Genomic DNA, 144,179 nt, shown 5'->3' on the forward strand with positions numbered 1-144,179 from the left:
TATTTGGTGTTATTCTTCATAGAATGAGGTTTACCAAATTCGAAATAAGTGCTCTACTATTTCAAATGTATTTTGAAATAGCGGTTTGGCTGTGTAAATGCTATTAAAGCTAATTCGAAATAATGGATGTTATTTCAAATTAACTTTGTAGTGTAGATATACCCTAACAGAGTTGCACACAGAGTTTCATGTCCTAGCAAGTCAGCTTCTTGCAATCTGCCCACGTCAGGCTTTGGTAGAATTAGGGCACTGAGGATCATGCTTCATCAAAGAGAAATACACCAGAGATCTGCAGGCTGGATTGTGACCTGGACTGCATGACTGTACAAGGGGGTGAGGGAATAAGAAAAGCTTTAACTGCCCCTGGGTTGGGCAGGAAAGGGTAAGTGGAGTTATGCACCCTGAGCAGCTGGGAGGAAAGGGTCAGAGCTTTGCCTCTATTTTAAGACTCTGTGAAGGAAGGGCGGAGGTGGGGGTTGATTTGCAACTTGTGTTTCATATATCACATGCTGAGTAATAACATGAGATCATCACTCCATGCTTTAGTAAGATAGGGTATGTCTACACTACCCCACTAGTTCGAACTAGCAGGGTAATGTAGGCATACCGCACTTGCAAATGAAGCCCGGGATTTGAATTTCCCGGGCTTTATTTGCATAAGCGGGGAGCCGCCATTTTTAAAACCCCGCTGGTTCGAACCCCGTGCAGCGCGGCTACACGGGGCACGAACTAGGTAGTTCGAACTAGGCTTCCTAGTTCGAACTACCGTTACTCCTCATTTCACGAGGAGTAACGGTAGTTCAAACTAGGAAGCCTAGTTCGAACTACCTAGTCCGTGCCGCGTGTAGCCGCGCTGCACGGGGTTCGAACCAGCTGGGATTTAAAAATGGCGGCTCCCCGCTTATGCAAACGAAGCCCGGGAAATTCAAATCCCGGGCTTCATTTGCAAGTGCGGTATGCCTACATTACCCTCCTAGTTCGAACTAGGAGGATAGTGTAGACATACCCATAGCTATTTTCAGGGGTGTTGCAGGTGCAGCTAGCATTCCAGCCATGTGCACACAGACTGACTCCATGGTGTCACCTCTAAACTTCCTGCAGACTGTGCTCCTCTCTCCAAGTCCCATGTTGGTTAAGGAAAGCTACAGGGAGCAACTACTCTGGCTGGTGAGTCAGCTGTGGAATGGAGTGGAGATAAGGCTCTAGCCCAGCATTTCCCAAACCGTGGTCCATGGCCCGGTATCAGTCCATGGAACAAAAATACCGGGCTTCAGAAAAATGTTTGCGAGAGTGCCCGCCTCGCTGCCCCCGACCCCCAAGATGCATGCCGCGCTGATGCTACCTCCAGGGACCACAAAGGTAAAGCTGGCTTCCTGCGTGGTCAGGGGCAGTTCTGCATTTGTGCACCAGGTCCCAGAAGTGTACGGGATACTCTCCCCTCTGCCACCAACAGCCGGCACGCTACCTAAAACACCGGTCCATCACGCGCTGGGGACTTTGTTCCCTTGCTGCCGTCCTGCACGCAGGGGAGTGGGTGGGGATCCGGGACTGAGCCGGCTCCAGCTGCTCAGGCGGCACATGCTGCTGTGGGAAGCAGAAAAGCAAGGCGCGCGTTGCCTGAGTGGTTGGGGCTGGTGTGGTCCAGGGCTCCCCGTCTCTCCATGCAGGAAGGCATCAGGCGTGCAACGGACCAGCGTGTCAGGTACCGTGCTGCTGTTTGGGGGATGGGAGACCAGCCCATGCACTTCCTGGGCCTTGGCAGCTACAGGATCCCCAGATATCAGTCCCTGTCCCCTCTCCCCCCAGACCCTCACAAGTACCCTGCCCCAGCGCTCTGTCCCAGCACCCACAAGCACAGTTGGGGCCACATTAGTGAGGTTTGAGGGGTTTGGAGGGGTTGTGTTTTTGTATCTCACTTGTGTGGCCCTGACTGACTTTTCTGTGGGCTAAAGTTGGCACTGGGGGCTTTGGGAGGACCAGAAACAATTTATTTGCATATTCATAATTTGCTTAATGAATATTCAAATCATATATATAGAAGCCCAATGTCTGTGACTCTGTAACGCTGAAATGCTGGCTGTTCCCTCTGGGCGACGCTGTTGCCTGAGTCACGTCCTTCACCTCCCGCCATGGCGCTCGGCTGACTTCTGTGCCCCTCAGCCGGGCTGCCACTAGGGAGCAAGCAGCGCAAGTGGCCGTTTGGGCCCCGCACTCCCCATGCAGCACCCCCACGCTGCATGGGGACCGCAGCACCCAAATGGCCATTTACGCTGCTTGCTCCCTCGTGGCGGCCCGGCTGAGCGGCACAGAAGTCAGCCGAGCGCCATGGCGGGAGGTGAAGGGGGATGGGGTGGTGATGTACACGGCCATGGCCCCCAGGAGGTGGGCCAGGCAAGAGGTGGAACCAGGCAGCCTCCAGCCATTGCTGTCAGGCTTGCAGCAGCAAGTCCATAAACTGCACCAGAAAGTGCAGGGCGAGCTCTAGCTCCATGTTGCCACCTGCGGCGGCGTCCCCAAGGGGAACCACCGACACAGACGGGCGCAGAGAAAAACGCTTTGCTGTCCCTCGGCGAGGTAGGCAAGCAAGCAGAAAAGCTGAGAACCGGCTGTCCAGGGGGGTCCCTTTAAGCACGAGCCTCAGATAGCCTCAGACAGCAGCCACACAAAGCAACTACTGACCTGATGCCCTGCCAGAACCGGTTTCAGCTGCCCTTAAATGCGACCCAGCGTCCAATCAGTGTTGACACCCTAGTTCGAATTAGCAAAACGCTAATTCAAACTAGTTTTTAAGTCTAGATGCGCTAGTTCGAATTAGCTTAGTTCGAATTAGCTTAGTTCGAATTAACTAATTCGAACTAAGTTAGTTCAAATTAGCGCTGTAGTGTAGACATACCCACAGGGAGCACAGAGCCCAAACAGCCATTTGGACTCCGCGATCCCCCGAGTGAGAGGCAGGAGGGGGAGGAGAAGAGAAAGAGGCAGGAGGCAGAGGAGAGCTGAGAGAGAGGGTGGGGGAGGCAGTAGGAGGAAGAGAGAGAGAGAGAGGGAGAGAGAGTCGGAGCGAGAGACCGGAGGCTCAGGAGAGAAGATCGATGTGGAGGAGAGACCTGAAAATCCCGTCTTATGACAGGCTAATTGGCTAGTATGCAAATAAATGTTACCAGTCCTTCACAAGCTTGTGAATGAATTGACTGGTCCCTGGTGTCAAAAAGTTTGGGAACCCCTGCTCTAGCCCAATTCCTGCCCCTCCTCATCCTCTCCCCTCTCACCTACTTCAGGGAGGATGTATGAACTTAGTCTCATGATTCTGGACCCCAGGCCTGGGTAGCTAACAAAGGAACTTAATGGCAGGACTTGTTACTCCTACGTGTAAAATCTAGCCCCAAGTAAAGATCTGCATTCAAGAGTGGAATCCAAGAGTGCAGGATTTGGTTACTCTAGCGGTCTCTATCTGAAATGCCTCATGTAACTGTCCCCCACCCCTTCCTGGTAATTTCTGGTTCCACCTGAAGCCGAGTGGAGATGGAATCAGCTGAAAAAGATAAGAAAGAGCAAGCTATCCTGGAGATGGGAAAGGGGATGGGAGGCCAGAGAAATAGAGAGGCAGATGCATTTACTGTAAGGACAAAAGATAACCAGGTAGATGCAAAGATACAGGTCTGACATTGAACAGACTCTAGCTGGAGAAACAGTGAGGGGACAAGGCAGTCTTTGTGAACAGCTCCATTCTCTCTTTGTTGGAGGGATAATTTGTAGCAGCAGCAGCTGATAGGCTGCTCATGAGAGAGAAAATGGCTTCCTTCCCCTTTAAAGAACAGGGAAAACCACAAAACAGACATCTGAGGCCAACACCCTTTATTTTCTAAGCAAGTGCTTTGCTGGGAGATCAAAAGCTATATTACAGCCCCATCCTGTTGTATAAAGCATGCAGTGTACCCTACCACTGTTGGTTCCACCCTCTGCCTTTATAGCCCTGACAGCTTGGGATTTGGACTGGTTTTGATTCCGTTTGAGAGTTTTTACTATTTTCTTTTTTCACTATAAACTGTCAACAAGCCCCATGCAGTCTTTGAGCCTGAACTGCCAGATGCTAGTGGCAATGAAAAGAACAGGGCAATTTGGTGTGATCCATCTCCTCTCATCCAAGCTCAGTGCCTGGCAGTTGGAGGTTTACAGACACATGGGCTACGTCTACACTGGCCCCTTTTCCGGAAGGGGCATGTAAATTTCACTAGTCGTCGTAGGGAAATCCGCGGGGGATTTAAATATCCCCCGCGGCATTTAAATAAAAATGTCCGCCGCTTTTTTCCGGCTTTTAAAAAAGCCGGAAAAGAGCATCTAGACTGGCCCCGATCCTCCGGAAAAAGTGCCCTTTTCCGGAGGCTCTTATTCCTACTTTGAAGTAAGAATAAGAGCCTCCGGAAAAGGGCACTTTTTCCGGAGGATCGGGGCCAGTCTAGACGCTCTTTTCCGGCTTTTTTAAAAGCCGGAAAAAAGCGGCGGACATTTTTATTTAAATGCCGCGGGGGATATTTAAATCCCCCGCGGATTTCCCTACGACGACTAGTGAAATTTACATGCCCCTTCCGGAAAAGGGGCCAGTGTAGACGTAGCCATGGAGGCTGGGGTTGCATCTCTGACCATGCTCCATAAATGGACCAATCCATGAATTTATGTCACTCTTTTTTTTACCCAATTATGCTTTCAACTTTCACAACATGCCCTGACCCAGGTTGATTTTATGCTGTAAGAAGCACTTCCTTTTTTTGGTTTTAAAACTGCTTCTTTTATTTTATTGTGCTCTTGTGTTATATAAAGGGGCAAATAATACTTCCCACATTGACTTTCTCCACGTCATTCATGATTTTATAAGCCTCAATCACATTTCCCTCTCTGTCTTCTCTTTTCCAAGCTAAACAGCCTAAGGGTATGTCTACACTACAGCGCTAATTCGAACTAAGCTAATTCGAATTAGCACATCCAGACTTAAAAACTAGTTCGAATTAATGTTTTGCTAATTCGAACTAGCATGTCCACGCTGAGTGGACCCTGAACCGAGGTTAAGGATGGCCGGAAGCAGTGCCCGCAGGGCAGCAGATTAGGACTTAAAGCGTGGAGCTGCTGTCTCAGGCTAGCCGAGGACTGTGCTTAAAGGGACCCGACCCCCACCCCAGACAGACAGTTCTCAGGGGTTCCCCGCTTGCAAAGCAGTCCTAGCTTGGAGTGCCCTGAGTGCCCACACTCGGCACATCACAGCACTCGGCCATCAGCCCAGCTGAACTTACCGCAGGCTGCCATCCGGGGGGGTCAATCGGGGGGCTGCAGAAGAGCTTCCACCCCGAGGAGCCCGCAGAGCCACCCCAGTCCGCCCCATCGGGGGCTCGTACCCCATTCCTCCCTCACCTCCTTCCACTTACCCCTCCCTAGCCCCCCTTCCTTATGTACAAAATAAAGGACACGTGTGTTCAAAAATAGAAACTCTTTATTGAACAAAACTCGGGGAGACTGGGAAAAGGAGGGGAAGAGAGAGGGTGGGAGAGGGGAGGGCAACTAAAATGATCAGGGGTTTGGAACAGGTCCCATATGAAGAGAGGCTAAAGAGACTGGGACTTTTCAGCTTAGAAAAGAGGAGACCGAGGGGGGATATGATAGAGGTCTATAAAAGCATGAGTGGTGTGGAGAGGGTGCATACAGAAAAGTTTTTCATTAGTTCCCATAATAGAAGGACTAGAGGACACCAAATGAAATGAATGGGTAGCAGGCTTCAAACTAATAACAGAAAGTTCTTCTTCACAAAGCAAATAGTCAACCTGTGGAACTCCTTGCTGCAGGAGGCTGTGAAGGCTAGAACTATAAAAGAGTTTAAAGAGAAGTGAGATAAAGTCATGGAGGTTGGGTCCATGGAGTGGTATTAGCCAGGGGGTAGAAATGGTGTCCCTGGCCTCTGTTTCTGGAAGTCTGGAGATGGATGGCACGAGACAAATGGCTTGGTCATTGTCTTCAGTCCATCCCCTTCAGGGTCCCTAGTGGTGGCCACTTTCAGCAGACAGGCTACCGGGCTAGATGGACCTTTGGTCTTACCCAGTACCGACATTCTAAGCTCAGGGCTCAGGGTTGGGGGTCTCACTGGACCACCTTGATTTTCATGCACACCTGCTCCTGGGTGGCCATGCTGGCAGCTATCCTGCCCTAGATGGCCACTTTCCTGTGCCTAGTGCGGAGGTCGTAGATGAGGTCCACGATGTCTGCACTAGACCAGGCGGGCGCCCGCCTCTTGCGGATCTGGGCAGGCTCCCCGGAGCCGCCAGCCTGGTCCCGGGAAGAGGCGGAGGGCTGGGCGGCAGCGGGTGGCTGGCTCGAGTCGTGCCAGGTGCAGGGTCTGCTGGCTGGGTGCTGGCAGGCTTGCACCTGGCACGGGCACCGTAGCCAGCCCGTGCCCCTTTAAGGGCTCCGGGGCCGAGAGGGGAGCAGAAGAGTATCCCTGGTGGTGCCCAGAGTGGCTACCAGGGAAAGCTGGGGAGGGCTAGACTCCCACTAGTTCGAATTAAGTGGCTACACAGCCCTTAATTCGAACTACTTAATTCGAACTAAGCGTTAGTCCTCGTAGAATGAGGTTTACCTAGTTCGAATTAAGCGCTCCGCTACTTCGAATTAAGTTCGAACTAGCGGTTTGCTAGGGTAGCGCCTATCAAAGTTAATTTGAACTAATGTCTGTTAGTTCGAATTAACTTTGTAGTGTAGACATACCCTTAGGCTGTGTCTACACTGGCATCCCTTCCGGAAAAGGGATGCTAATGTAGCACTTTGGAATAGGCAAATCCGCGGGGGATTTAAATATCCCCCGCGGTATTTGCATTAACATGGCTGCCGCTTTTTTCCGGCTTGGAGATAAGCCGGAGAAAAGCGCCAGTCTAGATGTGATTCTCCGGAAAATGAAGCCTTTTCTGGAGGATCTCTTATTCCTACTTTCAAGTAGGAATAAGAGATCCTCCAGAAAAGGCTTCATTTTCCGGAGAATCACATCTAGACTGGCGCTTTTCTCCGGCTTATCTCCAAGCCGGAAAAAAGCGGCAGCCATGTTAATGCAAATACCGCGGGGGATATTTAAATCCCCCGCGGATTTGCCTATTCCAAAGTGCTACATTAGCATCCCTTTTCCGGAAGGGATGCCAGTGTAGACACAGCCTCTGTGTTTTAAATCTCTCCTCGTATGGAAACTGTTTCCTACCCTGCATCATTTTTGTTGAATTCTCTGAAACTTCTCCAATAATAAATATTTTTAGACAAAATTACCTGAACCACACTCGTATTCAAGGTGGGGGAATACTATGGATTTATATAGTTGCATTATGTTATTTTCTGTTTTATTATCTATCCCTTTCCAAATGGTTCCTAACATTCTGTTTGTTTTTCTGACTGCCACTGCACATTGAGTAGATGTTTTCAGGGAACTATCCACAATGACTCTAATATCTATTTCTTGAGTGCTGACAGTTAATTTACACCCATCATTTTGGGGATTATTCAGATAATTACATAAGAACATAAGAACGGCCGTACTGGGTCAGACCAAAGGTCCATCTAGCCCAGTCTCCTGTCTACCGACAGTGGCCAGCACCAGGTGCCCCAGACAGGGTGGACCGAAGACAACGATCAAGCGATTTGTCTCCTGCCATCCTTCTCCAGCCTCTGACAAACAGAGGCCAGGGACACCAATTCTATCCCCTGGCTAATAGCCTTTTATGGACCTAACCTCCATGAAATTATCTAGCTTCTCTTTAAACTCTGTTATAGTCCTAGCCTTCACAGCCTCTGTCAAGGAGTTCCACAGGTTGACTACACGCTGTGTGAAGAAGAACTTCTTTTATTAGTTTTAAACCTGCTCCCCCTTAATTTCATTTGGTGTCCTCTATTTTTTCTATTTAGGGAAATAATAAATAACTTTTCTTTATCTGCCCTCTCCACACCACTCATGGTTTTATATACCTCTATCATATCCCCCCTAAGTCTCCTGTTTTCTAAACTGAAAAGTCAAAGTCGCTTTAACCTCTCCTCATATGGGACCTGTTCTAAACCCCTAATCATTTTAGTTGCCCTTTTCTGAACCCTTTCCAAGGCCAAAATATCTTTTTTGAGGTGAGGAGACCACATCTGTACACAGTATTCAAGATGTGGGCGTACCATAGTTTCATACAGGGGCAGTAAGATATTCTGTGTCTTATTTTCTATCCCTTTCCAAATAATTCCTAGCATCCTATTTGCCTTTTTGACCGCCGCTGCACACTGCGTGGAAGTTTTCAGAGAACTATCCACAATAACTCCAAGATCTCTTTCCTGATTTGTCGTAGCCAAATTAGCCCCCATCATACTGTACGTATAGTTGGGGTTATTTTTCCCAATGTGCATTACTTTACACTTATCACATTAAATTTCATTTGCCATTTTGTTGTCCAGTCACTCAGTTTGGTGAGATCTTTTTGGAGTCCCTTATAGTCTGCTTCTATCTTGACTATCCTAAACAGTTTGGTATCATCTGCAAACTTTACCACCTCACTGTTTACCCCTTTAATATTTCCAATATATATTATTTTGCACATATCAACACTGAATTTTATCTGCCATTCTGTTGCTCAGTTACCCAATGTTAATGAGGTCCAATTGCAACTCTTTGCAGTCTGCTTTGGACTTAACTATCTTGAGATATTTTATATTATTTACAAATGTTGGCACCTCACAGTTCACCCTTTTACACAACATTTCTGAATATGTTGAACAGCACAGATCCCAGTATAAGACACTGGGATACCCTGTCCTATTTATCTGTCTCTATTGCACAACATTTTATTCCTGAACTTTCCTATCTTTTATCCAGTTACTGATCCAGGAGAGGACTTTCTGTCTTATCCCATGTTGCTGTGAATATTATCCCATACTGATGATGAAGGGGTTTGAACTGAAGCTGTCAACTGATACAGTGATTAAGAACACAGCCAATGCATGGGAGGAAATGTAATTCAAGAACACGGTCGCAAGAGTCAATATATAACAGTGAGCATCTCAGAAAAGATGTTGGATCAAAGAGACAACTTATTGTCTAATCCTGCAGTAATACCTTATACAGAAAATTTCCTCAATATATCTCATAGGGTATGTCTACACTACCCCGCTAGTTCGAACTAGCGGGGTAATGTAGGCATACCGCACTTGCAAATGAAGCCCGGGATTTGAATTTCCTGGGCTTCATTTGCATAAGCAGGGAGCCGCCATTTTTAAAACCCCGCTGGTTCGAACCCCATGCAGCACGGCTACACGGGGCATGAACTAGGTAGTTCGAACTAGGCTTCCTAGTTTGAACGACCATTACTCCTCGTGAAATGAGGAGTAACGGTAGTTCGAACTAGGAAGCCTAGTTCGAACTACCTAGTTCGTGCCCCGTGTAGCCGCACTGCACGGGGTTCGAACCAGCGGGGTTTTAAAAATGGCGGCTCCCTGCTTATGCAAATGAAGCCCAGGAAATTCAAATCCCGGGCTTCATTTGCAAGTGCGGTATGCCTACATTACCCTCCTAGTTCGAACTAGGAGGGTAGTGTAGACATACCAATAGTGCTTTAAAAAGGAGGCCAATATCATTACCCCTTTTTTACAGATAGAGAAACTGAGGCATGGAATTGTGAAGTGACTTGCCAAGGTCAAACAGCAGGCCAGAGCAGAGCTGGCAACAGAATTCAGATCTTCTGAGCCCGCATCCTTGATCCATTTGTCCCAGTGTAGATGGGCCAAATGTCAGAAAAGCCTCTTCTGAAAAAAGAAGCGGAGAAAGCTACTCAAATTACAGTTCACAATTAGCGTAGCTTTTTCTGGAAGAACAGTGCAGTACAGACATAGCCTTAGCAATTTAGGAAGTCAACCACACTGCTACAATCCAATTCCCAGGATTCCCCCTGCCCCCCAGTGTTCCGATTTACACTCTCTCATCTCATCATCTCCAGCTCTGCCAGCTTTTCAGTAGCTTAATCTTTCTCCAGTCTCAAATGTTGCCTACTAATGTGTTTCAGAGATTTCATTAAAGTGCACTGATGTCGATAGGCTTTAGTTGTGGCTTCATCTGTTAAGCTGGTTTTATTTCAACCAGTACACACATTACCCTCTGTTCTTTGGGGAAGGGGGAGGGAGAAGGTGGCAGAGGAATGAAGAAAAATTCTTTCCATCTTTTCAGGACACTTGTCAAATAGTATTCCCCAGGCCTAATGAAAACAGATGCACCCAGATGAAATAGAACAACACGAGCCATGTTTTGTTCATGTTGCCACTGTCTTTACATTGGCAGCGGTATTGACTGGCAGCAAAACACTGAGCTTGTCCCAACTGTCCCTTGAAGATCTACAATCAGCCTTAGTTCTCTGGCTCCAACTTGGGCACCGACCTTATTGTTTAATTTAATTGAATGCATTTAGAAACTAATTCCCTCATTTAGTTTCATGGAAGGCTGTAATGTGTGGCTGGCTCTTCTGGATTAGGATTGCATCCACATCCTTTCTCAGCTACCCCTGGTAATACAACATGTGGGCCTAAGTGGCAGATCTTGGATCTAAATCCAAACCCCTCTATGATTCTGGGGTGGGGTTGTGTGTTTGGATCTTGGCATCGGTGCAGACCCATTGCTGATAACAAAAAATAATCCAGCATGACTGCATAGTCCGAACCAGCTGGACAGGAAAACTCAGGTGAGGAGTTTGGCATCACCAGCTATTGCTAGTATTCAGTGAAGTGGCCAGAACTTGAGCTGAATTCCAACCAGAACTTTTTGGGAGGTACTTTAAAAAAAAGTTTTGTTGTTAAAATGATCGTGCTCTTATGCACTTCCTGATTATGGCTGGAGGGTGGGGAGGAGAAGAAGAATTATAAACATAGGTCATGATCTAGTTGGTGCACTGTGAAATCAATGGCTAAGCTTCCAATGGGAGATCTGTAAGACTTCTCAATGATAGAGAGTTGAGAAATACTTAAAAAAATTTCAGAGAAACATTAAATGTTAACTTTAAGAACTGAGGGGTGGTTTCTGCTTCCAAATGGAGCTCAGTTCACATTACAAAAGCACCACTTTATTCAGCATTAATTTTAGGCAAGAACTGTATGGGCCAGAACTACCGAATTCCTCTCACTCCGAGAGGTATTCCCTCTTGTCTACACTACAAAGTTAATTCGAACTAACAGACATTAGTTCGAATTAACTTTGATAGGCGCAACACATACAAACCGCTAGTTCGAACTAATTCGAACTGGCAGAGCGCTTAATTGAAACTAGGTAAACCTCATTCTATGAGGACTAACGCCTAGTTCGAATTAAGTAGTTCAAATTAAGGGCTGTGTAGCCACTTAATTTGAACTAGTGGGAGGCTAACCCTTCCCAGCTTGCCCTGGTGGCCACTCTGGCCAACATCAGGGAAACTTGTTTGCCCCCCTCCCGGCCCCGGAGCACTTAAAGGGCCATGGGCTGGCTACACAGTTTGTGCCAGTTGCAAGCCTGCCAGCACCCAGCCAGCAGACCCTGCACCTGGCACAAGATGAGCCAGCCACCCGATGCCACCCAGCCCTCTGCCTCTTCCCGGGACCAGCCTGGCGGCTCCCAGGAGCCTGCCTGGGGCCGCAAGAGGCAGGCGCCCTCTTGGTCAAGTGCGAAGATCGTGCACCTCATCGAGGTTTAGGGAGAGGCCTCCAACATCCACGATCTCCGCACTATCCACAGGAACACGGCCGTCTACAGCCGCATGGCTGCCAGCCTGGCCACCAGAGGGCACATGCAGACCCGGGAACAGGTCCGCTGTAAAATAAAGGACCTGCGGCAGTCCTACTCCAGGGCCTGCCAGCCAGGGGCCGACCCAGAGGCCTGCCCCCACTTTGAGGCCCTGGACCGCATCCTGGGGGCTCACAGTGTCCATGCCCCCCCGGGTGGTGATCGACCCCTGGGCAGAGGGACCCATCCCGGACACAGAGGAGGAGGAGCAGGAGGACGCCGAGAGCCAGGAGCCTTCAGGGAGCTGCCCAGGACCCATGACCCAGGACCCCTGAGGAACCCCACAGAGCACATCACCTGTATCGTCCGAGGCCGGGGAGGGCTCCACATGTGAGTGCCATCATGCTCCCCTTATGTGTATGGGGGGGTGGGAGGAGAGGGAGCCCAAGGACCATGCGCCTGGGTCTTGCTCACCATGGAGCAGCACCTGGGTGTCATGCAGGGGCCCTGACCTTGCAGGGGGGGCTGGGTTTCTCCCACCTTGTGCCCAGGGAGAACTGACCGCTGTTCTTGTTTCACCACAGCCGCAGCACCTGGGACTGCAGGGCACACCCCTCTCCCCCCCGCAACAGCCACCCGCACCCGGGCCAGCAGGCGCACCAGGAACCAGTGGCGGCACCAGGAGTTCCTGGAGCACCAGCTCTGCACCCAGGACCACTGGGTCTGGAATGACCTGTGGCTGCGGCAGCGGAGTGTGGAGGTGCTGGAGGAGCAGGGCCGTGCCCTCAGAGGCCACCTACAGACCCTGGTGGACAGGCTCCTGCCTCCTCCTGCACCGACCCCTGCGGCTGCCCCAGCTCTTGCTCCTCCTCCCACCCCTCCTCCCCCTCCCGCTTCCTCTGCACCCCCCGTCCCTCCTGCCCCACCCTCCACACCCACTCTCCCCTGATGCCCCCACACCCGCAGCGCTGAGAGACGGGAGAGCCAGCAGGAACCCTAAGCCTGAGCATTCCCTTCCCTTCCTCCCCTCCTCCCCCTTCTAGCTCCCTCCTCCCAGGTTTCCCCTCCCCTCTCCCACCCTCACTCATCCCTCCCCCCACCCCAGTTATGTAAAATAAAAATGAGATTTTTGTTGGCAAAACAGGTGACTTTATTTGACATTAGGAATGAGGGTTACGGAGGAGAAGGGGGAAGGGTGGAAGAAGGCCCCAGTGGGGTACGCAGGGAGAGTTCAGTCCTCCTCCTCCACCTGGAAGCTCTCCCGCAGGGCTTCCCAGATCCGGACGGCCCCCCGCTGGGCTTCCCGGACGGCGGCAATGCAGGGCTGAGCGTAGTGGCCAGCCATGCGGTCAGCCTCAGCCACCCAGGCTGGCAGGAAAGCCTCCCCCTTCCACTCGCACAAATTGTGCAGCACACAACATGCTGCCACCACGGGAGGGATATTGTGCTCGGCAAGGTCGAGGCGGGTGAGGAGGCACCTAAATCGGACTTTCAATCGTCCGAAGGCCCCCTCCACCATGATGTGGGCCCTGCTGAGCCTGGAATTGAAGGCCTGGTGGGAGGGGTTGAGGTGCCCCGTGTACGGCTTCATGAGCCAGAGCTGTAGGGGATAAGCTGCATCTCCCACCAGGCACACGGGCATGTCCACATCCCCGACCCTGATGTGGCGGTCAGGGAAGAAGGTCCCGGCCTGCAGCCTCTGGCACACGGAGGAGTTCCGGTACACCCGTGCGTCGTGTGCCTTGCCGGACCAGCCCACATTAATGTCCGTGAACTGTCCTCAGTGGTCACACATGGCCTTCAGGTGCATGGAGACGTACCCCTTTCGGTTGACGTACTGGGAGGCCTGGCGTTCCATGGCACGGATGGGGATGTGCATCCCGTCGATGGCCAACCGAGGGCACCAAACCGCAGATGACGGCATCCGGGTCGGCGAAGTGGACCACCCTGCTGAGCAGCACCCGGTTGATGACCTTGACTACCTGCAGAGAGACACAGCAAACTGCGAATCACTGGGGTGCCTGGGTGGCTGGGAGTGTTTGTGCCCTGGCAGTGCCCCGCGCCCCACTCCCAGAAGCAACCCCCCCGGGCGGCGTGTAGTATGGCCGGGACAGACCGAACCCTCCACTGCGGGGCACTTTTGCCTCCTTCCCCCCCCCATTTTCCCTGGGGTGGCCCATCCCCTCCTTGCAGCCCCTCTCCCCCCCGGCCCAGTGGATGGTGAGTGCCGTACCTGCATGAGCACTGCTCCAACGGTGGATCTCCCCACGCTGAACTGGTTCCCGACGGATTGGTAGCTGTCCGACGTGGAGAGCTTCCAGAGGGTGATGGCCACACGTTTCTGGAGGGGGGTGGCAGGCCTCATGCGAGTGTCCCGTCGCCGCAGAGCAGGGGCGAGCCACTCACAGAGCTCCAGGAAGGTGTCCCTCTTCATCCTGAAGTTCTGGGTCCACTGTTGGTCTCCTCAGCACTCCAGGATGATGCGGTCCCACCAGTCGCTGCTGGTGTCCAGACGCCACATGCGGCGGGGCACGCTGGCATCCGGGCGCTGCTGCGGCTCCTCCACAGCCCTCAGGGAGGCCAGGCAGAGAGATAGGGGGCTGACGTGCACCAGGTGGTGCCAGGCAGCCTCCAGCCATTGCTGGCAGGCTTGCAGCAGCACAAGCCTCAGATAGCCTCAGACAGCAGCCACACAAAGGAACTAATGACCTGATGCCCTGCCGGAACCGGTTTCAGCTGCCCTTAAGTGCCTCCAGAGTCCAATCGGTGTGGACGTGCTAGTTCGAATTAGCAAAACGCTAATTAGAACTAGTTTTTAAGTCTAGATGCGCTAATTCGAATTAGCTTATTTCGAATTAACTAATTCGAACTAAGTTAGTTCAAATTAGAGCTGTAGTGTAGACGTACCCGTAGTAACCTGCACACAATTCAAAGGGAGGAACACAAATTTCAGGAAGAAAGAATTTGGAAGAGCCAACAAAAAGTCAGCCTGTGTGCACATGGCTGGAATGCTAGTTACAGTTATAGCACCTCTATAAATATCTGTTTTAATAAAGAACTGGTTTAGATTTACACACATTCCGTCATATCACATTATTACCTAACGCATGGTGGTATATGAAGCACATCAGTAAACTGACACTGCCTGTGCTCTAGCTGTCCTGTTGGCAGAGAGCTCCAGGCTTGTCAATCTCACATATTTCACCAGCAACACAACTGCAAAACAAAACCAGTTTACATAGAAAGAAAGTCCAGCACTGAAGCTACTATAGGGCCCAACCAAATAATTTTGGAATTGAATCGGAAAACATTTTTGGTGGAGACAGAAGAGAACTATTTGAGACTACGATGAACATGAAGGGAGGAAGGAAACTTAACTCAGTGGCTAAGTTTTGTTTTTTAAAACTCTTTATCAGAAAATTTCTTTTCAAATATGTTCCAAATCAAAATGAAAACAAGTTGAAAAATCCCCACAATTTTAGTGGATGGGAAATCCTGGGCACTGCACAATTCTACTGCTACTTACAGGGGCTGTATAAATGGGCAGCCCAAAAAGCCACTACAGTGTAGAATGGTCCTTTTTGGCCTTAAATCTATGAGCCACTGAGCGTACACTTACACAGTCCATCGAAAAGAGCTTCCCAGCCCAAGTTAACAGACTCAGACTAGCAGGGCTCAGGCTTACACGCTAAAAATAGCTGTGCAGACAGCGCACAATGCTTACACTAGGGAATTAGTTTTGTTCTTCAGTACTTTGATTCATCTGCCCATGTGCTAGAGCATGGGTTCCCAAACTGAAGAAATTCCAGCCACACCCCCCCATCAATCCCACCCCAAGTTTTGCTGCTATTTTTTGGGAGGGGGGACGTGAGGGTTTCTCAAAAATCAAAAAGGGGGCGTGATGCTGAAAAGTTTGGGAACTACTGTGCTAGAGTCACTGAACCCTGTTCACTGACTGTGAGCAGAGGTCAGGGTGTAGGATTTAACCTATAAAGCACTAGACAACTTGAGAACTTCCTACCCAAAATTCACACCATTCTCCCCAGGCCATTGAATTCACCACGAGTGCTGGCACCCCCTTGTTACAAACAACAAGCAGCTGATGGGAGGGCAAACTCAGGCAAGGACTCTGCTCTGGAATCCATCTCTTCAGAAATGCTGCAAGATCCCTTCCTTGCTCTGGGGCACTTGAAGAGAACTCAGGCTGAGGGAAGCAGAACAGCTCCTAAGCCATAAAATCCCACCCATGGGCTGGTGGAAAGAGAGTGCCTTTTCCCCAAGAACCCAAAGGAATTCACTCAGCTGAGCAATTCATTTCCTCCCTCCTTATCCTTGCTAATGGACTGTGGACAATTAAAATTATATGGCTGGGTGGGCCCATTTATTAGATGAAATTTGGTGATGTGCACTTTGCATTCTGTGCCTAGAGCTTTGGGTGAGGGGGGCCTGCTGCTAATTTCCAAAATAAAACACATCCCTCCATTAAAGCACTGTTCACTTGCTTCCAATAGAGCTGGCAGGATGTGACTATACTGCAGTGTTATAGCACCAGTGGGTGTCACTGTACTAATGGCTGCCAGAAGGGGCTAATTTTGATGCATGCTGCATCCTTGAGGTTAGGTGGAATAAGGTGGATATACCATGGTGGTTGGAAGATTGGGCTACAGGCTGTAGTGGCTATGTGGTTGGAGGAGCCTCCTAGACAGGGTTCTCTGTAAGCTGAGTGCTTCAGCAGCTACCCAGAGAGAGTCCAATGGTTCCCAGCTGTGTTTCTACTAGTGGTGCCCATCTGCACATGCCTTGGTGCACATAACAAAATTTATTCTGCACACGGATGGAAAAAAAATAGAGGGAACATAGCTCCTAGAGAGGGAAGATGAACAGCTGATAACAGGGACACTGTGAGATAAGTGCACCCCCTAAAGGTGAGTGACATGGTATTGCAGGGGGATGTTCAGTAAGGCAACCTACAAATGGTAGGCAATGGGCCGCACTTCACAGGGCAGCTGAGCCCTAAGTTCTCCCCTGGAGATGGGATGAACAGCTTGAACAAAAGGCTGTGCAATCCGAGCACCCCCTGCAGGAAGGCTGCAGGAATGGGATTCCTAGAGGATGGGGATAGCACCCTCTGGAGTCTCTGTGCAAGTACAGCAGGTCCCACAGCAATCCTAGTAAAATCTCCCGAGTCCTGGGTATTCAGCAGTTGCATTAAGTGATGCATAACCCAATGCTACAGCACTCCAGGGCCTGTGCGGCTTCTCCCCCGCAGAAGGCTGCCTCACTCTGTTCAGTGACATCGCGATTTCACTCCTATCTGAGGCCGCTTTGCCGGTGTCAGTCAGCTGCCTGCAAACCTGGGCCTCACTGGCTTTGATTCTTCCAGCTGCCAAAACAGAGCATGGAGTTTGCTTGAAAAGTTTCCCCTTCACAGAACTCCCCTCTCAAGGGCTTGGGGAGGGGGGAGCGAAGCGACGCTCACTGCTGATGAGAAGCCATGAGACTCAGGCTCTCAGGAGCACTGTCTAATGTGGCCTATTTCAATTGTCTTAACACAGTATTTGTCTTGGAACAGTTCATTTCTGTGTAAACGAGTTATAATCTCAAGTAGCTGGAGGGTAGGAACCTGATCTCTGATGGAACATGCTCCCAGTAGAACAGCAAACAGCAGGCAGCTATGGATTAAAGACCTGATCCTGCTAGGTGATGCTGAATACACTTGTGACTCGCTTAGCACCCTCAACTCCACTGAGCTGTCCCTATGAACTAGTCTGTGATATAGGCAGCAGTTTCTTCCAGGAGTCCAGCCTAGGGGTGGGGAACACACTGCAAATTAAAAGCATGAGAGGAAACACAAAAGAATCGGTCTGTGTGATGCTCTCTTACTCTCAGGCCCATCAAATCCTCTTCTGTGGAGGATACCAGTGTAGATCCAGTTATCATCAAAGTAGAAGAAAGATGGTTTTGTGTATAAGGTGCTGGACTGTCAGTTAGGTGATCTGCATCCAAATCCTGCATCTAGCATCTGTGCAATCCTGGACAAATCACACTCCCTCTTCCCCCTTTCTATAGTGGTGTTGCTAATCTTGCCTTTATCTATTTACACTAGAAAATCTTTAGGACAGATCTCTTACTAGATGTGTGTACATCACTTAGCTCAATGGGGTCCTAATCTCCACTGGGACCTCTAGGAGTGACCAGGAAAAAAAAATCTAGAGAGACATCGCATCCCACACACATTGTGATCCACTATGCAGGCATAGACCCTGGAGCAGTCCGGGAAACAGCATTGTCCCTCCATTTTCCAAAAGTGGCATCATCAGTGCCCCGGCAGGTAATTTATCGCAGCCTTTTAGTGTCTTTGCATAATGGTCTGTTAAACATGGTTTTATCTATTTATTTATTTTGCCAACCACTAGGATGTGCTTTATGAATATAGCTACATAAAGTAAATGGCAATATCGGACTGATAAATTAACTATGTATTAGAGCCTCATATTAGCTAAGGCTAGTAATTTAGCACGATGCGAGGATGCTTTAGTTTATTATATTCCTACACCAATAGATTGTAAATAGCCCAGCAACACCGACACTTGTGGGCAGCACCATTGCCATAAAGCACCTGAGTGGTATACCACTGTCATTTCCTATTTGTATAACCTCAGGGCACTCTGGGTGAGTCATTTTCAGACAAGCCTTTTAAGGGGATGAACGGGAAATGAAATATTTACTTTTTGTTTTAACTTGCCAGTGGTGAAAGGATATTGATGTGGTGTAGACGGAACATTAAAAGCAGAATTATGCTGGGGAATAAAACAGGCAGGGCATAAATTAGCAGGGTTTTGCTTCCTCTGAGGTTTGAAAGAGTTAGCATTCACTAGCGCTGTATAATATGCCAAGGAAGTGTCCAGGTTGCTGCCACACTGTAAATCATGGGGAGCATTTAATCTGACCCAAAAGGCCATGGCATGATGGATGGATGTCCAGCATGGGGAGCATCAAGGGTAGTCAGAAACATGACTCCTGCATGAGGCAGCAAAAGCGGTAGGAGGTTAGGAGTTGAACAAGTCACAGTCGGAAGAGCAGAGACAAAAGCTCATAGGAAAAATCAGGGGATTATCTGGAATTGAAATGTGGTATATTTGCCATTGCTGGCCAAGGACAACAATTCCATTTCATGATTCTGAAATTTGTTTCAGCTCCTCACTGGAATGAAACAAAAGCTTCCCCATATGTTCACAAAATGTAACTTTGTCAAACATCAACTGTCCATTCAAAAGAATCAGGTTTTCAACAGTGATCTCACTCTGGTCAGCAGTGACCAGGAAGACCTGGACCTCTGAAACCTAAGACAACTTCATCAAAATCTTTACTTTGCCACAAAACTTTGCAATTTTGACACAATAGCGTATTTCCATGAAAATACATTTAGATGAAATGTTCTGATCAGCTCTAATCACAGGTATGGAGAAGGTAGAATAGGAATAGCTATATCCACAGCTCCTAATGCAAGATCAAGGACATGTGTAATGATCTTAAAACATAGCAAATTCAAAACCTAGTAAAAGGAAATACTTTTTCACATAGTGCACAATCAAGCCTGTGGAACTTATTGCCACAGTATATGGTAGATGCAAGTTTGGCAGTATTCACTGGGTATTAGACATGTATATGGTTAACCAGAATGGGCACATTTATAGCAGTAGGAGTGGAGTTAGGAGGGATATAAATCCTCATGTTTCAGAGCTTCTTAAGGAAACCTGTATATATTGGGTGTCAGATGGAAATGTCCCTGCAGATGCATTATTCCATAATTGTAACTGCAAGATTTCTTGTGCCTTCCCCTGAAGCATTTGGTTGGTGACAGGTTATTGCATTAGATGGACTATGGATCTGATCCAAGAAGGCAATTCCTATGCATTGCAGCTGTACTGAATAGACTATCAACAACATAATGGTATATTTGTGGGGGGAGGGAAGGAACATTCCCAACTCATCATCCCTACAAGCTACAGAAATATGAAGCTCGCAGGGAAAAGGTGTACTCAGGTGTACACAAGAACGGCCATACTGGGTCACACCCATGGTTTGTCTAGCCCAGTATCTTGACTTCAACTGTGGCCAGTGCCAGACGCTTCAGAGGGACTGAACAGAACTTTGAGTAATTTATCCCCAGTCCAGTCCCAGATTCTTGAATGGAAAGGCAGTCTGCAAGGTTTGATAGAAGATTTCAGACTTGGTAGAAATTAAGCAAGTTTAACCTGCACCATGAAATAGTCTGACTGTTCTGGACTTTTCAGTGTTCCTTCAGCACCATTGCTTTCCAGAGGCAGAGCTGGGCAGGAACTGAAACCTCAGATGAAACCATCTCCAAATTTGAGGGAGGGTTCAAAAAGTCCTTAGAAGTTACCGTGACAGGAGCTATCCAAAACCCTTCTGAATTCCCCTTTCTCCACAGCCTGTCACCGTGGACTATTTATTATGTTTTGCAACTTGATTATCTTTTGGATTACACTATCGTGAATGGCTAATTTGTCAAATTCTTGTCAAGTCAGATTCAGACACTATGCAGGTACCCTGGAGAAATGTATAGTAAGTAAAGCAAACAAGCAAGTATAAGAACGTATGCATGCAAAACCATGGAGGCTGGTCATGATAGCAATAATAATTCAATAAGCATGAATCTTTGCAGCATTTCTTGGCTATTTTTACTCTAGCTCTTCAGGTGTTTTGGAAAGCGGAGGCAGCAATATCAGCCCCATTTTGCAGATGAGAAAAATGAGTCACAAAGGGATGAAGTGACTTGGACAAATCACTTGTTGGTAGCAAGGCAGAAAATCAAATGCCTATCTCCTGACACTTAATCTTGTGATGGATCTAGTGAACCCTACTGTCTCCTCTGCTATGTCATGAATTAAGGATATGAAGGGTGATGTTCAAATACAGTAAGAAAGTTGAGTGTAAAACTGTTGTTTGTGCCTTTGAACATCTGTATCCCCTCCCCCATAGGCCTCAGGGAAACATAAATAGCAGGATCGGCTAGGATTCCTTTCAAAATTTCTCCAGTGGAACCAGCACCGAGGACATTTCACCAACTCACAAACTGCCACAAAAACTCCTGATGTATTTTGGCACAACTAGCACTTTGCTTTTACACTTTACCTGGGACTGACTTAGCAAAGGTGTTGGAGGCCATGAATCCTAACTGAGGCACCTTGGGACCGCTGGGTAGAATTTCACAGAGCTGAAGCAGAAAGCATGACTCATGTCTTGCTCACAAATGATAGGCAGAACTAGGTGGAGGTCCTCAACTGGAATAACAAGAGGGCTGCTGCTCAGGACTGAAGAGCATTGGATGAGCTGGGTGAGAGGCCCATGACAGGAGTACCAGGGGGCTTTGCATGTGAGGACCAAGGAGGGACCCAAGAAGGGAACAAGAGAGGTTGTGCAGGGCTGAGGGATGCTTGCAGAGTTTGGAAAGTCCCTAATCCAACCAGCCCCACATTTTAAATCTTTAAAATACATATATATCTCACTTCTCACTTAGGAACCCCCACCCCACAGAAAGGAAACACCCCACTAAAGGGACTGACTCCATTCAGAAGGCATGGAGTCAACACGATATAGCACCTGCAATAGCTTAGTGTGTCTTTGATCTCAGCCCGAGCCTGCCTTTCTGAGCAGGGGCGGGAGAATCTGTTTGCCAGGGTGATTAACTCATCAGCAAACATTAATCGTCCTAATGACTCCATTCATTAACCTCAGCAGTGAGAGGAACCAGCCTCCCTGTTTCCCAGAGGAACCTCACATCCTGCCAACTTCTGCAATAGAGCTTCTGGTAACGAAGTTGGGGGGGAGGCATTTCAAATGGGGCGATCGGGGTCCAGAATCTCCCCCATCCTTGGGTGGAACTGGCTAACCCACAGGGCCTAATCGTTCTCTAAGGGTACGTCTAGACTGCAGGGTTTTTTTGTGGAAGAGCAAACGTGCTCTTTCGGAAGCCCTGTCTTCCTTGTTCTACAAGGAAGAAAGGATCTTCCGAAAGAGGGGGATTTTCCAAAATTTGGCCCAGTGTGGACGGGCCAAATTTCTGGAAAAGCATCTTCTGAAAAAAAAATTGGAAAAAGGTGTAGGGTAGACCTAGCCTTACAAGCCCTCCTGTGATGCCATTGACTTCAATGGAGTGGCTCCTCATTTACCTCTACAGCTCTGTGCTGCAGCATCTGAAAGCTGTAGATGGAAAGGTTTGCACCTTTTCTCTCCAGCAAAGAGGACATGGTGGGAGGGGGAGTGCATGATTCCTTTTTCTCCAAATCCCTTAAGTCCCCCTTTATGGAACACATCACGATTCAGGGCAGCATCTGAGCAGGTGCTTAAATCCCAATAGGCACAGAGTTGAGAGATTTTTTAAAAGCAAACTTTACTCACAAAAGGTGTAGTTTTGGAACAACTTACAACCTGAATTTCAGCTGAAAAAAAGAGGAAGGGAGAATTCTACTAAAGGCAAAACATTTTGTTTTGAAATTCAACTAGCCAAAACTAAACAAACCAAAAAGGTAAAACAACTGAAAATGAACCAAAATGTTTCATTTGAACAAAAGAGTTTTGTTTGATCTGAGACATTTTACTGTTTTGTTTGTTTATTTGCGGAAGAGGGGAGTAAAAAGTAATTTTAGACTGACCCAAAACAGTTTTGTTTTTTCCAGTTTGGCCACCAAACAGAAAAAAAACCCAGTTATGTGCACAGCTCTGATGGGTGCTTAATTTAAGCACATGCTTAAAAATTGTGTTGCTGATCACTTCAGAAATGAACATACACAAGCAAACCCATTCTGCTGAACAACCTGAATCCATAAAAGATAAATCGGTATCACTCTGGCTTGGGCCTCTGTGAGAGAGAAAGTGTAAAATAGCTTTGGAAATTGTGGGCGTGGGGATTGTGGACCAGCATTTTAATCCTGCTTCTGCTGCATGACCTTAGGCAGGTGATCATCTATGCCTCAGTTTTCCCCATCTGTAAAAATGGATAAATTATACTCTCCTTCTCCATTGAGAGGTATGGATGAAAATGAATATATTAGACCTGATTATTTTTATTTATTGAGGTACTGAACTTTCCCTTCCCAGGATGGCTCAACAAGCTGCTTTTGAAAGGTCACCGTGTAGTTAGCCATGAATCAGGCAGTTCCATTTAAATTAAATTGCTTCTGGGGGGAGGGATTTGAAATATTCCCAGGACTTTCCCTCTCGATAAGTTGGGAAGTGCTCACTTCTTCCCAACTATCACCGATTGTCACCGAGTGCCAGATTTTATCCTTTGGGCACCACATGCCCACATCACAGATTATCCTAAGTACATTGGATTCCTCCTGGGTAACGAAGCAGATGGCAACTTTCACCCGGATACTGGATTCTTACCAGTTAGTGATACCAGCGCCCATATCACTCATTAGCTGTGTCCCAGCACCGAGGCCATGCCAGATACTTCTCAGACTCCACAGCCTTTGCAGAAGCATCAGCGAACAATTCCAGAATTCAATATTTTCATTTTTTACAGACTTTCAATGTCCTTTGACAGGTCTGGAGTGTTTAAAAATGGCAAAGTGAAGAAGATAAATAGATTATCGATTGAACAGGCTTGTAATTCCTTAGTGAATTGGATTTAGCTCCTTCACTGGGATCAGGTCTCAGCCATAAATCTCCCAGGGAATCAATAAGATGGAGAGCACTGGGTAAGAAGGCCTTTGTTTGTTGCCATGGACACAGCGTGGGACCGGGAGCAAACCTCTCACAGGAGAGGAGGATGGAAATGTGGAAACACACATCTCAGCTAAGCCAGTATTGGCAAATTCCACTTGTGTCAAAGTTTTAACTACATCAGGGATCAGCTCCCAAGGCCTTACACACGTGGCTTGCATTTGTCATGCTGACATAATACCAGGTGTAGCCATTAATAATAATACTGGGTGTAGGCATTAAACAGTGCTGCTCAAGGGAGCATTTTCACCTCCCATGACACCGACTTGGGCTGGAAGTTTCATGTCGGATGCATGTGCAGTACACGCCTGGTCACTGCAGGATTGTGATGTGGGGCTGCTATTTCTTGGCAGTCATCAGCCACAGATGGGAGGTGGCTTCGGAACCTTCCATGATTTACCAGCCTTTGTGACAGGAGGATTCCAAAAGGGTTTAGAAACATGGAGGAGGAGCACCCTGGAGCAGAGTGCGCAGTTAATTCTCACAGACCTGCCCAGCATTAGCAGAAGAGAAAGGAAACAGACTGGAAATGCTGCAAAAAATCAAAATTGCCCCTAAGCACAATGGACTAGGAGTCACTGAGCAACTGCAAACTGTACAGAAGCTGTTGCCACCTTGGAACTTTGTGGTGGGCAGGGTGCAGCACATCATGTTTTTGGGACTTTAGCAGGTCACATGGATCCTCCTGTTCTAAAGACCCAATCTCTGGGCCTAAATGACAGCCTCTTTCCTCTGCTGCTTAGCTGGTCTGTGATATACTGTTGGACAGTTCTGAACTGTCCAGAAGAGATCAGAGCGACACACTCCAGCCTGCACAAATCACCAAAGATTGCAGACAGGATTGGAGAAAATATCGGGGATGAACCCTAAACCCAGGGAAATGTTTACCTGCCTTAGAGTTTTGTTACAAAACTGAAAAGTCAAGCCAAGCTCACTATCATTTTGACAAGCTGTGAGCCTAGGGAAACATGCAAAATGTGGTGCTTTCAGCCCAATGGTACTGAAGGTAAAACATGGCATGCATCCACACATGAACAGAAGTTCCAGTCCCAAAAAAGTTGCAAGTATCCCTGCAAACTGGGCTCCCAGAATTGTACACAGCTGTACCCATAACTTCAGCCACTTAACAGAACTTCCATAGCTGTGGGGCTTAACAAACTACAGTGGAGGTCTTCCAAGACAAGGCTTATTTGGAAGATTTCCAGAACTTTCTGTTTCCAATTGAGTTGGCAAGAGCTAAAATAGCCTTTTTCATTCTGATTTGTTCCCCTTCTGGTCCTGGCTGGACCCAAAAGGCAGAGATTTGTGCAGACAGAACAATGAGCGCGAGAGAGGAAAGCAATTAGCTGAACATTTTCAAACTTGCAAACAGGCTTGTGGCTCTTCAAGTCTGGTTCCAATTTGGGGAGGGACTTTGACTTGCTTCCACTTGCCCTGCTGGCCACATGTGTAAATTAGAAAGCCTTTAGTCCAGCTTTAATGAGAAAATGCCTCCCACGGAACAAGAATGAAAAACTCCATTCTCTGTCTCTCCTCCCCCCCCTCCCCTCCCGGTTTCAGAAAACAAACTCCAATACATGTTCATCCAAAAACTGGGGAGGAAGGTATGGACCCTGAAACCAAAACTGATTTTTGGCTAACTATTTTTGAGTCTTTTCTGTCTAAATGTTTTTGCGGAGGGCCAACACTTGCCATCATTTGCTTTTAACCCAATTTTCCATTAAAAAAAATCAACAGAAAGTTTTTAACTAGCCTTTACATTTATCTGAACTTTCCCAGAACTTTTGGTGGTTCAGAATAAAGAGAACCCCTAGTTACCATACAAAACCAGGCTTCTTTCGGAAGAAGCTTTTTTCAGAAGAGCTCTTCCAAAAAAAAAAAAAAACACTTCCCCTGAAAGAGAGTGTCCTCACACAAAAATGCATGGAAAAAGCATAAAAGGCCACCTGGAACCACTTCAGTCAGGGCTTTAGGTCACCAGTTGCTTCCCAGTGCCGGTGCTGGAGCCTTGCAGTGACATGCTCTTAAAGGGACCACCCCCCCAGACCGCCATTTCTCTGCTTCTGCTATGTGCTTGCTACCTCTTTGAGGGACAGCAAAGCTCTCTCAGTACCTGCTGCGGTTGCCCACCTTTTGTGGATGCCTCAGCTTTTTCCTGTGAGCCATGGAGTTGGAGCTATCCCGGGCATGCGATGGCCCCACATGGCCATGCTGCAGTTTTTGCAGCACTTTGTGCCAGTTGCCTTCCTGGTCCTGACCAAGCTGGACCCTGAGCTTTTTCTGGGGACACTCTCCCTGGCTGTGTCTAGACTGCATCCCTTTTCCGTAAAAGGGATGCAAATTAGACACATCGCAATTGCAAATGAAGCGGGGATTTAAATCCCCCCCACTTCATTTGCATAAAAATGGCTGCCACTTTTTTCCGGCACGGAACTTTGCCAGAAAAAAGCGCCAGTCTAGACGTGGATCTTTCGGAAAATAAAGACTTTTCCGAAAGATCCCTTATTCCTTTTTTTAAGAGGAAACCTGTTGTCTAGTGTAACCCATGATAGCTACCACTTCCATCTCTTTTACTGGAAGTGGTGGAGGACCATGCTTTTCTCCCCCATGGTTCAAATGTCACTGTGGGCTTACACAGGACCAGATAGACCAGTATCTCCTGTCCGTTCTATAGCACTGGTGGTTAGGATAAAAGAGAGCCCTGATCTGAACTGTTCCTGCATTGAGATAAGGCTTTCCTAGATGCCTGTCACGTTGCTGGATCTTGAGGGGATCAGCCAGATCACTGATGCACCTATAGGTGGGGGTGTTGGCCCCAAAAATGGTATAGAAGATGGCCATGTGAGGTATTGAATAGAAGCTTATTATCTGATAATCCTATGTACGCTGTTCATGTGTTTGTATAATGTCTGTGTGTGCAATTATTAGCATGTACTTGTATGGACACTGAAGATTTCCCTGCATGTGGTTAAGCATTGGGCAGGGCCGGGCCTGTGGACATGCTAATTACCGAGGCCCTGTGGGACAATGGCTCTCAGTGGGCCAAGGACACACCTAAAGAATGGAGGCTGTCACCTGAGAGCAGCCAGCAGGGTACACAGAGATTGGCCTCTGTCCAGGTGACCTGCTACATACTAGAATAGGCCAGGAAGGAGGTATAAAGAGGCCATGTGGTCGATGCCATTTTGTTCTCAGCTCAGCACTTCATCCCAGAGGCAGCATTGCAGGGATCGAAGAGCCCGGAAGACCTGTGAACCCATCCTGATGCTAGGATGTGCAACAAAAACTTTTAAACCAGCAGCTGTGATATCTCTGCTAGAGCCTGCATTGAGGACTGGGAGATTCGATGCATGTAACATACTAATCTTTAACAATCTTACTTTCATGCTTTTTCTTTCTTGTGATAATAAACCTTTAGATATATATTCTAAAGGATTGGCCCAGCGTGATTTGTGGGTAAGGTCCAGAGGGTAAATTGACCAGGGATCTGTGGCTGGTTTCTTGGAACTGGACAGGACTTGTTCGGGGTAGGTGGGATTGGGTGCTAGGACCCCCCACCTGTGTATGAGGCCCGGGGCCATCTGGGGCATGGATATTGCTGGGGTGTTGGAGGGGTTTTGCTCGTGTGGCTTCAAGCAGGCAGCTGAAGCGCTCTGTGGGACTGGTTTGTGGCCTGTTTGGAGAGGTCACCAGTCTGAGGGCTGTAAGGAGCCCCGGATTTGAGCAATTCGCCCTGAGCGGACGCCCTCAGCTGTGCCCAGACACGGCTCGGTTCGTCACAATACCCTGTGCCTCACTTTTAGCACGTATTCCCATGCAAGTAGCTAGAAGGCATGCCAAAGTCAGCATACAAGGGGATGCATGAGAAAGAGAAAGTATGGGCACCAATGCATATAGGAAAGGGTGGAAATGGCCAGTTATGATTTTCTGTCTGCTCCAGAACCCAGAGAATTTGAGGAGATATATATTAATGAACAGAATTGTCAGATGTATAGATTAACATAATTTGTTGGGGAAGCGTCAAAATGGTTTTTGCAAGGGAAATCATGACTCATCCATCTGCTAGGATTCTTTGAGGGGGGTCAACAAGCATGTGGACAAGAGGGATCCAGTGGACATAATGTACTTAGATTTCCAGAAAGCCTTTGACAAGGTACCTCACCAGAGGTTCTTAAGCAAAGTAAGCTGTGATGGGATAAGAGGGAAGATCTTCTCATGGACTGGTAACTGGGTACAAAGATAGGGGAAAAAGGGTAGAAATGAATGGTCAGTTTTCAGAATGGAGAAGGTAAATAGTGGTGCCTCCCAGGGGCCTAAACTGGATCAGTACTGTTCAACATATTCACAAATGATCCAGAAAAAGAGTAATCAGTGAGGTGGAAAAATCTGAAAATGATTCAAAACTACTCAAGATACTGAAGTGCAAGGCAGACTGAAAATCTACAAAGAGATCTCAAAAAACTGTGTGACTGGGCACCATAATGGAAGATGAAATTCAATGTTGATAAATGCTAAGTAATATTGGAAAACATAGTCCACTTAAAATGATGGGGTCTAAATTTGCTCAAGAGCGAGATTGTACAGTTATTGTAGATAGTTCTCTGAAAACATCCACTCAGTGTGCAGCAGCAGTTAAAAAAGCAAACACCATGTTGGAAATCATTAATAAAGGGATATTTAATAAGACAAAAATATCTTATTGCCTCAATATAAATCTATGTTATGCCCAGAACTTGAATACTGTGGTCACCCTGTCTCAGAAAAGATATATTGGAAATGGAAAACATTCAGTAAAGGGCAACAAAAATGATTAGGTATATGGAACAGCTTCCAAACGAGGCAAGATTAGTAAGATTGGGACTTTTCTGCTTTGAAAGTGATGACTAAAAGAAGAATAGGCTAGGGATTTATAAAATCATGACCAGTGTGGAGAAAGTAAATTAGGACACGTTATTCACTCCTTCTCATAACACAAGAACTAGGAATCACCGAATGAGATTATTTGGCTGCAGGTTTAAAACAAACAAAAGAAAATATTTCCATATACGATGTATTGTCAATCTGTGAAATGTTTTGCAAGACGATGCTGTGAAGACCAAGGCTATGACAAGATTGGAAAAAAAAAACAGCTAGATAAATTCATGGAGAACACATCCATCAGTGGCTATTAACCAGAATGGACAGAGATGGTGTCCCAAGCCCCTGTTTGCCAGAAGCTTGGACATGGGGAAAGAGGGAATTAATCACTTGATGATTACCTGTTCTGTTCATTCCCTCTGGGGCGTCTTCTATTGCATCAGTAGAGTAAGAGAGGCGTAAGGGGAGCTGGGAGTGAGAGAATGCCCTACTGGATACTGGTCTAGATCAGTGGTCCCCAACGCAGTGCCCATGGGCACCATGGCGCCCGCTGGGCCATTTCTGTGCGCCTGCCGAGTGATCAGGGCTGGTCCTGCCCCCAGGCGCATGGCACATGGGTGGCTCTGACCCCGGGTGCATGATGCATGGGCTGTGCCGGCCCCGGGCATGTGGCGTATGGGCATCTCTGCCCCAGGGCATGCAGCACAGGAGCGGTGCTGGCCCTAGGCACGCAGCACATGAGTGCTGCCGGCTTCTGGGCGCATGGTGTATGGACGTCTCCGCCCCTGGGCACGTGGCACAGGAGCAGCGCTGACCCCAGGCGCGTGGCATATGGGCAGACCCACCCATGGGTGTACGGCACAGGAGCAGCGCCGACCCCGAGAGTGCAGCACATGGGTGGCGCCAGCACCGAGCACGTGGCGCATGGGTGGTCCCGCCCCTGGGCGCATGTGCGGCTCTGCCCCCAGGTGCCCGGCACGTGAGTGCCCCCCCCCCGGGCGCCCGGCAGTCCCAAAAGGTTGGGGACCACTGGTCTAGATGGACCTTTGGTCTGACTCAGTATGGTTATTCTTACATTCTGGTAAGAGCTCTGTGTAAGCTTAAGAACTTCTCTCTTTCACCAACAGAAGTTGATCCAATAAAAGATATTACATAACCCACCTTGACTCCGGATGAATCAGGCCCCTCTTCTGCCACCCATGCCAGATGTCATGTAGGCCCCTTGACATCTACTTTCAGTGCAGCCTTGCCCCTCCTTAAGATCTGAAACAAGTGGTGGGGAAGTGGAGAGTTGTTGTGGGTGATGATTAGAAGGCAAAAAGGCAGAGTGAGATAGTTTACAGGAGAGGGGAAGATTGCTCTGAGATTGGTACTGAAACAGTAGGGAGTGAATGAAAGGGCTGAGAGCATGACTGTAGGAAACAGGAATGGCTTTGTGTGGAAAGCTGTGATCCAATTAAAGGGAGAACTGCCAGGTTGGCTTAATTCCCCCTGAATAATGGGATAATCTATCCCAAGTGCTCCATCTGAACCCACACACAGCCATTTCCCCCCTGCCAGCATTTATAAACATGGAAGCCAAAGCAAACACCCCCGCCACTAATGAGACAGGTCTCTCTGTATGAGAACCATCATCTCCCTCTGCCCTGCCATTCCTCGCCTCGTTTACATATCTTCATTTGTCAAGCATCCCCTGAACATTTTGTAGGCTGCATCCTCCTTTGCCCTCCAGAGCTCTGAAAAGGTCACCCGTCTAACAAGGAGCGGTGCTGGAAATAAACACGTGTGTTTTTCTCTATTCAAACATCAGATGTGACATCGGAAGATGAACCAGCTGCCAAGTACCTGCTTGGCATGTACAGTGCCATGCAGCAGTTTGTCCCAGCCCCATCTGCCACAGATCATTAGCTGTTCCTGTTTCAAGACTGTTTTTCTCCTCACAGGCTTGATGCTACTGATGCATCATTTTACCTCGGAGACATTAACAAATGGGTGCAGATAGAAACCTCCGAGAGGCGCACAGACATGCCCCCAGGATTTACCTGTGATGGACAGCACTGAGGGCCCCCTTTGTCTGCCAGGCAGAGGGCTCACTTGATCCATGTATTTGCTTGGTATCTAACTGAGCAACCTTGGATTCCATTTCTGAGCCCTCCATGAAGTGAATCTGGCTATAGTCCCCAGAGGAGAAGAACCTGAGTGTGATTTCTGGGTATGTCTATACTACAGAGGGTTTTTTTGGAAAATGGCTGTTTTTCTGAAAAACTTCACTTACATCCACACTGAAATCGTGTTCTTTTGCAAGAAAATCAAAAGAACAGAGGGGTTTTTCCAGCATTGGTAATCCTCTTTCTATGAGAAAGAAGCCTTTTTCCAAAAGAGCTCTTTCAGAAAAAGGCGTGTGTGGATGGGGAAGAGGGAGTTCTTTCAGAAGAAGAGGAAAGAGGAAAAAGCACAGGTGCCCTGGTGGCCCCTCGGTCCATAGTAATCACAGCTTATATAGGCGATAGCGTCCATTCAGTGTGGATGCTAGCTTTTGAAAAAGCAGCTGGCTTTTTCGATGCGCTTTGGCAGTGTGGACTCTCTCTTTCAGAAGAAGTTTTTTCGGAAGATCTCTTCCGGAAAAGCTTCATCGGAAAGAAGCCTGCAGTCTAGATGCAGCCTCTGTGCCCCATGTGGAATGAGCCCCAGGGCAGAAAAACAAGCAGGATTTCAATTGTGTGTGCAGTACCATATGCAGTACACACCCCAAAGTGCATTGCCACACCCACCTGGGCTGGACAGGCTTTATATTATTAGGAATCATGCAATGGAAATTACAGGCCAGTGCAGGGCATGTTGCACAAACTGTACGTGTGGAGAGGCAGTGAAATTCCCAACACTTCCATCTCAAGCAGCTCATGGGCCTGAAGGTACCTTTGCGATCAGGGCAGATAGATGTTAGCTCTCTACTGCCAGGATGTATTTAGTAACCCTGGGATAATTAACACCACATTTAGGAAGTGCCTGTTGCCTTGCCTTCTGGGATGGGAACTCAGGCCCAAGGCCAAACCCAGAGCAACACCCATTTACACCAGCTGAGTATCTGGCCCAGCTGCAAGCTAAACACAAACTGCTACAGGTCAGAGTAGGCAGAAGTGGCTAATGAAACAGGAAAGAGCCTTTGGGTGTTTGAACAGACTCAGAAGAGTGAACTGTATTGCTGTTTTTTTTCCCAGACAAAACAGTCCTTCTGTTTTCCCCTTCCTCCTTCATTATCTAACTCTAAAATGTAAATATGATAAATCTGTCATTGCTTCAGCCAAGCTCCTTCCACCATCGGCAGAGTAAGAGAGGCAGGTGGGAGTGGAAGGACACTGGTGTGGGTCAGGTGTTATCAGCTGTCCAAGGCTGGCTGAGGTTTCCTTACAGAGTTCTCAACAGACATCCTGGAAAAGGAGACTCAGCATCTTGAGCCTCATATTTCATCTGTATCTGTCGTGACCAGGCCACCTCTGGGGGCCAAAGGAAACAATTGCCCCAGGGCCTGGTGATCCAAAGGGGCTGCTGCAGCAGCAGTGGTTGACAGAACCCCAAGCCCTTTATATTGCCCTGAGAGCTGTAGGGGACAGCACCACAGTCTAGGTGGCAGAAAGAGCTATCTGCCCTGCCTCCATTCCTTCTGCCTGAGGCCCTGTCCCTTCTGGGGTGGAGCTGGCCTCTCAGACCTTGCCCAGCCCACAGAAGCCGTCAGGCCCCTTGGTCATGACACATGACAGGTATTCTTGGGAACTTGTTCGTTGTTTTTCTGTGGCTGTTGGTGCCCACAGGTTTACTGACAATAAACACGTCTTGTCAGGTGGAAGCTAGCAAAGCTGCGCCACTGTGCACACACTGCACAACGCCGGCCGGGAAAGGCCCAAAACAGTCTAGATCTCACATGATACAGTGATGCTTTATGTAATTGACAGCCGTTATGCAGCTAGTGTGTTAGGATCATTGCTTACCTTGGTGACTGATGATGTTGCATTGTTTCCTTGTAAACCTGTCGGTCTGTCTTACTCTGTCTGTTGTCTCTGGTCTTGTACTCCAGGGCTACGTCTAGACTGGTGTGATTTTCCGGAAATGCTTTTAACGGAAAAGTTTTCCATTAAAAGCATTTTCTGAAAAGAGCGTCTAGATTGGCACGGACGCTTTTCCACAAAAGCACTTTTGCTGAAAAGCGTCCGTGACCAATCTAGACGCGCTTTTGCGCAAAAAAGTCCCGATCGCCATTTTCGCCATTGGGGCTTTTTTGCGCAAAACAAATCTGAGTTGTCTACACTGGCCCTTTTGCCCGAACGGGAGCAGCATAGTATTTCCTCAAGAACACCGACAATCTTACATGAGATCGTCAGTGCTTTCGCGGAAATTCAAGCGGCCTGTGTAGACAGCTGGCAAGTTTTTCCGGAAAAGCAGCTGATTTTCCAGAAAAACTGTCCAGTCTAGACACAACCCAGTTGTGCACTGAATCACAGAATCATAGAATCCTAGGGCTAGAAGAGACCTCAGGAGTCATCGAGTCCAACTCCCTGCCCAAAGTTGGACCAACCCCAACCAAATCATCCCAGCCAGTGCCTTGTCAAGCCGAGACTTAAAAACCTCTAAGGATGGAGATTCCACCCCACCCCCCAGGGAACTCATTCCAGGGCTTCACCACCCTCCTAGTGAAATAGTTTTTCCTAATATCGAACCTAGACTTCTCCACTGTAACTTGAGACCATTGCTCCTCGTTCTGCCATCTGTCACTACTGAGAACAGCCTCTCTCCATCCTCTTTGGAATCTCCCTTCAGGAAGTTGAAGGCTGGTACCAAATCCCCCCTCACTCTTCTCTTCTGCAGACCAAATAAGCCCAAATCCCTCAGTCTCTACTCATAGGTCATGTGCTCCAGTCCCCTAATCATTTTGGTTGCCCTCTGCTGGACTCTCTCCAATGCGTCCACATCCTTTCTATAGTGGGGGACCCAGGATTGGATGCAATATTCCAGATATGGCCTCACTAGTGATGAATAAAGGGGAATAATCACTTCTCGAGCCCCTCCTAATATGCCATTAGCCTTCTACAAGGGCACACTGTTGACTTTTTGGGTTTTTTTAGTTATGTATTTGTGCAGCACCTAGCACAATTGGGCACTGCTCTGTGACAGGGTCTCCTAGGTGCTACCACTAGACAACAATGAATAATAAATATGGAAAATAATAATTAATTACCATGTGACTATTGTCACAAATCCGGTCAGGCTCCCCTAGCCAGGGCCTCACCAGATGGCTGTGAGGGGATTCATGCAATTGAATCCCTGTGTGTTTTAAGCCTCTTAGTCTGAAGAGAGAGACATACCCAGAGCTAAACAAAGCTAACAGCCCGTATATGCATTTCCCTGCCTCAGTTTCCTCACCACTCCAGCTTAGACTTTGTCTACACTGGCACGATCTTGCGCAAAAGCAGCCGCTTTTGTGCAAAAACTTGCTGCCTGTACACTGGTCGCATGTTCTTGCGCAAGTAACTGATGTTCTAATGTATGAAGTCAGGGCTGCTTGAGCCAGATCTCTGACGCTCCGGCTCAGGAATAAGCTCTTGTGTGCAACTGTTCTTGCGCAAGAGGCCAGTGTAGACAGGCAACATGAATTTCTTGCGCAAGAAAGCCCTGTGGTTAAAATGGCCATCAGAGCTTTCTTGCGCAAGAGAGCATCTACACTGGCATGGATGCTCTTGCGCAAAAGCACATGCCAGTGTAGACGCTCTCTTCTGGAAGGCTGCATATAGATTGGCATGATTTTCCAGAAATGTTTTCAATGGAAAAGTTTTCTATTACAAGCATTTTCGGAACAGAGCATCTAGATTGGCACGGACGCTTTTCTGCAAAAAGTGCTTTTGAGGAAAAGCAGCTGTGCCAATCTAGACACTCTGTTCCAAAAATGCTTTTAACGGAAACCTTTTCCGTTAAAAGTATTTCTGGAAAATCATGTCAGTCTAGACACAGCCTCAAAGTATGGGGTGGCAAGGTGTTGCCCTGCCCTGGCCCTTTAAGAGCCCAAGGAGCTGGAGGGAGGAGAGCCCAGCTGAGGGCAATTAGGAGGGCCCAGCTGAGGGCTATAAAAACAGCTCCTGGAGGAAAAAGCAGTTAAGACCTGACAGCTGGGGAAGAAGGAGGCTCCCTGGAGGGAGCAGGACTGGGGAGGCTCAGGCAGGAGGATCCCAGGCTACAGCGCCTGAGGCTCAGTGCTGCATAGGAGGCAGTTATGAAGGGATGGGGCAAGCAATGGAAGCAGCCCTAAAGGGCTGTGCTGAATAGGAGGCAGCCACAGCTGCATAGGAGGCAGCTGCAGTAGGATGGGGGAGACTGAGCCAGGGAAGGTCTAGGCCATAAGTCCAGGAGGCAACCGGGCAGGCAGAGGTGCGCCTGTGGCCAGGGGGTAGGGGCCTAGAGATCCTGTGGCCTGCCCAGAGGGGCTGTTAAGGGGCTGGCAGGGGGCCTGAGGCCAGGATGGCATGAGGGGAGTTAGGAGTCCCCAGGGAGCAGAACTGGGGGTCCCTGAGCATCGGGAGGATCCTGGAGGAGAAGTGGACCATAACAATGTGGACTATCCTCCCCCAGAACAGGGGTGTGGAGCAACCGAGGAGTGGTCACTACCAGAGGGCAGTGCTCTGAAGCCACCACCACACCCAAACAGAGTGTCTCTGAACAGCCAGCTATTTCCCTCAACCGGCCACCCTGGAGGGAAGAGCCGGGCGAAAAGAAAAAGAAGTGAATAACCTGCTACAATACTCATTCAAAGATAGACATGCCTTCTTGTTATTATGGTGTATACCTCTTGCAGGTCCTACCAGCAACAGAAGATTCCAAATAAGAAGCATTCAGTGTTACAGTCATTTTCATAGCACCAGCTTTGTAATATCAACTAGAATCCATAAGCTATATTGCTAGAATCCTCACTTCACAGCTATGTATTTTAAACATTGTGTCCTCAGGCATGAGACATCTGCTAACAGTAAAGTGCTCTATCCTGAAGTATTGGTTCATGTAGAATTCCTATACAATGAGAATCTTTCTTCTTCAGGATAAGATACAATAATTAGCACTTAAAACAATCATTCTAGTGGCTAATACCTCTTAGCAGTTTCCACTAGTGAACCTCGCAATGATCAGTAATTATTACAGATATGCAGAAAACAGAATTTCCACCCCAGGGGAAATCCCAATATTTCAACATTTGATTTTGTCCCACAACATCAAAGTCAAAATGATGAAAATTTTCATGGAGTTGAAGATTTTTTTTAAAAAAAATTCAGTTTCCAGTTGCTGAGATGAGAAATGTCAGTGTTTCCAAGTGAAACGAACTGCTAACATTTTTGACAGTTCAAAGTGTTAACATTTTCTAATGCTGAAATGTCAGTTCAAACATAAAATGTTTCTTTCCATATTTTCCCATTGGAAAACAGAATCCAACATCTTCTCATCCAAAAATAAATATATAAAATGTACAAAAATCCAATATTTCTTCAGGAAAAGTTTAGTCAAAAAGTCTTAGTCTGTACTAGCTTTAGTAAATAGAACTGCCTCTGTTAGAGACGGGGGAGCTGAGGCATGGTAGAGGTCTGTGTCTTGCCCAGAAGGACAGAAGTTTCAGAGCTAGGGTTAAAATACATAAATACTTAGCTGCCAGACTTTTGCTCTGTTGATGAGAGAGCCCCAACCAGCAGATGTTCATGCCGTTTCCCCGTTGTTGTGAGTACCACACCCCTTTTGTTGTTACAGTTTTGTGTGGGGCTGTCCCATCACACACAATATACCATCATTAGAGGCAGCTGATAGTAACTGTCCTGCCCCAGGTCAGTACAAGGTGTACAGAGCTTACAGTCTCAGAGTTTGATTCCAGTAAAAGCTGTGTGAGAACAGCCTCGGAGAACAGAATTTAGCTCATGGAGCCACATTTCAGACAAACACCTTAGCTCCACCCTGGGGCTCCAGCATCTCTGGTTCAGGCTGGGCACAGAAGCCTTTCCTGCCCCATGGCTGTAGAATGAAGGTTTAGGATGGCAGAGAGCCTTTCCCCCTCTGTCACAGGTACTTATATGCCTTCCCTACACCCCCTCACGCTCCCCACACTCAATAGCCATCATGCCCACTGCAAAACAGAATGATGCGGTGAGGCAGAAAGGAACTAGAACAAACCTCTTTCCCAGGGTGGGACCTTCAGGCTGGTGAGGAAGAAGCTAGGGCTGAAATCAATTAATTCATTCATTCGAGAGCCGCAGCAGCCACAAAGACATTTCAGTTGTGCGCCCTAGGAGATCGTTGTGAGATACAAATCTCCCTTTCATCAGCGTCCCAATGGGGAAGCCCTCATGAAGTCACTCCTGCTAACTGCAGGGCAACACTGCCGATGGAATGCAGATGACTGTATGGGAGATCCCAGGCAGGCCCTGGAGGCTGTTCGACTTGATGTGGCAAAGCCTCTTCTCACTGGGCAACCCACGTTTTGTTGAAAAGGAAACGAGGTCAGGGCCTGTGTAACCCACACACCGAGGCTACGTCTACACTCGTGGCTTCTTGTGCAAGTATGACCGTTCTTGCGCAAAAATCTGCAGAGCGTCTACACTGCCCGCCTGCTCTTGCGTGGGGAAATTTACAGTACGGCATGGTAAGAGAGGGCTTTTTGCACAAGAGCTACGCTCTTTTTTAACAGGTGTAAGCCCTCTTGCGCAGGAGGGCAGTGTGGACACTCCACAGGGATTTCTTGCACAAGAAAGCCTTATGGCTAAAATGGCCATCAGAGTTTTCTTGTGCAAGGGAGCGTCCACACTGCCATGGGCTCTCTTGCACATCTCGCCCCCGCAACCTCCCTATGTTCTGGGGCACCCTTATCAGTTCTATGTCCCAAGCATGCCAGGGTAGGGCTCAATCTCTCTATCTGTGGTTCTAGAGTTGGCACCTTAGCCACTGCACCACTGGAGGAGCCTCCAACAGGCCTACCTTCTGGGACCCCCTATCCATCCTACGTCCCAGGGTTGCCAGGTCCAGGTTGTGTGGCCTAGGGACCAGCAGAGACAACAGTGGCTGATGGAGCCAGCTCTGCCTGCCAATGGGCAGTCATGTGTTAGTGTACTTGTAACCGTAGAGCAAAAGCCAGCTGGCTGTTAGCTCATGTGGTAGAGGCTCATGTGATATGCTCCAGGGATATCAGGTTGGAGTCCACCTGTAGATGACTGGGGACCGCTGGTATTATACTAGTCCTGTGCCTTTAGGACAATAAACCCAGCCAAGTGCCTTGATCATGGATCTGTGCCTCTGATCTTTCTTTCTGGGGAGTACTATGAAGGTCTGCTGATCCAGCTATCTGTGCAGGGCTGGGGCAGCATATGGAGAATGCACACACACACCAATAGGGAGTTGGCGCTATGGTTCAAGGATTCTCCCACCATTGTGCTCCGGGGTAAGTGAGCAGCCAGGAGCCTGCATCTTGCACAACCTAAGCATTAGAGAGGAGGCCGACAGAAGACAGAGCATGAGCACTAGCAGGAGAAAAAAGGGAAAAGGCTTAGAGCTCCCCCATTCTCCACTGGGGGAATATATATATATCTAAAATGTGGTGCTTGCTGCTTTGGTATAAGCTTCTAAAGGATCAAGACTACTTTTTTTCTCTCCTCTGTGGCTCAGAAAGACATCGCCATTCCCATCAGTGTGCCGCCCAACCTAACTGGCTTCTACAGGCACAATCTGGATGTTTTAATAAGACTCCTAGCTTATTATTTATCTTACAGTAGCCCTAAGAGGCCTCTGCCACAGTCAGGGCCCTATTGTGTTAGGTAGGCTATGCGCACATATGGCAAAAAAACCATCCAAGGATCTTACAATCTGGAGAAAAGAAAAGTTGTGGAAGTTCTACCACCATTCTGCATACAGAGAATTGAGGGGGCTTCATCTACACTGCAGGCTTCTTGAACAAGAATTTTTTGTGGAAGAGATCACAGAATGGCCATCAGAGCACCTGTGCTTTTTCCAATGGTGGTTTCTTGTGCATGAAACCCCTGTTGTCCATCTACACACACCTTTTTGCTCAAGAGCTCTTGCACAAAAAGGCTTATTCCTTGTAGAAAGAGGAATAACTCTTGCACAAAAAGCCCTGTCTTCTGACAATCTACTGTACTTTTTCTTGCACAAAAAACGCACTTGTAATGTGGATGCGCCACAAGTTTTTATGCAAAAATGGCCGCTTTTGCCCAAAAACTCTGCAGTGTAGATGTAGCCCAGGAGATTTATGCACGGCTACTAAGGGAGTCTTTGGCAGGGTTAGAATTGACTCAAAATGTCCTGAGTCCTAATTTAGTGCCTTAACTACAAGGTCAACCTTCCTAACTCTTATTTTGCCAGTTGTTTGGCAAAATACTTCTACTATTAAAGAAGTATGACATGTTTGCAACACAACTGGAATTTAACTGTTTCTCATAATATGAAATAAAAAAACCAAACAAACAAAACCTGGCCTGTTTTCATTCTCTGCCTCAAGAAATCATTGTTTGTTTCTCTTGAAAATGAATTGATTTTTAATACAAATTGGTCCTCTCCTAGGAAAAGGACTGAAATTTCTCATCAAAATAGATAAAGTTTTGAGTGAAATTAACCCTATTTTCAGCCAAAAGGAATTTGTGAAAAAGCCCATTTTGTGAAATGTGTCCAAGTGTATGTGGGTATGACATTACCATGAAATCAGGTTGCAAGAACTTTCTTGTAATAAATAAATAAATTAAATAAAGTTTGCAGTTTTGCAGTGCTCTTTGGGCCAGATTTTCAAGTATGCAGCCCCCACCAGCTCCCATTATGATGCATGGGTAAAATTTTCAAAAGTGCCTGGTCCCATGGAATGTCAATGAGGCTTAATACACTAAGGGTACGTCTACACTGGCATGATTTTCCGCAAATGCTTTTAATGGAAAAGTTTTCTGTTAAAAGTATTTGCGGAAAAGAGCGTCTAGATTTGCCACGGATGCTTTTCTGCAAAAGCACTTTTCCTCAAAAGCATCCATGGCCAATCTAGATGCACTTTTGTGCAAAAAAAGCCCCGATCGCCATTTTCATGATCGGGGCTTTTTTGCGCAAAACAAATCTCAGCTGTCTACACTGGCCCTTTTGCGCAAAAGCTTTGCACATAAGGGACTTTTGCCCGAACGGGAGCAGCATAGTATTTCTGCAAGAAGCACTGATTTCAGACAGTAGGAAGTCAGTGTTCTTGCGGAAATTCGAGCGGCCAGTGTAGACAGCTGGCAAGTTTTTCCACAAAAGCAGTTTTAACCTGCAGAAAAACTTGCCAGTCTAGACACAGCCTAAGTTTCCTATGGCACGTCCACCCTGAAAATAAAAACCTGTGGCACAGTCTCAGAGCCTGAGTCTACACTGTGAAATCCAGTAGGGTTGCAGGGAGGGTATTCTTGGATCCTGGGCTCCAGTATGAGCCCAAACAGCTACACTGTTCTTGTTAGCATCATCTAATCATAGAGCTGGAGGAGACCTCAGGAGGTCATCAAGTCCAGCCCCCTGCCCAAGACAGGACCAACCCCAAATAAATCATCCCAGCCAGGACTTTGTTAAGCCAGGACTTGAAAACCTTTAGGGATGGAGATTCCACCACCTCCCTACGTAACCCTTTCCAGTGCTTCACCACCCTCCTAGTGAAATAGTTTTTCCTAATATCCAACCTAGACCTCCCCCATTGTAATTTGAGCCCATTGCTCCTTGTTCTGCCATCTGTCACTACTGGGAACAGCCTCTCTCCATCCACTTTGGAACCTCCCTTCAGGAAGCTGAAGGCTGCTGTCAAATCCTCCCTCACTCTTCTCTTCTTCAGACTAAACAAACCCAAATCTCTCAACGTCTCCTCAGAGGTCATGTGCTCCAGCCCCTTAATCATTTTGGTTGCCCTCCGTTGGACTATCTCCATAGCATCCACATCCTATCTATAGTGGGGGGCCTAGAATTGGACAAAATATTCCAGATGTGGCCTCACCAGAGCCGAATAAAGGGGAATAATAACTTCTCTGGATCTGCTTGCAATGCTCCTCCTAATGCACCCTAATATGCCATTAGCCTTCTTGGCTACAAGGGCACACTGTTGATTCATATCCAGCTTCTCGTCCACTGTAATACGCAGGTCCTTTTCTGCTGAATTGCTACCTAATCATTCAGTCCACAGCCTGTAACAATGATTGGGATTCTTCTGTCCCAAGTGCAGGATTCTGCATTAATCCTTATTGAACCTCATCAGATTTCTTTTGGCCCAATCCTCTAACCTGTCCAGGTCACTCTGGACCCTACTCTAGAGACATAGCTACCTCTCCCCCTAGCTTAGTGTCATCTGCAAACTTGCTGAGGGTGCAATCCATCCCCTTATCCAGGTCATTAATAAAGATGTTGAACAAAACTGGTCCAAGAAGTGATCCTTAGGGCACTCTGCTAGAAAGCGACCGCCAACCTGACATCAAGCTGTTGATCACTACTTGCTGGGCCCAACAGTCTAGCCAGCTTTCTATCCATTTATCCAATCCATACTCCCTTAACTTGCTGGCAAGAATATTGAGGGAGACTGTATCAAAAGCTTTGCTAAAGTCAAGGTATATCGCATCCATTGACTTTCCCATATCCATAGTGCCAGTTACCTCATCATAGAAGCTAATCAGATTGGTCAGGCATGACTATTCCTGATCACTTTCCCCTCTTCCAAGTGCTTCAAAATGGATCCTTTGAGGATCCCCTCCATGATTTTTCCGGGGACTAAGGTAAGGCTTACTGGTCTGTTGTTCCCTGGATTGTCTTTCTTCCCCTTTTTAAAGATGGGCACCACATTTGCCTTTTTCAAGTCATCCGGGATCTCTCCCAATCTCCACGAGTTTTCAAAGATAATGGCCAAAGTTTCCGCAATGACAATTGCTAACTCCCTCAGTACCCTTGGATGCATTAAATCTGGGTCCGTGGATTTGTGTATGTTTAGCTTTTCTAAATAGTTCCTAACTTGTTCTTTCCTCACCAAGGGCTGTCCACCTCCTTCCCATAGGCTACGTCTACACTGGCCCCTTTTCCGGAAGGGGCATGTAAATTTCACCAGTCGTCGTAGGGAAATCCGCGGGGGATTTAAATATCCCCCGCGGCATTTAAATAAAAATGTCTGCCGCTTTTTTCCGGCTTTTAAAAAAGCCGGAAAAGAGCGTCTACACTGGCCCCGATCCTCCGGAAAAAAGTGCCCTTTTCCGGAGGGTCTTATTCCTACTTCGAAGTAGGAATAAGACCCTCCGGAAAAGGGCACTTTTTCCGGAGGATCGGGGCCAGTGTAGACGCTCTTTTCCGGCTTTTTTAAAAGCCGGAAAAAAGCGGCGGACATTTTTATTTAAATGCCGCGGGGGATATTTAAATCCCCCGCGGATTTCCCTACGACGACTGGTGAAATTTACATGCCCCTTCCGGAAAAGGGGCCAGTGTAGACGAGCCCATACTGTGTTGCCTAATGCATTTGTCTGGGAGTTGACCTTGTCCGTGAAGACAGAGGCAAAGAAGGCATTGAGTACTTCAGCTTTTTCCACATCATCTTTCACTAGGTTACCTCTCTCATCCAGTAAGGGCCCCACACCCTCTCTGATCACCCTCTTATTGCTAACATGCCTGTAGAACTCTTTCTTGTTATCCTTCACATCTCTTGCCAGCTGCAATTCCAATTGAGCTTTCGTCTTCCTGATAACTCCCTTGCATTCTCAAGCAATATATTTATAGTCCTCCCAAGTCACCTGTCCAAGTTTCCACTTCTTGTAAGCTTCCTTTTTGTGTTTAAGCTCACCAAGGATGTCCCTAGTAAGCCAATCTGGTTGCCTACCATATTTGCTTTTCTTGCTGCGCATCAGGATGGTTTCTTCCTGTGCCTTTAATAAGGCTTCTTTAAAATACTGCCATCTCTTCTGGAATCCTTTCCCCTTTATGTAAGCATCCCAGAGAATCCTGCCCATCAGTTCTCTGAGGGAGTCAAAGTCTGCTCTTCTGAGTCCAAGGTGTGTATTTTGCTACTCTCCTTTCTTCCTTTGGTCAGGATCCTGAAATCTACCATCTCATGATCACTGCTTCCCAGGTTGTCACCCACCTCTACTTCCCCTATTAGTTCCTCCCTGTTGGTGAGCAGCAGGTCAAGCTGCGCATGGCCCCTGGTCGATTCCTTCAGCACTTGTATCAAGAAGTTATCCATAACATTCTCCAAAAACTTCCTGGATTGTCTATGTACTGCTGTATTGGTCTCCCAATGGATGTCAGGGTGATTAATGTCACCCATGAGAACCAGGGCCTGCAATCTGGAAGCTTCTCTCAGTTGTCCAAAGAAAGCTTCATCTACCTTAACCACCTGATCTGGCAGTCTATAGAAGACACCAACTACAACATCACCCCTGTTGCTTCCACATCTAAACTTAACCCATAGACTCTCAACAGTCTTTTCTCCCTCTAAATACTGAAGCTCCAAGCAATCATACTGTTCTCTTACAAACAGTGAAACTCTTCCTCCTTTTCTCCCCCGCCTGTTCTTCCTAAACAGTTTATACCCTTGCATGACAGTGCTCCAGTCATGCAAGTCATCCCACCAAATCTCCGTTATTCCAATCAAATCATAGTTCTTTAACTGGGCTAGGGCTTCTCATTCTTCCTGTTTGTTTCCCAGGCTTCTCACATTGGCGTACAAACACCTTAGATAACCAGCTGATCGTGCTGCCTTCTCCATCCGAATCAGGAATCCTCTTCTGTTGCTCATTCCTCCTTGTGATTCTTCCCAGTTTCTGACTTCCTCACTTACCTCAGAGCTTTGGGCACTGTCCCCCAATGAACCTAGTTTAAAACCCTCCACACTAGGTTTGCAAGCCTACCCTCGAAGATGCCCTGCAAGGCCATGTCAATTGTCCCTGGCTTTGAGACTTGGCAACATAGGTTTTCTTTGAGGTAGCTTTGGAAATTCTACCCCACTAGTTCATCATCCAGCATGCTGAGATCTGAAAATCTAGCTACTTATGTTGGTGTCCAGTCAGGGAGTCAAGTGCTTTTGAAAATTTAACGCTAGCTGGATATCCCTAAATCCTGTATCCCATATTAGCACGAAAGCAGAAAGAGCGTCAAATTGATGGAGAGAGCATGGACCTGCTGAAAAGTAAATCATACATTTCTGCTGATAGCAAACTTTACTTAATACTATACCCAGCCACGAAGGAGTCTATATAGAGAATATTTTGGAAAACACTATGGTGCTACCAAAGAGGAAAGAATGGTAGTAGAAAATCAGACCCAAAGTGCTGTTTCATCTACTTTATTTATTTATAGCATATGTAGTACTTTCCTAGCCTGAGTTGAATGCTCAAGAAAAAAAAAAAACCATAGGAGGAAAAATATGCATGAAGGTTTGTGCAATAGAAAAGGGATTGTGCATTTAACTCTCTGTTTCTCCCCAGCTTAGGTCAGTCCTGAAGTGTGATGTATGAGGGGGTTGAGCTTCTTTATTCTTAACAACATAAACAGGAGGCAAGTCCAGCTACAGCAAAGTTCTGCACATGAGTTCAATGAAGTTTGTACCCTTGTTTTCTCCAATGTCCTGTAGTCATGTGGATCTTCATGTGAGAAACTCAGATTAAGGAGGGTATATGGTTCTATGTGAAATGATATTTCTGCTGGCATCAGAATGCAGAGCATATTGCAGCTGAAAGCGAGCGGAGGGAGGGGATTGGGGTGTAAGTTGCTAGAACCACCAAGATCCAAGCATTCTGATGTGAATTACCTGATCTAGACACTTGGCTTTGAGTTTAGTGGTTGCCCTTTCTCTTGGACTTGTGATTGCTTATGATGATGAAAACTGTATGGATACTACCCCAAGGTTCTTTCAGGGTTTTGAACCGGGATGAGTTCAGACATTCAAAAGGAAACTCAACCAGCACACTGTATGCAGTTGATGTTTCACCCTAACGGGGGTAGTTATCATTTGGAAATCTAAATAGCCCTAAATTGAGCAACTAACTGAAAAATACAACGCGCAAACATTTTCACATATACAAGAAGTTAGTCTGGTTCATTGTTATACATCTCTCTATATATTTTAGAGAGTTTGTGCATCTGTCTGTCTGCGAGTCCATTTGTTCAGAAACTCCTTCTAAACCGTAAGAGCTAGGGCCACCAAATTGGATATGCAGATTCCTTTTACCCTAACTTAAATGTCAGGGTTTGGTTGAGCCAGGAAAACAGGAAGTGCCTGAAATAGAAATGTTTTCCAGATCATGGAAAGCGAGGGGACACTCTGCAGAAGAGGCCCTTACTAAGGAAAGGCTGGTCCTGGGAACCATGGCCTGGCCCTGCACAGTCTGCAGGTTGGAGAAGGCAGCTGGAGACTGGGGCTGCCCCCAGAGCCTCCCCCCCCCCCACCTCCTGGGACCAATTACAGGATGGAGGGGCAGCTGAAGGCTAGGGCCTGTCCTGTACTGCTACCCCCCCAGACCAGCTGTGGCATGGGGGGAGCAGCTGGAGGCCAGGGTCAGCCCCCAGAGCCCTGTTCCCTGGACAGGCAGGAGGCCAAGGGGGCAGCTGGAGGCCACAGCCAGCTCGCACAGCCCAAGCTCCCTGGAATAAGCTGCCAGACAGGGAGTGCAGTCCTGGCGTCCAAGGAGGAGTTCCCTGGCAGGTGCTGCTACTGCAGCAGCATCACTCACCATCCTTGCCATCACAGGTAGCACCAGTAACCTGCCCCCGCCCCACTCCCCGGCCTCCCAGCCCCCTTCTCTGAGTCCTGCACCTTCCACCCCCTGACCTCACTCTTGTATCCCCACACCCTATGCTGAGCTCTGCACACACAACCCCCTACTCTGAGCACTCCACCCCCACCCCCTGACCTGAGCACCATTTAAATAAAGCATGTACCTTTTCCTTTTAATTAAAAAAACCGCTATTGCTACAGTTAAGAACCAGAGCAATGTCGGGTACCTCTGTTTTTAGGCCTATATTACTTCTCATTCACTAGTATTCAGAAAGCTACCAAACAATAGCAAATAATGTTTGTGAATCTTGACTCTCCATGAATGATTATTCAGCAAATAGGCTGCTTCCTTTCTTGTCCATCATTCAGTATTTTCTTGCTTTTAAAAGTTCCAGTCAAACATTTTCATTATTTTCAGCTCCCTGTTTTTGGTTAAAATTAAGAAATATACAGTATATACCGTACATCTGTCACTCACATATAGGTGCTTGGGGGTCACTTCAGACTTCCTTTTGCCCCGGTTTCCTTGTCTGCTAAATGACAATAATAAATACCTGATTTAAGATCAATGGATGGAAAATAAGATCTGATTGGCAGGAGGCAGCTTTAATCCTTCACACTTGCTGCTTAATAATCACGTGCCTTTTTCCTTCCCTCACCCCCATTTACACAGTTTCCAGTCCTTAGTTCCTCTGCCCCAAGCCTTCTCCAACTTGATCTCCTATAAAGGTACAGCTGGAGAATTACTGTCATAACCCACAATGCAAGGAGAGCAGTTTGAATTTTCAAATGTTTTTCTCCCCTTTTCACTCTGCTGCAGTCAGGCTGCTGTGAGTTCCCTGAGCAGCTCTCAGCTCATCTGTGTCCCAACAGCTTGACACTTTAATAATGTAAATGATGTACATTCCCCAAAGTGCATCGGAACAGATTTATTAGGAATGTTTGTGACCTGTTCTCCCCAGCACTTTTCTGACACATATTCCTCATGAGCATTCATCTCCCAAGTCCACTCTGGATGGCGATGGGAAGGTAACTGGAATTCCTTGAAGTTTATCACTCCTGGGTGCCCTGGTGCATTAAGATAAAGAACTCACTGGGGTCTGTGTGTATAAATGTGTGCTGGTATTTGAGTGTGCAGCCTAGAAAGAATTCCACCATATGATCAAGCTGAAAAGTTGTTCCACTTCCCCTTTCCCCCTTGCAGGAATCTGGCAATTTCCATCACAAACTGGTATCATGGCTCCTCTGGCTGCCAGTCTGTTCTGTACCACTCTGCCCACTGTGGGTGCAAACCAACCTCATTATCCACCAGCCTGCCCAGCTCTTACAGAATCCCAGCTGGCTTGCTCTTCAATAACAAGGCTGAGGTCTGCAGGTCATCCTAGACCCCTGAATTCTTGTTCTCTTATGGGATCTGAATGCGGCCTTGTTTTCCCAAAGAAAGAAGATTCCAGGATCATTTGTCACTGGCAGTGGCTAAAAAGGTCAATGTGCTGTCTGCTGAGGGGTGAAAAGTCAGGCCGGGTCCACGCTGTGGCTATTTGTTTCTCTCCACAGTGACCAATTTCAGATGATAATTGGTGCATCAATTATGTCTCTGTCTTCCCCTGCTGTTCAAGTTTCTTTTATATTGATTGAAATATTGCAGCGCCCATTCGCTGCATCCGAGCCTGGGAGGCAGGCTAAAGTGGTCGCAGCACATCTCACTGTGTTGGTGATATGAGGAGCTGGTCTTTTTTGGGATTGCAGTGGTGTCACCTGCCCTACCAAACTGGCAGCCCCCCCCCCCCATTTGGTGCTGCTCTGTGATGCAATTGACGTAGCTCAAGTTGAGTAGCTTATTTCAGCTTTAGCCTTGCTTGTGTACATGTGCCCTAAGTGCAATAGCCTGCTCCTTCTGTTTGTGCTGCTGGGCCCTGATTGGCCTCTGCTTGCTGGAGGACCAAGTCTCACTGGTTCTACCCAAAGCTGATCCTAGATGTCCTCTGTGGGCAACCCCAGCAGGCCCAGAATTCCTTCCCTTCTCTTTTCAAAGGACAGCTGCTTAGGGTGAAGTGAGCTGAGGCAGCGGGGTCTCTGGCAAGGGGCAGCAAAGGCCTGGTACATTCCAGCACACTGCGTGCATCTGATGTCTCTATTTTTACATTTTAATTGTAAGCTTTTGAGACGGGGCATTTTTTATCTTTGCACAGCACCTGGCACCCCGGTCCTTGGCTAGCACTGGTGATGTAAACAATAACAATAAGTATATGCTCTGTAGAGGGGCCTTACATCAGTGGTGTGCTCAGAGCTGATCTGATGCAGATTGCAGGGCTAGAGCAGGGTGTGGCATCTGACCCAATCGCTCTCCCCTTGTGAGTAAGCATTCACCAGTGTGAATAAAAGCCGTCTGCAGGCTGTCCCTAGCGTATCCCCAAAGAGTAGGGATTAGGTTTTTAATTAAATGTATTCTCCACCAATATGGACAACACATGCACTGTTTATATTCTATTATACAGCATAACTCTTGGATGGAAAGTGAAATTTATAGCTCCTGTTGATAATTTCCCACTGGAAAGGATTTTTTACAGTGCTGACTCTTCCGTATATTTTGCAAGAACAGTTTAGGGTAATTGATATTCTAGTGATATTAGTTCCTTCCTTCCATTCAATGAGGCTGGAATGGAATGGCAACAGGCATTGCATGTGTAAGAGAGGCCATTGTTTATCTGAGAAATTAAAACATGAATTTAAATTAAATTGTAAACAAGAGGAGGACGAGACATCTGAATAAAAATTGAAGAGTTATTGGGAAAAAACTCAGTGAGGACGTCAGGCTGTGGTTGGAAGCATTACAAACAAAACCACAAACCAGAGAGGAGGTTGGGTTCATTGCAATGTTGGTACAAAAGAAGAAAGAACACATTATTGCAGTGGTTTTCAAACTACGGGCTGCGACTCAGTACTGGGTCGTGGACTCTCAGGCCCTGGGTCTCGTTGCTGCAGGGGGATCAGGTGCTAAGGCACCAGTGGGGGTGCTAAGGCAGGTTACTTGCCTGTCCTGTCCACCGCAGATTGTGCTGCACTCCAGAAGTGGATGGCAGCAGGCCCAGATCCTAGGTGGGGGTGGAAAGAGCACACAGGGCTTGGTGCACTGCCCCTGCTCTGAACACGAGCTCTGCACTCCCATTGGCTGGGAATCTGCTGCTGGCTGCTTCTGGGGTGCAGCATGGTTTGCGATGGCAGGAGAGGCAGGAAGTTGCTGTAGCACCCTTACTTCACTGCTGACCAGGAGTTGTTTGAGGTAAGTCCCTCCTGCCACAGTCCTGACTGCCCCCAAAGCTGGAGGCCCCTCCTATACACCAAAGATCTCATCCTCAGCCCCACCCCAGAGGCCACACTCTGGTCAAATTATCCTGGGTCACAGCAATCAGCAATTTTCTTCAATTGGGTCACGAGAAAAAAAGTTTGCAAACTGCTGCATTATAGGACTGATTTAGAGTTCCACTGCTGTCACCCTCTAGAACCAGCAGAAGAACAGTCCAGTGACTAGGAGACTAGCTGGGGGCTTGAAAGACTACTGTTCCAGCCCCCTCATCTACTGCCAAGTCACCATGCTTCAGTTTCCCAGAGAGATAATAGCATTGCCAGGGGTGTTCTGAAGACAAATACAGTCTGATACTCTGGCAAGGGGGCTGTATAAATTCTGAACTTAGATAAGAATGATTATTTCCAATCTCCCTAAAACCGGCATAGCATGCCGGCTGGGTAATAATTCCCTGTAGTCTGTCTTCTCACACCCACACAAGGAGGGCAACCTCTTCACTAAATCCTCGGTTACATCTCCGTAAGTTGGTTATATTGTGCACAGTTTTGTTTGTTACACTGTCCCTGCAATATTAGCAAATAAAACGTGCACAGTTATTTATAGGGAGGGGGGAAAAAATCAAATTTCCCCAGAGAGATTATTGGCAATAGAAAAGTCAGAATGATTTTAATCCTGTCCAGTAGCAAGAACTCCCAGTTGTTTCAACTTGTTAGTCTTGTGTTTTGCAAAAGTTTATCTTTGGGTCCCAGTGGGTCATACTAAACTTGATTTCGTAGATTCTGATCCTTGACATTTCTTCTTTTAATACAGTCTCTGAATCATCTGGGAATGTTTCTTTCTTCCTCCCTGAGTGCCAAGCCAGTGAGATTGCTCTTGAAAATGAATGTGAAACCTTGCTATGTCTAAATCAGTTTTCAGACTCCTCTTCAACTTAGTGAAAGAGAAATAGCAGGACTCCCGGGTTCTAGTCTGAATGACCATGAGCAAAGCACAAACTTTATGAGCCTCAGTTTACCGGTCCTTAAAATGTGTTTAAGAACCACGAAGTAATTTGTGTCCTTCAGATTAAATGTGTTGCCATATATATATATATATATATATATATATATATATATATATATATATATATATATAATATAGCTAGTGTGATATTATATTAGCCTGTATTTAACTCTAAAATTAAAAGGTAACTGATTTATTTTTTTTCTCACAACACACGATATACAATGCTCCCTGCTACAGACATCACTGAGGCTGAGAGAATGAATTCTCTAAAGCATTTTCAGGAGGCTTAGATGTTAATTTGAATAATAAGAAATTCTATTATATAAAATAATAAAATAATAAGGGATAGAGACTGTCATGCTTCAGGATAGAAACCAGTCACTGACTGTCATGGCTTAGGAAGAAATTTCCTCCTACAGGCAGATAATTCCATAGCTGTTCCATTGTAGGGAATCTCACACCTTTCTCTGTGCTATTCTGCATTGGTTGAGGTAGTATGGTAGCCACTTACTGCCTCCCACATGCTCCTTCATGACTAGAGGTGTCTCAGCACTGCCCTGCCTCTCTTTTCCCCTCTGCCAGGCTCTGCAGTAACTCACTGGTCAAAGGTGGTTCAAACAATGCCCCCCCTCCCCACGGGGTCTAACTTGTTTAGTTCTCTAGTACATACTGGTCCTGTAGCGTGGGCATAGCCATGGGCAGGCCTGAGTGGGCCGTGGCCCACTCACATTGCACTCCGGCTCAGCCCCCCCCCTCCAGCCCTCCCTGCAAACCAGTGAGGGAAAGGGGTCAGGGTACCAGAGCTTGCTCCCCTCCATCCCAGCACCTGCCCAATGTTGGGGCTCACTCAAGTGGGCCCTTCTGGCTACACCATTGCCCTGTAGGCCTCAAGCACATTTCAGATTCTCTTTCAGAATTAGTCCAAAACAACACAGAACAAGTCTAGGTGACCTTTACAGGTTCCCCTGTTTTTCGGGGTCTTCTCCAGACCATCCTGCCTTGAAAGCTTTCTTCGACACCCTGTGACTTCTTCAGCTCTTCCACAGTTGACTCAGGGCTCTGGCACATCCACAAATGTAGTGGCCATCTCTTTACCTTTCCTTTTTATTACAGCTGCTGACCTGTTTTATCCCTGCATCATCAGATTCCTCTGAGGTGTGGCTCATCCTATAACCAGGTCTGGCTTAGCCCCAGTTTCACCAGCTTCCAGGCCAAGCCATCAAGTTGGTGGCAGGCTTCTGGGGTAGATGATCTACTGTTCCTATCCAGTATGGAGCATCCTGCATTTGCCCTTGAATCTTTCATACCCAAACCTCTAAACAGGATGAGCTAAATTCTACTACTCTTTACACCAGGCAACTCCTTTGCAGCAAGTCTGCAGGAGTGAAATCAAGAGAATTTGGACCAGTATCTCAGAGGAACATATGAACAATTTGTCCTTACAAGCCAGTTCATTTCAAATCACCTCTGTCCATCCCCCATCTATATATTTATCCAAGGCCTTCCACAAACATGTTTGCATAAGATGTACAGTCATTTAGCAAACATGTCAGGTAGTCAAGAATGTTTGAAGATATTGAGCAAGCAATTATGGTTCATTCGATCAAAGGCTTTCGTTTGATCCAGACTCAATTAATAGAGAAAGAATTGCCGCATCTCTCCCCAAGTTCAGATTATTGCAATATTTCTGCTGCCTTTGATGGCATAAGAGTGATTACAAGACATGAGAAAAAAAGTGACCTTGCTCAGACTTTTCCAGTGGTATTTCAGCTAATATTTTATAATCACTGTTTAACAGAGGAATTTGTCTCCAGTTGTTAATATAAAAATTATCACCTTCTTTGACTAATGAAAATCAATAAAGGCTTCTGTCCCTTGAAGGGGCCAGGCAAGCTTCTCTCAGCGCATAATTAAACATTTTTACCTAATCTGGTGCAATAATAACCTTCACAGTTGTATGAAATTACAAATACTAATGCCTTACAGAACACTTTTCAGCTCAGCTGGTTTCAGAAAGGATGGTCCTGATTCAGGAAAGTATCTCTACCCACGTTGGCACTTCAGCATGTGTATAATTTTAAGAAGATGTCTCATTCTCATGGCAGTCCAGCATGGATTGAAGAATGTGATTTAGCTGGAGCTGGTGCTACTTTGAGCAGGGGGTTGGACTGCATGACCAACCCTCTTCTTTTATGATGTGCTTAAGATATTTTTCTAACTTGGTCCCTAAATTTTTTTTTTTTTGGAGTATCACTGAAATGCAGCTGCTTCTGGAGGAAAGTAACACACCATGGCCATAATATTTAACTGTGAATGCCTGAAGACAAGCATCTAAATCCATATTTAGGCAACCAAAAATGTGGTCAAACTTTCAGGAGTGCTGTGCATTCATAGCTCCCAATACTCTAACTCAGGAGCTGTGAAAATCAAGTCTCTTTCATTCGTGGTGCCTAGCTGTAGCCACCCATGTTGTTAGTATACTGGTTAACAGTATTTTATGTAGTAGCAGGGAACAAAAGTCTGGTCAAGGAAATCAGAGTAAACATGTTCTCTTATGTTTTAAGTAAAAACCACCAGGGGATTTATTGCATCCACACTGTGCTCTTAAAGTGTCATCTGAGAGACCCACAGCAGTAAATTGCACATGTCTCAGTTTACCTACTTTGGAAGGATAAAGGGCCATGAGAGCCATGCTTGGATTTGGAACCTCTCTTCCCAAGAGTCACATCTGGGGTTCACACAATTAATCTATCACCTCTCTCATCTGGTTGTCCTACCTAGGAGTTATGTTTATCAGGACACCCAACTTCTTAAGCTAGTTTTCTCTGTCAGGTATAAATCACTATTGTCTTGAGAGATCAAGAGCCATTAAAGCTAATTAACTAGCCCATCTTGTTTTGATGATGATGATGAGCCTCTATTTAGCATCTTCCATCACAATGTCTCTCAAAGCATTTAACAAACCTATATCCACCATGCCGGGGATCACTACATTCACAAATGACAGGCAGCTACTTCTACACTGAAACAGAGCAACTGTTCAATAACACACAGCTACAGAACACAAGACTTCAACTTCTATCTCAGGCAAATAAACAGGCCTAGATACTAGACTATCATCACTAACTCTTCCTTTACAAGAAGAGTCTTCCTTTTGCAGATTCAGACTAACACAGCTACCCCTCTGATACTGTCTTCCTTTACAAGTTTTCCCCTTATAGAATAGACATTCAACAGACATTACTTGCACCTTTCCCAATTTAGATCCATCTCTCTCTCTCTGAACTTCCATCTCTGACTTTCAGAGCTAAGACATTTGGGACATGCAACTGAGCTTTTGGATGCTCTGTGGCTGAGTGGCGAGTGACTTCAGACAAGGCATTCAGGCTCACCTTTGCTCTTGCCTTTGCAGTATGGATGTGTCAGTGTGGGGGTAAGCTAGGGAGCCATTTTCAGAGCACCCACAACCTTTGTGGAAAGCCAGACGCTGTGTCGAATGCTGGACACCCCTTATATTGAAGCATCCAAAATCAGTGACTGCTGATGTAGCTGTACCCTTATATGTTTTACCACCCAACCTATAGAGATAATAATGTCTAATGCTTGAGCTCTATCAACAAAAGAACTATGTAGTATCATTGGGTTGGTGTAAAATGTTGTAGTGTCATTGAAGTCAATGGAATTGTACTAATGTACACAAACTGAGAATCGGGACCATCATTATTTACTACCATTATCATGTGACCTCAACCCCACACCTCTTGTATGTGCCCATCACAGGCTTTCTCACATCCCCTTTCATTTACTTCCTTTCTACACAATTTACATTTCACCCCTTTGCTGCTTGTTGGATGAGAACCCTTTCATCTCTAGTCATAATGCTCAGTAATAACATTCCCATTTGTTTTCCTTTTCATGAAGCACCCTTCTGAAAACAGGATCTGACCCCCTTGCTTTGTGTTCTCCCATCAGCCAAGGATTGTGTTGGGCATGAATTTTTACATCTTTATAGAATTTGGTTACTTTATTTGTGTGCATGTGTGTTCTTGCTTGTTTGTTTGCTAATTTCTGAGGCTTTAAGGAGTGAATTATGCAATTCTGGAGCCTATTTCCAATTGCTATTGAATGTTTGAATTGAAGTACATTTCACTGTGAGATGGATAATAGAATGATCTGAAAATTCAGCTGGAAACATGTCACTATTGTTGCTATAAGTATTAGCGCTAACATAGAAATTATCAATTTTACTTAAAAAAATCCAGCTTTGCAATCAATTTACGGATCACAGTGAACAAAACCCAATTACATCTGCTATTTCTCCTTTTATCAAAAACATGAAACCTATCCAATCCCTACAGTCCTGGACTCCTCAGATACAACCCTGGAATAATGGACAATAAATATCCCCCCAGAATTACTCTTATTTAACCAGGGACTAGTGGAAATCAGCCTGGGAGTTAGATCTCAGTCCATTTCTTACTGGGCAGGTGTCCACAACACAACAACTAGCATCCTACATGGCAGTAACAGTCCTCCTCAGCAGAAAGGGCAAGAACTGAATGAGCCATGGAGACTGAATCACTTCTCATCCCTAGCCATGGTCCAACCAGCTCATGACTGAGATTCATATGGTCAGATCCTCATGTAATGTAAATTTGGGGAGTCCCAGTGGTGTCTATCTGCTGCTTGGCTTAATTCTGGGCACCACTCAAGCTGCTCCAGCCTCTCTGGCTCTCACTCTCACCGCTATGCCCCTGTGTGAGTTTATACTTGGGTGGAGCCCCCATGATATTTCTACTGCATGGGCCACTAAATCCCAGTTCAGCAGCTTCTGGACCACTGGCAGTGCAGTGGTTTGGAAGCTGGTCCTGTGCTGCACCTGTTCTCTAATTAATAGAGAATTCCAGTCTACAAAGTTTTTCTGCATCTTTTCCTGAACATTAGAATCCCTTTCAGACTTGGCTACATTTTGATTGTGTTAATGTATTTCCTGACCTTTAAATACGAAGCCTACCCCTTGCATAATTACTGGTCCCCATGGACCACTCTCAAGATCCCTACTCCTAGTCATTCAGTTCCAAGTTCCAACTTGGCTTGAGAGTCATGTCACAGGTCAGAGGAAAATGTTAGGCTTTAAATGTTTCCTTTTCCATTTCCTTAACCTCTGCTGCACTGCTATTGACACCTGGCATGATATGGCAGTGATAAAAGATGTGTTACCTGCCATATACATGTAGTGTGCATGTGTATGTGTGTGTAATGTAGATAGAAAGATAATAAAATACATGTTTTACAAAATTCATTTTAATTTGTGTTACTTTATTTAGGTGGGCAGTGATGCATAGAGGTTGAACAGAGAGGAGATTTGTCTGTTCTTGGAAATGAGGATCTTCTCTATTCAGAGATGATGGGTTTCTCTTTACTTTCATCCATTTCACTTTTCTTCATAGTTAAGATGTTTGTCAGCATGACCCGGTAGTTTCCAAGGCAATGTCTGCCTTCCCCAGGCACCCTGCAATGGTGGTTTGGGGAACCAGGACTACCCAGTGCATTGAGAAGAGTGAGGGAGTTTCTAACTCTGTTCATTCAGATTCTGACCCATTGGTATCTGTGAACCTAATCTTTGACTGATGCAAATTAAGGGAGCTCTGTGGTCTTTAGGGAGTAATACTGAGGATCTTATCCTCAGTGATTAGGGCTAAAAGTAGGGTGTTTTTAAAAATTAGAACTTATGGGTGTTTATATATAGGGTTAGATCCCCAGTGGGTGTCAATCTCTGACACTCCATTGATTTTCAGGAAGCTACACTGACTTACACTAGCCAATAATGTGACCCATAGGGTGTGCATTCAGTCAGCTATGGAGACTGTGAGCCAGATCACAGGGGAGCTATGCTGATTTACACCAGTGGAGGATCTGGCTTCAGGATGGGTTCCCCATCAGCTGAGCACTGACTTCTCCAGAGCCAAAGGAGATTTGCATCTCCCTTTGGTTAAAAGCATTTCCCTTTGTCTTCAGCTTATCATCTGCTTTCCACCCCCCATCTTTGAATCAATGTGTCAGGATATTTGGATGGTTCACTGAAAACTTCGACATGTGTTTTCAAGCCAGGAAATAATACCCTGTGTTGTCAGGGCTCCATTCTGAAACAAGATATTCATGACTTTCCCTTCAGGCAATGAGACTGGTATTGCAACCAAACCCTCCCATTCAGGTTTATTTTTAACTCCTCCCTCCTCCCCCACACGTAATCTCTAAAATCACTTTAGAAAAGTACTATATCAAAAGCTGATATTAAACTCTCAAGTGCCTGGCAAATGATTTAAAGCCACTGCTTGCACTGGGGTAAACCCCAGAGATTTCTTTTGTAAAGTTCCACCTACATAATCTCTTAGAGGTAGATTTTCTGAGCTTACCATTTACTTTAGTCTGGAGACATTTCTATGCTTGTATGGCTCATCTACTTTCAGGCCACTGTTCTTTTAGGTAGGAAAATAGTTGTTTTCTTCCTACGCAATCTCCTTTTATTCAGCGTTTCCCTTTGTTGTCGCCAGATACACATGTGGGGCATGATCAGCCCATCTGTTCTATAGCAGGGCAACTGGAAAAAAGAACATGATAGACACGTGACATGGCGAAAAGCAATGCAAGCCAGGCACATGTGTGATCTTTGTTTCCATGCTCAAATGGTGCTAAAGAGCACACTTGGAAGCGAAGACCTGACACAGGAAAAATAATCTGTATCACGCATGGAGCCAAGTCCGTGACTGGTAGAAATTGATGTCACTCCATCTGTGTTAACGGTTTCACCAGTGGAGGGTCTGGTTCATTATACACAATAATCTGAGTGCATTTGTGAGTGATGTTGCCCTCTAGTGGAGGCGCCTCAAAGATAAAGGACTTGCTATTGCTGCAGTCTAAAGGAGTTCTTTGTGCTAATCTGGACAGTCTCTGCGTCAAAGGGTAAATAGACAGAAATCAGACCACAGGAATGGGAACACACATAAACCTGAATAGGAACACTTTAACCTCCTTCGACACTCAGTAATGGGTTTGAAAAAAGCCATCCTTTTGCAAAAGAATTTCAAAAATCAATTACAAAGAGAGACAGCTGAACTGGAATTCATTTGTCAGTTCAACACTACCAGCTTAGGGCTGAATAAGGATCTCAACGGGTTAGTGCATTACAAAGGCAATTTCCCCTCTCTGAACAATCACAGCTCCACATCAAATGCTGTGAATGAGCCACCTCCACCCTGACTTGATTAGCTTCATTAATACAAGCAACTTCTTCGTTATAGATTCCTGCCTCTGGAACTTCCACTTCAATTCATCTGATGAAGTGGTTTTTACCCATGAAAGCTTATGTACTAATAAACCTGTTAGGGTGTGTTTACGCAGAAGATGTTATTCTGAAATAACACAGTCTATAATACAAGCAGTCAAAATGATGTTGAGCTGGAGGACTTCTTACTCTGACTCCTGTATCCCTTATTGTATGAGGTGTAAGGGAAGTCAGAGGAAGAGTCGTCTTTCTCAGACTTCCAGCTGTGTAGACAGCATCGAAGCCAAATAAAGCTATTTCGAGTTAAGCTACACAATTGACGTAGCTCAAGTTGCATAGCTTATTTCGGCTTAACCTTGGCTGAATAAACGTGCCCTGAGAGATGAACTCCACCCCCTCACACCACCTACTTGCATACATACACCTTAAGGCTACACTACCAGATTATTTCAAAATAAGTTATTTCGAAATACTAACTCCCGAGATAGTTATTTTGAAATAAGCGTATTTCTCTTCACAAGCAGGAGTTAGTATTTTGAAATAACAGGCTTGGTAGCATGGATGGTCACCTTGTTATTTCAAAAAAACTCCCCAGAGTAGATATGCCCACAGACATCACCACCTCTCTCACCATGAATCCTCACACAGTATCCTTCCACACACCTATGCCCATTCACACTTGTCCTCACTCTCGGTCTCCAAGAATTCCCTTCTTTCCCAGCCCAATGCCCCATTTAAAGCAATGTTGATGACTTGGTTAACATTCCAGTCCCTAATCAAACCCAGCTCTGTTGCACAAACCTGGCATGTGTATCGATGAGCTATGGCTGAGCACATAAAGGCTGCAGCATTTGCGTACACTTACTGTACTTCCAGTGTCTAAATCACTGCTTTGCAAAGCCCTTTGGGATACCTTGAGCATGAAAGATGCTATATAAAACCCCAAGCCTGTTCTATTCTAAAACAGCAATTTTCAGTCCTTTTATCACAGAATGAGGCAAGCAGCGAATTGAGCCCTGAAATAGCAATTTAAAGTTTTCATGAAAGAGCAGCACAGTATACATTTGGTATATTTTAACATAATTCCAGAGCACTAAGTGCTCTAAATATGGACCACTTGTTTTTGTGTGGGGGAGAAATGTAAGCACCTGTTTTTCTTTGGGATTTAGTTTATTATATGGGCTGACAGAAATCAGTCGGGATGACAAAGAGGGTGGGAGGCGGGAACCTTGCAGAGGTCCTGAATTATTTGAGCTCAGTTAAATATAGCTTGCTTCTGTTCTTTTCATTTGGAGAGTTACTTGGTGTATGATCTGAAACTAGCCATGCAGCTGGAGAATACAGGGAAAGAGCTTGAGGATTTAAAGGTCTCAACCAGAGCTCTAAGGTTATGAGGAGTCAAATACGGTAGTTAAGGGGAAGGCTGCAAGACAGAGAGATTGTCTTCAGATGGTCTGGATGAAGTTGGATTTCTTGGGAATCCTGGCCAGACAGCACAAAGGTGGGTCTGGAATGACATTCAGCAGCACATGGCAAGAATCACTGCTGGTTCTGGATTCAGGCACGGAAGATGCAGCGTGCCTGTAGGGATTCACTTAATGTCACACTCTTGCATAGTACACACTGCCAGCTCTCCCTTGATTAGAAACTACAGATAAGCAGGTCTGTGGGTGCATGTGCATAGAATAGTTGTGGATGGCTCTACATCTAGCATATTCTATGCCCACCTCTGCTGCAGACATAATCACTCCCCCATACATTGCAGGTCCCAGAATAGGAACCAGACATGAGTTCAAGAGGCACGTTGTTAGTCTTTGGCCCTTAGTACCCCAGGAAACATACCAAGTCTGGGGAACCTGTTTATCTATTGAACTCTGCTGTCATCAGCATTCTGCTCCTTCTTCCCAAGACTAAGTGTGAAATTCTGGCCCCACTGAATTTAGTAAGGCCAGGATTTCACCCATTGTAAATAATCTACAGCCAGTGGGATCTCCTGTTCCTTTCCAAGCCTAGATTAATCAGCTTCTTTTGGAGAGTGTGCTGTACATGCTACATCCTATGACTGTACCAGCCAGCAGTCAGCACTCAGAAACCCTATAACCAAACACGAGTATCCATTGATTCACTCGTGCCTGTGCTATGACACTTCCATCTACAGAGCAAGAGTCTACAGTATTTCGAGTGTGAAACACATCTGGGAAAGAAACTTAACAGCACTGAACAGGGGCTCCCTTCCCATTGGTTATTAAAGATATATCCAGATGTTTATTCTCTGGGGATGCATTAGCCTTAGTTCCTACTTACTCGTAGTACAGTGATCAGGAAGTTAATCCCAAGCATGGATTCCTTGTTCATAGAACACCACAAAAGCAAAAGAGAAAATGTTCCTTTCGACAATTTTGTTCCTTTCCCTGTCCCTGCAGGACTGCTTGCTATTTAATATTCTAGATTAGTATATCCCGGCTACTTATAAATGATACAAGCACCGGAGCTTCTACTCTTTCCCTCGGGAGACACATCCATAGACTAATCCACCTTCCTTTTCAAGGAAAAAAAATCAGACATTGACTTTATATTTTACGTCAGTGAAGTTTCACCAGATTTACATCCATGCAACTGAGGGCAGAGTTTGTCTCTTTGATGTCAATAGAATTATACCAGAGATGAATTTGTCCTACTTAGATAATTTAATCTTTCCTTATAAATCAATCCTTTCAGTCCCTTAATCAGTTCCAATGATGTTCTTTGAATTCCCTCCAATTTGTCAGTATGTTGCTGGGGTTGAAGTACTCAGAACTGAATGCTATTTTGTCTCATCAAGTCCAAAGAGAAATAGTCCACAAATAATCCAGACCATCTCAAATATTCTTGCTGTTTGCCACCATTTTGTATTGTAAGCTCAAAAGTATAACTAATTTTCTATTTGCTTTTCCCCTTCAGTCTCTGTTAGTATTTCTTTCTTGACTAGTTGTATTTCATTATATTGGTTTGGGATATTTTATTTACAGAGATGAAATGCTCCAGATTGATTTCATGACTGCTATGCCCAGACATGTCACTGACCTCCCCTATGACCTTGGGCAAGTCACTTCCTCTCTGTGTGCCATATCCATCAATTGGAAATCATAACACTGACAGGATGTCTTTCATAGGTTGGTTTGTGAGACTTCTTCAGTTCCTGCTTGAAGAGAACTCTGAGCTCTCCATATGCATTGTGCTATGCACTTAGCTGGAGATTTCTAAATTTTGAGGGTCTGATTCAAAGCCAATTTATGGAGAGACTCCCTGTGACTTCACTGGACTTTGGACTTGGCCTTTAAATGCATTTGTAGCAGTACTTGTCTCTACTCAGTGGTATCCACAACACTTCCCAATATACCACCAGAGAGTAAATCAGCAGAGAATCTGCAGAGGATCTGACCGCTACTGTCAGTAACTAAACTTTTAGTTAGCGGGTTAGATTTTTTGTGTCAGTCCAGTGACTTTTCCATGTCCTCTTTCCTATTGGGAGGCTTGTTTGGCTAATCCTGGATGAGTTTTCTATATGGGGATGCCAAAGAACAGAGCCTCAGCTGTCTTTCCTAGGCTGGTTAAGTCTAAGAGTCTTATTTAAGCTGCTCATTGTATTCCTTTGAAAGCTGAGTGGAGGAAAGTGCTTCTGTGAACGGAGTGAATGAGCTGGAGAAGAAGAGAAGTGTTGGAGAAGAGGAAGTGCAAAAATAGATGGAGCAAAATTCCTGTGCCTCTTTTTGAAAGGAGAGTGACAAAGGTTAAAAATGCGTCAGTTGTGCCTTCTGGCTGGCATGGCTGATAGACAGAACCTTTATCAAGTGTCAGCAAAGGCATATGACATTTATCAAGGTGGAAAGCTGGTTGCTGCTGCTGACAGAGTATATTCAATTCATGCCATCTCCACCGTTCTGCCATTTCTTAATGGCTTGATTTTTGCATTGAGTTCAGGATCTCTCTCTCTCTCTCTGCCTCATCTCAAGTCTTCTTCTCTCTGTCTTCTTGCTATTTCATTTGCTGCTTTTCCTTCATCTTCCTTTATTTCCCTTTTCTTCACCCTTTTCTCTCTCTTCCCATCGCTCCTTTGCCATCTCTCTTGCTACTCAACCCTGCCCAACATGTCTCTATCAACCCAGTGCAGGAGAGCAATATCGATCTGATTTGTCAGGCTCTCAGAGGGACAAGCTATAACCATGCAAGGAAGGGTGCATTTCCACCCTGGCTTCTCATGCATTTAAATTCTCTTCAGTTCGTGGGAAAGACAAGCAGCCACTGATCATGATAGTCAAGTCAAAGGAATTGAACCCATTGTCAAGGAGGTAAAAGTCTTACTGGGTGTGTTAGGACTGAGAGCTGGTCCCAGGGAGCCAGAGCATTCTGGACAAAGCACAGCATGATGGGGAGGAAGAGACATCAGAGCATCAGCAATTACATGATTATGCAAGTCTAAACAGGGGTTGCGTTTTAAAGCATTTTCCAGTTTCAATGTGACATGATTACCAGAGACATATGCTAAGCACCAGGAAACAGGCACGCACACCTGGGAATAACATAACCAGTCACTGGGTGTCACCACTGAGCTACAGAAAGATAGCTGGAAGATCTCATTTATCTGCTTTGAAAAGCACAGATACTGCACGTAGGTGCTTGCAGTTGGATGCTTTGAGGGGAGGCGGCACCTCTTTGTAGGTTATCCTTGGCCTTCTATTGGTGCCTCATGTTGGTAGCAGTGTATGTTGGACATAATATCACAGCCTATCAAAACTCTGATATCCTCAGAGTGATGATAGAGAAAAATCTAAGGTAGGGCATGGTCCTGTGGTACTTGGATAAACATCTGAAAAACAAAATTCGCCAGTGAGCTCCAAGATTCAGGAATCTCTCTCTCTTCCTCTCTCTCTGTGATGAGCTGGTAAAACACTGTGGGGTTCTTTAGCTTGCTACCACAATACAACACTAATATTGTGTGAGATCAGCTGAGAATGGCAAAGGTGCTGGAGCCCCTTTAATACGAATGACAGGGAGCCACTTGCAGCACTCCTGATCTTTGCCAGATGTCTAGAAGGGCTTTGGCACAGTAGGCAGGAATCGAATTATTTGCTCTTCACTGGGGCTATGTCTACACTACAGAGGATTTTTCAGAAAAACGGCCATTTTTCCGAAAAAAAACCTTCACTTGCATCCACGCTGCAATCTCATTCGTCTGAAAAAAAAATCAAAAGAACAGAAGGGTTTTTCCGACATTGGTAATCCTCTTTCTACAAGGAAGAAGCCTTTTTGCGAAAGAGCTCTTTCAGAAAAAGGCGTGTGTGGATGGGAAAGATGGAGTTCTTTTGAAAGAAGAGGAAAGAGGAAAAAGCACAGGTGCCCTGATGGATACTCTGTCCATAGTAATCACAGCTTACATGCAAGATAGAGTCCACTCAGTCTGGACGTTCCCTTTCAAAAAAGCAGATCACTTTTTCAATGTGCTTTGGCAGTGTGGACACTCTCTTTTGGAAGAAGTTTTTTCAGAAGATTTCTTCCAGAAAAGCTTCTTCCCAAAGAAGCCTGCAGTCTAGATGTAGCTTAGGCTGCGTAGAGCAGAACCAGACAGTCCAGTATTTGAGCTTTCTGTTTGGGAAACAAATTGAGAAAATATAAATGAGAAAATAGAAATGTCCAGTATTTTCTAAATAAGATGGAATGTAGATTGCGATGTGATGTCAAGTGTGTCCAGTATTTTTGTTGAAACCATCTGGCAACCCTAGAGTGCCTTTGGTGTGATGTTGTGATTATAATTCATGAGCGAGGTGCCCAGTGCATAGGAAGGGCTCCTACAGTTGCCTCCTCAACTCAGCAGGATTTGGAAAATCCACCCCCATACAGCAGGCCTGCCCCAGAGCTGAGCACCATCTAAGTCACATTACAGTTCAGTTCTGAAAGGACATGAGGGATGCATGGGGCTCTTTGCAGAGTTCCACACAGGGGTGTTCACATGGAAAGTGAATCCAAAGAGTGAACAAACCCAATTGATGTTTACATTTTAGAAAGCACAAAGGAACATTTGGGAGAGAGGGGATGGCCTAGAACTAGACTGGTAGCCTAGAATTTAGGACACCTCCAGTCAATTCCCTACTCTGCCACATGCTTCCTGTGTGACCTTGAGCAAGTCACTTATGGTTTGTCTACAGGATATGGCAAGATGTATTAGGAGAGGAAGTACTTCTAAGGTGCACAAAGGTGTTGCTATTTCAAACAGCACAACATTGGAGCACACTAGAAAACTGTTAGCATGCATTGTCAGAGTCTGCTCAGACCAATTAACGTGCAACATATTAGTGCACTTTAGAAATTACCCTCTTACAAAGCACTTGGGGTACGTCTACACTACAACGTTAATTCGAACTAACTTTGGGTATGTCTACACTACAAAGTTAGTTCGAACTAACGGACGTTAGTTCGAACTAACTTTAATAGGCTACACTAGCGCTCCGCTAGTTCGAATTTGAATCGAACTAGCGGAGCGCTTAGTTCGAACTAGGTAAACCTCATTTTACGAGGATTAAGCCTAGTTCGAACTAGCTAGTTCGAATTAAGGGGTGTGTAACCCCTTAATTCGAACTAGTGGGAGGCTAGCCCTCCCCAGGTTTCCCTGGTGGCCACTCTGGCCAACACCAGGGAAACTCTATGCCCCCCTCCCGGCCCCGGAGCCCTTAAAGGGGCACGGGCTGGCTACGGTGCCCGTGCCAGGTGCAAGCCTGCCAGCACCCAGCCAGCAGACCCTGCACCTGGCACAGCACAGAGCCACCCACCCGATGTCCCCCAGCCCACCCCCTCTTCCCGGGACCAGGCTGACGGCTCCCGGGAGCTTGCCCTGGACCGCAAGAGGCGGGCACCTTCCTGGGCTAGTGCGGACATCGTGGACCTTGTCCACGATCTCCGCACTAGGCACAGGAAAGTGGCCGTCTAGGGCAGGAGAGCTGCCAGCCTGGCCACCCAGGAGCAGGTGTGCATGAAAATCAAGGGGGTCCACTGAGACCCCCGACCCTGAGCCCTGAGCTTACAATGGCCGTCCAGGGTCAGACCAAAGGTCCATCTAGCCCAGTAGCCTGTCTGCCGACAGCGGCCAACCCTAGGGACCCTGGAGGGGATGGACCGAAGACAGTGACCAAGCCATTTGTCTCGTGCCATCCCTCTCCAGCCTTCCACAAACTTTGGGCAGGGACACCACTCCTAGTTAGTTCGAACTAGCGCTGTAGTGTAGACGTACCCTTTGTTCGAATTAGTTAATTCGAACTAAGCTAATTCGAACTAACGCGTCTAGAACTAAAAACTAGTTCGAATTAGCGTTTTGCTAATTCGAACTAGCAAGTCCACATTGAGTGGACCCTGAACAGGGCTTAAGGATGGCCGGAAGCAGTGCCGGCAGGGCATCAGAGGAGGACTTAGAGCGTGGAGATGCTATCTCAGGCTAGCCCAGGGCTGCGCTTAAAGGGTCCCGACCCCCACCCCGGACAGACAGTTCTAAGGGATGCCCCGCTTGCAAAGCAGTCCTGGCTTGGATTGCCCGGAGTACCCACACTGGGCACATCACACCACTCGGCCATCAGCCCGGCTGCACTTGCCACAGGCTGCCATCTGGGGAGAGGGGGCAATCGGGGGGCTGCAGGAGAGCTTCCACCCCCAGAAGCCCGCAGAGCCAGCCCAGTCCTCCCCATCGGGGGCTCGTGCCCCATTCCTCCCTCACCTCCTTCCACTTACCCTTCCCTAGCCCCCCTTCTTATTGATGTACAAAATAAAGATAACGTTTCTTCCAACATTGACTCTGTCTTTATTGAACAAAACTGGGGGAGACTGGGAAAAGGAGGTGGGAGAGGGGAAGAGAAAGGCTGGGAGAGGGGAAGAGAAAGGCTGGGAGAGGGGAGGGCAACTAACATGATCAGGGGTTGGGAACAGGTCCCATATGAAGAGAGGCTACAGAGACTGGGACTGTTCATCTTAGAAAAGAGGAGATGGAGCGGGGACAGGATAGAGGTCTCTAAAAGCAGGGGTTGGGTGGAGAGGGTGCACACAGAAAAGTTCTTCATGAGTTCCCATAAAGAAGGACTAGAGGACACCAAAGGAAAGGAATGGGTAGCAGGCTTGAAACTAGTAAGAGAAAGTTGTTGTGCTTCATAAAGCAAATCGTTAACCTGTGGAACTCCTTGCTGCAGGAGGCTGTGAAGGCTACAACTAGAACAGAGTTTAAAGGCAAGTGAGATCAAGTCATGGAGGTTGGGTCCATGGAGTAGTCTTAGCCAGGGGGTAGGAGTGGTGTCCCTGCCCAAAGTTTGTGGAAGGCTGGAGAGGGATGGCACGAGACAAATGGCTTGGTCACTGTCTTCGGTCCATCCCCTCCAGGGTCCCTAGGGTTGGCCGCTGTCAGCAGACAGGCTACTGGGCTAGATGGACCTTTGGTCTGACCCTGGACGGCCATTGTAAGCTCAGGGCTCAGGGTCGGGGGTCTCAGTGGACCTCCTTGATTTTCATGCACACCTGCTCCTGGGTGGCCAGGCTGGCAGCTCTCCTGCCCTAGACGGCCACTTTCCTGTGCCTAGTGCGGAGATCGTGGACAATGTCCACAATGTCCGCACTAGCCCAGGAAGGTGCCCGCCTCTTGCGGTCCAGGGCAAGCTCCCGGGAGCCGCCAGCCTGGTCCCAGGAAGAGGGGGTGGGCTGGGGGACATCGGGTGGGTGGCTCTGTGCTGTGCCAGGTGCAGGGTCTGCTGGCTGGGTGCTGGCAGGCTTGCACCTGGCACGGGCACCGTAGCCAGCCTGTGCCCCTTTAAGGGCTCCGGGGCCGGGAGGGGGGCATAGAGTTTCCCTGGTGTTGGCCAGAGTGGCCACCAGGGAAACCTGGGGAGGGCTAGCCTCCCACTAGTTCGAATTAAGGGGCTACACACCCCTTAATTCGAACTGGTAAGTTCGAACTAGGCTTAATCCTCGTAAAATGATGTTTTCCTAGTTCGAACTAAGCGCTCCGCTAGTTCGATTCAAATTCGAACTAGCGGAGCGCTAGTGTAGCGCCTATGAATGTTAGTTCGAACTAACGTCCGTTAGTTCGAACTAACATTGTAGTGTAGACATACCCTTGGATAGCAAGACGGAATGCTCTCTGTAAAGTGGAGCTCACAGATCTTCTCTTCCTCACAGCTGAGGATAAGTACAGAGACTGAATGTCTATAGTCTGGTACCCTCAAGACCTGACTGGTGCCAAACCAGATTATTGTCTAGAAGCATTATCAACACTTCCACTGCTTACTGGGCTCTTAGAAGACATGTGGGGTAAATTAGAGCTAAATAACAGCACAGAACACTGAGAGCCAGCACTGGTGGCTGCAAAAAAACCTTTATGGTACCGTGGGAAACTTGGCCACACCCACAATAAGTGAATACCTGGCTAACTAAAATCATGCCAAATCACAGATGTCGCTGGACCAGAGAGTGCTGGACTGAAGAAGTTCAGCCTGTATTAAAGATTGTGAGGTGTTCAGGTAATGGGGGACATATACATGCCATAGATTGGTGTTGATCAAGCTGTACTCTAAACAATATCTTAGATCTTAAATATGTTACCAACTGTGCTTGAAAGGTTAGAAATTAATAGCTATATGGAAAAGCGGGGGCCGGGGGGGAGATTTTATTTCTTAATAGGGTCTGGGTTTTTTTTTCAGTGGAGTGATTTGAAATACAGTTCTCACAGTAGTTCTGTAACTAACATGTCTTTAAAGAGAACCTGCCATCCATCTTCCTGGTGTCAGGCTGATGGATTGTAAATTTCTAAGTAATATCTCTTGACTGAATGAGCCTTCCTAACACCTCCATTTAGGAAAGAGACATCAGCAGGTGAAATGTAATGGATCGTTTCATTGTTCTTGGTAGCAGGAGGTTGTTAGTTTCCCAATGTTTTCAGACATTATGTAGTTTTAAAATATTAAACAATACATAGAAATGACTGATCAAAAATCCTAAAGGGATTTCATAATAAAGTGTCACATTGATCTCACTCAACAAAGTCTGTCTTGTTATATCTCCATGCGGATCTCAGTGTGAGCAAGACAGAATGACTTGCCTTCACTCTGCATTCCTTTGGTCCTCATTCTGCAGTATACCATTGTAGGGAAAGGGTACCATTGAGCACAGCTACTCATGAACAATGCAGCAGTTGAGGTATGTTGCCACTGCAGTGCTTTGGGGTTCTACAAGTCAATGACATGTCAAAGTAGAGAGCCCTTTTCAGACACAATCAAGCAGACTAGAACACCTGCATGCACAGGCTCAGACTGGCACTTAAGATACTAAAATTTGGTATTTTAAGGTGCCCATGTACTAATTTGATCTAGAACAGAACAATTTAACCTAAACATGTATATTTGCAAAATGGGCTCCTTGTGTTAATTCCTGGCACACTGCCTCCTGGGCTTTTCAGAATGCTGCCTCAACAAATGTACTATATTATCCAATGTGCCATGTGATACACCACATAACTGCCCAGCTAGGGCATTATCCAGCATGGCAGCCCAATGTGCCCGTCAGCTCAGACTGGCATCTGGTCCAGTGTCCAGTGCACAACTCAACAATGTCTCTGGGTGCTCTAGAGGAACACTCACCAATGCAGCTTCTGGCCCATCAAATCAGGGCACCAAGCATTTACTGTGCTCCCTGCTATTTAAATCCAGTTAAATCTGACAAATTGCTTTCCTTGGGGATGGAGCAAAGCAGAGATGGAGGAAACATCACAGAGGGGGAAGAAAACCTCATTGGAAACAGGGAAATAAAGATGCTTTAATAACTGGGACACAATTTATACTGTCTGTGGAAATCAAGTTCCCATTTCTACTGGCCAGCTGCCAAATAGAGAGGCACAAACAAAGTCAGAGAAAAGCAGGTTAATGAGATCCTACTTTTTTTTATTAAAAAGAGAGAGAGAGTGCGTGGAGTTGTTGCTGATGGGATAAATAAGATTTGAGCTGGCATTATCGGATCTGTTTGCCCTGCATATTTTATTTGATGGGGACAATCTTTTAAGTCTCCCAGAGGCAGGTCTCAGCTTGGACACCCCAGTAGTCATTGATGCTTCCTCTCCTCATCCCTCAGGGTTTCTGCCACCAGTCCCCAGGGGAATTTGGTCACATCCCAATTTGGACACTGGGATGAGGGTGGCTTGCTTTGGAAGGCATTTGCTGCATGCTGCATCTGTCAGTAGGCTGAGGAATCACAGGAACTCACAGTGTGACAGGCCAAGTGTCAAAAGCAATAAAGAAATGTGATGGCACGAATCCCACATGAAGAATTTGGCTTTACAGAATGGCTCACCTTAGGGGAGAGTATTTTTAACTCCCTCAACCCAGCCCCAATTAATGAGGGAGCTTGGAACAGCTCCTGGAATTATTCTGGCTTTTGTTACTTGGTTGTTTAAACTTTTAAGCCCAAGGGGTTGACTTAAGGGCCCAAGCCACAGGTCCAAAATGTCCACGCTCCTTGAAACAGGCCTGAATCCCACCAGGGTTCACTCAGCTCTTTATCCTTCCAACACAGATAAATTGTGCCCTTTTGGGTTGTAACTGGGTCACGGCTCATACCCCATCAATTCTAATAGAGTCACTCCCACTGCTTTGGAACTCTCAGGGCTTTTAAGTGAAGAGAGAGAAACAAACCAAAGCAAAGAGCTGTCTCTCTCACACACAGAGACCAGCACTTCCAGCTGCTTTCCCATTGAGGACAATGAGGGAAACTCAAATAAAAGGAAACTTAGAGACAATCTATAAAAACCCCACTAAACCACAAGGAGTCCTGGCCTTCCCCTGTGTCATGCAAAAGGGAGATGAAGTCCCTTTCTCAAGTTCCAGTCCCCTCTTCTCTGTCAGGGTATGTCTACACTACAAAGTTAGTTCGAACTAACGGACGTTAGTTCGAACTAACTTTCATAGGCGCTACACTAGCGCTCCGCTAGTTCGAACTTAATTCGAACTAACAGAGCGCTTAGTTCGAACTAGGTAATCCTCATTCCACGAGGATTAAGCCTAGTTCGAATTTACTAGTTTGAATTAAGGGCTGTGTAGACTCTTAATTCGAACTAGTGGGAGGCTAGCCCTCCCTAGGTTTCCCTGGTGGCCACTCTGGCCAACACCAGGGAAACTCGTATGCCCCCCTCCCGGCCCTGGACCCCTTTAAGGGGCACGGGCTGGCTATGGTGCCCGTGCCAGGTGCAAGCCTGCCAGCACCCAGCCAGCAGACCCTGCACCTGGCACAGCTCGAGCCAGCCACCCGATGCCCCCCAGCCCTCCCCCTCTTCCCGGGACCAGGCTGGCGGCTCCCGGGAGCTTGCCCAGGACTGCAAGAGGCGGGCACCCGCCTGGGCTAGTGCGGACATCGTGGAGCTTGTCTACGACCTCCGCACTAGGCACAGGAAAGTGGCCGTCTAGGGCAGGAGAGCTGCCAGCCTGGCCACCCAGGAGCAGGTGTGCATGAAAATCAAGGTGGTCCACTGAGACCCCCGACCCTGAGCCCTGAGCTTACAATGGCCGTCCAGGGTCAGACCAAAGGTCCATCTAGCCCAGTAGCCAGTCTGCCAACAGTGGCCAACCCTAGGGACCCTGGAGGGGATGGACCGAAGACAGTGACCAAGCCATTTGTCTCGTGCTATCCCTCTCCAGCCTTCCACAAACCTTGGGCAGGGACACCACTCCTACCCCCTGGCTAATAGCACTCCATGGACCCAACCTCCATGACTTGATCTCATTTCCCTTTAAACTCTGTTCTAGTTGTAGCCTTCACAGCCTCCTGCAGCAAGGAGTTCCACAGGTTGACTCTTTGCTTTGTGAACAACAACTTTCTCTTACTAGTTTGAAGCCTGCTACCCATTCCTTTCCTTTGGTGTCCTCTAGTCCTTCTTTATGGGAACTAATGAAGAACTTTTCTGGATGCACCCTCTCCACCCCACTCCTGCTTTTAGAGATCTCTATCTTGTCCCCCCTCCGTCTCCTCTTTTCTAAGCTGAAAAGTCCCAGTCTCTTTAGCCTCTCTTCATATGGGACCTGTTCCCAACCCCTCATCATTGTAGTTGCCCTCCCCTCTCCCAGCCTCTCTCTTCCCCTCTCCCACCTCCTTTTCCCAGTCTCCCCCAGTTTTGTTCAATAAAGACAGATTCCATTTTTGAATACAATTGTCCTTTATTTTGTACATCAAGAAGAGGGGCTAGGGAAGGGTAAGTGGAAGGAGGTGAGGGAGGAATGGGGTATGCGCCCTCGATGGGGAGGACTGGGCTGGCTCTGCGGGTTTCTGGGGGTGGAAGCTCTTCTGCAGCCCCCCAATTATCCCCTCTCCTCAGATGGCAGCCTGCGGCAAGTGCAGCTGGTCTGATGGCTGAGTGCTGTGATGTGCCCAGTGTGGGTAGTCCGGGCAGTCCAAGCCAGGACTGCTTTGCAAGCGGGCACCCCTGAGAACTGTCTGTCCGGGGTGGGGGTCGGGACCCTTTAAGCGCAGCCCTCGGCTAGCCTGAGACAGCATCTCCATGCTCTAAGTCCTCCTCTGATGCCCTGCCGGCACTGCTTCCGGCCATCCTTAAGCCCTGTTCAGAGTCCACTCAATGTGGACATGCTAGTTCGAATTAGCAAAACGCTAATTCGAACTAGTTTTTTAGTCTGGCTCCGTTAGTTTGAATTAGCTTAGTTCAAATTAACTAATTCGAACTAAGTTAGTTAGAATTAACGTTGTAGTGTAGACGTACCCCCTGGGAGGAAGTTCCACTCCATCTGCCTAGGAGAAACTTTTCCCTTCCCCTGAAAGCTTTTGGTTGGCATTTTCCAATGGGCTTAAGGGAGTTAGGTGCTCAAATCCCATGTATTTTTGCTAGGAGCTAAGTACCTGCCTTTGGAAAGTCCCTGCTTTTGATCTGTTTTGGCTCCACCCTTCAAATGACTAATGGGACACACTTGCCTGCCCCTGTTTCTAAGCTTATGGGATGTGGGGTTCTTCTCAGATTTGGGAAGAGATTCTCAATCCTTTGTGGTTCAACCTAGGATAAGGTAGGTGAATCCTGCCTTAAAAACAAACCTTAACACCACGGCTCTGCATGGATGCTAAACTCCCACAATGCTTTCTCCAGATGTTTTGGTGGAAAACCCCTATAAAAGAACCCAAAACATCTGTGACGGGTATTAAGGGTGCGACCACCCTCTCCCACCCGGAAGGGGGTTCAGCGGACCCACCGCCTAACTTGAGTCTGGTCTTTGAGTCCCCGGCCCCTCTGGACCAGTCCCTCGGGTGCAATCTCCCTCGCCTGGGGTGAGAGGAGGGGTTCAGCGAACCCATGAGTCCCCCTGGGAAGGGGTTGAGTAGGGTCCCCAGCCCTGAAGACTACCTCGTCCCCGGGCAGGGTCTCAAATATGTATGTAGGATCTGGGTCGGGGTTCTGGCTTACTGGTGTGCCAGGAACCCTGGTGTGGCAGGGCTGGCCTGCCCCGCACTGAACAGGGGGGCGGAGAGCCCGCCTATTGGGTGGAGTATGCCCCTCCCCCGCAGCCCTGCTGGGCATGCTCGCAGTGCAGCCCCAGTATAAAAGGCTGCCGGGCTGCTCAGTTAGGGCTGGTCTCCGGGGAGGAAGGAGCTCCTGCCCAACCTCCAGAGCCACAGCTGGACCTGCCACCGGAGTAAGAGCTGCCGGGACCGCCACCGCTACTGTCCCCGGGTCGAGCGTGCCCGCAACACCGACTCCAGGGCGCCGCCTGCCCCACCACGGTGGACAACGCATTCGCTGCTGCCCCAGACACCGGACCTGCCAACATCACCGCCGCCGCCAGCCCAGCTTCTGCAGGTGGGGTCTCCATTGGCCACAGGGTGTGGGTAGGAAGCAACCCAGGGCAAGGGGCAGGGAATCCCCCGGTGGGCTCGGCTCATTTCGGGGAGAACTCTCTCCCGAGCCCGTGGTGGGAACCACCCACCACTAATAGGGCCCTGGGTTGGGGTCCGGTGGAGAAGGAGGGCCTGGACTCCCGTACCCCATCCACCCAGAGTGTGGACTGGGCCTCAGGGCCTGCGTTTGTGCTGGATTAGGCCTCAGGGCCTGCTTTAACCTTGGACTAGGCCTCAGGTTCTGCTTTGACCTTGGGGAGAATGATGGTGCCCTGCCCCCTTTGCATCGTCCCATGCTGGGATGTCGGGCGGCGCGACGGAGGCCCCGCCCCCTGAGCCTACTGGCATTCGCTGGCTTCTATGCTCTCCTGGCCTCACACCGGGGAGTGCCAGTATGACTTGGTTCCACCTTCCATGCGGTGAGACTGCGCCGCTTCCCTGCTCGTCCCTGGCCCCGCTGAGATGGAAGCCAGGGCTGTTCTGGCTGGCCACGATGCCGGCTTGCCTTTCCCACCACGGGGGGGGGCCTCCCCCTCAGCAGTGCAAACCCTTGCAGGTCCATCACACACCTCCCCCCTTTGTGGTACCTTGTTCAGGGTTAGCTCCAGTTCCCCTACCTGCGAAAAAAAGTCCTTGTTTTGGTGTGTGGACCCCAGACGGTGGACCATCTCAAAACAGTACGGCTGGAGGGCAAGATACCACCGCACAATGCGGGCGTTTGTGTCCTTCATTGAATTTAACCACACCAGCGGAGCATGGTCCATTATCAACTTAAATTTATTACCCCACAAATAAGACCTTAACGAGTCTATTGCCCATTTTACCGCCGGCACTTCCTTTTCCACAGTGGTATAACTCTGCTCCCAGGGCGCCAGCTTCCTGCTAATGTAGAGGACAGGGTGCTCCTCTCCCTGGTGCTCCTGCGCCAGGACTGTGCCTATCCCGACATTGGAGGCGTATGTGTTTAAGAGAAGGGTCTGTTGAAATCGGGTTGGGTCAACACGGGGGCCTTTGATAACTTGTCTTTTAATACCTGGAAGGCTCGCTCAGCCCGGGGGTTCAACTGTATCCATGTCGGCTTGATATTCTTGGTTAGTTCTGTTAAAGGGGCCGCCAAGGTGGCAAACTGTGGCACAAACCTCCTATAATAACCGGCTACCCCAGGAATTGTTGCACTTGTCTCTTTGTGGCCGGGGTGGGGTAGTCTTGCAATGCCTGTACCTTGTCACAAAGGGGTTTTAGTTTGCCCCTTCCCACCAGGTATCCCAGGCATGAGACCTCCCTCTGGGCTAAGTGGCACTTTTTCGGGTTCGCAGTTAGCTTGCCTTTCCCACCGCGGGGGGGCCTCCACCTTGGCAATGTGGACCCTTGCGGGTCCGTCACACAATCTATGCTGGAGTAGGGGCTTAGGGAGTTGGCCATAAATCCCCTTTCCTTTCCTTAATAGAAATGTGCCAGCATTTCTATTCCCCCGAATGTGCATTAGATGTGTATGAAAGGTGTCAGACGGACACATTCTGAACTTCTCTCTCTACAGGCGAAGTTTCCAACCATGTCCTGTTACCATGACTCCTCTGGGACAGAGAGCCGTCTCCCACAGCCCATTCACTATTTGCTCTCTGGGCTGAGACCATGTCACAAAGGGATTAGTTAGGCACTCAAACTAGACTTGAAAGCCCCTGTCATGGAGTAAATGCCACCTGAGTTGTCCAGTGGTCCGGTCACCAGCTTTTCTGTTTTCAAGCGTGGTCTTATTTTGCTTTTGTTTGGGAGCAGGTGCTGGCATCATCCATGTGTGATCTTTCCAACATCCCAGGATCTAATCAAGAGGTCAGGTCATTCTGGAAGCCGGATTCATCAGGATTTTATCCACATCGGTCTAACCGCCGCTCTCTCTCATGCAGCAGCTGACTTTTCACACTATACATCTGAGCATGAACACGGGTTGTTTCTGTAAAAGTACTAATTCTTCTCTCTGCAGCTCTTAGGGCTTGGCATTGCAAGGAAGAGATCTGGCAGCTTCTTTTGCATGAGAATGAAAAGGACTTCCTCTTCCACTGCCTTAGACCTTGCACTGAGTCTTTAACTCAGGGGCAGATGTAAAAAGCTAATCAGATTGGTAGTGCCTTGGCCCATTGCACACTCACTTTGCATGTGTGAATGTGAATAATGTGCAAAGCAATGGGAAACAAACTCCAGAGTTTCTTATCTGGGTAGTTACCTTCCCCTCAATTCCTAAGTCACCCTCAGTCCTTGAGCCAGATCCTCAGCTGGGGTAAATTGTCATAGGGCTAGGGATGTAAGCGACTAGTCAACTATCTGATAAGCAAAAGCTTATCAAACAGTCGAGTAGTGACTCGACTAGTTGCTTCCCCCCTCTCTCTTCCTGTCTTTATCAGAGGCAGCAAGTGGGGGAGCAGGAGCCAGAGCTGGGGCGAGCCGGCTTAAAAGCCAGTTTCCCCCCAGTACCATCTCCAGGGGACAGGGAAGACAGAGGCACAGCAGGGAAACAGTGCGAGTGGGGACTGAAACAGTCCTGCTCACACCAGTTCCTGCTGTGGCGCATCAGCTTTTGAAATGTAGGAAGAGCCCTGTGGGATTTTTGCTACATTTCAAAAGCTAAAGCACCACAGTGGAAACATGGGGGAAGAGGGGACTGCTTGAATCCCTGCTCTCCCTGGGCTCCCTGCAGTGCCCAACCCCCTTGCTGCTTCTATGAGAGGCAGCAAGAGGGTGGGGCAAAAGCCAGTGCTGACAGGAACTGGTCTCCAGGGTGCTGCCTTCCCCTCCCCGCTTTCACCAAGCAGCCCCTGTTTGCAGAGGCCAGGACTAGCTGCAGGCAGGGCCTGTGGACAGGCCTACAATTAGCTAGGTAACCAATTTAACATCCTTACATAGGGCCATTTACTTCAATGAAGCTGTGCTAAGAACTGCTCATGGTCTAGCCCTTGATCTCCAAACCTGCAATGTTAATGGCCTTAGTGCTAGACCTTCAATGGGGGTCACCTCAAATTGCCAAATTGTCCCATTTCCACTGCTGAATCACACCTGTCCCATCAGGTCTTCAGCAATAGTTTAAGGCTTACAGTAGAGACTAGGAAGTTTCATCGCTCAGGTCCTCGCCCCTTTCCCCCTTGGCAGAAAGTTTCATTGGGTAAACTCCAGAAGATACACACTTCCCCCCAGCCATTGTCTAGCATGGGCCTTCCTCGCTTACAAACTAGCTGTAAGCAATGGAGTTCAAAGAGCAGTAGGACATAAAGCAGCCAGTTCTTTTGATCTATCTAGACACGCACTAGGAGTTGCCATCCCACAAGCATAGAAATCCAATGGCTGTCTTTTTTACAACAAATTTCAGCCCCAGATCACTGCTGTTATTTATTGTTGACATGGAGAAAACCTTGATGATACTATCTACAGCTCAGGCTATGTCTACACTACAGAGTTTGTTTGTTTTTTCCAGAAAAACAGCTGTTTTAAAAAAAACCACACACCTTCACTTATGTCCACACTGCAATCACGTTCTTTTGAAAGAAAATCAAAAGAACACAGGGGGTTTTCCGACATTGGTAAACTTCTTTCTACAAGGAAGAATCCTTTATCCGAAAGAGCTCTTTCGGAAAAGGCGTGTGTGGATGGGGAAGAGGGAGTTCTTTCAGAAGAAGAGGAAAGAGGAAAAAGCACAAGTGCCCTGGTGGCCCCTCGGTCCATAGTAATCACAGTTTAAGTGCAAGATAGCATCCACGCTGAATGGACACTATCTTTCGAAAAAGCCAATCACTTTTTTTATGTGCTTTGGCAGTGTGGACACTCTCTTTTGGAAGGAGTTTTTTTGGAAGATCTCTTCCAGAAAAGCTTCTTCCTAAAGAAGCCTGGGGTCTAGACACAGTCTGGATCAGGGTGGGCTTACATCCCTTTGACTTCATAGGATGTAAGTATAGTTAAAGTAATCCATGTGCTAAAGTGTTTTGATGACTAGGCATGCTTTCCGACTCACGGTCACAGTTAGCTCTCTCCCCAGCTGTCCGTCCAAGGGCCCGTTGCAATCCTCTATAGCAGGGGTAGGGAACGTAAGGCCCAGGGGCTGGATTTGGCCCCTAGCTTGCCTGCATCCAGCCCCAAAGGCTTGGGCTCTCCCTCCCCCCAGCATTGGGGAGCCAGCACTGGTGCTGCAGCCCCATGCCACCCTCCACAACTCCCCCAGGGTATGTCTACACTACCACCCTAGTTCAAACTAGGGTGGTTAATGTAGGCAACCAAAGTTGCAAATGAAGTCTGGGATTTAAATATCCCGGGCTTCATTTCCATCTTGCCGGGCGCCGCCATTTTTAAAGCCCCGGTAGTTTGGACTCCGTGCCCGCGGCTACACGCGGCACGGAGTAGGTAGTTCAGATTAGGCTCTCTAATCCGAACTACTGTTACTCCTTGAGGAGAGCCTAATCCGAACTATCTACTCCGTGCCGCATATAGCTGCGGGCGCGGAATCCGAACTACCAGGGCTTTAAAAATGGCGGCGCCCGGTAAGATGCAATTGAAGCCTGGGATATTTAAATCCCGGACTTCATTTGCAACTTCGGTTGCCTACATTAACCACCCTAGTTCGAACTAGAGTGGTAGTGTAGACATACCCCCATGGTGCAGGAGCACTAGCATCAGCTTCCTGGTGTGGGGAGAGGAGTCCTGAGCCTTGCAGGCTGGAATCAGACAAGCCAGAGCTGGATCCAATCCACTGGCACTGACTGGCGAGGTGGGGCGGGCGGGGAGGGGAGGAGAATGGCTCCATGTGCTGCTGTTCCCCCTCCCTCCCACTGGTGCAGTAATGAGCTGCCTGGAGGCTTTCCCCCCACAAAATCTACTAGGCCAGGACTCCCCCCCCCCCATAGCCTCCAGTGTGACCCAGAAAAAGTTACCTGCCCCTCTCTATGAAACTTTCTTTAGATAGAATAAACAAGACCACATGTTTGGAGAGCTTTAATTTTAAACTGAATAGGCCAGACTTTAATGGAGCTAGGCTGATTGACACCAGCTGAGGATTTGGCCCAGTAATTCAGCTAATTTACATTTCTATTTCTCTCAAATAACTCCAAAGTGGCAATCCACATTTTGCACTAATGCGCTGCTGAAATCCAGTATCAAAAGCACAGTTTTTCTTTCTTCTTTCTATCAGCTGGAGCGGGGGCAGAAGGAAAGGCATCTTTCATCAATATAAATTCATAGGATGTTCTTTGTTTTGTTTTGTAAAGACTTGTATGGAAGAAAAATATACCAGTGACAATCGAACGTTTTCATGCTGGCAAAAGGATATAAGTGTATGTGTTTGTATGTGTCACACACACATACAAAGAGTAAATGTCTAAACAAATTTCAGTCCATTTGACAGAGTTATTAGTTATTAGGTGTAATTGTAGATTGTAAGCATTTTGGGGCAGGGATCTTTTTCTGTCCTGGATTTATACAGCACCTGGCACTATGGTTTTTATCCCATTATTGGGGCTCCTAGATGTGACTGCAATGCAAAATACTAGTTGCTGAAAGCCTGTGTTGTTGCATGTGTGCAATTTGTAAAATCATGCATGTAAAGAAGCCAAAAATGGAGGCTGTTTCCATGTGCTGTGTTTAGTGCGGAATGTGGCTGTTTGTACATGTTTCTCAAACTGTGTGCACAGAGCTACACAACCTGCTCTTTGTTACCTCCCCCCTGCTCTGGCCAGTTACATTTCCAAGTGTCAAAAGATTTGGACTCCAACATTCCATCTGGCTCTCACAGGGCCCAGGAATGATTGAATTTAGGAGATATTTCAAACAAAAACGAGCTCTCATCAGGCTTACAGCTATTTCCATCACTTTACATTGACTCAGGTTTTCTAGGCTTCACAGTGACACACAGAGTCAAAGATATCATCGATGAGTCCCTGCCCCCAAAGAAATTACAATCTAAGGGTATGTCTACACTACAGAGTTAGTTCGAACTTAGTTCGAATTAGTTAATTCGAACTAAGCTAATTCGAACTAACGCGTCTAGAACTAAAAACTAGTTCGAATTAGCGTTTTGCTAATTCGAACTGGCATGTCCACATTGAGTGGACCCTGAACAGGGCTTAAGGATGGCAGGAAGCAGTGCCGGCAGGGCATCAGAGGAGGACTTAGAGCGTGGAGATGCTGTCTCAGGCTAGCCCAGGGCTGCGCTTAAAGGGACCCGACCCCCACCCCGGACAGACAGTTCTCAGGGGTGCCCCGCTTGAAAACCAGTCCTGGCTTGGAGTGCCCTGAGTGCCCACACTGGGCACATCACACCACTCGGCCATCAGCCCGGCTGCACTTGCCGCAGGCTGCCATCTGGAGAGAGGGGGCAATCGGGGGGCTGCAGGAGAGCTTCCACCCGCAGAAGCCCGCAGAGCCAGCCCAGTCCTCCCCATCGGGGGCTCGTACCCCATTCCTCCCTCACCTCCTTCCACTTACCCTTCCCTAGCCCCCCTTATTGATGTACAAAATAAAGATAACGTTTCTTCCAACATTGACTCTGTCTTTATTGAACAAAACTGGGGGAGACTGGGAAAAGGAGGTGGGAGAGGGGAAGAGAAAGGCTGGGAGAGGGGAAGAGAAAGGCTGGGAGAGGGGAGGGCAACTAACATGATCAGGGGTTGGGAACAGGTCCCATATGAAGAGAGGCTACAGAGACTGGGACTGTTCATCTTAGAAAAGAGGAGATGGAGCGGGGACAGGATAGAGGTCTCTAAAAGCAGGGGTTGGGTGGAGAGGGTGCACACAGAAAAGTTCTTCATGAGTTCCCATAAAGAAGGACTAGAGGACACCAAAGGAAAGGAATGGGTAGCAGGCTTGAAACTAGTAAGAGAAAGTTGTTGTGCTTCATAAAGCAAATCGTTAACCTGTGGAACTCCTTGCTGCAGGAGGCTGTGAAGGCTACAACTAGAACAGAGTTTAAAGGCAAGTGAGATCAAGTCATGGAGGTTGGGTCCATGGAGTAGTCTTAGCCAGGGGGTAGGAGTGGTGTTCCTGCCCAAAGTTTGTGGAAGGCTGGAGAGGGATGGCATGAGACAAATGGCTTGGTCACTGTCTTCGGTCCATCCCCTCCAGGGTCCCTAGGGTTGGCCGCTGTCGGCAGACAGGCTACTGGGCTAGATGGACCTTTGGTCTGACCCAGGACGGCCATTGTAAGCTCAGGGCTCAGGGTTGGGGGGTCTCAGTGGACCCCCTTGATTTTCATGCACTCCTGCTCCTGGGTGGCCAGGCTGGCAGCTCTCCTGCCCTAGACGGCCACTTTCCTGTGCCTAGTGTGGAGATCGTGGACGAGGTCCACGATGTCTGCACTAGCCCAGGAAGGTGCCCGTCTCTTGCGGTCATGGGCAAGCTCCCGGGAGCCGCTAGCCTGGAGGGCTAGAGGGGGTGGGCTGGGGGACATCGGGTGGGTAGCTCTGTGCCGTGCCAGGGTCTGCTGGCTGGGTGCTGGCAGGCTTGCACCTGGCACGGGCACCGTAGCCAGCCCGTGCCCCTTTAAGGGGGCCGGGGTCGGGAGGGGGGCATAGAGTTTCCCTGGTGTTGGCCAGTGTGGCCACCAGGGAAACCTGGGGAGGGCTAGACTCCCACTAGTTCGAATTAAGGGTCTACACAGCCCTTAATTCGAACTAGTAAGTTCGAACTAGGCTTAATCCTCGTAAAATGAGGTTTTCCTAGTTCGAACTAAGCGCTCCACTAGTTCGATTTAAATTCAAACTAGCGGAGCGCTAGTGTAGCACCTATGAATGTTAGTTCGAACTAACGTCCGTTAGTTCGAACTAACATTGTAGTGTAGACAAAACATTCCAGATGGAAAAGATAAACTGGTGACCTAAGACTAATGAAGCAACAAAAATAACAGGTATACATTTCTTATCCAATCAGGGACAGAATTGCAGCTCCTCACCTGTGTAGCAGGTATCAGATTCCAATTTACTGAATGAATTATGGAAGAGATGAGTTGTGAAGAGCGATTTGAAGGAAGACAAGGATAACAATTGCTGCTAATATGAAGCCGTATGATGGGTAGAAAAGAGAAGAAGGTGTTAATTTGACTCAGAACTTGGAGGATTCCAAAAAGCTGCTGTCTGACGGAAACTGTATTTAATAGGAGGAAAAATATATTAATTATATAATAAAAATTAAGGAAATCCATTTGCTGAGTATTAAACTCTAACACTTTCCTCTCTGTGCACTTGGGTTACCTTGAACCACAAGCGAGATGTGCAGTGATTAGGGAGAGAGCTCCTATACATAGATTTGTACATAATTCATAGTTTGACTTCTTCAAGTTTGCATAATAAATAGTTTAAACACTGCAGAAAATGTGTGAGAGAGGAAATTAAGATTCTGAATGAAAAAGTTAATTATACCTACAAGGAAATTTTTTGCAGCTAAATAAAAAATAAAAGCCTAGAAGTGGATAATTTAGGCTTAAAGGAGATGGAAGTGCAGGAAACTATGGGAGTGGTAGCAACAGAAGAGTTATCTTATAAAATGGAATGAATAGACTAATTTAATTTTAAAATAGTGGCACTACTTTATACATAAGCAGTGGAATAAGAAATGTTCCTGGACAGTGGTTCGTCAGCTACAAATACTTCTCAAGTCAGTAGAGGATTTGAATTTCATTTTCAGCACTTTCACCCTTGTTAATTGTGAATAACCATAGATGAGTCACCATATGAGTACCAGACACAGAACATGATGGCGATGTGGGTGGGAATAGATACGTTGTTAAAGAATCACACATAGTGATCTGAAGTCTGGCAAGGATGGAGCAATGGTAGGTCCTAGAGCTGGAAGCTATTAAGCACCAGTGCAGCAGGAGGGAAACTCTTCTCTTTAAACCTTGAATGCTTTTGTCAGCGTAATTCTCTCCAATTGTATTTCTCTGAAAGTAGGGAATGCTGGATTTACACTCTAGCTGGATGACTGGGAAAGAAAAGAACAAAGAAGCCTATAAAGTGGGTTTGATATTAGATCAATAGAATGAGAGGGGGATGCATTGTGACAAGCTATCACAAAAGCTCCTGTCTTCTCTTTCCTAGCCATGTAGTGGAAAGTCCCATGCGCACCCATTTCCATCTTGTTGCTGATGAATATGAGGTGAGACAGCCAGTGACTTGGAGCTTCTCTGATGTCAGGCAACCATCTTGGTGTGCCTCTAAGTTCTCTTTCAAATCAACCTGTCTGAGCTGTGTCATCCAAATACTGCTGGGGAGGAAGACAAACTTTTGAATGTGTTTCCTTTTCACACTCAAGGCTCACATTGCAGAGGCTAGGGGCATCAATACATCACATCAAGCTTTATCCAGTTCCAAGCTGATGAAACTGACACTTATCAGATTGAAACATGGATCCAGTTTTGCACAACACTGGATCACCAATTAAGAGGATAATTTAGGGCTTAAAGAGAGGACCTAACATTTCCACTCCATGGATGACAGGGAGGAGAATCTACTGTATATGTTAGAAACTTTGTTTCTATGTGTCTGTCCATCCATCTGTGAGTCCATTTGTTCAAGAACACCTTCTAAATTAAAAGAGCTAGGACCTCCACATTTGGTATACAGCTTCATAGGATCATAGAATCTTAGGGCTGGAAGAGACCTCAGGAGTCATCGAGTCCAGTCCCCTGTTCAAAGCAGGACAAACCCCAACTAAATCATCCCAGCCAGGGCTTTGTCAAGATGGGTATGTCTACACTGCAAAGTTAGTTCGAACTAACGGACGTTAGTTCAAACTAACTTTCTTAGACGCTACACTAGCACTCCGTTAGTTCGAACTTAATTCGAACTAACGGAGCGCTTAGTTCGAACTAGGTAAACCTCATTTTACGAGGATTAAGCCTAGTTCGAACTAGCTAGTTCGAATTAAGGGCTGTGTAGACCCTTAATTCGAACTAGTGGGAGGCTAAGGCTTCCCAGGTTTCCCTGGTGGCCACTCTGGCCAACACCAGGGAAACTCTATTGCCCCCCTCCCGACCCCGGAGCCCTTAAAGGGCCACGGGCTGGCTACTCACTTTGTGCCAGTTGCAAGGCTGCAAGCACCCGTGCCTGCACAGCCTGCACCTGCCACACAATGAGCCAGCCATCCGAGGGCTCCCAGCCCTCCACTGCTCCCCAGGACCAGCCTGGTGGCTCCCAGGAGCCTGCCCGGGGGCGCAAAAGGCGAGCGCACGCCTGGTCAAGTGCGGAGATCGTGGACCTCATCGAGGTTTGGGGGGAAGCCTCCAATGTCCATGATCTCCGCACTAGCCACTGGAACGCGGCCGTCTACGGACGCATGGCTGCCAGTCTGGCCGCCAGGGGCCACCAGCACAGCCGGGAGCAGGTGCGCTGCAAAATAAAGGACTTGCAGCAGTCCTACTCCCGGGCCTGCCTGCCAGGGGCCGACCCGGAGGCCTGCCCCCACTTCCACGCCCTGGACTTCATCCTGGGGGCTCATGCTGTCCCTGCCCCCCGGGACGTGATTGACCCCGGGGCAGAGGGACCACTCCTGGACACAGAGGAGGAGGAAGAGGGCTCTGAGAGCCAGGAGCCTGCCACCAGCCTGCCCAGGACCCGGGACCCCCGAGGCACGCCACAGACCCGCTCGCCTGCATCATCTGAGGCCGGGGAGGCATCCACCTGTGAGTACCATCGTGTTCCCCTTATGATTACGGGGGGCTGTGGCGAGAGGGAGCCCCGGGACCGTGCGCCTGGGCCTTGTCCACCACGGAGCAGCAGCTGGGGATCCTGCAGGGACCCTGGCCTTGCACAGGGGTGCTGGGTTTCACACACCTGGGCCCCTGGGGTAATTGACCGCTGGTCTTCTTGCACCACAGCTGCAGCACCTGGGCCTGCAGGGCGCACCACACCGCCTGCAGCAGCCGCCCGCGCCCGGGCAAGCAGGACAACCAGGAACCAGGAGGACTACCAGAGGCGGCACCTCCGGTTCCTGGATCGACAGCTCCGTCTCCAGGACCACTGGGTCCAGGAGGAGCTCAGGCTGCGCCGGAGGAGTCTGGAGGCCCTGGAGGAGCAGGGCCGTGCCCTGCGAGGCCACCTCCAGAGCCTGCTGGACCGCTTTCCATTTCCTCCTCCCCCTGCTCCCCCTCTTGCTCCCCCTGCTCCTCCTGCTTCCGCTCCTGCTTCCGCTGCTACTTCCTCCACACCCCCTGTCCCTCCTGCCCCCCCCCCCCCACAACCATTTCCCACCGACGCCCCCGGACCCGCAGTGTGGCGAGACGGGAGAGGCAGCCGGACTCCCACCCCTGAGCTTTCCTTTCCCTTCCTCCCTTCCCTCCCCTCCCCTTCCAGCTCCCTCGTCCCAGGTTTCCCCCTCCCTTCTCCCACCTTCATTCCTCCCTCCCCCCACCCCAGTTCTGTGAAATAAACAGACGTTTTTGTTTGAAAAACAGGTGTATTTATTTGACAGTAGGTAGGGAGGGGAAAGGGGAAGGGGGGTAGGGTGGAAGAAGGCCCCAGTGGGGCATGCAGGGAGAGGTCAGTCCTCCTCCTCCTCCACCAGGAAGCTCTCCCGCAGGGCTTCCCAGATCCGGACGGCCCCCTGCTGGGCTTCCCGGATGGCGGCGGTGCGGGGCTGACCGTAGTGTCCAGCCATGCGGTCAGCCTCAGCCATCCAGGCTGGCAGGAAAGCCTCCCCCTTCCGCTCACACAAATTGTGGAGCACACAACATGCCGCCACCACGGGAGGGATGTTGTGCTCGGCCAGGTCCAGACGGGTGAGGAGGCATCGAAAGCGGGCTTTCAGTCGCCCGAAGGCCCCCTCCACCACGATGTGGGCCCTGGTCAGCCTGGCATTGAAGGCCTGGCGGGAGGGATTGTGGTGCCCCGTGTAGGGCTTCATGAGCCAGGGCTGCAGTGGGTAGGCGGCATCCCCCACCAGGCACACGGGCATGTCCACGTCCCCGACCCTGATGTGGCGGTCGGGGAAGAAGGTCCTGTCCTGCAGCCGCTGGCACACGGAGGAGTTGCGGTACACCCGGGCGTCGTGTGCTTTGCCGGACCAACCCACATTAATGTCCGTGAACTGTCCCCGGTGGTCACACACGGCCTGCAGGATCACAGAGAAGTACCCCTTTCTGTTGACGTACCGGGACGCCTGGTGTTCCGGGGCACGGATGGGGATGTGCGTCCCGTCGATGGCCCCCCCGCAGTTGGGGAAGCCGAGGGCGCCGAATCCCCGGATGACGGCGTCCGGGTCGGCGAGGCGGACCACCCTGCGGAGCAGCACCCGGTTGATGGCCTTGACCACCTGCGGAGAGAGACACAGCAAAGCGCCAATCAGTGGGGCGCCTGGGTGGCTGGGAGCGTGCGTGTCCTGGCAGTGCCCCACGCCCCACTCCCGGAAGCAACCCCCCCTGGCGGCGTGTAGTACGGCCAGGACAGCCCGACCCCTCCGGTGCGGGGCGCTTTCACCTCCTCCCGCCCCCCCTTTGTCCCTGGGGCGGCCCATCCCCTCCTCGCAGCCCCCCTCTCCCCCGGCTCGGTGGCCGACGAGTGCCTTACCTGCATGAGCACCGCTCTGATGGTAGATCTCCCCATGCCGAACTGGTTCCCGACGGATCGGTAGCTGTCCGGCGTGGAGAGCTTCCATAGGGCGATGGCCACCCGCTTCTGGAGGGGGATGGCGGGCCTCATGCGAGTGTCCCTTCTTTGCAGGGCAGGGGCGAGCCACTCGCAGAGCTCCAGGAAGGTGTCCCTCCTCATCCTAAAGTTCTGGATCCACTGTCGGTCCTCCCAGCGCTCCAGGACAATGCGGTCCCACCAGTCGCTGCTGGTGTCCAGACGCCAGACGCGGCGGGGCACGCCGGTGCCGGGGCGCCGCCGCGGCTCCTCCATGGCCTCCAGGGCGGCCAGGCGGAGAGGCAGGGGGCTGACGTTCCCCAAGTGGTGCCAGGCAGCCTCGAGCCATTGGTGGCAGGCTTGCAGCAGCAAGTCCAGAAAGTGCACCAGAAGGTGCAGGGCGAGCTGTGGCTCCATGTTGCCACCTGCGGCGGCCCCCCCCGAATGGAAGCACCGACACAGACGGGCACAGAGACCAACGCTTTGCTGTCCCTCGGCGAGGTTGGCAAGCAAGCAGGAAAAGCTGAGAACCGGCTGTCCAGGGGGGTCCCTTTAAGCACGAGCCTCAGATAGCCTCAGACAGCAGCCACACAAAGCAACTACTGACCTGATGCCCTGCCAGAACCGGTTTCAGCTGCCCTTAAATGCCCCCCGGCGTCCAATCAGTGTGGACACGCTAAATCGAATTAGCAAAATGCTAATTCGAACTAGTTTTTAGTTCTAGATGCGCTAGTTCGAATTAGCTTAGTTCGAATTAACTAATTCGAACTAAGTTAGTTCGAATTAGCGCTGTAGTGTAGACGTACCCGATGGGACTTAAAAACCTCTAGGGATGGAGATTCCACCACTGCCCTACGTAACCCATTCCAGTGCTTCACCACCCTCCTAGTGAAATAGTTTTTCCTAATATACAACCTGGACACTCCTGCCCACGCAGCTTCAGACCATTGCTCCTTGTTCTGCCATCCGTCACAATTGAGAACAGCCTCTCTCCATCCTCTTTGGAACCTCCCTTCAGGAAGTTGAAGGCTGCTATCAAATCCCCCCTCACTCTTCGCTTCTGCAGAATAAATAAGCCCAAATCCCTCAGCCTCTCCTCATAAGTCATGTGCTCCAGCCCCCTAATCATTTTGGTTGTCCTCTGCTGGACCGTCTCCAGTGTGTCCACATCCTTTCTGCAGTGGGGGCCCCAAATTGGACACAATACTCCAGATGTGTCCTCACCAAAGCCAAAAAAAGGGGAATCATAATTTCTCTCGATCTGCTGGCAATGCTCCTCCTAATGCACCCTAATATGCCATTAGCCTTCTTGGCTACAAGGGCACACTGTTGACTCATATACAGCTTCTCATCCTCTGTAATCCCCAGGTCCTTTTCTGCTGAACTGCTATTTAGCCAGTTGGTCCCAGCCTGTAACAATTCTTGGGATTCTTCAGTCCCAAGTGCAGGACTGTGCACTCGTCGTTGTTAAACCTCATCAGATTTCTTTTGGTCCAACCTGTCTAGCTCACTCTGGACCCTATTCCTACCTCTCCCCCTAGCTTAGTGTCAACTGCAAATTTGCTGAGGGTGCAACCCATCCCCTTGTCCAGATCATTAATGAAGATATTGAACAAAACCAATCCTAGAACTGATCTTGGGGCACTCTGCTAGAAACCAACTGCCAGCCAGACATTGATAAGCTTTCTCTTATCATAACTTAAAGCTTAGGTAAGGGTTGTGCCAGGACAATAGAATGTGCCTGGAATGCAATTGCTTCTTCTATAATGGAAAGGGCGGGGTCTGGTAGTTATACTATCAAATGACCCCAGAGCCAGAGATGGACACCAGGACAGGTATAACCTCAATGGGCCAGTGGAGGCAAGGGTGGAGAAAGGGACAGCTCTCTGCCATGTATTTCAGAGAGTGTGTCCATTTGTGCATCTGTTTGGGTTTGTGTCTGTCTGTCCCCCAGCCAGGGGATATGCACCTCCCCCTCCCTCCCCCCCCCCTGGCTGTGCCTGCTGTAGCGGCCATGGACAGGTGCCTCACACCTGGCTCCAAGCTGCTGCAGTGAGAGGGGGCTGGGCTGTCCTCTCTCCGTGGGGTAACCTGCAATACTGAACCCAAAACCACAGGGGAGGGGAGGGCTTTTCACTTTGAAACCTCCTGAGCACTTCTAAAGCCTATGTTTATTGTCTCTTAGGGCTCTTCTGGGAGTGACAACCTACAGCACGAGTAGGAGAAAGGAAGAGCCTGAACATAGGCATGGTGTAAGGCCTGAGACCTGAACCAAAGTAAGCAAGAGTTATGCTATGAATAACAGACAGGCCTTGTCAAAAGCAGATGTTTGCCTGCAAGTCAGTGTCTGGGACATGAATTCAGCACTAGGGCCGCTAAAAACACATGAAACATGTAAATACATTCTACCAAGACAGTACAAGGACATCCAAACTTAGCACCCGATAAAATAGTTTGACAAAAACTGATGAATCGTGATATTTGATCTGAAACATCAGGGGCTCGTCTACACTGGCCCCTTTTCCGGAAGGGGCATGTTAATTTCAGCTATCGTAGTAGGGAAATCCGCGGGGGATTTAAATATCCCCCGCGGCATTTAAATAAAAATGTCCGCCGCTTTTTTCCGGCTTTTAGAAAAGCCGGAAAAGAGCGTCTACACTGGCCCCGATCCTCCGGAAAAAGCGCCCTTTTCCGGAGGCTCTTATTCCTACTTTGAATAAGAGCCTCCGGAAAAGGGCGCTTTTTCCGGAGGATCGGGGCCAGTGTAGACGCTCTTTTCCGGCTTTTCTAAAAGCCGGAAAAAAGCGGCGGACATTTTTATTTAAATGCCGCGGGGGATATTTAAATCCCCCGCGGATTTCCCTACTACGATAGCTGAAATTAACATGCCCCTTCCGGAAAAGGGGCCGGTGTAGACGTAGCCCAGGAGTGAAAATGTAACAGGTGGTGAATAGGGATGCATGTCTGAAATGTCAGGAGGAAAGTACAAGGGCAGATACAAAATGTGTTACTAACACGTAAGATAATACGTGAGGGGTGCATCATAGATTGCTTGTCTCCACCTATAAATATTGGGGTACCTTGACTTAACTCTTTGGCCAGCCTAGGGGACAATAGTGCAAGACATGCTATCGACTGAGCTGCACCCATTGTCAAGGAGTACCTATGCGTAGTAGCTTGGTGGCTGTCTGGCTCCTGACAACTATTGCTGAACTTCGTTTAACAATAAACCTAACTTGGGTGCCTTCGTGTCTTATCTGAGTCTGTGGTCTTTGGGGGCTCTCCTGAAGGCTGTAATGCAGAGCTGGTATGATAGACAGAGGGAGCACACAAAAACGCATGCAGCCACACGTTTATCTTCACTGACGGAGCAGAAGACCTGTCAGGATGCCAACCAGTGAATCCTGAATTACTACATTGTGCTGACCTACTACGTGTGGTATTTTGGGGCAAAGTGAGATAAATTGACCCTGGGCAGTGTTTTTATGAAACATTCGTGTGTTCTAGTTGAAGAATAAAATTCTGTACACCTTTGCTCTCATGACTGGTCCTTTTGAGGACTAGGCTTTAAGGGTCTTTCCTTGACTGGATATAGGACAAAGCCACAACATTCTGGGAGATAGGTTGGACCAGTGGATAGGTGAGAGAGGGGCTTTGGAGACCTGGCTCTGCCATTGACTGCTGCATGACCTTGGACACGTGATGTCACTGCTTGGTGCTTCAGTTTCCCCACCTGTCCTCTGTCTAGACTTTTGATCAAATGCAAAGCCTGGGTGACACAAGATCATTGCATGAAAAAAGTTACCTGTATAAGATCAGAAAGCATCACCAAAACATCTAGTCTGACCTCCTTCTTGTTACAAGTTGTCAACATCACACAACGGCCACAAATTGAACCCAACAACCAAAATTAGACCATAGTTACAGCCATCAGGAGACTAGTTATGTGCCAAAGGCAGAGAATAAGAGGGACTGAGGGGCACCAGTAGCTTGAGGCTTCCACAATGTGATCTACCCAGGTAATCCTGGCAAATGACCTTGTAGTGAGCAGGGGTGGATGCTCACTGACCCCGAGGGGGAAGAACCCCTTTCTGAGCCCAGGTGGGCCGAGGTGGGTTCTGCCCCTTTAACTCCACCTAGGTCAATGCGTGGGGTAGGGATCATAAAAAAACCAGCCCAGAAGCTCCATAGGGGTCAGCCGCTGGAGGAAGCAGAGGCCTACCCTGAGCTCCCAAGCCCGGATGTCCCAGAGGACCTTGCAGAGGCCGAGGACTGACCCAGACCACTGGGCCCATGCTCCAAAGAAGAGGCCTTCTACACCCTGACCCTGAGGACCAGCAGCCGGTGTAGAGCCAGGTAGATGTGGAGGGGGAGTTACGAAGTGGCCCCGGGGAAGCTGACGACTATCAGGCTGTTCTCATAATGTTCTAGAATGTGCCAGCATGTAGCAGGCCAAATCCCCGCTGACCCCGGTGGCAGCCAGGATTACCACTGCTAGGACCCTGGGCTGGGACGCGGTGGAGTAGGGAGAGCCCATGTCTCTGCTGGCAGTCTGCCCAAGACTGTTGGCAGTCTTCCCCTCCACACTTGTGCCTGGGGAACTGTGTTTGTTTGCCTACCCCACCCTGAACTAGGGCCAGAGTCTTACTAGCTATGGGACAGTGTTTGCTTTGCTGCCCTGCCCTGCGCCAGGGCTTGGGGCCTTATTGACTGGGGGACTGCATTTGCATTGCTGCTTACCCTGCCCTCAGGCCTCGTGGTTTGAAAGGGAATGCTAGACCCTCATTTACAGGCCTGAGCACAGGTCAGGGGCCCAGGCTAAGCCAGCCGGCTTACAGACCTAGAGCCACACACTGCACATTCTTCACCTGGCATGACTTTGGGGTTGGGAGTGTGAAGAATCCACTGTACATCATGGGGGATGCGGCCTACCCCCTGATGCCATGGCTGATGAAGCCATACACTGGCCATCAGGGACCAATTCAATGCCCACCTCAGCCAGGCCCGCATGCAGGTGGAATGCGTTTTGGACACCTGACCCACCTTGACATGGGGAAGCACAACATCCCTGAGGTGGTCACAGAGTGTTGTGTCCTCCACAACATTGTGGTGAGGAAGTGAGAGGCCTTCCTACTGGGACGGAGGAGCAGAGACCGACCGCGAAAGGAGTGCCTATTCTGACTTGCCTGCTTTGCATCCCTATTCCGTAATAGGGGCCAGTCTAGACTTAGCCTAAGTGAATGGCAACAAATGGCAAAATCATTTTAATGCTGATAAATGTAAAGTAATACCAACTATACATACAATATGATGGGGACTAATTTGGCTACAACTACTCAAGAGAAAGATCTTGGAGTCATTGTGGATAGTTCTCTGAAAACATCCACTGAATATGCAGTGGCATTCAAGAAAGCAAATAGAATGTTAGGAAACATGTTTAAAATTCTAGAGAATAAGACAGAGAATATCTTATAACCTTTATATAATTCTATGGTATGGCCACATCTTGCATACTGTGTACAGATATGGTTGCCTCATCTCAGAAAAGATATATTGCCATTGGAAAAGGTTCAGAAAAGGACAACAAAAACATGTGGGGGTTTGGAACGGGTGCCATATGAAGAGAAATTAAAAAGTCTGGGACTTTTTAGCTTAGAAAAGAGGTGACAAAGGGTAGGAATATGATAGAGGTCTATAAGATCATGACTGGTGTCAAAAAAGTGAATAAGGAAATTTTTTTACTTGTTCCCATAACATAAGACAAGTCACCAAATGAAATTAATAGGCAGCAGGTTTAAAACAAACAAAAGGAAGTTTTTCTTCATGGTTTGCACAGTCTACCTGTGGAACTCCTTGCCAGAGGATGTTATGAAAACCCTAGATAAATTCATGGAGGTTAAGTCCATCCATACTTATTAGCCAGGATGTGTAGGAAGGTTGTCCCTAGCCTCTGTTTGTCAGGGCCTGGAAATGGATGACAGGAAAGGGATCACATGATGATAACCTGTTTCTGTTAACTCCCTCTGGGGTATCTGGTATTGGGCACTGTCGGAAGACAGGATACTGGGCTAGATCGACAGTCCTTATATTGGCCGTTCTTATGTTCCTGGACCAGATGAATGGATGAACCTGCTGCAAAAGGCACTCAGTCTACCTGGTCAAGAGAGTTGACAATTCTAAAATAGGTTTAGTGGAGGAGTTTAACTTGTGTAATACCTGGGACAACCTTATCTCAATGAGCAGTTTGCCTGGGCTTTTGCCAAGGGCTCAGAGCTCACACCTAGATTATTTCCTTTGTATCCTGGAGCATTATGGCTGCAGGGAAGGTTGCTGACATAGACTAGGCTGCCCTGTGAAAGTATCTATATTAAACCTTCTCATAGTGGGGTCCTGGCCCCAAACTTCTAGATACGACAGATTTGGTGAAACTCTTGGAAATAGTTTTTGGCAGTATTTATTTACTTGAGCAGACTAATACATAATAAACCTAATAAACCATCTTTAAAGTGCTACATAGTCCTGTTTTTTGTTTCGGCTAGACTAACACGGCTACATCTCTATTACTATTCTTTCAGGATCCTATGAGAGCAGCTGATTAGAGTGACTCAGTGTCAGCCGGACAACATCATCGAGACAAAGCATTATTTATTTTTTAACCTAAAGGTAACATATGTCAAGACAAGGCTCAGAACAGCATTCAGTATGTTTCTTTCCTTACCTACACTTATCCTTTCTTTCCCTATGGCCCTTGAGTCCAGCTAATCTGCCAGTTCTAATGGGAAAAGTTAATGCATACTTCTGTCTAAATGCATCTTCCCAGCCTGCCAGTTTCCCACTGATGCGGCAAGTAGTTTCTCCCTCAGTCCCACTTTCTGCTGGCTAACTTCAACAGATTTATTTAGGAATTTTTTTTAAATAGTCTAGTAGCACTTTAAAGACTAACAAAACATGTAGATGGTATCATACATGTAGATGGGCACAGCCCATGAAAGCTACATGTTTTGTTAGTCTTTAAAGTGCTACTAGACTATTTGTTGTTTTTTAAGTTTTTCCTGTTACAGACTAACTCTGCTCCCCCTCTGGGATGTTAGGCTCAGTCTTCAGAAGGATAGAACATTCTAGCCTTCATGGGGCCAGGTAGGTAATTTCTTCCCCAACAGTCAGGCTAGACCTTATCTGAACTACTTTGAAGCTGATTCCCTGAAGCTGCTGTGTGTCTTTGTTTCACTTTTCCTGATCAATTCTCCAACCCCCTCTTTAAAGCCTCCTTTTATTTCATGGTCTCTGGGCATTCAGGCAGGCAATCCAGATGTGAACAGGGAAATGGTCACTCAATAGTCATAAAACAAACCAGGCAGATTCCCTATTCAATAACAAGGTCATTGCTGCAGTACCAGAGATCTCTCCTGCCTTTTGTAAAGTCATTCCTTTATGCTGGCTCCTATGAAAATCCCAGCCTCTGACTTTGAAATGTTCTTGGAAATTTAACAGGGTGGTCTGCCCCTTTAAGAAGTGGTGGGGCTCAGGGACAGAACATGGCCATATAGAAGAATCAGGCAGCTTAAGGGTGCAGACATTGTGGGGAAGGTGTAATTAGGAAGCAACTGTCCTGAAAAAGGTAAAGCTCAGTTGTTAGCTGACTTTGGAGGTCCTGAGGCCTTGATACTCATAGGCAAGGGAAACAGTCCTCTGTCAGTACACAGAGCCATGGAGGAGGGTGGTGAAATCCCTTAACTGGGGGACGGAGGAACTACGAGTCCAGGGATCAGAGCAGCAGAAGGCCTATGGAAGAGACTATCCAGAATGGCCAGGTGCTGAAGTGGAGACTAACACCTCACCCATATGTGGCTTCTAACCATCAAGTATGATATTCCTAGGGATGGATTCAGAGCTGTTAGTGCTTTCCACCACTCCCATCATGTCTCCTGACCACTCAATGACTTTGCATGGCATTTGAAAAAAATAGTGCCTTTATTTGCGTAGTTAGAATGATTTGTAATCAAATGCCATCTGAGCTTTGGTTTCATGCTGTCATTTGTTAATACCTGAGAACACACAGTGGCTGTTGCCCAATATTGACAAATCTGTATAAGACTCCCAGAATTTTATATATTTAGCTTGATATTTTTAGTTTAAAAACCTCCAAGTTTTTTGATATGATGTTTCACAGCAGACAGACTAGTGCCAACTCTTGATGAAGAGTCACATACAAGTTCAGCAGCATTACCATTCATATCAGCGCTTCTTTAAAAAAATAACTTTTCAATGGAGTAACATTAGCATCTGATGAGGAATCAGAAACACGACAAATTCCTGATAGGGCAGCAGAGGAGCCTGTTGCGGTCTTGGCACTGGCAATCGCCTTCAGGCTTAGCATGGAAGAATCACAGGCACTTTCTTCCCATTAGTCTGTGCAGCTCGTCCACTTTACTACATGCAGGAAGTCACCTAACATACCAATGTGTATTAATCTTCACTGCATTACACGAGATCCATAACTCAGCATATTAGGTACGCCAGATCAAAGGACAATTTCTTTTCTCCCCAAGCTCAGTCTAGATGGGGTGTCTCTATTCCAGGTCATACCAGAACTGAATGCCTCTTTTGCTTTATCTGCTGGATTAATTTCTGAATGTCCACATCAGATTTTAATGCTCCAAGTTTAAACACAATACACACAGAAAGCACCCAAACATAAGCCTCATCAAAGAACAGGCTCAAATCCTTCTTTTATGTCTTCACACCACTTTACGGGCATGCAAGACTATCTCCAAAGAAAGGGATGGAAATTGCTCCTTTCACACTGGGATTTTCAAAAGATATGAATAGAAAAGATAGACAATGAAGTCATCTGAGCTCTCTAGTTAGAAATACACACATTTCGTGCTTTGTTGACAGTTGTTTAACCATTCCAGCATTTGTGTGGGGTACGTGTGGGCCTAAGAGGCCAATTAATATCTGGGTGCACTTGGAATGGGATCAATCCCAATTAAAGATGAATCCCAGCTGGAAGAGGAGCTGGGTGGTTTTTAGATTAGGGGAAAAGCCCACAGTTGAAGAAGCTGCAAGGACAAAGGAGAAGAAACCTGTAGCATCTCTGGGTAGAGTGAATAGTGGAGCCCCAGGAGGGAGTTCACACCCTGGCTCTGGTGAGAGGAGCAGGTTAAGGGGACTCCAAGTGGGTCTGAGAGAAGGCCAATCCACACGCAGAAAGCCTTTGGAGGAATGGGAGACTGCTGGTCAGGATCCTAATGGGGGCAAGACTCCAGGGAGGTGGTCCCTGAGAATCAGCACTCTGTAGATGAACAGAGAGTTGGGCTGGACCCACGATGGTTTACAAGCCCATGGAAGAGGCCAAAATTGCTTTCATAGTGGTTTGGTTGAATGATTCCAAGTAGGCCTGGGGCTGCTACTCTTAAGAAGAGTGAGATGCAAGAGGAATCCAAGAAGGGTAGACAGACTGATGGTGGCCTGTATCATGTAGGACACCGATATCTTGGGAAGGGGAACCACCGTTCAAGTGACCTGTCTGGAGGACCAAGTCACAAGAAGGGACATGGGGCTGGAACAGTTCTTGACAGTGGATGCCATGGCAAACCAGGAAAGGGAGGACTGAGATTTATAAGCCTCATGCATTTGGAATTGAGACTTGAAGGAGGAGAGGGTGGGAATGTGGTGTGGCAGGTCCAGCAGGGCAGAAGGCATGAAGAGGAGCATGGCGCAAGGAAACCAAGGGGGAATGGTTCTGATTTGCAGCATCTCATGGCTGGAGCTGAGGCTAATACCTGCTTACTGGAGCTTTTACAACCAGCCATGTCAGGCACTTGCTATTAATCTTTTATTATAACTCATACCAGGTGTCAGGGTGCACCTAAGGGGAGCTTTTGGCCTTCTGCATGTAAGGAGTTGCCGTGATCATGTGAAGCAAGAGGAGGGGGTGGGGATGGGAAGCAGAGATCTAGTTCATCTACTAAAAATAGAAAAGGCCCCCCCTTTCCTCTCCTTGGCCTGGGTAAGCAATCACCTCTGTGGACCCCCCTTGTCCTTGCTGCAGTGAGAGCCCCCTTCCTGTTTCAATATCCTGTGACCATTGGCTGTGTCTGCTCCTGTTGTAACATGTCTGGCATACGACCTGCTTTGGGGAGGAATGACTCGTGAGACACATGGTGGTACCACGTGGTGGCCATGCCATGCTGGCAATAGCATTTCTGTCCATAGCTGACTGGGGGGGAAGCACTCACCATGGGCTTAGTGGGAGTGATTGTGTTCAGGTGTCTGTCTTTGAACTGAAGGGACAAATATGTCAGTAGCCAGACTGTCTCAGCAGTTAGGAAATACATTGTTCTCTGTACAAGTAGGGTCCATTTTGGGATGTCTTGGTGACAAATGACAGAATTGCAGTGGAGAGAAAAGAAATACCCCCCCCCAAAAAAACCCTCATGTATGCACCAAGTCGTATCAACATATACCCGGGCCCCCACTTACACTATCTTAATAATACAGCCATTTCAATACACCCACAAATAGAGAGCAGATTAGCCCATAGGCACATGAACATGAATCCACACAAATAGCCACAAATTACACCCACATCTCCCCACACACCTACTCAGTCTCTTTCGCACACACACGTATGTCTGCCCACACATTGCTATATTACTGCCTTATGCAGATAGTAATAGAGAACTAGCCGTGTTAGTCTGATCTTGCTAAAATCTGATCTGCTTGTTTTATGCAGATAGAGCACTCTCTCATTCAAAGGCTATCAAAATTCTCCAAAGACTACTCCTAGAACTCACTTTACCGATCCATTCTCTACAGTGTTTTGGGAATGTAATCTGCTTTTATAAGTGCAACTAATAACTATTATTTGCAGTGAATTTCCCTCTGGCAGCCATTGTGCAAGGCCACAACTTAGCAGTTGTAATAGACAAAATGGCACTAATAAAACCTACACGGGTAATTTAAGGAGCTGTGTGGACCTCCCTGTGCATACAGCCCTCACACTCAGCTTCTGGGGGCTATATATTTCAGCAAGCTCACATCCATGCTCATCTCTTTACATGCAAGCCTCTCTGCACGAACACAGATGTAAACCTCACATCTAATCTTGTACTCACATGTGCTTACTACCACACCTGCAGGCAAATACCTACATGTCTACACACTGCACCTCTAGTCAGAAATAAGTCCCAAGAAGCTGCAAGAGGTTTAGAAACTAAGCCAGCCATGCCGAGCTCTGGTGCTGCTGACATTACCAGATGGCATTAATTTAATTCCACTCAGTTATGCTTTTAAATTTGATTTGAAAAACGTGTCATAAAATGCTATTGGGAAGTGCAGCGCAGCATTTCTAAGCAGCTTGCAAGGTTTCCTGCATTATGAAAACCATTGGGTTGGGGTAAACGAATTTCCACAGCCAATTACTGCTGGGCATGCTGGAAGAGATCCCCTCAGATGGGAGCAGGTGAAAATGGGGTTCATAGTGTTTCTGGTATTAACGCAGGCATGTTGCTCTGATCCAAAGCTGTAAGGGGCTAAAGAATGAGGAGCAATGGAGTTGGGATATGAAATGAAACATGTACATTCCAAATATCCCTGATCTGCTTGTACCAAGGCAGGGAAAAGGGGTCAAATTATTGAAAGGGGAGTAAATGAGCACTTTGGGAACCTGCATGTTGCTATTAAAAAAAATCAATCTTCCAGGAGTCCAGGTGCTAGTTAAATCCTTAAGTTTGTTTTGTTCTTTGTTTTTCTAATAAAGACTAGTGTATCCACATTTTGCTGTGAGTTAATGTATATAAAGGATGAAGATTTCATCTGCTTAGCATTTGATAACTTTACACCTACTTTGGCCAGTCATTTCAGGGCTTTGTGAAGATCGTTGGATGTGTGAGGCAAGTGTCCCCCTTTGTCCTGATAACTTTAAAAGTTTCTTTTTACTGTAATTATCTTAAATTTCAAACCAAAAAGTCATTCTAAATAAAGAAAATTGATTTTTATTTTGAAAATATCAAACTAGACCATTAAAAGCTTTTCATTTGTGGGGGAAAAACTTGGGGAAAAAGATGAAAAAAATGGTCAAAACTGACCCCCTTCCACAAACAGTTTTGGCTTTGGTGAATTGGCACCTTTTGGTAATAAATGTAGTAAAAATATTCTGTATCAGCAATTCAATGTCCTCCTGTCATTCCCACTTAAAGGCAACATTACCTTCACCTTTCAGTCTGAACCTTGCCCATCACTAACACAGTGTAACCTTGCAAGTTCCTCCAAACTGGCAGTGCAGCTCTAAACAACCTCCACTTTTGCATCCCTCCTCTCTCCTTTCTGTTTCTCACTCTCCTTTTCTCCATTCACATCACTTCTCTCACTACCTAGTAGAGAGCAGAGACTAAATGAATTGCAATGGGCCTCATGAGAAACACATATGTGAATACCTAAATACTCTCATCCTGGCAAACACCCAGTGGCTCTATGACAGGCCTGAACACCTGAAGCACACCCTAGGAATACTGAAAGGCCCACAGCTGAACACCTCCGGCATACAGAGTGACAGAGTTGTAGGCTGCCCCTGGAATACTGAATAACTCACAGCTACACACTGGAATATTGAGTAATCCACAGCTGCACACCTCAAGAATACCGAGCGACCCACAGCCACGTATTGCTGGAATATCAAGTAAAAGGAAAGTGGAGAGAGGCACCTGGGAATCCACATCAAAAGGACTGTTTCATTAGATTCAGAGTCAGATGCTATAGAGATGGATTCTAGGACAGAAATTCAGATACCCAAACCTCACTTCAGTTCAGTGGGATTTGAGCTCCTAATTTCCCTTGAAAATGCGACTCCGGGCATGAATCTGTTCACTGGTGATATACCTTCCTAATAACCAAGAACACAAATCACAATACAACATGGATCACTCACCTCTTCAGCGCCTCTTCCTGGCTGCTCTGGGGCTTAACTCCATCCACATCTGAGGTACTCTTCTGCCATTTCTTGGTGAGCCCTGCTGCGCCTCAGTCTAATTTAAGGTGCTCTCGCTTCATAGCTTTGCCCTCCAGCCAGATTACTATGTGCTCTCTCCCCCTCTGGAAGTTATCAAAGTCTCTCCCTCCAAAATGGCAGTTTTCTTCCACACTGCCCTAACTGTGCCACTTCCCCCATGTCTGGTAAGGGCCCTAGGCCCAGATTACAGCTCAGAGGGATTCTTTGATTTAGGGGCCAAGGTCTGCAATTTCCCATCTTCCTGCCATTTTCTTCAGCTTTTCCTACTCTGCCTCTCTTAGGCTGTGTCTAGACTTCAGGCTTCTTTTGGAAGAACCTTTTTCCGAAAGAGAATGTCCACACACAAACACGCTCTAAAAAGCGTCAACACTGAATGGACGCTATCTCACATTTAAGCTGTTATTACTATGGAAAGAATGGCCAGCAGGGCACCTGTGCTTTTTCCTCTTTCCTCTTCTTACAGAAGAACTCCCTCTTCCCTGTCCACACACATCTTTTCCCAAAAGAGCTCTTTCGCAAAAAGGCTTCTTCCTCATAGAATGAGGATTACCAATGCCGGAAAAACCCCTCTGTTTTTTTTATTTACTTTCAGAAGAACAGCAAGGAGTCCTGTGGCACCTTAGGTTATGTCTACACTAGCCCCCTAGTTCGAACTAGGGAGGCTAATGTAGGCATTCAAAGTTGCAAATGAAGCCCGGGATTTAAATATCCCCGGCTTTATTTGCATGTTCCCATCCGGTTGCCATTTTTAAATTCCACTAGTCCGAAGTAACTGCCTGCGGCAGTGAAACGGTAACTAGAACTAAGTCCTTAGTTCAAATTAACTGTTACACCTCATTCCATGGGGGAGTTACTTCCATGAAGAGTAACAGTTAATTCGAACTATGGACTTAGTTCAAATTACCGTTTCACTTCCGCATGTAGCCACGGGCAGTTACTTCGGACTAGTGGAATTTAAAAATGGCAATCGGAGGGAACATGCAAATAAAGCAGGGAATATTTAAATCCCAGGCTTCATTTGCAACTTCGAATGCCTACATTAGCCTCCCTAGTTCGAACTAGGGGGCTAGTGTAGACATACCCTTATAGACTTTCATGGGCAAAGACCCACTTCATCAGATGCATGTGAAGAACGTGATTGCAGTGTGGACATAATACAGGTTTTGTCGGAGAAACAGCCATTTTTTCGACAAAACTCTGTAGGGTAGACATACCCTAAGGTTCCAGCACCTTTCTGGATAAGCCCTTGAGGGACTGACTCACCTGGGCTTCCGACTCCCACCGGGGTTGCTTCCTTTCTTCTCTAACACCCAGAGTGATTACAAACTCCATCACTGCAGCTCCCTTCCTGCTGCCAGCTTCCTACCTTTATAGCAGCCCTTCGTGTTCCTTCCCAACTGGGCTCCATCCATAGAATCATAGAATCATAGAACTGGAAGAGACCTCAGAAGGTCATCAAGTCCAGCCCCCTGCTCTAGGCAGGACCAATTCCAACTAAATCAACCCAGCTAGGGCATTGTCAAGCCAAGACTTAAACACCTCTAGGGATGGAGACTCCACTACTTCCCTAGGTAACCCATTCCAGTGCTTCACCGCCCTCTTAGTGAAATACTTTTTCCTAATATCCAACCTGGACCTCTCCCACCACGACTTGAGACTATTGCTCCTTGTTCTGCTGTCTGTCACTACTGAGAACAACCTATCTCCATCCTCTTTGGAACCTCCCTTCAGGAAGTTGAAGGCTGCTATCAAATCCCCCCTCACTCTTCGCTTCTGCAAAATAAACAGACCCAACTCCCTCAGCCTCTCCTCATAAGTCCTATGCTTCAGCCCCCTAATCATTTTGGTTGCCCTCCGCTGGACCCTCTCCAATGCGTCCACATCCTTTTTGTAGTGGGGGGCCCAGAACTGGACACAATACTCCAGATGTGGCCTCACCAAAGCCGAATAAAGGGGAATAATGACATCTCTGGATCTGCTGGCAACGCTCCTCTTAATGCAACCTAATATGCCATTAGCCTTCTTGGCTACAAGGGCACACTGTTGACTCATATCCAGCTTCTCATCCACTGTAACCCCCAGGTCCTTTTCTGCAGAACTACTACCTCATCAGATTTCTTGTGGCCCAATCCTCCAATTTGTCTAAGTCATTGTGGACCCTATCTCTGCCCTTAAGCATATCTTCCTCTCCCCCCAGCTTAGTGTCATCTGCAAACTTGCTGAGGGTGCAATCCATCCCCTCATCCAGATCATTAATAAAGATATTGAACAAAACCGGTCCTAGAACCGAACCTTGGGGCACTCCGCTAGAAACCGACCGCCATCCTGACATCGAGCCGTTGATCACTATCAGCCTTTCAGTCCCTGCCTCTCCCCACAGATGCAGCCTACCTGCTCTGCCTTGTGTGAGGTGTGCACCTCATCACATGGGGTTGCATTAGAATTAGGGTGATCACCAGTGGAGTTTGGAGGAGAGACTAAGGGCCCTCTAATGAACTTCCTATTCCTCTTTGGCATGTCCTAGTTTCCCACTGCTAGGGTTCCTCAGAAAGGAAGCACACAAAAACCTGTTTGGAAACTTATTTTTCCCTAGCGTATTAACATGGCTTTTCAAAAGCTTATAATCCCTTTAGACAGCAGCAGCAAGAGCTGCAGTGACTACAAAGACCTATGATGGAAACTCAGTCCCTGTGGGATGGGCTGAACCCTCTGTTGAGGTGGCAAAGAAAAAGAGGAAGGTGTGAAGATATTTATATCAATTGCATGGAACAAGAAGGGATTTTAACCAAACTTTTCTCTGATCTGTCCTTTCTTCTATTGGAATCTGTTTTTTTCCCTTGTTGTTTTCTTTATCCTGATAAATTCAACACACACTTTTTTATTTTATTTTTAAAGGGAAGGATTTGGAAAAACAAACAAGAAAACACCCTGAGTATTAAAACTCCAGGGCAATGCATCTCCAAAATCTATAAGACTGTAAGAAGATAAGAGACAAAACCCACAAAAAATGTTTTCTCTCTGTATCTTTGGAAGTTGAAGTCGCGTGTATAATACCCCTAAGCCGGGGTAATCTGCTTGCCTCCTCCTGCCTTTCCTGATGCACGTGGATGTACTTAGCATTAATATTCCTCACCATCGCAGCAAATGAACACCCAGGAGGCAGCTGACTCAATCAGTGCTTGTTTTACTTACTGTGTATTGCTGAGAAAAGCCCATAAACTACAGCACAACAGATCTGTAATGCTCATTTCAATATGCTTCCCCTGTTTGTTTCAGCCCTGATGAACTTTTGTATTCAGCCAAAAAAAAAAAAAAAGACAACAAACATATTAACGATGTGTGGTAAATTACCACTGGGGAGTGTTTCCTGATGGTGGAAACATTTGTGGATAAACAAGATTTCTTTTTTTCCCATTGTCTGCACTAGTGTAGGATTATTCATGCAACGATGTCACAGTCCCCATGTGTGATGTCATGGCTGTTCCTACAGCAACCAAAAATAGAGACAGCTTTAGAAACCAGCATGAAAATTGTAGGATTGGGGGAAAAAAACAGGCTTTCTCCCTCCCTCTCCCACGTCTTTATAAGGGATATGCCTGCGCAAATTGTTTTCAAGTCACAGGCTACATCTATACTGCACCCTTCTTCCTCATAGTCTCATAGACTTTAAGGTCAGAAGGAACCATTATGATCATCTAGTCTGGCCCCTTGCACAGTGCAGGCCACAGAAACTCACCCACCCCCTTCTAGAAAAATCCTCTCACCTATATCTCAGATATTGAAGCCTTCAAATAGTTTGAAGACCCCAAGATGCAGAGAATCCTCCAGCTGTGATCTGTGTCCCATGCTACAGAGGAAGGCGAAAAACCTCCAGGGCCACAGTCAATCTACCCTGGAGGAAAATTCCTTCCCGACTCCAAATATGGCGATCAGCTAAACCCTGAGCATGTGGGCAAGACTCACCAGCCAGACACCCAAAAGCTTATGCAAATGAAGAGTGGAATAGCATATTGCCACGCTTCATTTGCATAATTAATTAGGAGCCAGTTTTGTGCAAGAGGCTTTTGAGCAAAAAGGAGCTGTGTAGATGGCTCCTTTTTGCGCAAAACTCCTCTCTTGTGCAAGAGCTGTTCTTCCTGAAAAAATTAGGAAGAACGGCTCTTGCTCAAGAGGGGTTTTTTTGGTGCAAAAAGGAGCCATCTACACAGCTCCTTTTTGCTCAAAAGCCTCTTGTGCAAAAACGGCCACTAATTAATTATTCAAATGAAGTGATATGCTACTCCGCACTTCGTTTGCATAAGCTTTTGCGGAAGAAGGGTGCAGTATAGACGCAGCCTCAGAGAGGTAGCCATGTTAGTCTGTAACTGAAAAAGCTTAAAAAACACAAATAGTTCTGCAGCACCTTAACGACTAACAAAACATGTAGATGGTATCATGAGCTTTTGTGGGCACAACCCATTTCTTCAGCTGAATGGCATAAGGGAGTGATGGAGTATGGTTGTGCCCATGAAAGCTCATGGTACCATCTACATTTCTGTTAGTCGCTAAGGTGCTGCAGAACTATTTGTTGTGTTTTACATTTGTTTTCATTTTATCTGAATTGTTGACTGTTATTTCTGGAGCCAACATTTGGATGCTTCATAGAGAAAGGAGCTTGTTACCATTGTTTGTAATATGGTAGTGCCAAGAGATCTCTACCAAATTCAGAGGCCCGCTGCAGTAGGCACAGAGTAAGAGAATTCTCTCCTCTAATAGACTTTCAGTCTAACTAAACATGACTGGAAAAGGAAATATTATTATGCAGAGATTAAATGGCGTGCCCAAGGAAGCCAGGGACTGACCCCAGATTTCCAGTCCAGTGCCATAACCACAAACCATCCTTCCTGATAGTTCACATGTGCATCACTTGAACCTGTTCTGCCCCATTCATTGCCAGCTTTGACTTAACCAGGAAGGTGTTTCACAAAAGTGGCTGACTAAGGGCAGTGGAATTGAACTTGACTTTGATGCCAGAAGTTGATCAATTCAGATTAGCAGAGTCAGGCAGGAAGAGAGTCTTTGACTGACTTGGAAGTCATGGAGAAGGTTTTTCAGGGAGAATGCCCAAGTTTGGAGAAGGAGCTTTGAGTAGTGACTGTATTTGTGTGCACGAGAGAGAATGTGCCCAATGTAAGCTGATTCCAAGGTTAGCAAAAAAGACCTGGGCTTGGCTAAGTCAAAAGAAGACTCTTTGGATGGTATTTTTTGATGGGTCAATGGACAGGGATAGCTCATTTGGCTCTGGGGCTGTAGGAGTGATTGGCCATTAGGCAGTTGGAGGTATGGGTGCCTGAAGGGCTTTTGATGGCTAGTCAGTTCAGGTGCAATGAGAAGAGCTTTGTTTGACCCCTGATCAGCTGGAGAGATTTTTTTGCATGGCCAAAGGCTGCGGGAAGAGGATTTAAATGGTCAGTTGATTCATGGTCATTGAGAGATTAGCTGATTCAGGTTCAATCAGATGGGCTTTGCTTGACTGTAGGACGGTAGGAGGGAATTTAATTCAGCAGCAGTTGGAAAGCGTATTTTGTATGCTCCAGTGATTCCCTATTTACTGCATTCATTAGCTTCAAAGCCAAGAGTAGCCTGTGGGATCCCTGCCTCCTGCCTTGTGACCTGGATGTGTCTGCACCCCTGCGCTCTGCTGCATTGTTTTCTAACAGCCTGTTATTAGTATAGCCTGCTATTAGAACAGGGGCTGGGAGGCAGGAACACTCATAGAGCCAAGCTGTAATTTGAAGACTACATGTTTCTTAGGTCTGATAAACAAACACTGGGTTTGCCTCCTGCTTCTACCTGCTTTGTATCCTAATTGGTTTAGCTCTGAAAACATGCAAAAGGGCTGAGCCATCTCAGTGACATATAATGTTCCTTATTCGTGAGAATCTGTGTCTTTGTATGGCATGTGCCACTCAAGCATTTCTAGTATGGAATCAATGACATTGGGTTTGTTTCATGTCTCTTGCGTGTGATAGATGCAATCCCAGACTATAGAGACAGTCAGCAATTTCAGAAGTCTTTCTTGCACGTTGTGTCTGTGTAGATCGAGCTTTAACTTTCCCCTAAGTTTTAGGGCATTTGAGTCTAAGTTGTAGATACCTAATTACTGCTGTATAACAAATACAAACTACATTAGTGTCCCTCACTCCACAACTCCCACCCTTCTGTTCCTGGATCCATAAAATTTTCACACACACACACACACACACACACACACACACACACACACACGATTTGAGAGATCTCTTCTGTGACTGAGGATAAAACTGTTAGGACCAAACAGCAACTCTGGAGCTGCTGGCCAGATCACAGTTCTTGCTTGTTTGTTTGTTTAACTAACATGTATGTTAATGTACAACAGAACCTCAGAGTTATAGACACCAAAGTTATAAACTGAATGGCCAACTCCACACTTCATTTGGAACTGAAAGTATGGCACAATCAAGCAATAGCAGAGATTTAGAAAAACTACTCAGCAAAATACAGTACACTACTATGTTAAATGTAAAGTACTTGAAAAATAAAGAGAGCTTTTTTTAAAATTAACAAGGAAAGGAAATTCTTCCTGTGCTCATTTCCATTTACATGAAGATGCTTTAAAAGCAGCATTTTTCTTCTGCATAGTGACGTTTCAAATCTTTATTAAATCAATATCAAAGAACAACCATAACGTTTTGTTCAGTTAGAAATATTTCAGTCACAAACAACCTCCATTCCCCAGGTGTTCGAAGCTGTGAGGTTCTCTGCCCCTCTGTGATGACTGAGCTCAACCCTTTGGCTGTGTCCAGACTCAGGGGTTTTTTCGAAAAAAGTAGCCTTTTTTCGAAAAAACTTCACCTGCGTCCAGACTCAAGCCGCGTTTTTTCGAAATTAAATCGAAAGAATGCGGCTTTTCTTTCGACGGCGGTACACCTAATTCTACGAGGAAGAACGCCTTTTTCGACGGAGATCCGTCGAAAGTAAGTGAGTGTGGACGGGGGGAGGCCTTTTTTTCGAAAATATTGGCCTCCAGGAAGAAGCCCTGGTGGACAATCTGGGCCATGGGTTGCACGTCTGTGGTTCCTGTCTGCAGCCATTTCTTAAAGGGACAGGCACCCTCACAGCCACTTGTTGCAGAGAAGGAGCCAGAGCACACGGCTACTTTGCTGCAGCATGTCCCAGCCCCAAGACCATCCTGGCCCTTCCACAGAGCCTTCTGGGGACCCAGCCAAGGGCTCCAAACGCCGGGCACCATCCTGGTCTGGCCCAGAGCTCAAGAGCCTGCTGGAGCTCTGGGGAGAGGAGGAGGCCTTACAGGCCCTCAAAAGCCGGCGGCGAAATGCCGACATTTATGGCCGCATGGCAGAAGCCCTGGCCCAGAAGGGCCACTACCCCCGCACCCAGGACCAGGTGCACTCCAAAGTCAAAGAGCTGCGCCAGGGCTACGTCAAGGCCAGGGAGGAGAGCTCCCGTTCTGGGGCAGCCCCCTACTACTGCCCTTACTACACCGAGCTGGACCAGATCCTGGGTGGCAGTGCAGAAGCACGCACACCACGGCGGTTTGTCCAGTCAGGATTGGCAGACCCCGTGGTGGACGCTCCCGAGCAGGACCCAGAGCAGTCTGGAGATGGGGACATGGGCCCAGAGGAGGAGGAGGACACCGAGGAGACGGCGACCCTCACCCTGGAGCCAGTCACCCAGACCCCAGAGGCCTCCCAGGCGTCATCTGGCGCGGGAGAGGAAGCAGCAGGTGAGTACAGTGAGGTTGTGTAACACCCGGGGGGGGGGGGGAGGTAGGTGGGTGCACAGTGGGTGATGCACAAGGGAAACCTGTCATGCTCAGGCTGATGCCCAGGTCACACACAGTGTTACCTTTAGAATGTCTGCTTCCCCTGTCTCAAGGGAGAGGGCATGCCCTTTTGGACAGCTGTTGCACACATGACTGATTGTGATAGAAATGTAGCCGTGTTACTCTGATCTGAGGAAGTGGGTCTGGCCCAGGAAATCTCATCCCCTAATAAACCATCCTGTTAGTATTTTAAGTACTACAGAGTCCAGTTTTTTAGGACTGATTGTGTCTTCTTCTTTTCCTCCACAGCCGGACCAGCCGTGGAAGAGGGCCGCAGCACCCCAGCCCCACCTCCATCTCCATCTCGGGGACATGGGAGCCGCAGACACAGGCGTGTCTATGCGGACATCCTCAGGCAGCACGTGGAGGCCGTGCAGGACCTCAACTCCATCCTCAGAGAGAGGGCGGAGGCAGAGGATCGCTGGCGTGACCGGCTGCTGGAGGAGCTGGTCCTGCAGCGCACGTCCCTGACTGCCACTCTCAGGGAGGTCTGCGGCTTGCCTGCTCCTGTGCCTGGTCCTGTACCTCCAGCACCCCATGACCCCACCCCACCAAACCCCCCTTCCACAACAGCATCCCTTTCCCCCCTTGGACCTCCCTCTCCCCCAGCCCCCACAGTTCCCCAGCCCCTCTCTCCCCCTGGCCCTCCTCTCCCCCAGGCCTCCACGTCCCAAGAGCACCCCAGCCAGCCAACCGACAGGTGCACCACCCGATCCCATGGCCATGGAGCACCCCGAACACGAGGCCCAGGCAGGAGAGGGAAATCAGGCAAGCACCGTGCAACCTGATCCCCTTCCCCCCTCCAGGTTTCAAGTCCCCTTCCCCACTCCAGGTTTCAAGCACCCCTATCACCCCAGTTAAAGCACAAAGAAAGGGTTCAACAATATGTTTGTTTATTGTAAATAGTTTTGTCAACATCAAAAATGAAAAAAAGTTTTTTTATGTTTGCTACACGTATACTATTTTTTGAGAGAGATGTAAAAAAATTAAACAGAACATATTATTTTGCAACAAGCCCTGGTGTTAATGATTTGTCCAAACAGGGTCAGGAGCTGGGTTGTGGAGGGAAGCTTCTATTGGGCCAGGGCCCAGTCCCCAGGCAGAAGCCCCTCAGTACAGTCAGTGGCCTCCACTTGAGAATTGCTCCCGGAGGGCCTCCCGTATGCCAACAGCAGACCGGTGAGTCTGGCGGATGGCAGCTGTCCGGGGCTGGGCAAAGTGCCTCTCCTGGCCATCAGCACCTCTACTCCACCCTGGTAGGAAGGCCTCCCCTTTCCTCTCCACCAGGTTATGGAGAACGCAACACGCGGCCACCACCTCGGGGATGTTGCTCTCCCCCATGTCTAGGCGTGTGAGCAAGCACCGGAATCTGCCTTTTAAACGTCCGAATGCACATTCCACCTGGTTGCGAGCCCGGTTAAGGCGAGCATTAAACCGCTCCTTGCTCGCATCCAGGTGGCTGGTGTAGGGCTTCATCAGCCACGGCATCAGGGGGTAGGCGGCATCAGCCACTATGCACACCGGCATGTGCACATCCCCAACCGCAAACTCGTGATGCGGGAAAAATGTTCCTGCCTGAAGCCTCCGGTAGAGGTACGAGTTCCTGAAGATACGGGCATCATGTGCCCGCCCTGACCACCCAACACAAATGTCCAAAAACTGGCCACGAGGGTCGACCAGGGCCTGGAGGACCATAGAAAAGTAGCCCTTTCTGTTGATGAATTGGGCTGCTCGATGGGGCGGTGCACGGATTGGAATGTGTGTCCCATCGAGCGCTCCTCCACAATTCGGGAAGCCAAGGGCAGCAAAGCCGGCCATGACGTTGTCCAGATCTTGTAGACAGATGAGCCTGTTGAGCAGCTCCGAATTGATGGCCCTCGCCACCTGCAGAACGAGACAGACAACAAAATGTTAGAAGGGGTGCCTTATGTCTTAGGAGGAGAACCCACCGCCCACCTTCCCTCTCAAACACCCCGGGAATCCCCTCCTCAGAACCCCCCCCCCCCCAACAATTCAGGGTGAGTGGAGGAGCTCCCTCCCACTCCCACTCCACTTGGCCCTTCCTGACAGTCTCCCTTCCCCCCACCCCAAACTGTGACTGTCCCCAGACAGTGACTTACCTCCATCAGGATGGATCCAACGGTAGACCTGCCCACTCCAAATTGGTGTCCCATGGAGCGGTAGCTGTCGGGGGTTGCCAGCTTCCAGCGCGTCTCTTTTCCAGGGGGATGGCGGGCCGCAGGTGGGTGTCTTGCCGTTGCAGAGCAGGGGCGAGCCAGGTACACAGCTCCTGGAAAGTCGTCTTTCGCATCCTGAAGTTGCGTAGCCAGTCTTGGTCATCCCAGATCTCCATCACGAGCCGGTCCCACCAGTCAGAGCTGGTGTCAAACCTCCAAACACGCCTGTCCACAAAGAAGTTTGGAGGCAAGGGCAGTGCGGCTGCTTGACGGAGGAGCCCTTCGTACCTCTGGTCTGGGTCCAGCTGGGGAAGTAGCCTCATGACTGTGTCATGCAGATGCAGCAACAGTTGCAGTTGCAGGGGCAGCTCTGGCTCCATGCCACAAAAATGGGTCTAAAACAGAAAAACCTCCAGAGAAAAAAGCTGCTGGGGTGTCCCAGGAAGCTGAGCACTCCAAAGAAGCACTGCAGTGCCTTGCTTACTTCCTCGAGGGACAGCAAAGGCAGCTGCAGGAGCAGAGCAACGGGTGTTCAGGAGTGTCCCTTTCACTACGCGTCTCTGCAAAGGGCAGGCAGGCAGCACCCGGAAGGAAATGCTGCCCCCATGCCCTGGCAGAAGCAGTTCTGGGTGGCTTTGAATTTCGAAAGAGCGTCCGGCAGTCAGGACGCTCTTTTTTGAAAAAGCGGATCGATTTTCCGATCCGCGTATTGTAGTCTAGACGCTCTCTTTCGAAAGAGGCTTGCAGTCTAGACATAGCCTTTATGAGCCTACTGCTTGCCAGCAGCTGAGCATTTTAAGAGAGACAATACAAATGAGTGCTTTTATACCTGTAGGTCCAGGATTCTATCCCTACTGATGACAGCCTAACTAGAGGAGGGGTATTATACATGGTGGACACATCTACACTAGAGAAAAAATCAGTCCTCTGGAGGTCAATCTTCTAGCATTCGCTTTAGCAGGTCTAATGTAGACCCATAAATCAAATGGTTCCTCAGGGATCAGTTTTGGGGCCAATTTTATTTAATCTTTGTATCGCTGACCTTGGCACCAAAAGTGGAAGTGTCCTGATAAAATTTGCGGATGACACAAAGTTGGGAGGTATTGCCAATTCAGAAAAGGATCGGGATATCATACAGGAAGATCTGGATGACCTTGTAAACTGGAGTGATAGCAATAGGATGAAATTTAATAGTGAGAAGTGTAAGGTTATGCATTTAGGGATTAATAACAAGAATTTTAGCTATAAACTGGGGACACATCAGTTGGAAGTAATGGAGGAGGAGAAGGACCTCGGAGTCCTGGTTGATTATAGGATGACTATGAGCCGCCATTGTGACATGGCCATGAAAAAGGCTAATACGGTCTTGGGATGTATTAGGCGAGGTATTTCCAGTAGGGATAAGGAGGTGTTAGTGCCATTATACAAGGCATTGGTGAGACCCCATTTGGAATACTGTGTGCAGTTCTAGTCTCCCATGCTTAAGAAGGATGAATTCAAACTGGAACAGGTACAAAGAAGGGCCACTAGGATGATCTGAGGAATGGAAAACCTGTCTTATGAAAGGAGACTCAAGGAGCTTGGCTTGTTTACCTTAACCAAAAGAAGGCTGAGGGGGGACATGATTGCACTCTTTATCTATCTGGCTTCAAGATTAAACTAGATGGTTTTATGAAGGGGATGGTTTGATGAGATAACATGATCTTGGTAACTAATTGACCATTCATTATCAGTGGGAAATAGGTTAATGGAGAGATGATAGGAGTTACTATAGAGAACTTTCTGGGTGTCTGGCTGGTGAGTCTTCCCCACATGCTCAGGGTTTAGCTGATCGCCATATTTGGGGTCGGGAAGGAATTTTCCTCCAGGGTAGATTGGCAGAGGCCCTGGAGGTTTTTCGCCTTCCTCTGTAGCATGGGGTACAGATCACAGTTGGAGGATTCTCTGCATATTGGGGTCTTCAAAGTATTTGAAGGCTTCAATATCTGAGATATAGGTGAGAGGATTATTCTAGGAGGGGGTGAGTGGGATTCCGTGGCCTGCATTGAGCAGGGGGTCAAACTAGATGATCATAATGGTCCCTTCTGACCTTGAAGTCTATGAGTCTAAATGCTGAGGGCAGCCCCTGCTGATATTCCTTGTTCTGTGAGGAGTAAGAGAAGCTGATGGGAGCGTGTGCTCCCGTCGGTCTCCTGCTATGTGGACACCATCGTGGCTTGCTTTAAGTAAGACGACCAGTTACGCATTTTGTGTAGCTGGAGTTGTGTACCTTATATCCACTTGACTGATCTAGTGTAGACTAGGCTGGTATGAATGAAGGTCAAATTCAGGACTGTCCTATCTTCAGAAGAGCACAGCTCAGTCCTGCGGGTAGCGGGAGGGGAGGGAAGGATGAGTGTTAACTGCGAACAGCCCTTTCAAGAAGCTCACTCTTCATTCCTCTCTTTTTTTAATGTCTTTCCACAACTCTCAGTCCTCCCTCCACAGCTTTCACCCCAGTGAGAGACCTCCGTCAGCTCGTTCTTCTCCCCTGACACTTGACAGGTGCACTGCACCTCTGGATTCCCCCATTCTCCGGGCCAGTCAGTGCCGCCACCCCCTCAACTGCAGAGACTCCTCAGGCTGTTCCAACCAAGGGGTCAAGCTGGCCTTAGTATGCTACCAGCCAGGAATAAGTGCTCCCTTTCCAGCCTGCCATAGCAAAGACTGCAGGAGAGAACCCGTCAGCCTGGCTTGTTTATGCTGAGTCACAGCCCTTGGAGAGTGCTTTGTTGTTTGCTCTGCAGCCAAAGAATGGGTGTGCACTTGACTTGCTTAAAATAAAACGTTATTTCTGTGTCAGCACCCTTAAACTCTTGTTGTACCCTTAAAACTTCACCTGAGCTTCAATGTTTCCTGCATGGCAGCAGAATGCTGAGCTGGAAGGAGGAGAAGTGAGAGAGAGAATCACTCAAGCAGAATATGGGAGAGAGACAGCAAGGAAAAGCGGAAATCCTGTGCATGTTGTTCCTTTCCACAATGGGACACTTCTGGCCTTGTTACCCAATAGAGCCCAGTTGTTAGTCTTGTGAATGCTACAAGAAACCATTGGACATAAGGACTGGCTGCAATATTCCCTGTCTCCATTTCATTAGATGGAGGAGCCATGACATAACCCTCAGGTGCGGGTAGCATGTTACTGAGGGTGAAGGAATATCTGTTTTGTCTAATGGCCGGAACTGAGAAGTGCTCTGTGCCTAGCTAACAATCAGCTCTTCCTAATAACTCTGGGTACATCTACACTACAACGTTAATTCTAACTAACTTAGTTCGTATTAGTTAATTCGAACTAAGCTAATTCGAACTAACGGATCCAGACTAAAAAACTAGTTCAAATTAGCGTTTTGCTAATTCGAACTAGCATGTCCACATTAACTGGACCCTGAACCAGGCTTAAGGATGGCCGGAAGCAGTGCCGGCAGGGCATCAGAGGAGGACATAGAGCGTGGAGATGCTGTCTCAGGCTAGCCGAGGGCTGTGCTTAAAGGGTCCTGACCCCCACCCTGAACAGACAGTTCTCAAGGGTGCCCCGCTTGCAAAGCAGTCCTGACTTGGATTGCCCGGAGTACCCACACTGGGCACATCACAGCACTCGGCCATCAGACCGGCTGCACTTGCCGCAGGCTGCCATCTGGGGACAGGGGGCAATTGGGGGGCTGCAGGAGAGCTTCCACCCCAAAAGCCCGCAGAGCCAGCCCAGTCCTCCTCATCAGGGGCGCGTACCCCATTCCTCCCTCACCTCCTTCCACTTACCCTTCCCTAGCCCCTCTTCTTGATGTACAAAATAAAGGACAATTGTGTTCAAAAATGGAATCTGTCTTTATTGAACAAAACTGGGGGAGACTGGGAAAAGGAGGTGGGAGAGGGGAAGAGAAAGGCTGGGAGAGGGGAGGGCAACTAAAATGATGAGGGGTTGGGAACAGGTCCCATATGAAGAGAGGCTAAAGAGACTGGGACTTTTCAGCTTAGAAAAGAGGAGACGGAGGGGGGACAGGATAGAGGTCTCTAAAAGCAGGAGTTGGGTGGAGAGGGTGCGTACAGAAAAGTTCTTCCTGAGTTCCCATAAAGAAGGACTAGAGGACACCAAAGGAAAGGAATGGGTAGCAGGCTTCAAACTAGTAAGAGAAAGTTGTTGTTCACAAAGCAAAGAGACAACCTGTGGAACTCCTTGCTGCAGGAGGCTGTGAAGGCTACAACTAGAACACAGTTTAAAGGGAAGTGAGATCAAGTCAGGGAGGTTGGGTCCATGGAGTGCTATTAGCCAAGGGGTAGGAGTGGTGTCCCTGCCCAAAGTTTGTGGAAGACTGGAGAGGGATGGCACGAGACAAATGGCTTGGTCACTGTCTTCGGTCCATCCCCTCCAGGGTCCCTAGGGTTGGCCACTGTCGGCGAACAGGCTACTGGGCTAAATGGACCGTTGATCTGACCCAGGACGGCCATTGTAAGCTTAGGGCTCAGGGTCGGGGGTCTCAGTGGACCCCCTTGATTTTCATGCACACCTGCTCCTGGGTGGCCAGGCTGGCAGCTCTCCTGCCCTAGCCGGCCACTTTCCTGTGTCTAGTGCGGAGATCGTGGACGAGGTCCATGATGTCCGCACTAGCCCAGGCGGGTGCCCGCCTCTTGCGGTCCCGGGCAAGCTCCCGGGAGCCGCCAGCCTGGTCCCGGGAAGAGGGGGAGGGCTGGGGGGCATCGGGTGGGTGGCTCGATCCGTGCCTGGTGCAGGGTCTGCTGGCTGGGTGCTGGCAGGCTTGCACCTGGCATGGGCACCGTAGCCAGCCTGTGCCCCTTTAAGGGATCCGGGGCCGGGAGGGGGGCATACGAGTTTCCCTGGTGTTGGCCAGAGTTGCCACCAGGGAAACCTGGGGTGGGCTAGCCTCCCACTAGTTCGAATTAAGGGGCTACACAGCCCTTAATTCGAACTAGTAAATTCGAACTAGGCTTAGTCCTCGTGGAATGAGGATTACCTAGTTCGGACTAAGCACTCCGTTAGTTCGAATTAAATTTGAACTAACAGAGCGCTAGTGTAGCACCTATGAAAGTTAGTTCGAACTAACGTCCGTTAGTTCGAACTAACTTTGTAGTGTAGACATATCCTCTTTCGCTTATGCCCTGCAGGAGACAAAGTCAGGCTCCAGTTTGAGATTTGCAGTGTCAAAACAATTTGGCCCCAGAGGATACACGCGCACACACACACACACACACACAAACAGGTAAGGAAGAGGAAAGGGATTTTTCCTAATGGTTATTATACTGGTCTAGGAATTAACCATTTTTATTTCCAGCTCTGCCATTGAGCTGCAATGTGCTCTTGACTATATCACTTCCTTTCTCTGTACCTGTTTCCCTTCTTAACCTTTAAGCACTTTGGAGCAGGACCTTCCTCTTGCTATCTATATACCACACAGGAAAATGTACCACACAGGAAAATGGGGTGTCTGGGGTCCTCAACGCTAATAGTAGTGGGCAGGCCACACATTTTCATACCTGGACACTGAAAAATGCACTCACACCTTTGGAGTCAGATGCTAGGTCTGCCGGGATGTACTGTCTTCATGAAAGTATAAAAAAACACCCTTTTTTTCTCCATAGGCATCCACACTGCATCGAATTAATGGACACTGTAGTGGAGTGGGGTCATTGTATTTCATTCAATAACCTATGTGCAGCCTCCATCTGAATTATAAGTGTTCCCTCTTCAAATATTATAAGTGGTATCACAGTCTAACCCTGGCCTTGTGCTTCCATACTGTGCTGTACTGATGGAAACAAAGCAACCCGGACAATGGGCAACATTATAACTAAATTTGAGTTCCATCGTTTTCTCCTATAAATGATACACCAACACGTGCCACTATTCAAGACTGGGTCAGTCATATCTATTAAAGGTTCAGAGGAGCATGTGTGAGCTCTGCTGCTTTAGACTAATCCCAGGGCTGGTGTATACATTCTTTCTCCCTGAGTCATGTCTATAGGTTTTACTGGGAGGTTTTTTGTTCCATATGGCCATTGTGTTGTGCCAGCGAGGGCTACCTTGCTTCCCCCAGAAGTAGCTGTATTTCAATTACAGGAGCATTTAACTCTTATAAAGTAGTTTACATCTTGAATGCCGTGTCCAGCACTTTTAACTCTTCTCAGGCGATATGATCTCTGATAAGGGGATGTCTACGTAACATGTGGCAACAGGTCCCAGAGCCCAGCTCATGCTCACACTGCGCGGAGCCATCCCATCCATAGGATGATTTGGGGTGGCCGCCTTAAGTCCTGTGCTTTAAGGTTTCTCACAGCAGCAGCTGCCTCATCCATCCTATGAACAGGGCCAAAGGCGGCCTACTGGGTTACTGTGCACCTGATGCTTGGTGGCAGGTAGGAGGGGCAGAGCAGAGCAGAGCAAAGCAGGCTGCTGGGTCATGCTGTCTACTGCCACTGTGGTGGTGGGGGGGCACTGCTGCTTCTGCCCCACAAAAAACCCTCAGTAATAAACCGGCTCCCGTTGTTTGGTGGAGGGGGCTTTGGAAAGGTGGTAGATGGGGTAGCCAGGGACAAGGGGGGCAGAGAAGGGGTGGGGATTGAGGAAGGAGTGAATTGAGGACAGGGCAGGACAGGGGTGGAGCAAAGGTGCTATGGGACCAGCAGTGGGGGGTTGCCCCAGGTCCCATGCCTCCAAGGGCCAGCTCTGGCACTATGGCACTAAAAAGAGCTGATTCTATGGCCAAGCAAGAGCTCATGGTTTGAAGCCAACTCCCTGCTAAGTTTCAGAGCTTGAGCGCCTGCTGGACCCCAAGGGCCCACGCAGCTATTTTTAGGACATGTCTGTGTGAGTTTTGTCAACAATACTTGTGTCAGCACCCAAAAGTCAACAAAACAAAAATCGCCAGTGGAGGTTCACACTTGATCCCTCTGTTGACAGACAATGTTGCCACTGGAGGCATCATTATTGACAGTATGAGCAGTGCGCTGTGGGTATGTATCCCAGAGTGCAGTGTTGTGGGAAGGCAGAGCTGATCCCTGCACATCTTAGGATTCCCCCCGAGTTCTCCCGCAGTCTCCTCAGCTCCTGGGGATGGCACATGAGTAGCTCTGTGAGCTCTGTGCTGAGGGGTGTCAAAGCAGCATTGCAGCCTGTTCCCCTCCCCCAGCATCAGCAACCTGCCTACCACTGTGTTCCTAGTGCAGGGCAGAAGAGAAGAACACCAATGATTTGCTCATTTCCGCTCTCCTCTGCAAATGGAGCAGCTCACTCATCTGTCAGACACTTCTTGGAGTTTTGAAAGGGGAGGGGCACATGCCTACAGGGCAGCAGAAATCAAAACATCAAGACAGGCATTGTGGGATACTGGCGGAAGCCAGTTCTGTTAACAAAACAAAACAGGAGTGTCTACACTGGCTCCTCATCTACAACAAAAGGAGGAGGGAAGAAAAAAATCTCTCCTGGGGTGGAAGGAATTTGTCACATAAACCGGGTGATTTTCCTGACAAAACTTAAAAAACAATAAATGGTCCTGCAGCACGTAGGCTATGTCTACACTGGCAGCTCCTTGCGTAAGAACCCTTTTGCAGAAGAGTTCTTGTGCAAAAACTCTTCCAGAAGAGTGTGTCTACACTGGCATGTGCTTTTGTGCAAGAGCATCCATGCCAGTGTAGACGATCTCTTGCACAAGAAAGCTCTGATGGCCATTTTAACCACAGGGCTTTCTTGCACAAGAAATTCATGTTGCCGGTCTACACTGGCTTCCTGCACAAGAACAGTTGCGCAAGAGGGCTTATTCCTGAGCGGGAGCATCACAGTTCTTGCGCAAGAATCCCTGATTTTATACAGTAGAACTTCAGCTTACTTGCGCAAGAACACACGGCCAGTGTAGACAGGCAGCAAGTTTTTGCGCAAGAGCGGCTGCTTTGGCGCAAGATCGCACCAGTGTAGACACAACCCTAGAGACTAACAACAAATGTAGTTGGTGTCATGAGCTTTCATGGGCAGAACCTATTTCTTCTGATGGATGGAGCAAAGTGTCCAGAATTACAAATAAACCACTGATTACAATGAGAGTTAGGTGCCTAAATACTTTGGGAGAATCTGGATTTTTGGTCTTGGAGAAGTGTAGATCGATCCCTAAGGAGAAGTTTAATTTTTCTCTGGCTCTCAAATGTTGCTGAGGAACATTGACCCATAGCTAGAACCTAGCTCTCCATCTCACTCCATGCTTTGATTTCAATGCAGAAGAAAAGAAGATCCAGTCCATGTCCAGAAAAACCATCATGAGTCAAATCCAGCCCAAGTTCCTATTGCCTTCAAGAGAATCGGGATTTTACTCCATGCGTCTGAGGCAATAAAAATGGTAACATGGGCATCCCTAGGGGCTTTTAAAGCATCCATGAAAAGTTCCCAAATTTCATCCACAGAAATTTCATCCATTTCTTAAACCTCAGTGCAGGGAAAAGGCAGTGGAATCTTGCTTTGCATCATGTCAGCTAGCTGCTATTCAAGCTCTCCAGTCATTCATTGCTTTGCTGGTTAGGGACTGCTCCTGTTCTCCTATTGAAATCTAGGGCAAAACTCTTGTCCTACATGATGTCACCATGAACATGATCAGGAGCATATTGGTAATTCAGGGCTGGGGAAAGATCCAGGACTGGCAACATTGTGATCACACCCACAGCCATGGAGCAGATGCAGCATATTGCAATCTCTCCTATACTTATCTTCTAGGGGCTATTTGGGATCCTGTAATTCATTCTGTCCTTGGCTTAAGACTGACACTGGAGGTGCCAGTAGCAGCTGTGACTGATGGGCTCCTGTTCAATTAAGACTTGCCTGAAATCTTCCTGCACATTTTACATCGGTTCCCAAACAGCGATGGTGACAGTTGTAGCTCCCTTCCAACAGTCTTGCTGAAATCAACGCAACAAATTAGGTGAGCGAGGAGTATTGTAAGATCTTTTGGGGAGGAACCATCTTCCCCTGCCATGTTTGTACAGCACCTAGCACACTAGGGTCTATAACCATGACTGGTGCTATGATATCAACAGGAAACGTTCATCTCAAAAAGCACTCGTGTAAGCACCAAAGCACTTTTATCACTATGTGTCATGCTGCAGAAATTCTTGAGTGATGGTCCTTCCCAAAAATAATGGAAGTGCAGCAGGGGTTAGAAAACAAAGTCACCTCCTACTAGCACTGAAGACCCGCTGCACTTTCCTCTTCTGTCTCTTCACTTTTCTCTGTCACAACCAGCTCTCCAGCCTCCTTGATTCCTTGCTTGGAGCAGCCCTCCAGGGTAGACTGTTACTGCAGCATCTTCCCCACTTGCTATTGTGATGTTAAGTATTCAAATCCCACTAGAAAATGTCCTTAAACCTGAGCCCAGATTGGAGCATCAGCAAGTTCTCTATTCAAGAAATCCTTTGGACTGTGTCCTTCATCCATCCAGTGCAAATGACCAACCCAACAGATGTCTGTGTTTGGGTATGTCTACACTGAAGCTTTATTTTGAAATATCTTATTTCTAAATAATGCATTTACACACAAAATGCATTTCGAAATAGCACCTCCCCACTGAGTGGACACTGAATCGCCTTTAAGACTGGCCTGAACCAGGTCCAGCAGAGCATCAGGTCAGGAGTTATTTTGTATGGCTGCTGCCTGAGGCTATCTGAAGCCTGTGCTTAAAGGGACCTTCCCTGGACAGCCGGTTCTCAGGTTTCCCTGCTTGCTTGTCTACGTCCATGAGGGACAGCAAAGCATTTTGTCTCTCTGTGCTCTGGTTGCTCTCACTTGGGACATCACAGCACTCTGCAACATGGAACCAGAGTTGCACCAAGGCACTCTAGTGCTTCTTGTGGATGCTTTGCTGCAAGCCTGGCTGCACTTTCTGCAGGCTGCCATCCGGGAGGTCTATCGGGGGGCTATCAGTATCCAGGAGGCCCTGCAGGAGAGCTTCCACCTTGAGGAGCACTAAGAGCCTCCCTGGTTTGCCCCACTGGGGCCTTGTGCCTCATTCCTCCCTCATGTCCTTCCACTAACCCCTCCCTAACCCCTCTTCCTGATGTCAAATAAAATACATGTATTTTCATGAACACAAACTCTCTTTATTTAACAAAAATGGGAGGGGGGAATGAAACTCTGGTGAGACTGGGGAAAGGAGGCTGGAGAGGGGAGAAGAGGGGGTAGGATAGGAGAGGGGGAAACCTGGAAGGAGGGAGCTAGAAGGGAGAAGCAAGGGGAAGAAGTGGGAAGGGAAGCTCAGGGCTCAGGATTGGGGATCTCACTGGACCAACTTGATTTTCATACAAACCTGCTCCTGAGTTCGCATTTGGCCTTTGGTGGCCAGGTTCGCAGCTATCCTGCCATAGACGGCCACGTTCCTACATCTAGTGCAGAGATCATGGACGTTGGGGACATCCCTCACAAACCTGAATAAGGTCCATGATCTCCACCCTGGACCAGGAAGGTGCCCACCTTCTCCGGGCCTTGGCAGTCTCCTGGGAGCTGGCAGACTGCTCCTGGGGAGTGGTGGAAATCTGGCTGCCAGTTGCTTTCTGGCTCATGTTTTGGGGCCACTCAGTCAAGGGCAGTGACTGCTGGCTCTGGGCTGGCAGGCTTGGAGCTGGCACACGCACTGTGGCCAGAGTCAACCCCTTTAAGGGCTCCGGGAAGTGAGGAGGGAAAGGAGTGTTCTTGGTTGAGGCTGGAGGGGCCACCAGGGCACCCTGGGAAGGCTGGAAACCCCCTATTTCAAAATAAGTGTCTACACAGCACTTATTTCGAAATAGCAATTTCGAAATTGGTGTTATTCCTCATGGAATGAGGTTTACTGTTTTCGAAACAAGCCTTCTGCTATTTCGATTTAATTTTGAAATAGCAGTTTGGCTGTGTAGAAGCTAGGATAGTTATTTCGAAATAACGGCTGTTATTTCAAAATAACTTTGCTGTGTAGACATACCCTTTGAGAATAATATTTAACTAGATAATTTTGCTTTCTTAAGTAGTTTGGTGTCACAAACTTTGGTTTCCCACTTGATATTTAAAATAGTATAAAGACATCAGGCATGGAAGGTAGTTCGTCTTCTCTCATGTCTGCTGTAGGGGTCCAGAGCTTGCTGTCATAAAATAATCTGCTCCAAATGCATGTCTGATAGACTCGTATCTTGGTGTTCGCTATTACTTTCCTGTATTCCCAGATACTCTTGGTGAGTTGGATTAATGTAGCAACTGCCTTTCTGTTGCAAGAATTAAGCTCACAATCTAGAAAGAAGTTATCAGATATAGTTGATCCTAGATAGAAGAACTTGCAGGTAACATTGAGCATGGCAAGAGCAATTAACAGTTCTGCTATGACATCATTGTCTTTTTTAGACTAATGATTAGTCCAAATTCATCTCAAGCTACAAGAAAGCTTTTGCAAAGTTTCTAGAGCTCCTCTTCCTTGTGTGCAACAAGCAAAGAATCACTGGTGAAAAGTGCTCTTAGCAGCAGGTGTTAATCATTCCTTTTTGCTTAGTTTTGGAATGTTGAGTTTTCCATGTTTGGAGCTGTATGCCTGGGAATCCTGAGATTGGCACTCCTGGGCCACTACAGTATTGCTGCTACTAACTGATCAATGTTTCTTACTGACCAAGGATTAGATGTTTCTTGTGCTAGTCGCTTGACAAACAAGCAACAAGAAGATGGTCTCTGCCCCCCAAAGAGATGCCAATCTCAGTATGTGAAAAGGATCAGTGGTAGATAAAACAAACCAACTGAGAAATCAGAGAGTGGGAGGAAAGGTAGCAAGTTTGTCACAGCTGGCAATTATCTGGGCCTGCTGCCTGTCTATCTGTTAGCAGCTAATAAGTTTTTGGAAGAGTCTGGAAGGAGGGTAACATGGTGGCTTGTTGATTATGGGTTGGTTGAAGGGTTCAATCTCAGAGTATGCTACTCTGTGCCACAACACTACAGTCATCCTGCCTCCATTCCCCCTCTTTCTTCTCCAAGCGGGTAACACACAGCTAGGAATTTAAAAATAACATGTTCCCTCTCTGCTGTTCAGCTTCTAACAACTTACAAATGAACACAATCTCTTTGGCCTTTGCTGGATCCAATCCTTCCTTCTTTAAGTCTGCAGGCCTAGATTTTCTTGGCTCTCTCGCTCTGAAGAGAGGAGCTCTATTGGTCCTGGATCTCTCTGGAGAGATCTTGCTCTAGGCCTCTTCCTAGCCACAGTTCCTGGGCTTACGCTCCCCATTCCCTTACGGCACCATCTTCTGTCTTGGGTCTGTGCTTGAATTCTGGCAGGATTTTCCTGCCCACCATCATCCTACCTCTGCCACATGAGAGCCTCCCTTACAAATATCTCCTGATGCTAGGCTCCCCTTTGACTGAGAGCAGAACACCTTTATAACACCTCAGTCGCAAGTCACATGACTTAGTTCCCTGAGGCCTCTGTTTTACCTTGGTCTAGTGACCCTACTAAGAGCTACCCTGTTCATAAAGGGGTCCTGCCTTGGAAAACAGCTGGCCATTGAGCCTCCACAGTCCTTAACAGGGACAGAGCAATCTAGTCCAGTGTTTGTATGATTAGGGCCTTGTGCTGGTTTTCAGCTAATGACCGAGGCAGGTTCAGTTTGGAGAACAGTGGTGAGCCCATCAAGACAGGGGACACTTCCAAGAAACCACAGATATTCTGTTTAGAGTGATGGTATTCTCGTGATAAATGTCATTTGACTGGTGGAAAATGTCGTCTTTGCTGATAACAGCTAATGCACAGCACAATGTCTGCAGCTTTTTTATTTGAATGTAGACATCTGAAAGTGACTGCATGATGAAGGGAGAAAGATAAAGGTCATGTGTCTTTGCGGGCTAAAATGCACTATAATGAATATAAAAGCTATCCTCTTCTCCTCTAATATATTCACTCACCATTCCAGTCTCTTTTCTACTGACTGTAAACAACATTTGTCATCAGCAATGGGCTACTTTTCATTATCAAACTGATCTGGAAATTGCATTTTTATTTCATGAGCATCAGCAGTGACCAGGAAGGAGCCGGGTGGAGAAAGATATATGTTGCAGCCAGGAAAGGGATCTGGGATGAAGCTCACATATGGAATTCAGGAGTTCATGCATAAGTCTGGCCTCCATGACAGAAGACAGCCTAGTGCTTCATTAATTCCCACTGAGTCACTGATGATGTATCATACCCTTTCAATCTGAAACTAAAGAATGCATTTAAAAGAACCCTAATTTGCACATGTTTAATGCATTCATTAAGCTATTAGTCTTTCAACAAGAGATTTAATAGCAAATTAACAGTTTTCATGAAACAAAAAACAACAAATTTCCTCACTTAGAAAAATTACTTTTGTGTCACTAAACAAAGCTGGGGACTATGCAACCAAAGGTTTCAGGGTGAAGGACAGGAGGAGGGGTTTAATTTGTGTGTGGGTTATAATTAACCTGGATATGGTGCTTCAGTGGATCTGCTTGGTGGGAAAGGCACTGACTGGGTGGAAGGCATGGGCAGAGGAAGGAAGAAACTTGTGTAAACCTATGGGAAAATGCTGAAGTCCTTACTTACACTGTACTTGTTCCTTATTCGGGCAAACCTCTATCAGACCACTTTTTGAAGTTCTCACTTTGTGGTTACTCAATGTTAACCAAGATCTAGATTCCATCTCATTGAAATGGATACAAGCTTTGGCGCATGGCATGGCAATAAGCTGACACTCGCTGGCCCTCATGCAACATACAAGCTCACACTTCAGCTCAACAAAGCACTGAAGAGTAAGCTTAAGTTTAAGCAAAGCCTTGAGTCCCTTTAAGGATCAACAGAACTCTAATCTACTGTATATTTGAGAGAGTTTGTTTGTTTGTCTGGTCAAGAACTCCACCCACATGGTAAGAGCTAAGATCACCAAATTCGGTATACAGATTCCTTTTATAACTTAATGAGGGTGAAATTCAGGCCTGTGCAAAAGGCCCATGCAGAAGCCTATGAACAATTTATGTTTCATGTAAGCCATCAAAATAGCACTTGGGCTGTCTGTCTGCACAAGGGTGAGTATCAGAGGGTATGTCTACACTATCCCGCTAGTTCGAACTAGCAGGGGTAATGTAGTCATCCGCAATTGCAAATGAAGCCCGGGATTTGAATTTCCTGGGCTTCATTTACATGAAGCCGGCCGGTGCCATTTTTAAATGCCGGCTAGTTCGAACCCCTTGCCGCGCGGCTACACGCGGCATGGGGTTCGAACTAGCCGGCATTTAAAAATGGTGCCGGCCGGCTTCATGCAAATGAAGCCCGGGAAATTCAAATCCCGGGCTTCATTTGCAATTGCGGATGACTACATTACCCCTGCTAGTTCGAACTAGCGGGGTAGTATAGACATACCCAGAGACACTCTCATGGAGAGATTAGTCAGTGCAATGACAGAGTTCAGACATTAGGAATTAATTCTTAGATGAAGGATTAACACTAAGAGTTAATAAACTGATGTAAAATAAGTTGAATTACCCCCTTTTTTGAGCTGTTCCTTTTCAGTTTTCAGTCCCTTTTAAAAGACAACAGATAGAAAGCTGAACTCGGAATCCACAGGAATCTTTAATTTTTTGTTTGTTTATTTTTTTGCCCTTTTGGGACCTTTTTTTTTTTTTTACCAGAAGAATTCTTCAAGGGATCCTAGAAAGAGGTCTGAGTTGTGGCCAGAGAGCGAGCAAAAAGCATCATCCAAAAATTGATTTTTTAAAAGTCTGAAGAATCATCAAGATAGTTTAAATCAATACCTTGTGTGTGTCCATCTACCTACCCACATATATGTTAAAAATATGCTTTCCTATGGCTTGATGTTCATTTCCAGACACGTAATTAATGCATTTCTGAATGAACAATGTGATGCTTTTGCATCTTCTTTTCCTAGATACTTTTATTGTTCCCATTTAATGGTGGTTCTACCCTGAGGTAATTCCCCTGACTTCTCTTGAATGGAGATATCCCTGTTTCATGCTGTGAATCAGGACAGCATTCTCCAGAACAACATATTCTTAAGGCCTCAGTGGGCTTTAGCCCCAGGCTTAAAGTTAAGCATGTGTTTATGTCCTGTTCTGAAGAGGAAAAGCAATCACACTACAATATTGAGAAGATGTTGCTATTTCTCAAGGTTCCTTGGTGATGTGATGGTATGATATTACAGGTTAAACCTCTCTACTCTGGCACACTCTGATCTGGCAAAATCTGTGGTCTGACACGATTTTAGTTAGCAGGATCTCTACTGACCATAGGTGTAGCCAAGTTTCCTACAGCACCATAAAGTTTATTTACAACCATCAGTCCTGGTCTCAGTGTTCTGTGCTGATGTTTAGCTCTGATTTACCCCCTAAAAGTCTTCTAAGAGCATTTTAAAAGTATTGAAAATGTTCCTAGACAATACTGACCTCCCGTGATTAGGAAAATTCTCTGTTTCAGTACTTGTCAGGCCCCGAGTGTGCCGGACTAGAGAGGTTCGACCTGTATAGATTATTTTCACATCTCTCTTTCAGATGTTACTGGTCGGTGTTTGATAGTGTATGAGAAGTGATAGCAAATATCTCAGCACTGGGGGTTCTTGACTGTATAGCCGAGGTAATATTTACATCATTGTGCTAGGTGTTCTTGGATGCTTTGATGTTATATTATTGAGACTCCTGGCTGTGGTGCTGTACTAACAGAAGTGAACTCCATATGTCTCAGTACTACCCATGCCTGGAGGCCTTACCAGAGAATAGCAGAGGCAATACATCCTCAGAACTATTTCCAGATGTTGACTTATGTAGTGAACATTGTCAGCATTTTCTCTTTCCACGTTTGGCACCGAATGCAATTTTCCTTTCAACCCCATCGCCATAGTCCCCCATGGAACCATTTCAATTTAGCGAAGTAGAGAAGGGCCCAGCAGCCCGCATCCTGTGTTATGAATGCGGCACTTTAAATGGCGGAGTCAATGACATGAGACGCTGTGCTTCATTACTCCTTCATTCACCCGGACTCCACAGTATTCCAGGCCCAAGTGATAGTTTGCTGCTCGGAAGCTGTGTTTGAATTTCATTATGTCAGGTACTTGTCAGGCAACTTACTGTGTGGGTTGTAGGCTGCTCTCTAACACCTTAGAACAGGGGTCTTGAACCTTTTTAACCACAAGATCACTTTTTCAATTTAAGTGCAATGTAAGATCTACCGCCAACCCAAATACTCTTGCCCAGCTTCCTTCCCTGCTTCTCTGGGGCACTGCCCCTGCTCCACCTCTTCTCCAAAGCCTCACCCTGCTCACTCTGTTGCCCTTCCTCCCCGAATCTCATTCACTTTCACCAGGCTGGGGTAGAGGTGCAGGCTTTAGTCTTCGGCGTGTGGCAAATGCCCTATCCTCTAGGCCAGTGTTTCTCAACCTTTTTTTTATAAAATACCCTTTTAAAAAAAAATAAGTACCCCCAGTACCTACAGTTTTCTCACACACACTTTTGTTTTACCATTGCAACACATTTCTTTAAACACCTTAATTGTAGCTGGGTGGGTGACGAAATATTTTGTTGTAAAAAGTACAAAAATAATACAAATGCTGTAAAATTTTAAACAAAAATTCAGTTTTCTCCAAATTTCAGTTGTGTTGATATAACCCCAGACTTCTCTTGAGTACACCTAAGGGTTGAGGGGCACTGCCCTAGGCCACTCCAGGGTCCATCCCCCTGCCTTTGGGGAGTTCCTTATCCTGCTGTCCTAGGGTATGTGTACACAGCAAAGTTATTTCGAAATAACAGCTGTTATTTCAAAGTAACTTTACTAGAGTCTACACAGCCAAACCTCTATTTCAAAATTAATTAGAAATAGCAGAGCGCTTATTTCAAATTTGGTAAACCTCATTCCATGAGAAATAACGCCAAATTCGAAATTGCTATTTCAAAATAAATGCTGTGTAGACACATATCAAAATAGGGGGCCTCCAGCCTTCCCAGGATGCCCTGGTGGCCACTCCAGCCTCAACCAAGAACACTCCTCTCCCTCCCCACTCCCCAGAGCTCTTAAAGGGGTTGACTCTGGCCACAGAGCCTGTGCCAGCTCCAAGCCCAGAGCCAGCAGCCACTGCCCCTGACCCAGTGGCCCCAAAACATGAGCCAGAAAGCTACTGGCAGCCAGCCCTCTACCACTCCCCAGGAGCAGTCTGCCAGCTCCCAGGAGCCTGCCAAGGCCTGGAGAAAGTGGGCACCTTCCTGGTCCAGGGTGGAGATCATGGATCTTATTCAGGTTTGAGGGGGATGCCCCCAACGTCCATGATCTCTGCACTAGACAGAGGAACACAGCTGTCTATGGCAGGATAGCTGCCAGCCCGGCCACCAAAGGCCACATGCGAACCCAGGAGCAGGTTTGTATGAAAATCAAGTTGGTCCAGCGAGACCCCCAATCCTGAGCCCTGAGCTTCCCCTCACCCTTCTTGCCCTCCTCCCAGGTTCCCCCCCCCCTCTTACCTTCTCTCTCCCTTCTCCCACCTCCTTTCCCCAGTCTCACCAGAGTTTCATTCTTCCCCCCCCCCCCCCGCTCCCAGTTTTGTTAAATAAAGAGAGTTTGTATTTATGAAAATACACGTCTTTTATTTGACATCAGGAAGGGGGTTAAGGAGGGATAAGTGGAAGGATGTGAAGGAGGAATGAGGCACAAGCCCCCAGTGGGTCAGACCAGGGAGACTGTAAGTGCTCCTCAAGGTGGAAGCTCTCCTGCAGGGCCTCCTGGATACTGATAGCCCCCCCATGGACCTCCCGGATGGCAGCCTGCAGAAATTGCAGCCAGGCTCGCAGCAATGCATCCAAGGGAAGCACCAGAGTGCTCAGGGGCAGCTCTGGTTCCATGTTACAGAGTGCTGTGATGTCCCGAGTGAGGGCAACCAGAACACAGAGAGACCAAATGCTTTGCTGCCCCTCATTGACGTAGACAAGCAAGCAGGGAAACCTGAGAACTGGCTGTCCAATGGGAGAGGGGGGCACCCTTTAAGCACAGACCTCAGTTAGCCTCAGGCAGCAGCCCCACACAGTAAGTCCTGACCTGGTGCCCTGCCAGAACTAGTTCCAGCCAGCCCTAAATGTGATTCAGAGTCCACTCAGTGTAGATGCACTATTTTGAAATAGCTAAATGCTATTTTGAAATGCATTTTGTGTGTAGATGTGTTATTTCAAATACTTATTTTGAAATAAGGCTGTAGTGTAGACATACCCCTGGTATAGGAGTCTGGTCCATCCCTGGAGCAGCCTGTTGAGCTGCTTCCAGGACTTGAATCTACCACCCTGTGATATCCAGGTGAATGTGCTATTTCCTGAGGTCACTCTAGAGCTGAACCCAGCCTAGCCCACCTCCTTGCCTTCAGGGCGTCCCTTGTCTGGCTGCTCTCAGGGTGGGCAGGGAGAGGAGGCTTGAGCCTGTTACCATGTGTTCCACAAGCAAATATCCTAGGGTATGTCTACACTACAAAGTTAGTTCGAACTAACTTTCATAGGCGCTACACTAGCGCTCCATTAGTTCGAACTTAATTCGAACTAACGGAGTGCTTAGTTCGAACTAGATAATCCTCATTCCACGAGGATTAAGCCTAGTTCGAACTTACTAGTTCGAATTAAGGGCTGTGTAGACACTTAATTCGAACTAGTGGGAGGCTAGCCCTCCCCAGGTTTCCCTGGTGGCCACTCTGGCCAACACCAGGGAAACTCGTCTGCCCCCCTCCCGGCCCTGGACTCTTTAAAGCGGCACGGGCTGGCTACGGTGCCCGTGCCAGGTGCAAGCCTGCCAGCACCCAGCCAGCAGACCCTGCACCTGGCACAGCTCGAGCCAGCCACCCGATGCCCCCCAGCCCTCCCCCTCTTCCCGGGACCAGGCTGGTGGCTCCCGGGAGCTTGCCCGGGACTGCAAGAGGCGGGCACCCGCCTGGGCTAGTGCGGACATCGTGGACTTTGTCCACGATATCCGCACTAGGCACAGGAAAGTGGCCAGCTAGGGCAGGAGAGCTGCCAGCCTGGCCACCCAGGAGCAGGTGTGCATGAAAATCAAGGGGGTCCACTGAGACCCCCGACCCTGAGCCCTGAGCTTACAATGGCCATACTGGGTCAGACCAAAGGTCCATCTAGCCCAGTAGCCTGTCTGCAGACAGCGGCCAACCCTAGGGACCCTGGAGGGGATGGACCGAAGACGGTGACCAAGCCATTTGTCTCGTGCCATCCCTCTCCAGCCTTCCACAAACCTTGGGCAGGGACACCACTCCTACCCCCTGGCTAATAGCACTCCATGGACCCAACCTCCATGACTTGATCTCACTTGCCTTTAAACTCTGTTCTAGTTGTAGCCTTCACAGCCTCCTGCAGCAAGGAGTTCCACAGGTTGACTCTTTGCTTTGTGAACAACAACTTTCTCTTACTAGTTTGAAGCCTGCTACCCATTCCTTTCCTTTGGTGTCCTCTAGTCCTTCTTTATGGGAACTAATGAAGAACTTTTCTGTATGCACCCTCTCCACCCCACTCATGCTTTTAGAGACCTCTATCCTGTCCCCCCTCTGTCTCCTCTTTTCTAAGTTGAAAAGTCTCAGTCTCTTTAGCCTCTCTTCATATGGGACCTGTTCCCAACCCCTGATCATTGTAGTTGCCCTCCCCTCTCCCACCTTCTCTCTTCCCCTCTCCCACCTCCTTTTCCCAGTCTCCCCCAGTTTTGTTCAATAAAGACAGATTCTATTTTTGAACACAATTGTCCTTTATTTTGTACATCAAGAAAAGGGGCTAGGGAAGGGTAAGTGGAAGGAGGTGAGGGAGGAATGGGGTACGAGTCCCCGATGGGGAGGACTGGGCTGGCTCTGTGGGCTTCTGGGGGTGGAAGCTCTCCTGCAGCCCTCCAATTGTCCCCTCTCCTCAGATGGCAGCCTGCGGCAAGTGCAGCCGGTCTGATGGCCGAGTGGTGTGATGTGCCCAGTGTGGGTAGTCCGGGCACTCCAAGCCAGGACTGCTTTGCAAGTGGGGCACCCCTGAGAACTGTCTATCCGGGGTGGGGGTCGGGACCCTTTAAGCGCAGCCCTCGGCTAGCCTGAGACAGCATCTCCACGCTCTAAGTCCTCCTCTGATGCCCTGCCGGCACTGCTTCCGGCCATCCTTAAGCCCGGTTCAGGGTCCACTTAATGTGGACTTGCTAGTTCGAATTAGCAAAACGCTAATTCGAACTAGTTTTTAGTTCTAGACGCGTTAGTTCGAATTAGCTTAGTTCGAATTAACTAATTCAAACTAAGTTAGTTCGAATTAGTGCTGTAGTGTAGACGTACCCCTAGTTCCTAAGCCACTCCAGAACCCACTCCACCACCTTACCTTCAGCAGGTCTCTTATCCTGCTGACCTAATACAGAAGCCAGATATATCACTCAGGAAGTCTGTGTTGGCATCCCAGCCATTGCCTGAGTGGGTGGAGGGAGATGGGATCAAGCCCATCACCCTGTGCTCCAGAGGCTAATGTCCATCCCCAAGTTCACTGGAGATCCCACTCCACCTCCTTATCTTTAAGCCACTCCCTCCACCCACCCTGGGATGACTAGACACAGGATAAGGGACCCTTTGAAAACAAGTCAGTAGGACGGGCTCTGGAGTGGACTTGGGCAATTGCCTGGGGAGTATAGGGTGGTGGATTTAAGTCCAGCTCACCCTGGGAGCAGCTGGACAGCCATCCAAGCAATGGAGCAGCAGAGCCAAGGCAGCCTCATTCGTGCCTTGGCCCTGTCCCACCCCCAAAAGCAGCTGGCATGTACAGCAATGGCTTCATCCACAAACACTATCCCCACAGCCTCTACTGGCCACAGTTCTCCTTTTTTGATCAATGGGAGCTGCAGGAGTGGTGTCTGCTGACAAGGACAGCATGTGAAGAACCCATGCCCTGACCTTCTCAGGAGGCTGCAGGGACATGCCAGCCACTTTCAGGAACATAACCAACCACAGGGATAATTACTCTATGACAGGTTAGGAATTTTAATACTCAAAGAATTAAACTTAAGTGTAAGAGGGAAATGAAAGTTATGAAATGCACAGACCAGTGAAAAACTAAAAATAAGCCACTTTGCAATCAGTAAAAGTGTGGACATGGGGTACAGGATTGGGGTTAGGAGGGACACCCTGACATCAACCTGCACAGCAAGCAGGAAGCTCCTTAGGGAGCAACTCCAAGGCAAGGGGACAGGAGCAGCATGACAGTAGGTGGAAGGGCAACTGAAGTGCCAGCACCTGAGAGTTTCCTGGCCAAACCAGTCAGGATCATCTGTCAGAGGCTCCATGATCTACTGGTAGATCCTGATCTACTGGTTGGTGACTACTACCTTAGAAGCTTGGTGGTCTGGTTTGGGATTTTTTTATTTAATCGGTCAGATATTTTTTAAGGAACAAGAAAAGATTTTATAAGTTTGGAGAAATGTTGTTCTTTTAGGAAGGAGTAAAGAAAATATGGGTGACGGATTTTGCTGGTTCCTGATTCAGGAAAACATTATTGCAGGGGGTACATCTACACTGCAGTCCAAGGTGTAACCTCAGCATGTGTAGACACACCTGAGCTAGCTTTGATCTAGCTAGCTCCAACAGCCCTCATCTACACTAGGGCTTTACTTTAAAATAACCCCACTTCGGCTGAATTTATAAATGGAGCATCCACACTATGGCTACATCTAAACTACACCCCTCTGTCAGCAGAGGGATGTGAATGAAGCACTTCGAAAGTGCAAATGAAGTGGCGATTTAAATATCCTGTGCTTCATTTGCGTCATGGCACTGTTTTGAACAAGCTCCATTTCTAAACTGAAACCGCAGTTTAGATGTGTTTTTTTCAACAACAGAGCACTTTTTCGAAAGAGCCTGTACCCTTCATTTTGGATCTAAACTGCGGTTTCAGTTTCAAAATGGCACTTGTTTGAAACAGCGCCATGACGCGATTATGCAAATGAAGTGTGGGATATTTAAATCCCCACTTCATTTGCACTTTCGAAGTGCTTCATTTATATCCCTCTGCCAACAGAGGGGTGTAGTTTAGACGTAGCCTACCAAGCCCATTATTTTGAAACTAGCCAATTAGTCCATCATAAGATGGGATTTTCAGGTCTCTCCTGCATGTCAGTCTTCTCTCCTGAGCCTCCAGTCTCTCACTCCGTCTCTCTCTCTCTCTCTCTCCTCCTACTGCCTCCCCCTCCCTCCGCCTCAGTTTTCGTCCACCTCCTGCCTCTCTCTCTGTCTCTCTCTTTTACTTCTCCTCCCCCTCCTGCCTCTCACTCAGGATTCTGCAGAGCCCAAATGGCCGTTTGCGCTCCGCACTCCCCGTGCTGCATGGGAGGTGCAGAGCCCAAACGGTCGCTTGTGCCGCTTGCTCCCACATGGTGGCCTGGCTGAGCAGCGCAGAAGTCAGACGAATGCCATGGTGGGAGGCGAAAGGGAGTGGGGAATTGATGTTCATGGCCAGGGGGCGGGGCCTGGAGTCGCTATCACTCCGCATGTCACCGCCCCGCCCCCCTTCGCTTCCCACCGTGGCGCTTGGCTGACTTCTGCGCCACTCAGCTGGGCCGCCACGGGGGACCAAGCAGCCATTTGGGCCCCGCACTCCGCATGCAGCACAGGCTATTCAGAGGAAACAGCCAGCATTTCAGCAACAGCGCCGCCCAGAGGGAACAGCCAGCATTTCAGGCAACAGCACCGCTCAGAGGGAACAGCCAGCATTTCAGCAACAGCGCCGCCCAGAGGGAACAGCCAGCATTTCAGCAACAGCGCCGCCCAGAGGGAACAGCCAGCATTTCAAGCAACAGCACCCCCCCAGAGGGAACAGCCAGCATTTCAAGCAACAGTACCGCTCAGAGGGAACAGCCAGCCTTTCAGGCAACAGCACCGCTCAGAGGGAACAGCCAGCAGTTCAGGCAACAGCACCGCTCAGAGGGAACAGCCAGCATTTCAGGCAACAGCACCGCTCAGAGGGAACAGCCAGCATTTCAGGCAACAGCGCCTCCCAGAGGGAACAGCCAGCATTTCAAGCAACAGCACCCCCCCCAGAGGGAACAGCCAGCCTTTCAGCATTACAGACTCTCAGACACTGGGGCACTATATATATGATCAGGGTCTGCTTCTTTTGAAATCTCTACTCCTGCACATCCTCATTAATGGAGCCTGCCTCAGACTAATTTTGAGGCTTCCTCATGGTGGGGACATGCCAGTTTGATTTTGTAAAACTGGGAGGTATTAAGTCAAATGTGGTTATTTCAAAATATTCAGAGGGGAGCTAAGTTAACCTGTAACAGGAAAAACTTTAAAAACAACAAAAGATCTGGTAGCACTTTATGGGCTTTCGTGGGCACAGCCCACTGCTTCAAAATAGTTTCCTTGTGTAGACATGGCCACAGTGACAGCAACGTAGCCACAGCAGCAGGGGCGGATGAGGATTTTGCGGGGCCAAGGGCAGTACAATTTCGCAGGGCCCCCCCTTTGACATGGCGCATGCGCTGTGGCACCACGGCGCATGCGCGGGGCTTCTTGAAGTGCGAGGCCCGGGGCAGCCACCCTGCTCACCCTGCCCTATATACACCACTGCACAGCAGCACAGACTAGCTGCTCCAGGTTGTAAGTGGGGCTGTACAGCCTATGCTGCTGAGGCTTCCGGGTGCTAGTTGTTGCAGCTCACTAGACTGAAGTGTGCTTGGGTTTGTCTAGATGTGATGGAGTCATAGTTCTGACTGCAGTGAAGACAGACCTTTGTCTGTGTTCCCATCAGGGGCTATTCTGCAATAATGAGGATGCAGGCCCTGTGATTTCATTAGGCATGTCTCATGTTGGCCAGCCTATATTAGTAACAGTAAGCCCACTGCCCTTGAGAAACTATCAGAAGGGAGCAGCATATTGGCAAGCAGCTGATGGGACCTAACTAGCATAATAATCTGCAGGGATAAGTTGGGCCAAGGCCTCAACATGGCCTGTGACTCTGTGAATGCAATTTCACATCTGCAGATGCAAAAAGGAGTTTATGCACCTTCAGCAACCCAACTGTCCCAGCAAATCGGGCCACCCCAGGATATGTTCACATTTATACTGAAATTCCTTCTGGCAGCAGCTAGTTGCAGGCATAACATTGCTCTCACCAGTATTGTTTGAGCTCAGGCCTCAAAGGGCTTCATCAGCTGATATGGGTGAAGCTCCTACCACTCAGTGCTTCAGTATAGAGCTCAGGTGGGACTTAAATGATGCATCTGCCTTTGTGCTGGCTCTGTACCCAGGGTTGTGTTTCACCTTGTCTCTGGTGGCCTCATATATTACCCTGGCTCTGAGGGTACGTCTACACTGAAATTAGATCCCCATGATTGGCATCTGCCAGCTGACTCCAGCTTGTGGGCTGTGTAACAGCAGTGTAGACATTCCAGCACTGTGGAGACCAGACAACTCGCAAGGTACTACAGCCCAGCTTCCAGCCCAAGTCTGGGCAACTACACTGCAATTAAACAGCCCCTAAGCCCCCACAAGCTTGAGTCAGCTGGCCTGGGCCAGCTGCAGGTGTTAATTGCAATGTAGATTTACTCTGAGAGAGCATGACATGGAGGTGATAGTGGGCACAAGTCTGGAACCCCTACCCAACTTCTCCTCACCAGCTGGGATAGCCAGTCTGTTGCTGTTTCATTCCCTTTCCTTGGGTATTAATTTTATCAGGCTGGGCCATTTGGCTGGCAGTGGTGACTGGGGAGATTTGCATTGCACAGAGCTGCTGAGGAGAGTGGCTGAAAAATGGTTCGAAAATGCTGATAAATAGTTGTAAATGGAAGCAATTTTACCAAGACAGCCCTGAGGCAGACTTTCTCTTTTGGTGACTGTAACACTCTAGAGATAGGACTTCCAGCAGCAACAGCCCTATGAAGACAGAACTATCACGCTGTGTGCTTTTCTTCCCCCGCTATTGTTTGAGTCCAGCTGGAGCAATTTACTGGCAAGATTAAAAATCCCCAATGCGCTGTGGAACTCAGTGTCAAGGCTTTATTCTTCAGACGCAACTGCTTGTGAAAGGTGCTGGGGCTGAGTGCCCTGGAGTGGCCCACAAGCCACTTAGGGTATGTCTGCTCTGCAAAGAAAACCTCACTGGGCCAAATCTCAGTGCCCAGGTCAATTGATCTGGATTTGTGAGGCTCAGGCTATGAGGCCAAAAATAGCACATAGCCATTCCCACTCCTTCCCATTCCTTCACAGATGAGGAACTGAGGCACAGAGAGACCAAATGACTTACTGAAGTGGGCGGAGCAAGGAATTCAACCCACTTATTTTGAAGTCTATATTAATGCTCTAAGTGCTAGGCCATCCTTTCTCTCAAATGAAGCACAGAGAGCCATGATGCACTGGAAGGGAATCCTATTCCTTGGCTACTGAGTATGAAATGGGTTAACCCATGCAGGCTGTATTCTTCTGAAGAACCCAAAACAAAAAGAAAAATTCATTTCCCTAGGCTCAGCCCAGCAAAATCAAGAGACAAAAAGCTTCAGCTAATAAAATCTATAATGTGTATAGGAAATTGCATGTTCTATCCCCCTCTGCTTTTGTGCTGCTACCTCAGCGCCTGCCGTGGAAGGCAGTGAGTTGAAAGAGTGATTTAGATGCCGTTAACACAAATGAGAGAAGACGGGCTTGCGCTTACCACGGCAGACTCTCCAGGAAGTTTAGACAAGGGAAAGCTGTTTCTTTTCTGTCTGTAGTTTCCCCTTTAGAGCCTGCAGATGAGAATTTCATAGAGGAATAAATAGAAGGAACCCCTGGGTTCCTTACAGGATCTGATTTTTACAACCACATGACATGTATTAATCTGTACACCAAAGAGGGACTATATAACATAGGTGTAATCAGTGTTCCCTATAAACTGTGTGCTTGTGCCACCAGTAGGGAGAGAGTCAGATGCTGCCCAGATGATTAGCAAAGCACTCAAAGCTAGGTTTTGTTTCAAATTGTGGTGCACATTTGCACGTGTTGGTGCACATACAAAATTTTATTCTGCACATGGATGGAAAAGTTTAGAGGGAACATTGGTGATAAAGTATCTTTTAAAATATCTGACAAGTGGAACCAAAAGTGTGCTTTATTCAGGGAATACAATTGCACAGGTGAGATTCTGAGGTTCTTATCCATTCCCTCTTCCCCTGCCCCTCCCCAGACAATACTCTAGGATTTGCTCTAATTTGACCACAAGCTATGGGAGTTGATGGAGGAATTATTAGGTGAAGTTCCATTGTTTGGGTTATGCAGAAAGTCAGACTGAATGATCACAATGGTTCTTTCAGGCCTTCAAATGTATTACTTTTCCAATTCATGGCTGCATATGGGAATTTGGATCCATAAGGTCTGAATAAGAACTGAGTGTAGATCTCAGGATTTGCACTACTGCTAAGTGGAAATTTTCATTACATCTGTTCCTTAAACATTCACTCCAGTGTCAAGATAATAATGCAAGAAATGGATCTTAGTTACTAAGGATGGAAGGGGAGGGCCAGTGTGACCATCCTATGCAGCAATTTAAATCCTCAATATGGGTCTAAGGTAGGATGTAAATGGCTCATGGACACAAGGGTGAAATTCAATCCAATGTTCTAACAGGTTTTAATGCTCTGAGACTACAATACAAGTACTGTCTCTTGACAATAGGATCCAGCCCTTGGAAAGCAAAAAGAAGATTGGGGGTAGGTCTACACTACAGAGTTCTGTTGGAAAAACAACTGTTTTTCCTACAAAACTTGAGGAACGTCCACACTGCAATTGCATTCTTCTGCAAGAAAATCAAAAGAATAGAAGGGTTTTTCCAGCATTAGTAATCCTCATTCTATAAAGAAGAAGCCTTGCTGTGAAAGAGCTCTTTCACGAAAAGCCATGTATGGACAGGGAAGAGAGAGTTCTTCTGTAAGAAGAGGAAAGAGGAAAAAGCACAGGTGCCCTGGTGGCCATTCTGTCCATAGCAATCACTGCTTACATGTGAGAGAGCATCCATTCAGTCTGGACACTCTCTTTTGAAAAAGCAGATCGCTTTTTCAATGTACTTTTGCAGTGTGGACACTCTCTTTCAGAAGAAGTTTTTTCAGAAGATCTCTTCCAAAAAAAGCTTCTTCCGAAAGAAGCTTATAGTCTAAATGTAGCTTAAGGGGGATATGATAAAAACCTATAAAATCATCACTGGTGTTGAGAAAGTAAATAAGGAAAAGTGATATTCTTGATCCATAACACAGGAACTAGGAATCACCAAATTAAATTAATAGGTAGCAGGTTTAAAACAAACAAAACTCCTTGCCAGAGGATATCAGGAAAGCCAGGACTTTAACAGGTTGAAAAAGAACTAGATAAATTCATGAAAGATGGGTCCATCAATGGCCGTTAGCCAGGATGGGCAGGAATGGTGTCCCTAGCCTCTGTTTGTCAGAAACTGGGAATGGGTGACAGGGGATGGATCACTTGGGACATCTGGAATTGGCCACTGTTGGCAGACATGATACTGGGCTAGATGGACCCTTGCTCTGACCCAGTACGGCCATTCTTATATTCCATTCTTATGGACATGTTGGGAGAGCCCTGTTCAGCACTTTGGACAGAGTCTGTCTTAATCTGATTAAGAAAGACAAAGTTGGGTAAGGTAATATCTTTATCAGACAAATTTCTGTTGGTGACAGAGACAAGTTTTTGTGGTAACACAGAGCTCTGCTTCAGGTCTGAATAAGTCCATTTCCTAGGAGAGCTGAGATACATAGTCAGTCTCCCCATGGCAGACATGGTAGTACTAACCTTTTATTGGGTTTTAACTTTTTCCCTTAACATGAATGAAGGGATTTGAGACCTGAAGGAAGAGAGTCCTTGATATAGCCTCTACTGGATTGAAAGCTCAGACCACTTGGTGGATCCATGTCCATTCAGAAAGTCAAAAGTAGAAAATTAAGGATTTTCAGAAAGTTTCCTTGGATTCTGAGTAGACCCCCCAAAGATCTTGGAGTTCTGACAACCCTTCTCTCAATATCATTCACATAGCAGGGGATCTTTGAGTTTGCTTTGCAATTTGGATAAAAAAAGACTAGAGAAAGAGGGTTCTGGCTACCAAATTTTGCCTCATTTTTGTGTCAGAACCATGTCTAAGCCACTGGACTCCACCCAAAGCCATATACTGACCCAGGTATCATCCAATATTGGTACAGATTCATCCAGAAGCATTGAGAAAAGAGGTAAGACTTTCCAAGTCCCTCTGTGAACAACATCTCTTTGATTTTTGTAGGACCAGGGGGGAGAGAATGCTCCCTGAAAATCTAATCTGGAACCATTTGGAAGATTTCACTTTAAATCTGATTAAAGTGCATGCTCATTATTTGGGGCTGAAAAACCCCACAGTATAGGTTAGAAAAAACCCACATTTCTTCTCTGGGCTATAAGAATTCCAAAGGCATCTCCTGCTGTCATCTCCATAACCACATTAACTTCAGCAGAGTTATTCCTGCTTGACACTGGTGTAGCTACACTGACTTTAGTGGTGCCTCTCCTGATTTACATTGGTTTACATACACTGATTCCAATGGAGTTGTTTCTAGTTTTTGCCAGTTTAGAGGAAAATCAGACCTAAGAAGAAAATATAATCTTTGTGTAAAGTGCAGACTTCAAGTGACCCAGTCCAGGTCTTGCCCTGATCAGTGGGGAGAACCTTCTTCCTCCATTTCAAATTGTTGGCTAAATTCAAAGACATCTTGACATAAGGGAGGCAGCAAAATGGAGCTGGACTTTAGAAAGTGAATAACCCCTGCAGGCGGGGCAGGGTGTAGGGCTGCCTTTGCAGGGGTTCTGCTATTAACTGATGCTTTCTTGTCTAAGACCTATTCAACAGCCTTTACAAGTGTGAAGGGGTCAGAAATGGGAGCGGAGAGCTGGAGCTGTACGCAGATTTCATTATTATAGCAATTTCCTGGGCAGTAGCATTATAGCAAGTTAGGAAAGGGGTCAGGGCAGGGAGGGGTGTTGTTGTTTATGTTTACTAGGAGCATTTCCATTCTCTGACTCAAGTCAATAATAGGATCTGCCTGATATGCAGAAAGCCACAGATGGGACTTTGAGCATTTTTTGTCCTTGTGTGCGCATGCACTCTTCCTCGCTGTCTGTTTCACGCTCTCTCTCCCTGCAGGTGCACTTCACAGGTCTTGCTAGGGTGTGCTGGGGATAAAGCAGGTCATGTGAAAATGAGGCAGCTGAGCTCTGAGACCCAAGGCGAGGAATGATCACATGGAAAATTACCGGTTGTTTCTCACTGTTCACCTGCTTCAAGTGGTTCACTTAATTAGCGATGCAAGTGTGAGCTGACAGATTTGGCAGAGAAAAATAATGCAGTGGGAGTTGATGGAAGGGAGTCTTGCTGGGAAAGTTGTTCCTGATTTATAAATATACCCGATTATTACAGAGGTGCCCATTAGAGATGCTATAGTTAAAGGTCTGTCAGACTTTCTATTCCCAAACCCCCGTTTTCACAAGGTTGGGATGAGGTGACAGAAATGTGCTCTTGGGGCTGATTCTCATCTCACAAAACACTGGTTTGTTTTCATACACTGAATATAAAAACAAGTTAGTAAATAGAAAAAGCAGGTGATCCCTAAACTCCAAAAGTGCCAGTGAAAGAAGTAAGATGAGGCTTTTGTTTTCAAAGACAGGAGTTGTAATAGGATGTTTGGAGTCTGAAATCAGCCACTCAAAGCCCCCAGACCAGACCATGCTGTTTTGTGTTTCTCACTAAAAGATCTCCCATCTAGCCCATGAGACAAGAAGTCCGATTTTGATCATATTTCTTTTGCTGTAACTCAGGAGTAACTCAGCAGAAATGAATATATTAAACAGGTAAAATAAAACCAATTTAAGAGTGGGGAGGGTCTAATCCAGCATTTGAAAACAGACCCCTATATTTGGTCTAAATATGCTTGGCCCTTGGGGCTAAACTAGAACACCTCTCAAGATCCCTTCCAGCCTGACATTTCTGTAAGTCAGATACCCCATCCCAGGGTGAGCTCCAAGAGGTAGTGTGCCTCACAGACACAATACCCTCCCATTTCCTCTATGCTCCAATGGGTAGTAAGTTGCTGCCACCCAAAACCAACAAGCAACAGGTTGTAGAACTTCCCATTATGACCAATGATGCTGCTTAATGCACTGGGTTTGGCAAAGCCAAACCCGTTCTCTGCCTCTTCCTCCCAACCTCCTCCAGGGTGTGTGGGGGGGAGTGGGGGGACAGGGAGGGTGGCAGTTGTAGTGATCTGCTTGCTCCAACATGACAAAGCCTAGGTGCAAGTAGCCTACTGAGAGGTATTGCTTATGCCCTCCACCAATGCACGGACATGGAGTCCTAGTGAGCATGTAGCCCACAAGAATTTGTCTGTGTGTCTTATAACCTCCAGTGGGAGATTTTCAAAGATACACAGAGCAGTTAGGAGGGAGCCCAAAATGCATTGAAAGTCCAAGGAACTTGGGTGTCTAATTCCCATTTGTCTCTTTGTAAATCTGCCTCAAGCTGCTATTGCCAAACTCATTGTGGGGGCAAATTCCCTCCAGGAACGAAAATACACCCTTCTGATTGGCTGAGGATTTAAAACTTTATTTAAATAAATTGGGGTGAAAACCTGTTTTGTATTGACCAAAATCCTCCAGTCGGTACCTATTTCTTCCCCAGGCAGGTTTCCTGTGGAAGTGAGTCGGTGCTTAAGGAATGACAAAGGAATTCACTAGTTCCCAGAGTCTTCATGAAGCCTGGGCAACATTTTTATCCCAGATAAACCATCTCTAATTACTAATACCAGCACTGAAATGTGGAATATATCTGGCTGCCATATGTGCACCAAGGTTGAAAGTCACCCCAAGTAAAGTGCTAATAAGAACCCCGGGATCTGAATGTATAGATGTTTAGACATAGATAGAAAATACCTTCAGTGTATATTATACCTTTCTTGGTTTTCCACCTTTCCAGAGCCAATGAATATAAAGGATGTATTTCTGCCCTCTAGCATGCAGAGGCAGCTCATTAGAGGCAGAGTGAGTTTGTTTGCCTTTATCTGAAGTCAGAAATTGTGTGAATGCTTATTTACTTGTGCCAGGACATACCATTCTCACAAGCTGCGCACGTGGCTGGATTTCAATAAATAGCTTCTGAATGCATTAGGATACACACACAAGCTGTGTCATGCTGGCTTTACTTTGCCAGACTGAGAGCAACGGTGTCTCATAGCGGTAAGCATTGGTTTGTTTATTAATTTAAAATATTTTTACCTCGCCTCTCTATTTAAAATATTCGAGGCAGCTTACACATTTTTTAAAACACAATAAATATATATGTAAATATGTAAAAGAACAAAATGAAAGACCCCCAAGGGGGGCATAAAACCTGCTAAGACACCTCAGCAGGAGGACGGACACACACACAAACTCAAACACCAATAAAAGTACAGGTAAAAAGGGTGGCCTTAGCCTGGCGCTGCAATAGTGCCAGCATTGGTACTAAGTGAATGTCTGTGGATAGAGAATTCCATAGCTTGGAGGCAAAAGCTGAGAAGGCCCTGATCTGCATGGATGTCAGTCTTATGGAGATAAGTGGAGGAACACAGAGCAGAACCTCTCCAGCTGGCCTCAATCCCTGGGCAGGGCTCATATGGGAAGTTCCAGTCAGTCCTTCAAATTCCCGGTCTCAACCCATTTAAGTCTTTATAAGTCATAACTAAGACCTTGAATTGTGCCTGGAAACATACAGGAAGCCAGTGCAGCTGCTGGAGCACCTGCATAATGTGCTTTGTATAACAAGTGTTGGAGGAAAGTCAAAATGGTTTCTGTAAAGGGAAATTAATCTACTAGAGTTCTTTGAGGGGGTCAACAAACATGTGGGCAAGGGGGATCCAGTGGATATAGTGTACTTAGATTTCCAAAAAGCCTTTGATAAGTTCGCTCACCAAAGGCTCTTAAGTAAAGTAAGTTGTCATGGGAAAAGAGGGAAGGTCCTTTCATGGATTGATAACTGGTTAAAAGACAGGAAATAAAAGGTAGGACTAAATGGTAAGTTTTCAGAGTGGGGAGAGGTAACTAGAGGGGTACCACAACAGTCTCTCCTGGGACTAATCCAATTCAACTTATTTATGAATGATCTAGAGAAAAGGGTTACAAGTGAGGTGGCAAAATTTGCAGATGATACCAAACTGCTCAAGATAGTTAAGACCAAAATGGACTGTGAAGAGCTTCAAAAAGATTTCTCCAAACTAAGTGATTGGGCAACAAAATGGCAAATGAAATTTAATATTGATAAATGTAAAGTAATGCACATTGGAAAAAAATAATCCCAATATATACAATATGTTGGGGACTAAATTGCCCACAACTACTCAAGAGTCATCGTGGATAGTTATCTGAAAAAATCCACTCAGTGTGCAGTGGCAGTCAAAAAAGCAAATAGAATATAGGAATCATTAAGAAAGGGATAGAGAATAAGAAAGAATATCTTGGCACACCCACATCTTGAATACTGTGTAGAGATGTGGTTACCTCATCTCAAAAAAAGATATATTGGCATTGGAAAAGGTTCAGAAAAGGGCAACACAAATTATTAGGGGTGTGGAACGGGTCCCATATGAAGAGAGATTAAAAAGACTTGGACTTTTCATCTTAGAAAAGAGGAGACTAAGGGGGCTATGATAGATGTCTATAAAATCACAAATGATGTGGAAAAGTGAACAAGGAACAGTGATTTACTTATTCCCACAATATAAGAACTATGGGTCACCAGCAGGTTTAAAACAAATATAAGGTTGTTTTCTTCAACAGCACACAATCAACCTCTAGAACTCCTTACCAGGGAGTTCGGTGAAGGCTAGGACTTTAACAGGGTTCAAAAAAGAGCTAGATAGATTCATGCAGGTTAGGTCCATCAATGGCTATTGGCCAGGATGGGTAGGAATCATGTCCCTAGCCTCTGTTTGTCTGGAAATGGGTGACAGGAGAGGGACAGATGATTACTTGTCATGTTCCCTCCCTCTGGGGCATCTGGTATTGGCCACAGTCGGCAAGACAGGATACTGGGCTAGATAGACTGTTGGTCTGACCCTGTATGGCCAGTCTTATGTTTGTTCTTATGTTAAAACATGAGCAGCCGCATTCTGGACCAGTTGAAGCTTCCCACGTAGAGTGCATTGCAGTAGTCCATTCGGGATGTGACAAGAGCATGAATCATCATAACCAGGTCATTCTTACTCTGGAAGGGTCGCAGATGGCGGATCAGCCAAAGCTGCCCAAAAGCACTCTTAGCCACCGAGGAAATCTGGTTCTCGAAAGTTAGAAAAGGTCCAGGAGGACTCCCAAGATGCATAGCTGTTCCTTCAGGGGAAGTATGACTCCATCCGGAACAAGTAACACACCACAGTCCAGATGGGATGCGAGTAATCTTCGCTGCAAAGTGCTTCACAGACAAGTCACAGTGGATTGCTGAGGGCTCCTCCATTTAATCACAAGGCTGTAAGAGGCCCAGTACCACTTGAAAGAATTCTGCCAGATGGCACTGTGCAGATGCAGGTATGGGGAGTAGTAACTTTTCTTTGCCATCACTACTACCACAGAACAGGCTCACAATTCGGCTCTAACCCGCAATCGATTGGACTTGGCCTGAGTTTTCCTCCAATGGAACTCCAGCTGTCACACAGACCATGGTTCTAGCATGCAATTCTGGAGTTCAAAAGCCCATATTGTGTTAGTCGATGGATGTGCATTTCCAGATTCCACCTTGATTTTACATTCCTACAACCCCATTTAAACAAATGGGTTTTCAATGGTCTCACTGAAGTTGGCCTTTGGAGACAGGTCCTCACTGGTGTAAACAAACATAACTCCATTAACTGATTTGCACCACTTAAGCATTTGGCCCACTGCAGTGGACCCCACACAGGGTGGTTTATATCGGCTTTATGTTTTCAACATCGGAGTGCACATAGGGTCACGCTCAAGCTCATCAGAACTGGGATTTATGGCTGATATTCAAAGGCACCCACAATTGACTGAAGGTCAACAGGATTTGGGTGTCCCCTAGGAAAATTGGAACCTCCCAGGTCACACTCCTAGCTCCTGTGCTCACAGAAATCAGCAGAGCAATGCACTCGTGCCAGGACACTTCCCCCTGCCCAACCCAGATCACAAGGCCACACTGTCAAGTAGGCCATCTGTAATGCGGGGGAAGTACTGAATATGCACTTCCCTTGGGATTAGCACTTCAGTGGAGCAGCATGTCGACACAGAGTAACACATCTTTATTTACCAAAGAGATTTTCCATGTTCTGCGGTGCGAGCGAGCAAGTGTAAGACAGAGCTGAGCTCTCCGGGAAACAGAATGTTGTCTTTGTCAGCACCACGGCTCCTCCATGTAATTCCCCAAATCTGCTGTAATCGGAGTGGCTTCACCCATCCGCTCAGCAGAAACAGACAGAGAGAGAAAGAGTGGGGAGGCTTCTCTGACTTTCCAGTGCTCTGCGTTCACCAGCATTGCATCAAAGTGGCATGGAGCCTTCTGGGAAAGGGATTTTACTATAAGTCATGTCAGTCCCAGCTACATTATCTTTGTGGATATGATAGACGAACACTGAAATTATCATTTGCACAAATGATCACACAATTCCTTCAGGCCTACTCTGTCCCTTTAATAGACCAATCTTTCAATTATGAAGTGGAGATCTGGCAGGGCTCTCTGGAAATCCCATCTTTTTTTTCCCCGCATGTGCATATAATTTTCTTTCCCTCTGAGCAACGTCCAGCTGCCAGAAGGTTTTGTGGAGATTGGCAGCAATGAGTTACAAAATCCCCTCCCAATACCCCACCTCCAGCATGGCAGAGACAATCCTTTACTGCTTTGTGCAATGCTTGATCCAAGCTCTCTAGCCGGTGAAGGGAAGCACTATGCAGAAGATGGATGCTTTTCAGAGGGTCTGCTGGAACCCCTGCAGGCTGGGTAAGGGATTTTGAGGAGAAAGCTTTTCTATCTTAACCTGACACCAAATTTTGAGTCCTTTTCTCCACTGTTAACTCACCTTCTATTCAGCCCCCAAACAGGCTGCTAAGGCAGCTGCACTCAGTGCCATTGACTTCAATGGAGCTAAGGCCTTTCCTCCAGATGAGGATCTATCCCAATTTTTCAGTATAACCTGAGGAAAGACCTCAGGATTAGGCCTCTCACCTGGCTGTGCATGTAGGATGAAATATTTAGGATTTACTAAGTTTTTACTTCATCATTACTGTGAAAAAACTCCCATGGGAAGACTCAAGTTGGGAGTCTTAACTGGGTGGAAATACTAAGGTCTCATCGCACTGACAGGAGGCGAGAAGGAGGAGAGAACTGGGTGAGCAGCGCTCGAGTACCAAGGAAGAAAGTGCAGAATCTCATGGTTCTGATCCAGGTGGGACAACGCACTGAGCTTGCTAATGTGGAAAATATTACAAGGGTGTGGGAAGGAACTGTGACCAACGCACTTAGGCTGTGTCTGCACTGCAGAGTTTTTCTGCAAAAACTCACGGAGCATCCACACTGAAAGCATGTTCTTTTGACAGTAAATTGACAGTAAATTGAAAGAACAGAAGTGTTTTGTGCAATTGGTATTCTTCTTTTTATGAGGAAGAAGCCTTTTTGTGAAAGAGCTATTTCGGAAAAAGGCGTGTGTGAACGGGGAAGAGGGAGTTTTTGCTCAAGAAATGGCCTCCAGGAAAAAGTATACGTGCTCTGGTGAATACTCCATAAAACTCATCACAGCTCTATAGTTCCTGTCTCCTGACAGCTCTTAAAGCTGCAGGCCCCCTGGACAAGTCTTGTGACAGGAAGCCGGGCAGAGAGCAACATCTCACCACACGGCTCTCCCTGACACCCGCCTGCTGGCCCATGGCACTGCCACAAGCCCCCCCAAGATCCTCCTGGCCTGCACAGGAAGCAGACCCAGGGGTTTCAGGAACCACCCAGGAGGAGCAAGAGGCACGCACCTTCCTGGTCGGGCCCAGAGATAGAGTCCCTCCTGGAGCTGTGGGGCCAGGAGGAGACTTTTCAGGATCCTCAGGCCAAGCAGCAGAATGCCGACATTTATGGCCGGATGGCACAGTCCCTGGAGTAGTGCAGAAACCTATTCCAGACTTTGGAACAGGTCCAGAGTAAGGTCAAAGAACTCTGCCAAGGGTATGTCCGCACCAGTGGTGCTCAGGGGCAGGACTCCACACCAGCTGGAAGCAGGCTAATCACAAGGGTGCAGGCCTGACCCCACACACACCGAGGAGTGCCGCACACAGCATGCGGCCAAGCCTGCACGTGTGAGACAGCAGCTGTGCCCATAGACAGTGCTGCGAGCCGCCCCAGAGTGTGCGGCCCCCAGGGAGGCCCAGGCTTCTCCCAGCTCCTCTGCCACCCCTGAGGGAATCCCACAGTGGCCTGACAGTTCCCTTAGCTGCTTGTCCAAGAGCTGGGCAGGAGGGTGGGGAAGTGGGCAGCCCGGACCTCTGGGCTGCAGACTGCTGGGCGCTGCTCACAGAGGAAGGCACAGCCTCAGGGACAGTGTCTGCAGGGATGACTGACCACCTCTTCCTGTCTGTGCGTTCTCCATAGCCAGACCAGCCGGGAGTGAAGGGCCAGCCAGTCCACTGCAGCCATCTGCCACAGCCTGGGGGACACGAAGGCACGCTAGGGTCCAGGAGCAACTGATGCGGAGGCACATCACTGTCCTGGAGAGGATGGAGTGGACACTGGTGCACAAGGTCCGCTTTGACCTTGAGTGGCAGGAATGTGCCTGAGGCCACTTCCTTGAGTGGTGTGACCGCATGTGTGAAATCATGCCACACCTGCCTCATGCCACTACTCCTGGTTCCTACCCTCCTGACCCCCTGCTATGCCCAATCCCCATACATCGGC

This window comes from Pelodiscus sinensis, chromosome 22 (genome assembly GCF_049634645.1).
Source record: "Pelodiscus sinensis isolate JC-2024 chromosome 22, ASM4963464v1, whole genome shotgun sequence".
NCBI classification, from domain to species: Eukaryota; Metazoa; Chordata; order Testudines; family Trionychidae; genus Pelodiscus; species Pelodiscus sinensis.